At 44.6% G+C, this 122,689-nt stretch overlaps 3 protein-coding genes, 1 long non-coding RNA gene and 2 pseudogenes across 4 annotated transcripts; 1 reads left to right on the forward strand and 5 right to left on the reverse strand.

Moving 5' to 3' along the window:
- Positions 1 to 13,008: 13,008 nt before the first annotated feature.
- On the reverse strand, positions 13,009 to 14,258 carry LOC123485760 (E3 ubiquitin/ISG15 ligase TRIM25-like; the record flags this gene model as incomplete). The annotated part of the gene is made up of 2 exons (XM_045216887.1): positions 13,608 to 14,258; positions 13,009 to 13,182 (listed from the first exon to the last, which is right to left on the reverse strand). Coding segments are annotated over exons 1-2 (771 nt in total), but the record flags the coding sequence as incomplete, so codon positions are not given.
- Positions 14,259 to 53,944: 39,686 nt separating this feature from the next.
- LOC123485758 (tripartite motif-containing protein 16-like) lies at positions 53,945 to 64,425 on the reverse strand. The gene is made up of 6 exons (XM_045216885.1): positions 63,829 to 64,425; positions 63,308 to 63,403; positions 55,163 to 55,396; positions 54,872 to 55,031; positions 54,687 to 54,746; positions 53,945 to 54,450 (listed from the first exon to the last, which is right to left on the reverse strand). Exons 1-6 carry the CDS (start codon positions 64,423 to 64,425, stop codon positions 53,945 to 53,947), a joined length of 1,653 nt encoding a protein of 550 aa, XP_045072820.1.
- A 14,997-nt stretch (positions 64,426 to 79,422) lies between these two features.
- LOC123485759 (tripartite motif-containing protein 16-like) lies at positions 79,423 to 90,680 on the reverse strand. The gene is made up of 6 exons (XM_045216886.1): positions 90,079 to 90,680; positions 89,560 to 89,655; positions 80,611 to 80,844; positions 80,353 to 80,512; positions 80,168 to 80,227; positions 79,423 to 79,931 (listed from the first exon to the last, which is right to left on the reverse strand). The coding sequence occupies exons 1-6, from the start codon at positions 90,673 to 90,675 to the stop codon at positions 79,423 to 79,425; spliced, it is 1,656 nt and encodes a 551-aa protein (XP_045072821.1). The 5' UTR covers positions 90,676 to 90,680.
- A 4,984-nt stretch (positions 90,681 to 95,664) lies between these two features.
- Positions 95,665 to 96,743, reverse strand: LOC123485762 (annotated as a pseudogene).
- Positions 96,744 to 109,356: 12,613 nt separating this feature from the next.
- Positions 109,357 to 111,801, reverse strand: LOC121563756 (annotated as a pseudogene).
- A 2,929-nt stretch (positions 111,802 to 114,730) lies between these two features.
- LOC123485757 lies at positions 114,731 to 118,145 on the forward strand. Its single transcript, XR_006659140.1, has 3 exons — positions 114,731 to 114,808; positions 114,921 to 115,078; positions 118,105 to 118,145. It is a non-coding gene; the product is annotated as an uncharacterized LOC123485757 (long non-coding RNA).
- The last annotated feature ends 4,544 nt before the right edge of the window (positions 118,146 to 122,689 follow it).

The following is a 122,689-nucleotide window of genomic DNA, read 5'->3' on the forward strand; positions in this document are numbered from 1 at the left end:
CATTACCCTGTCCTTTATTGACTTCTTCTCTGTCCGTCTCTGTAGTGGCCTGTTGTTGTTATTGTTGTATTGACCATGTTGTCTTCTGTTCTTATTTCCCCAGTGTCCTGGCTGTGAGGTGGTGCTGGTCTCTGGGTGCTGGTCTAGGTGGAGAGGCAGAGGCAGGAGGAAGCTGCAGTGGAGGAGTGGGCTGTGGGTGTTGAGGTGTACTGTACTACAACAAGCAGGCTTAACATCCCCTCCCCTAAAAACACATACACACTTTACTTATTTACGCAAGGCTCCATAGGAAATGAAATGTGGAGGCCTATTTGATCCGAGCCCCTGTTGAGAACGTTAGAAGTTGACTATCAGTCTGCAACTACCAGAAGACGGTCATATCTTCTTCCTTCCCATCCTGACTGGGATTTACATTTCCATTGTAGTCCTTTAGCAGACGCTCTTATCCAGAGTGACTTACAGGAGCAGAGTTTTCACCTTGTCGGCTGATTTAGAGTAGAGTTTATGTTAGTCAGATACAGTGCCTTGACAAGTATTCATCCCCCTTTGGCGTTTTTCCATTTTGTTGCATTGCAACCTGTAATCTAAATTGATTTTTATTTGGACATAATGGACATCCACAAAATAGTCCAAATTGGTGAAATGAAAAGAATTACTTATTTCAAAAAATTCTAAAAAATAAAAATGTAAAAGTGATGTGTGCATATGTATTCACCCCCTTTGCTATGAAGCCCCTAAATAATATCTGGTGCAACCAATTACCTTCAGAAGTCACATAATTAGTTAAATAAATTTCACTTGTGTGCAATCTAAGTGTCACATGTTCTGTCACATGATCTCAGTATATATACACCATCACCACAGCAGCTAGATAACTGTGGTCTACATCCTGGGTATCCTGCCTATGCAAAGTACTCTGGTCAGATGAGACTAAAATTGAGCTTTTTGGCCATGAAGGAAAACGCAATGTCTGGCGCAAACCCAACACCTCTCATCACCCCGAGAACACCATCCGTTTTTCATCGGCAGGGACTGGGAAACTGGTCAGAATTGAAGTAATGATGGATGGCGCTAAATACAGGGAAATTCTTGAGGGAAACCTGTTTCAGTCTTTTCCAGCAGGAAAATGACCCTAAGCATACTGCTAAAGCAACACTTGAGTGGTTTAAGGGGAAACATTTAAATGTCTTGGAATAGCCTAGTCAAAGCCCAGACCTCAATCCAATTGAGAATCTTTGGTATGACTTAAAGATTGCTGTACACCAGCGGAACCCATCCAACTTGAAGGAGATGGAGAAGTTTTGCCTTGAAGAATGGGCAAAAATCCCAGTAGCTAGATGTGCCAAGCTTATAGAGACATACCCAAAGAGACTTGCAGCTGTAATTTCTGCAAAAGGTGGCTCTACAAAGTATTGACTTTGGGGGGGGTGAATAGTTATGCACGCTCAAGTTCTGTTTTTTTTTGGTCTTATTTCTTGTTTGTTTCAACAACAACAAAAATATTTTGAATCTTCAAAGTGGTAGGCATGTTGTGTAAATCAAATGATACAAACCCCCAAAAAAATCCATTTTAATTCCAGGTTGTAAGGCAAGAAAATAGGAAAAATGCCAAAGGGGGGTGAATACTTTCACAAGACACTGTAGTGCACTACTTTATTTTCTAATATTCTAATGAGGCAACCACTAACATTACAGTATGATATTCTAATATTCTAATGGGGCAACCACTAACATTACAGTATGATATTCTAATGAGGCAACCACTAACATTACAGTATGATATTCGAATGAGGTACCACTAACATTACAGTATGATATTCTAATGAGGCAACCACTAACATTACAGTATGATATTCTAATATTCTAATGAGGCAACCACTAACATTACAGTATGATATTCTAATGAGGCAACCACTAACATTACAGTATGATATTCGAATGAGGCAACCACTAACATTCCAGTATGATATTCGAATGAGGTAACCACTAACATTACAGTATGATATTCTAATGAGGCAACCACTAACATTACAGTATGATATTCTAATATTCTAATGGGGCAACCACTAACATTACAGTATGATATTCTAATATTCTAATGAGGCAACCACTAACATTACAGTATGATATTCTAATATTCTAATGAGGCAACCACTAACATTACAGTATGATATTCTAATATTCTAATGGGGCAACCACTAACATTCCAGTATGATATTCTAATATTCGAATGACAGTGAGCAAATCTCCAATCTCCACCCTATTCCCTATGTAGTGCACTACTTTATATCTGGTCAGAAGTAGCCTAGTGCACTACGTAGGGAACAGGGTGTCATTTGGGCCAGATTCAGTAACTCCCCTGGGTATGAATTGTCTCTCTATCTTATCTGTCTTCTATATGATGTTCTCCTCTCCTCCTCTCTTCTCTCCTCTATTCACTCTATTCTATCATCCACACCACATGCCAGCTTCAACACAATCCATTTACAAGTTAAAGACACACCTTGGAATAAATAGCAAAGGAAAACTACTACTAGATGGATTTTTTATTTCCCATCACCATGAATCATATTTAATAACTGAACAGTAGCAGACCTAACTTCATCTGTTCCTGACTCTGGGTAGTGGATTAAAAAGACCATCAATCTCCAATGATATTAAAGTACACTTCTGAACATTACTGATATACTGAGTGGCAAGTCAAGATATCTGCTGTTTTTATTGTTTGGTTAATAGCACCACCTGCTGGATAGATTTAATGTTGCTTGACTGAGCAGTATGGGAGAATAAATTATATCAAATTTAGGGGTCGGATTGCCGGACATCTCCATTGAACATGCTTTTTAGTCTAGGACAAGGCTTCATCTGTGTCCGGGAAACCGCCCATATAGTTCAATTAGCAAGTAAGTAACACTACCTGTTCCATGATACTGAGGAAAATGACATTGAGACAGAGAACCAATTGAGAAAACATTTCAATGGTTCTGAATGACAACCAACATACATTAACAGCATACATCATGACTAGTATCTATGTGGACCCTACTACAGTTTAACCAGCTCAGCTATAGACTACACCAGCATGACTAGTATCTATGTGGACCCTACTACAGTTTAACCAGCTCAGCTATAGACTACACCAGCATGACTAGTATCTATGTGGACCCTACTACAGTTTAACCAGCTCAGCTATAGACTACACCAGCATGACTAGTATCTATGTGGACCCTACTACAGTTTAACCAGCTCAGCTATAGACTACACCAGCATGACTAGTATCTATGTGGACCCTACTACAGTTTAACCAGCTCAGCTATAGACTACACCAGCATGACTAGTATCTATGTGGACCCTACTACAGTTTAACCAGCTCAGCTATAGACTACACCAGCATGACTAGTATCTATGTGGACCCTACTACAGTTTAACCAGCTCAGCTATAGACTACACCAGCATGACTAGTATCTATGTGGACCCTACTACAGTTTAACCAGCTCAGCTATAGACTACACCAGCATGACTAGTATCTATGTGGACCCTACTACAGTTTAACCAGCTCAGCTATAGACTACACCAGCATGACTAGTATCTATGTGGACCCTACTACAGTTTAACCAGCTCAGCTATAGACTACACCAGCATGACTAGTATCTATGTGGACCCTACTACAGTTTAACCAGCTCAGCTATAGACTACACCAGCATGACTAGTATCTATGTGGACCCTACTACAGTTTAACCAGCTCAGCTATAGACTACACCAGCATGACTAGTATCTATGTGGACCCTACTACAGTTTAACCAGCTCAGCTATAGACTACACCAGCCTGACTAGTATCTATGTGGACCCTACTACAGTTTAACCAGCTCAGCAGTACCATTATAGAGCCTAAACCCAGGATAGAGGGGCTGAGTGAATGTGGTCTGGACTCTGTGGAGGAGGGTCATTGTATCAGAGACACTGTAGAAGGACAGAGTACCTGCCTTGTGATCCAGGTCCACTCCTACTCTGGAGGACTGAGGGCCTGATACTTTAGTGACAACATTATTGTGTCTGAACCAATAACCACCACTATAACACTGTAAACTACAGGACTTGTTATTGTATCCAAATGCACCATCTGTCCCTGTTCTGCTGATGTCTTTATATGAGACTGCTGTAACAACACACCACCCACTACACTCAACCTCCCAGTAACAGCGTCCAGACAGACCCTCTCTACACAGAACCTGGTAGTGGTTTGTGAATCTGTCTGGATGATCAGGATATGGTTGTTCTTGGCCTGTACGTGTCACCTTTCTGTTCCCTTTAGACAGAGAGAGGAGTGTGTGTGCTGTGTTTGGGTCCAGTGTGAGCTGACAGGAATCTGGGAGAACAGCAGAGCAGAGACCAATGAGGGGAGTTAGAACAATAAGTTAAGTCAGATACTGTATCTACCCTGTCTTTGATTAGAGCACAGCAGAGATCAAATCAGAGAAATATGAGGAGTCACATAGATACCCAGTCTTTGATTAGATCTACTATTGCTATATATTTATAGAGGGATTGTTAGGAGTGTCAGTAAAAAGAGACTGTTAGTTACTTCAGAATAAAGAGACTCACATTGTAAGAACTGTTCTCTGGTCTTGGGCTCTGGAGGCAGTACAACATCCACTATATTCACTACAGACACACAAACACATTCACAGAGAGAGGGAATGTTATCATCATACCATATTCCACATGTATATGACTACTAGGGAACTTTCAATGGTCTAAAGTTGATGTTCTTATTATTTTCAACACACCTGTAGAGGAGATCTTGGTCCATTCTCCTTTAAGGACGTCTTCTAGTTTCTCTCTCAGTTCAGACACAGTCTTACTCACATCTCCAAAGTACTGAAGAGGACGGACAACGATGCTGGGTAAGTCTGAAGATACACTGGTACTGGAGAGAGACTGATAACTCTGGAGAGAGAGAGAGAGAGGGTGAGAGAGAGAGAGAGAGAGAGAGAGAGTGAGAGAGAGTGAGAGAGAGTGAGAGGGAGCAGAACCAAATGATTGAGAGTTTTAATTTCATATCACATGTATCAAGGCAGTTGAGTTACCTGGAGGAAATGGATGTGATCCTCTGTGTGTGAGCTGCTCCAGCTCAGTGCTTCTCTTCCTCAGCTCAGCTATCTCCTGCTCCAGTTGCTCCAGGAGTCCTTCAGCTTGACTCACTTGAGCCTTCTCTTGGGCTCTGATCAGCTCCTTCACCTCAGAGCGCCTTCTCTCAATGGAGCGGATCAGCTCAGTAAAGATCTTATCACTGTCCTCCACTGCTGCCTGTGCAGAGCGCTGTTAAGAGAGAGAGAGAGAGAGACTTGTCTTACTTTAATGAGCCATCCTCATTACACTAACACCCCCACTCCTAAAAACACATTGCGTGCCACCACAACCTCCACACAATCACATTATCCAGTACCCAACACCACAGTACAATACACCAACCAGCACCACATTCCAACCGTCCATCCAACCCCTCCTCTCCAGCCGTACAGACAGCCCCCCTGAGCCCCCATACCTCCTGAAACATCTCCACACTGTTGATCATTTTGTACAACTCAAACTCAACCCTAAGGCGTCAACAGTAATGGCATTACCCTGGCAACACAGAAAAAACATGATGAACAGTCTGTCATTGCAGAAAACGGACACCCCTCCCCAACTCGCAGATCAACCCGAGCCAACCAGCTATTGGTGTCCAGGGCTCCATGTAATACCCTCCACTGGACGACCCCTGACCTTTCCAGCACTGGGAGCTTATAGAGCCCCTCCACCTATACCCTGCCATGCTCTCAGCCCCCACAACCCCCTGCCACTGATGCCCCTTCACTCCCACTAAGCTCAGAGTGTTAAAAGTCAGTAAGTCCTCCAGACTCTCCTGCCAGTACCCAGTCTCTGCTGCCACTTGCAGTGGTGGGAAACGGTGGTGGCCCCTCCTCAGGCTGCTCCAGCCCTCAGTACTGCAGCATAGAAATCAGAGACCCCTGCTGTATTGAGTCTCTCCTGCCGCATGATGAAGATCTGCTGATCCAGCCCCAAACCACCAGCCCTCCTCAACAGAGCACATGCTGGTTCCCTCCAGCCCACCTCCGTACGGTACAGAATCCTCTGCGCTGCTTTGAGTCAGAACGCTGCCACCCTGCTCTCCAGGTGCACCAGGCCTTGTCCCCCCTCCTGGACAGGCAGGTACAGCACTGCCGCCCTCAGCCAGTGATGCCCAGACCGGAAAGAAATCACTGGCCAATTTATGCCATAGGGAGGATGCCGCCAAGATGTTGATGATCAGAACCCTCCCTCTGTATGACACTTGGGAGAGGAGCCACCAAACGTCCTGGTACACAGTACGTTTGGTCCTTCTGTACAATAGAGTCCAGGTGGGACTTCAGTCAGTTAGCGAGGACCTTGGCAAAGACCTTATATTCCACACAGAGCAATGCCACAGGCCTCCAGTTCTTTATGTTGCTCAAATCCCTATTTTGGGCAGGAGAGTCAAAGCCTCCCGTCTACAGCTTAGCAGCAGCTCCCCCCCACCCCGACGCACTCACACAACACACGTCCTGTAAAATAATTCCCCAGAAAGTTACTCACCAATCAGGCTCCCTCATCTCCCCACAACAGAAGTTACCCACCCATCAGGCTCCCTCATCTCCCCCACAATAGAAGTTACCCACCCATCAGGCTCCCTCATCTCCCCACAACAGAAGTTACCCACCCATCAGGCTCCCTCATCTCCCCCACAACAGAAGTTACCCACCCATCAGGCTCCCTCATCTCCCCAACAACAGAAGTTACCCACCCATCAGGCTCCCTCATCTCCCCCACAACAGAAGTTACCCACCCATCAGGCTCCCTCATCTCCCCCACAACAGAAGTTACCCACCCATCAGGCTCCCTCATCTCCCCACAACAGAAGTTACCCGCCCATCAGACAAACGTAAAACAAGGGATTTTCTTGGTTTCCCCACTCTGTTTTTCCAACCCCTCTGGTGAAACAGAGAACTGAGCCCTGTACTATAATATAATATAATATGCCATTTAGCAGACGCTTTTATCCAAAGCGACTTACAGTCATGCGTGCATACATATTTGTGTATGGGTGGTCCCGGGGATCGAACCCACTACCCTGGCGTTACAAGCGCCGTGCTCTACCAGCTGAGCTACAGAGGACCAGGTGCAGACACATTTATGAAAGCAAAGACAAGGTCATTATTTGGGCTCTAAACACTAACAACCTACCCTTACACACCTCTTTTGCTACCCCTGCACTAAGATTTCTGCCATGGCATTTAAATGTTTTTGGTTTACATATTCCCCCAGTCTTTGCCGCCGTTCATGTTAAGGAAGTCTAACCGTGAAATCTCCATAAGAGGTGGGAGGGAAATCACCACAATCAGAAACCAGTAGAGAAGCCCATAAAGCCGCCATGCCAGAAAAAACCATCAATTTAAGCAGATTCTGAAGACATGCCCTTAAGAACCCATTACCCATTTTCTCAGCCTATACCGCTTCCTGGGTGAGAGGACACTAAACCCCTCATTCTTCATCACGTGTTGTACTGACCTTGCAAACCTTCCAGGATCAATCAAATAAGACTCCAGCAGAACCTTCTTTTTCCCCTTTAGTCTCCATCAGGAACCTAGAAAGTTTCTCTCACCGTATATACTGGGCCCTCAGCCTGACTGGCTGTCAGCTCTGGATCCAATGAGCCGTCTGAAGACGAGACGCCTTGTCCTCCGCTCCCGCAGACTCACCTCCCCCTCTTCCTCTTCCTCCTCCTCCATTGGCACGGTACCGTCCCTCCTCCTCCCCAGTCTCTGCCCCCTGCACTTCCCCCTGATCAGTGCCTCTTCCCCAATGACAGGCAATATTTCCTGGTATGAGCCCACCAAGCCTTTGCCCACCGGAGTCTCTGTTACTACAGAAACCTGCCTCAGCTCATGTAACCCAACTGCAACCCTCCCCACCACCGCTTTCTCCACGGCCTGCGCACCACCACTTGGCCATGCACTACTACCGTGTAGCTCAGTTGGTAGAGCATTTAGCTTGCAACGCCAGGGTTGTGGGTTCGTTTCCCATGGCGGGACAGTATGAAAATGTATGCACTCACTAACTGTAAGTCGCTCTGGATAAGAGCATCTGCTAAATGACTAAAATGTAAAAAATGTATTCTCCTCCCTCCTGGTACCCCTGCCATTTTTTTGCAATTCTGAGTAATCACTATTTTAGTACGGATTAGTAAGGAAAAACACTTTATTCAGTACTACTGCAGTTGCTTAATAATTCCAATAGATGGCAGCATAAGACCATGAATGACATTTCAGAAGATTAGTTTGTTCTCTCCCTGGATACACCACCACTCCACCACACAGGAAAACTCCTCCTGCCTGAGCTTTTTACTGTCCCTTTCCACACTGCTAACGCAAGAGGAAGGACTGAAAAAGCATTTAACACATTACTGTGAAGTAATATAATGATGATTCATGTTTATTATTACCTGTTTTTATGGTCATGTTTTATACTTCATTACTATAATGATTATCAATAAACCTGAACATTAATTCAGTCACCTCTGGTCGACAAAAACTTATTTTCCTAGTACATTAATTGTCAAATTCATCAACCAGCATCGAGCACTCTGCCTTCTCAGGCAAGCGAGGGGCATGTTGCATTATGTAATTTATTGGTGGGCTGGAAGATGCAGTGTTTTTTCTTTTCTATTCAGAGGCTATTTACTCCCAATATTAGATAATTTTTTATAGAAGGTTTTTATAATGCATGTTTACTAGGATTGAGGTTAGCGCATCTGAGTAGGGATTATTTGGCCGGGGTTCAATACCTGTCCTACCTATCAATCATATTGCTGCTTGTAGCCTATAACTGATGATCCCCACACTAGAAACACCGAAAACTATCTGTGCTAGCAAACCCTGTGTTCCACCCCTCCCCTGTGTAACCTTGAGGTTTGTTAAGAAACAAACACTTGTCTACGAAAAGAGACAACATGTTTAACGGATTCCGCTTGGCACCCAGCCGAGAACACCACGAAAACCACTTGCAAATTTACCAAAACTAACCAACTACTTGCGGTCTGTTCGTAAGCAATAAACGGAGGCAGATTAGCCACCACAACTCTTATCGAAAGAGGCGACATCTGCACCAACACACCCCTCACAAAAATCCCACTCACAACAAGACAAACCTTTTTCATTAACACAACCACCGCCTTGTTCATTCTGGATGCAGATGTTCCGCTCCAACCTGTTCGCGACCATGAGCAAAACTTCCTCCACACCTTTCTCCGAACGCACCCGAAACGACAGCGTTTCTTCTCCACTCGGTTGAGGCCATCGCGCCGCCCTAACAAACTACCCCTACTCCCCCTCAACTCTCAACGATAAACAGTGGAAACCAATAAACAAACCCTCCACCATGAGAAAATAAATTCAGAAAATACGCAAGAACCAAAAGAAAAAAGAATAGTAGCCCTCCTCACGAACCACAAATCTCTCACACAACCAACTTCTTCTTCTATGATATAATGGTGGTCCACAACCAACGTTAAAGGTGCATGCTGCCACCTACTGTGCTGGAGTGTGTGGTCAATCACAGTTTCCAACATTTCTAAATCCTCCTACCTAACTCAGTACTTCTGAGAAAATAAAGAAGAGCCCTACTAACTTCTAATAGACCCCCCCATCCCCAAAATCCCTTCCAAACCCCCCAACCCCGTCCAACCTCAATGACCCTACACTTCAATCTTTCCCTCTCTTCAACATACTTACAACAATATAACAACACATGCTCCACCGTTTCATCGACCGTACCCCCCAGACACAAACCATTCACATGCTTGCCAACCAGATGTAATGACGAGTTCAATGTACAATGTCCTAAGCGCAATCAAGTAAACACCACATCTTCCTTCCTAATCTGACTTTTGAATCTTGGTCCATCGACCTTTCTGTAAAACTGTCAACTATTCATATAAATGCCGGCCCTTGTGCTCAGAGTACCATCTCTTCTGCCACACATCTATCAAAATGTCTCTGATCTTACATTTGGCCTCACCTCTACCCAGTGGAACATTAATATCAATTATATCTTGATTCAAAGCTCTTTTAGCTAACTGGTCTACAATTTCATTCCCTTCCACACCCGAATGTGCTGGGACCCAGCAGAATCTCACTACTAAACCCATTCTCTCAATTCTCCATAATAACATTAATACCTCCAATAGCAGGTCACTCCTATTAGAATTACCAGATGATAAACTATTCAATACAGACAGAGAATCTGACCATACTATAATTCTAACAGGTTGTACGTCCTCCACCCACTGGAGGGCAACTATTATCACCAACAGTTCAACTGAGTATACTGACAGTTCATCTGTTAGTATTCTACATATCTGCACATCAAATTCAGGAACGTAAACGCCTGCTCCTGTGAGCCCACTATCTGGGTCCTTGGATCCATCTGTGAAAAGCGGTAAAAAAGTATAAAAACTTCTACCAATGTAATTGTCAACCAGTTTCTCAATATCACTGACTTCTGACCAATCTTTCCTTTTCTCTACCAAGGTTAGATCAACAACAGGGTCTGGGAGTAACCATGGAGGAACATCCCCTATCACCACAGAAGGGCCAACCTCCAACTCCCTCAAACCACTCTCATCAGCAAGCTTTCCAACTGTCCAACCAAAACCACTGCCTTGTCTACTAGTATATTCCCAACAGTCATCTAGAACAGTAGCAGTGTGATGCTCAACCTCACAGCCTTTCAACCCAATAAGATAATGACCATTTTTTACGCTGTATATCCAAAGGCATCTCTCCTGCCTCCACCAGTAAGGCACATACAGATGTTGATTTAAATGCACCAATACATATCCTTAAAGCTATATACTGGATTCTGTCCAGCTTCTGAAGCCAAGTTTTGCCTTGTTCGATAAACTATACACCCGTAATCAGTTGGCGTCCTGATCAGAGCTCTATAAATATCCATCAACAATTGTCTGTCAGCACCCTATTCATAACCAGAGACCCACACAACCAACTACGCGAAAGTTAATGAATGAGAGACAGAGACATCGTTACAACACTGTACATAGCCATAATATAACGGTTCTTCTTCTTTGGAGTTTAACGGCGGTTGGCATCCAATATGTTGTATTACCGCCCCCAACTGGACTATAATATAAATCCATTATACTTTGTGATACAAAATGGGAAAAGGGGAAATTATAATAATACAAAAAACACCCTTCCAACTAACACTACACTCATCAAATACCCACTACCCCATTCCACTACTTTGACCCTATCTGCTCCTGCACCATGCCAACGGCCTGGGAGGACGGGACACCACCACTCAACACACCCTGTAACTCTTCTGAAGTCTAATCTTGTATGCCCAAATACTTCTCTGCAGCTGCCACCACAACATCTATTTTCTGTGATTTACGTTCCATTTCTGCGGTACAGTTGATAACCATTGCTATGAATGCTAAGAAGCTAACTTTACTGAAGCATATATCACTCGTTGGCCTATCCCTCTGTGCTGGCACATATCTACTACTCACAGGGATCCTCTCAGGATCTCTCACCCTTGACCCATCCTCCTCTACTTCCTTCACTGCCTCAGCATACGACACCTTCTGCACTACTCTGACTCTAGCCACCTCATCCTGCCTCTCTTGCACCGGACACTTCAGATCCCCAGCAACATGGGCATCCCAACAGTTGACACACAACTTTATCGACCGAAACTACACAATCCTCTATCCCCTCCTGCACAATTCCCACATCTTGGAATCTCCCTCCCACAAACTGCTGCAACATGACCATAAATGTTGCACCTGAAACAGCACAGTGGATTCGCACAAACTTTATTCACCAGAACAATCCTTTATCCCATTCTCTTCCACACACATAAAACATCTTGGAATTTCTCTCCCACAAACTGCTGCGAAATGACCATAAACGTTGCACCTGAATTTATGGATTTGGCACAAAAGCTCGAATCAAGATAACTGATATATCATAACATGACTTTCTCTGTTAAAGACTCATAACTCAAAAGGACTGACTCCTCTGTTTCACCACGCTCACCACCAGGTCTGCGTTGCACCAAACGGCGGGAATCACAAACACCAGCAGTCTTCAACCTTAATTGCTCCACTTCTACACTTACCGCTACCCCAGAAATCACTCCTTTCAATGGTGCCCTGTTCCTAAGAGCAAAGCAAGAAACAGATCTTGACCCAAGTTGCGTGACACGGAGCGCCCACTCCCTCTGGTCAGAAGAAACACAAACAAATATCACAAGTCCACTACAGGTTACCTTCACTGATTCAACTGCACCCAACTCCTTTCCCACCCAACATGAAACCACAAATGAATCTGCCAAAAGGAATGGATCCACGTTCTCCTACAATGTAATTCCTACTGCACCAGATTCTTCTTTATCATGTCCATTGATGCCAGGCTCTGGTTCTGAGCTCTTCACCACACCTTCTACCTCACTTAACTCTCCCTCATTCATTTCCATTTCACCTCCAGAACTCGGTCAGGTGCACGGCTCACTCTGTTTGCACTTGAGTTATAACATTTGAAATGTCTCTATTACTTTGAAACTTTTGTGAGTGTAATGTTTACTGTTAATTTCTGATTTGTTTATTATTTATTTCACTTGCTTTGGTAATGTAACATATGTTTCCAATGCCAATAAATTCATTTAATTGAATCGGAGAGAGAGAGCTCCCTGTTAATGTATAGCAGACATGAGTCGCTCATGGTTACTCATGGTTATGTGAAGAGGTAGAGCCGCTTGCGACTTTAAATCAGTCAGAACAATAGGGAATGTCCTTTTTGGTCAAGATGATGGTTTCTCCCGCAGTAGACCCGGGTTCATAACCAGTCAGTTACATTAAGCAGTCTATTCTCTGACAGGGGTCCAGACAGCCTGTTCCCAACAGTGGGATTGGATAGGGGCCCCTCTCTCTCTCTGACTGGAGGAGAGAAGTGAAATGGTGTGTCTCCTCTGGTCAACAATACTCACCTTGAGAGACTCCACAGCCTGTTGGAGCTCCTTCAGCTCCTTCTCTCTCTCCTGGAATCTCTGCTGGACCTTCTGCTGACTCATCCCCAGCTGCCTCTGTGGAGAATCACTCTTCAATGAGCTATCAAGCTTTATTTGTCCACTAGATCAATAGTATAGTAATGTGACATAGGGCACATAGAGAGGAAGGTATATCATCTTGAGGAAGTCACTTTCCAATATTATATTTGTTTATCTTGCTATGTGAAAGATTATAGTTTTTATGGTAGGCGTACACGTATCAAAGGGTTAAGGCTGAACTTTGGACTTATAAAAGGGCATTCAGAATGATAATAGTGTTTGACTTTAGAAAATGGTGATACATTTGGATCAAACTCAATATACTCAAGGTTTGTGTTCATATTTGTTCTGATGAGGATCAATTTCATTTGATTTCTCTCATATTCAAACAGACTTAGTTCCTACTGTATCTTTAATTATTTGTTTATCAGACAGTCACCAACAAGTTGTTCTGGTCTTACCTGTTTCTCAGTCCTCTCTGCTGCAGCCTGCACTGTATCATGGCCTTTATGTTCATCCATTGTACACAGCATACAGATACACTGCTGATCGGTACGACAGTAAACCTCCAGCAGTTTGTCATGATGAGAGCAGATCTTCTCCTGTAGTTGTGCGGTGGCTTTGACCAGCTTGTGCTTCTTGAAAGCAGGAGATTGATAGTGAGGTTGGAGGTGAATCTCACAGTAAGAGGCCAGACACACCAGACAGGACATGAGGGCTTTCTGCTTTCTGGTCCCAGTGCAGAAATCACACGCCAAATCTCCAGGTCCAGCATAGCGCAGAGCAGGAGGGGGAGCAGCCTGGAGTCCTGTCTTCTTCAGTTTCTCCACCACTTCAGCCAACATGTTATTTTTCCTCAGATTAGGCCTTGGAGTGAAGGTCTGTCTGCACTGAGGACAGCTATAGACCCCTTTCAGAACATCCTGATCCCAGCAGTCCTCAATACAGCTTCTACAGTAACTGTGTCCACAGTGGATGGTGACCGGCTCCTTCAGTAGATCCAGACAGACAGAACAACAGAACTGGTCCTGGTCGAGCAGAACTCCTTGCTGAGCCATTTGGACAGTTGTTCACTCTCACACAGACAGACGACACAGAGAGTCAGATCAGTTTCGTTTTCTCCTAAAATAGTTTGTGTGAGGGGGAGAAACTTCCTGGTTCTGCCAGAGGGGTGGGGTTAAAAGGAGGGAGGGATATGTTAGAGGAATGGAGGAAGAGAGAGAGGAACTGCATGCAACAGGAAGAGGGAGACAAATAGTTTTGTTCCTAGGTTAGAGTCCTTAACATGGAACAAATGAAATAATGAATCTTAAAATGTGAGTTGTTAGAATATATAAAGGGTAACAGTTTCTATGAAGAACATATGTATAATTATTTTAATGACCTTTATAATGCCTTATAATACACTAATGTGTTCTACTTAAGCAATAAGGCCTGAGGAGGTGTGGTATATGGCCAATATACAATACCACAGCTAAGGGCTGTTCTTAGGCACAACGCAATGCGGATTGAGAATTATGTAACACTTTCAAAAATCGAATAAAATTTTAACACAAATATTTAGCAGATGTTATTGCGGGTGTAGCGAAATGCTTGTGTTCCTGGCTCCAACAGTGCAGTAATATCTAACAATACACAATGGACTCTTAACCAACTGTGCTATTTTGTTCGTTGTTTCGCATTGTTTGTAACTTATTTTGTACATAATGTTGCTTCTACCGTCTCTTATGACCGAAAAGAGCTTCTGGACATCAGAACAGCGATTACTCACCTTGAACTGGACGAATAATTTTTCTTTAATGAGTGGGATTTGTTCCAGACACCTGACAGGGCCCTCATCCCCGTTATTCGCAGTAGAAAGAAAAGGAGATATCGCGGAAGGAGTTTGGGGTGCTTGGTAAGGAGCCGAGCGACAAGTGGATAATCTGCCTTTGCCGCGATACTATTGGCCAATTTACAATCGCTTGATAATAAAGTGGACAAACTACAGGCACGAATATCCTACCAACGGGACATTATAAACTGTAATATCTTATGTTTCACCGAGTCGTGGCTGAACGAAGACATGGATAACATACAGCTGGCGGGTTATACACTGTATCGGCAGGATAGAACAGCAGCCTCTGGTAAAACAAGGGGTGGCTGTCTATGTATATTTGTAAACAACAGCTGGTGCACGAAATCTAAGGAAGTCTCGAGGTTTTGCTCGCCTGAGGTAGAGTATCTCATGATAAGCTGTAGACCACACTATCTACCAAGAGAGTTTTCATCTATATTCTTCGTAGCTGTCTATTTACCACCACAAACCGATGCTGGCACTAAGACAGCACTAAATTAACTGTGCGACTCCAACACCATCATTAACTTTGCCGATGACACAACAGTGGTAGGCCTGATCACCGACAACGACGAGACAGCCTATAGGGAGGAGGGTCAGAGACCTGCAGTGTGGTGCCAGGACAACATCCTCTCCCTCAACATGATCAAGACGAAGGAGATGATTGTGGACTACAGGAAAAGAAGAGGACCTAGCACACCCTCATTCTCATCAGCGGGGCTGTAGTGGAGCAGGTTGAGAGGTTCAAGTTCCTTGGTGTACACATCACCAACAAACTAACATGGTCCAAGCACACCAAGACAGTCGTGAAGAGGGCACGACAAAACCTATTCCCCCTAAGGAGACTGAAAAGATTTGGTATGGGTCCTCAAATCCTCAAAAGGTTCTACAGCTGCACCATCGAGAGCATCCTGACTGGTTGCATCACTGCCTGGTATGGCAACTGCTCGGCCTCCGACTTCAAGGCACTACAGAGGGTAGTGCATACGGCCCATTACATCACTGGGGCCAAGCTTTCTGCCATCCAGGACCTCTATACCAGGCGGTGTCAGAGGAAGGCTCTAAAAATTGTCATAGACTCCAGCTACTGTAGTCATAGACTGTTCTCTCTGCTACCACATGGCAAGTGGTACCGAAGCACCAAGTCTAGGTCCAAGAGGCTTCTAAACAGCTTCTATCCCCAAGCCATTAGACTCCTGAACATCTAATCCAGACTCCTGAACATCTAATCCAGCACGCAGACTATTTGCATTGCCCCCCCACCCCACCTCTTTTACGCTGCTGCTACTCGCTGTTTATTATCTATGCATAGTCACTTTAATAACTCTACCTATATGTACATATTACCTCAATTACCTTGACTAACCGGTGCCCCTGCACATTGGCTCGGTACCGGTACCCCCTGTATATAGCCTCGCTATTGTTATTTTTACTGCTGCTCTTTAATTATTTGTTCCTTTTATTTCGTATTATTTTATATGTGATTTTTGGGGTATTCTTTCTTAATACTGCATTGTTGGTTAAGGGCTTGTAAGTAAGCATTTCACTGTAAGGTCTACACCTGATGTATTCGGCTCATGTGACAAATATGCTTTGATTTTATCTAAAAAGAAAAGGGAGTGGAATTAAGAAATATTCAAATATTACGACGACCAATGTTGGAGTCCGAGCATAAATATATATATACACTACCGTTCAAAAGTTTGGGGTCACTTAGAAATGTCCTTGTTTTTGAAAAGAAAAGCACATTTTTTGTCCATTAAAATAACATCAAATTGATCAAAAATACACTGTAGACATTGTTAATGTTGTAAATGGCTTTTGTAGCTAGAAACGGCTGATTTTTAATGGAATATCTACATAGGCGTACAGATGCACATTATCAGCAACCATCAGTCCTGTGTTCCAATGGCACGTTGTGTTTGCTAATCCAAGTTTATCATTTAAAAAGGCTAATTGATCATTAGAAAACCCTTTTGCAATTATGTTAGCACAGCTGAAAACTGTTGTGCTGATTAAAGTAGCAATAAAGCTGGCCTTCTTGAGACTAGTTAAGTATCTGGAGCATCAGCAATTGTGGGTTCGATTACAGGATCAAAATGGCCAGAAACAAAAAACTTTCTTCTGAAACTTGTCAGTCTATTCTCGTTCTGAGAAATGAAGGCTATTCCATGTGAGAAATTGCCAAGAAACTGAAGATTTACATTTACATTTTAGTAGACGCTCTTATCCAGAGCGACTTACAGTTAGTGAGTGCATACATTTTATTTTTAAATTTTTAATTTTTATGCTGGCCTCCCGTGGGAATCGAACCCACAACCCTGGCGTTGCAAACGGCATGCTCTATCAACTAAGCTACATCCCTGCCTGCCATTCCCTCCCCTACCCTGGACGAATTGTGCGCCGCCCCATGGGTCTCCCGGTCGCGGCCGGCTACGACAGAGCCTGGATTCGAACCAGGATCTCTAGTGGCACAGCTAGCACTGCGATGCAGTGCCTTAGACCACTGCACCACTCGGGAGATCAAAAACACACTATAGACATTGTTAATGTTGTAAATGGCTTTTGTAGCTGGAAACGGCTGATTTTTTATGGAATATCTACATAGGCAGATGCACATTATCAGCAACCATCAGTCCTGTGTTCCAATGGCACGTTGTGTTTGCTAATCCAAGTTTGGGATTCAAGATCTCATACAATGCTGTGTACTACTCCCTTCACAGAACTGCGCAAACTGCGCTAACCAGAAAAGAAAGAGGAGTGGGAGGCCCCGGTGCACAACTGAGCAAGAGGACAAATACATTAGTGTCTAGTTTGAGAAACAGACGCCTCACAGGTCCTCAACTGGCAGCTTCATTAAATAGTACCCGCAAAAATCCAGTCTCAACGTCAACAGTGAAGAGGCGATTCTGGGATGCTGACCTAGGCAGTTGCAAAGAAAAAGTCCAGTGTCTGTGTTCTTTTGCCCATCTTAATCTTTTATTTTTATTGGCCAGTCTGAGATATGGCTTTTTCTTTGCAGCTCTGTCTAGGTCAGCATCCCGGAGTCGCCGTTTCACTGTTGACGTTGAGACTGGTGTTTTGCGGGTACTATTTAATGAAGCTGCCAGTTGAGGACCTGTGAGGCGTCTGTTTCTCAAACTAGACACTCTAATGTATTTGTCCTCTTGCTCAGTTGTGCACCAGGGCACTGTATCTGAAGAATAGTATATGTACAGTAATAGTTAAATAGGATGGGCCTTGACCAGAATAGAGTTTACAGTAAACATTAAAGTGACCAGTGATTCCATGTCTATGTACATCGGGCAGCAGACTCTAAGGTGCAGGGTAGAGTAACCGGATGGTAGCCATCTAGTGACAGTGTTTTTCAGTCTCTCGGTCCCAGCTTTGATGCACCTGTACTGACCTTGCCTTCTGGATGGTAGCGGGGTTAACAGGCCGTGGCTTGGGTGGCTGAGGGCAGGCAGTGTGCCCCCCGGTGATGTGTTTAGCAGACCTCACCACCATCTGGAGAGCCCTGTGGTTGCGGACGGTGCAGTTGCCGTACCAGGCGGTGATACAGTCCGACAGGATGCTCTCAATGGTGCATCTGTAAAAGTTTGTGAGGGTCTTATGGGCCAAGCCAAATGTATTCAGCCTCCTGAGATTCAAGAGGTGCTGTTGCACTTTCTTCACCACACTGTCTGTGTGGGTGGACCATTTCAGATTGTCAGTGATGTGTACGCCGAGGAACTTTAAGCTTTTCACCTTCTCCACTGTGGCCCTGTCGATGTGGATGGGGGGCGTGCTACCTCTGCTGTCTCCTGAAGTCCTTGATCAGATCCTTCGTCTTGTTGACGTTGAGGGAGAGGTTATTTTCATGGCACCACTCCGCCAGGGCCCTCAACTCCTCCTGTAGGCTGTCTCGTCATTGTTAGTAATCAGGGCTACCACTATTGTGTTGTCTGCAAACTTGATGATTGAGTTGGAGACGTGCGTGGCCCTGCAGTCAGTGTGAACAGGGGAGTACAGGAGGGGGCAGAGTACGTACCCTTGTGGAGCCCCTGTATTGAGGATCAGCGTAGAGGAGGTTGTTGTATCTTCTTGTCTAAGAAATACTAAATAAAACAACAGTTCTTTATAACATAAGTCCTTCTTTATTCAAGTTAACCGGAGCCGTACAAGTATCGTGCATTGAGATGAGATCTCCCACTCCCCTGCGCGGGCTGAGCGTCCTCTAAGTGATCACGTGGCCTCCGATACAATATGCCTCATCCCCCTTATCAAGATATGCCTTTTTCCCTTATAAGATAAAACAATAACAATTCTCTATAAAACCTGGTTACACTTCTTTGCATAGTGAACACTGCACTCCAATAACACATTTATACTTCCTCAATCGGCCTCTGAGGAGCTTGTCCTTCTCTACCTGACCGTCTCATTTCAACAGGTGGGTCTGACACAGGAGTGTCTGGGCTTGACGTTGTCTGACCTGTAATGTCGCTGTCTTGCATGTCTGTTTGCTCACACTCAGATACATGTAACAAGTGTCTCCTGTTTCTCCTGTATGTAACTCCCTCAGGTGTCATTAGATCACGTGACCTGGTTGCCACTGTTTTCACCACACGGGCCTCAGCGCTCCATGTTTTCCCATCATGCATTTTCACCCTATCATTTGGAATGAGTGCAATGAGCACCTTGGACCCTTTGTCATAGTACCTTTTCTGTTCAGTCTTTTCTCTCCGTTGGTTAAGAATCACCTTGTCATGCTTCTCTGTTTCTAGGAGTACTGGCAACCTAGTTTTGAGTTTCCTGTTGAACAACAGCCCTGCAGGAGACATAATTTTTTTTGGTGGAATAGCCCTGTAGTTTAACAAAGCTAGATTCGGATCTGTCTGAGTTGAGAGCTTTCTCAAGCAGTAGTTTCACTGTTTTGGCACCGTTCTCGACTAACCCATTAGACTATGGGTACAGTGGGCTGGATGTGACATGCTTGAACCCGTAAAGTTTAGCAAAATCACTGAAAGCTGAACAGCTGAACCGTTGTCCGTATGGACTACCTCTGCGACCCCATGACGAGCAAAGAATGACAATGTGAGTTATCAACTGACTAGCAGTAGTGTCCTTCAGCAAAGCTCTCTGGGTAATGAGAGTAATAGTCCATCATTATACAACGGGTGGGTCTAATCCTGAATGCTGATTGGTTAAAACCGCATTCCAGCCAGTGTCTATTCCTACTTTGCCCCATGGTCTCAATACCTTTTTTTTCCTCAACCCACATTGGCTCTTTGCTCTGTTTTGACCTGTATTTCTGGCATGTTTCACACGCTGTAAGTGTCTGCTCTATATCAGCATTCATCTTGGGCCAGAATAACACTGCTTTTTGCACGTCGTTTTGACTTTTCCATCCCTAGATGGTCCTTGTGTATTTTGATCAGAATGTTTTTCTGTAACACACTTGGTATCACAATTCTTGAACCCTTAAACAGAATTCCATCAAGTCCAGATAGCTCATCCCTGTATTGACCATAAGGGTATGGTATAGCTTGTACACACTACCTGCATGTTATGGCTTGAATCACCTTTTGCAAACACTCATCTTCTGCAGTAGCACGTGAAATAACTGTCCACATTTCATCTGAGACTGGGCAACTCTCTCTGATAAGGTTTACATGTATGGTCTCGTCCTGCTCATATATATCTGGTTTGGTTCTGAGCTGTCAAAAGCTCTGGACAATGTGTCTGCCACTAACAATTCTTTCCCTGGCCTGTACTCGAGTTGCAAGTCATATTTCTGAAGTTTTAGAAACAGTCCCTGTTCTCTTGGTGGTGTGTGTGTTAGACCCTTCCTTGCAATAGTAACTTAAGGTTGATGATCTGTTTCAGCCCACACTGTTTTACCACAGATAAACACACTGCATTTCTCACATGCACATGACAGTGCCAATGCCTCTTTCTCAATCTGAGCATAGTTACACTCAGACGTTGTCAGAGCCCTGGAGGCATATGCAACTGGGCGCCATCTAGTGCCATACTGCTGTAACAACACTGCACCTTAACCTGCTTTAGAGGCATCTGCTGAGATTGAGGTTTTGAGCTTTTATCATAGAACCTCAGTAGTGGAGCATGCATGATGTAGTGGACATTCTAATCAATAATGAGGAGAGACAGGGTCAATCACCAATCAGGATATTACTTTATTCAAAACTTATCAATAAGGTAATAAGTGAGGCTGGTCGACCCAACAGTCTTGACACAAAGAATACTAAAGATCTTTTATAGCAAAGATACACCCTCTTAGTCTACATGACAAATAACAGATGTATGGAATGAGTCAAAAGGTGAGACTTGATATATGAGAAAGGAGTATCCCCAAGCCAGAAAGCATTTGCTATGAAGACTGTTCTTACTGTATGGAAATCAGAGTTTAGCCTCCAAAACAAGCTTCCTCTCATCATTATCCATAGCCCAAGCCATCTCTCCCTGGTACCTCATTACACCAACTCATTCTATGGAATGCGTTCTGTAGGTTTTATCACCAAAGGCTTTATTCATCTACTGTCAGTGTTAACAGACACATGAGAGTTCTAAGAACCCTTTTCTACTGCAGAAAACAACCATTTGATGCAATAACAGTATTAGAACATCATCTAGTCATTGTTGTCCTCACAATGATCAATGCCTTGAGCTCCTCAAAACTCTTTCTGGTGATTACTGTTCCAACACCACTCTGTAGTTTTTCACAGTAGACTTCTCATCTGACTAGTGTGAGTTGCCAGATTAGGTACACATTAGCCCACATAGTTAACCAGCCCTTAGAACCTTTGTATGTCCTCTTGATCGGTAGGCAGTGGCATGTTCTTGATGGCTGTCACTTTGCTCTGGTCCATCTGAACACCTTCACATGTTAGTTTTTCACCCAAGAAGGTTATTTCTGTCTTTCTGAATTCCCATTTGTCTGTATTTAGCTTTAGCCCATTATTTACATTTAAGTCATTTAGCAGACGCCCTTATCCAGAGCGACTTACAGACACCATGCTCTACTACCTAAGCTACATCCCTGCCGGCCATTCCCTCCCCTACCCTGGACGACGCTGGGCCAATTGTACGCCGCCCCATGGGTCTCCCGGTCACGGCCGGCTACGACAGAGCCTGGATTCGAACCAGGATCTCTAGTGGCACAGCTAGCACAATGCAGTGCCTTAGACCACTGCGCCACTCTGACTAGATCAAGTGCTGCTTTCAACCTGGTGTTGTGCTCTTCAAGTGTCTGAGCCCATATTAGCACATCATCAATGGACACTGTGGTGCCTGACACACTCTCAGATATCTGTTGAACTGTCCTGTGAAAGACTTCTGGTGCTGAAGTGAGACCAAACGGGAGCCTTTTAAATGACTAGCTACCAAAAGGAGGATTGAAAGTACAAAGCCTTGTACTCTCCTTGTCTAGACTGATCTGCCAAAACACTGATGAGGCGTCTAGCTTTGAGAAGTATTTAGCCCCTGCTATGTCCCTGAATATCTCCCCTCTGGTAGGCAGCTGAAAGTGTTCCCTTTTTTACATGCTTGTTTAGCTCTTTTGGATCCATACACAGTCTGAGCGAGCCGTCTTCCTTCTCAACTATTACTAGTGAGTGGACCCATTCAGTAGGCTCTTCTACTTTGTCTAGGATATCTAAGGACTCTAGCCTCAGCAGCTCTGCTTTTAGCTAGTCTCTTGGTGATAATGGTACCTTTCTAGGTGCATGGATCACTGGTCTATTTGGCTGATCTAACTCCATTTTGTACTGCACCTTGAGTTTTCCTATTCCCTGAAAAACATCAGCATATGCATCCTCAACATTAGTCATTTCACCATATGAACCCATTTCACTAGACCCAGTAAGTTACATGACTTTAACCCAATGATGGGTGTTGTTTCTCCCTTTACTATGACAAACGGAACCTTGTGAGATTCATCATCTACCTCCAGCACCAACCTAAATGTCCCTGAAGACCACTGGTTTTACCTGTAACCGTAACAATTCAGTCTCTGGAATGATGTTGACCTGTGCTCCAGTGTCAAGTTTGAACACAATATCAGTTCCATTAGTCTTGTAGGTAGCAGTCCTCGTCTGGTCCTGCAAGTGCGACTGTTCCCACAAAGAGGTCACCAAAAGACCCATCACTGTACTCCTTGTCACCACTGTTGTCCTGGTCCTCGTTGACACAGTGTACTGTATTTTGTTGTCTCCGCTGCCTGCATTTGAGTGAGAAGGGGTTCTTCATGCCACAGTTGTAACACTCTTTTCTATATGCTGGGCACTGGCAAGGTCTGTGCTCTCCTCCACAGCTGCTGCAGGAGCGCTGGTTCCCTGAAGTGTGATGCTGTCCTTTGGAAGTTAGCCGTAGCTCTTCCTTTGCTAAAATACTCCACTTTGCATACTGTTTCACTAAGACCACCACTGTCCATTGACCGTATGCTACTCTGAGTCACCCCTCTAGCTTGTCTCTCACCCCCATGACAATTCGCTCTCGTATCAGCGAGTCTGCAATTTGACCGAAATTACACAACTGACATTTCAGTTTGATGTCCATACTAAATTCCTAAAGTCTCTGTTTCATTCTGACATATACTGTTGAAAACATACCTCATTTCTTCTGGGAGTACAAAAAGACAGAAATTTGGCTAACACCAGTTCATAATCTGCTTGCTTTTCATCCATTAGCTGAAAGCTGTTGTAGACATCAATGGTGTCCTAGACTGTGAGAAACAGTGCGACCTTCTGTGCGTCGTCTTTTCCAGCCGCTCCTATCGCCGTCAGATAGAGGGTGAAACTCTGCTTGAACCGCTTCCATTGCTCTTCAACGTTGCCGTTCAGTTTCTGTTCTGTTGGAGGCTTTAGCTGCTCCATGTCGTTAGCCAGCTAGCACTGCAAAACGACTAGCTACATGCACTGCACGCTCCGTTAGCTCCGGCGTGGTTATTTTTTACCTCAGTCTCATTAGCCCAGTGGCTAGTTAGCTAACGTTAGTCAAGTTTGCTAGTTGATATATGTGTATGCGCCGTTCAGCATTTTCGACCAAAACTCGATGATGGATGAATCAAAGGCGAGTTATTTCACTCCTGGTACCATGTTGTATCTTCTTGTCTAAGAAACACTAAAGAAAAGAACTGTTCTTTAAAACATAAATCCTTCTTTATTGAAGTTAACGGCGCCATACAAATATCGTGCATTGAGATGAGATCTCCTGCTCTCCCACTCCTCTGCGCGGGCTGCTCCTCCCCTAAGTGGTGACGTGGCCTCCGATACAAAATGCCACAGAGGTGTTGTTGCCGACCTTCACCACCTTGGGGCCCGTCAGGAAGACCAGGACTATGAAGGTAAATTAATGTCATAAGTGTACGAGCAGGTAAAGTATGATTTGAAATGTAAAATATGAGTTGTGCCTGTATAATCAGGCAATTTTGTAGTTCAATTATAGCCTTGGTTTCTCAAATTACTGCCTCTCCTGGTTCACCAACTACTTCTCAGATAGAGTTCAATGTGTCAAATCGGAGGGCCTGTTGTCTGGACCTCTGGCAGTCTCTGTGGGGGTGCCACAGGGTTCAATTCTCGGGCCGACTCTATTCTCTGTGTATATCAATGATGTCGCTCTTGCTGCTGGTGACGCTCCGATCCACCTCTACGCAGACGACACCATTTTGTATACATCTGGCCCTTCATTGGACACTGTGTTAACAAACCTCCAAACGACCTTCAATGCCATACAACCCTCCTTCCGTAGCCTCCAACTGCTCCGGATGACTGTGTGATCACGCTCTCCGTAGCCGATGTGAGTAAGACTTTTAAGCAGGTCAACATTCACAAGGCCGCAGGGCCAGACGGATTACCAGGACGAGTACTCCGAGCATGTGCTGACCAACTGGCAAATGTCTTCACTGACATTTTCAACATGTCCCTGACTGAGTCTATAATACCAATATGTTTCAAGCAGACCACTATAGTCCCTGTGCCCAAGAACACTAAGATGACCTGCCTAAATGACTACCGACCCGTAGCACTCACGTCTGTAGCCATGAAGTGCTTTGAAAGGCTGGTCATGACTCACATCAACACCATTATCCCAGAAAGCCTAGACCCACTCCAATTTGCATACCGCCCCAACAGATCCACAGATGATTCAATCTCTATTGAACTCCACACTGGCCATTCCCAACTGGACAAGAGGAACACCTACGTGAGAATGCTATTCATTGACTACAGCTCAGTGTTCAACACCATAGTGCCTTCAAAGCTTATCACTAAGCTAAGGTTCCTGGGACTAAACACCTCCCTCTGCAACTGGATCCTGGACTTCCTGACGGGCCGCCCCCAGCTGGTAAGGGTAGGTAACAACACGTCTGCCATGCTGATCCTCAACATGGGTGCCCCTCAGGGGTGCGTGCTCAGTCCCCTCCTGTACTCCCTGTTCACCCATGACTGCATGGTCAGGCACGACTCCAACACCATCATTAAGTTTGCAGACGACACAACAGTGGTAGGCCTGATCACCGACAACGATGAGACAGCCTATAGGGAGGAGGTCAGAGACCTGGTCGTGTGGTGCCAGGATAACAACCTCTCCCTCAACATGATCAAGACAAAGGAGATGATTGTGGACTACAGGAAAAAAAAAGAGGACTGAGCACGCTCCCATTCTCATCGACAGGGCTGTAGTGGAACAGGTTGAGAGCTTCAAGTTCCTTGGTGTCCACATCACCAACGAACTATCATGGTCCAAACACACAAAGACAGTCGTGAAGAGGGCACGACAAAACCTATTCCCCGTCAGGAGACTGAAAATATTTGGCATGGGTCCTCAGATCCTCAAAATGTTCTACAGCTGCACCATCGAGAGCATCCTGACTGGTTGCATCACCGCCTGGTATGGCAACTACTCGGCCTCCGACCGCAAGGCACTACAGAGGGTAGTGTGTACGGCCCAGTACGTCACTGGGACCAAGCTTCCTTCCATCGAGGACTTCTATACCAGGGAGAGTCTGAGGAAGGCCCTAGAAATTGTCAAAGACTCAAGCCACCCTAGTCATAGACTGTTCTCTCTGCTATCGCACGGCAAGCGGTACCGGAGCGCCAAGTCTAGGTCCAAAAGGCTTCTCAACAGCTTCTACCCCCAAGCCATAAGACTCCTGAACAGCTAATCATGGCTACTCGGACTATTTGCACTGCCCCCCAACCCCACCCCATCCCCCTCTTTTACGCTGCTGCTACTCTGTTTACTATTTATGCATAGTCACTTTAACTCTACCCACATGTACATATGACCTCAATTACCTCGACTAGCCGGTGCCCCCGCACATTGACTCTGTACCGGTACCACCTTGTATATAGCCTCCTTACTGTTATTTTATTTTACTGCTGCTCTTTAGCTATTTGCTTTTATATTTTACTAATTACCACTTTTTTATTTTACATTTTTCTTTAAAAAACTGCATTGTTGGTTAAGGGCTTGTAAGTAAGCATTTCACTGTAATGTCTACACCTGTTGTATTCGGCGCATGTGGCAAATACAATTTGATTTGATTTGATTTAAACACTAGTAAAACTAAATGCATGCTCTTCAATCGAACGCTGCTTGCAACCGCCCGCCCGACTAGAATCATTACTCTCGGCGGGTCTGACTTAGAATATGTGGACAACTACAAATACCTAGGTGTCTGGTTAGACCGTAAACTCTCCTTCCTGACTCACATTAAGCATCTCCAATCCAAAGTTAAATCTAGAATCGGCTTCCTATTTCGCAAAAAAGCCTCCTTCACTCATGCTGCCAAACATGCCCTCGTAAAACGGACTATCCTACCGATCCTTGACTTCGGCGATGTCATTTACAAAATAGCCTCCAACCATCTACTCAGCAAATTGGATGTAGTCTATCACAGTGCCATCCGTTTTGTCTCCAAAGCCCCATATACTACCCACCATTGTGACCTGTACGCTCTCGTTGGCTGGCCCTCACTACATATTCGTCGCCAAAAACACTGGCTCCAGGTCATCTATAAATCACTGCTAGGCAAATCCCCGCCTTATCTTAGCTCATTGGTCACCATAGCAACACCCACCCGTAGTATGCGCTCCAGCAGGTATATCTCACTGGTCATCCCCAAAGCCAACACCTCCTTTGGCCGCCATTCCTTCCAGTTCTCTGCTGCCAATGACTGGAACGAACTGCAAAAATCTCTGAAGCTGGAGACTCTTATCTCCCTCACTAACTTTAAGCATCAGTTGTCAGAGCAGCTTACCGATCACTGCACCTGTACACAGCCCATCTGAAATTAGCCCACCCAACTACCTCATCCCCATATTGTTATTTATTTTGCTCATTTGCACCCCAGTATCTCTATTTGCACATCATTTTTTGCACATCTATCTCTCCAGTGTTAATACTAAATTGTAATTATTTTGCACTATGGCCTATTTATTGCCTTAACTCCATAACTTACTACATTTGCCCACACTGTTTATAGATTTTCTATTGTGTTTTTGACTGTAGTTTTGTTTATCCCATTTGGGCGGCAGGTAGCTTATTGGTTAAGAGCGTTGTGCCAGTAACCGAAAGGTCTCTGGTTCTAATCCCCGAGCCGACTAGGTGAAAAATCTGTCGATGTGCCCTTGAGCAAAGCACTTAACCCTAATTGCTCCTGTAAGTCGCTCTGGATAAGAGCGTCTGCTAAATGACCTATTTTTTTTTTTATGTAACTTTGTGTTGTTGTTATTTTTATCGCACTGCTTTGCTTTATCTTGGCCAGGTCGCAGATGTTGCATTCATTCTCAAAATAAGTTACATTTTTGCAATAAAAAATAATTGTGCCAAAAGTTTGAGGTATAATGTGGTCCCAGTTTCAGGGACATCACCAGATAGGAAATCCAATATGGCTGCCAACGCAATGCCATATATGGACATGTGTGTGTTACATCTGAACTCAGTAGCTCTACTCTCATTGGTCCTAAGGATTTGTTTAAATATTTTTGCATTTAGCTTGCGACACAGCCCTCAAGACATCATGGATGAGATCAATGGATCATCAGAAATGGGTATAGATAGATAGCTGAACAGATATCTACTTAGTCAGTTTGCAACAAATAATATATTTTATAAATAAAATAAAAAAGCAATTCTGAATGCGATGCTCACGAGTTCTGTTCACAAAACGATCAGCTAGCTAGCTTGGTTAGTGTCGTATATGATGAATGGTGGTCATTATTGCTGTCAACAAAAGGAGTCTGCTCATACTGAACGTTGATCATAAGGTTTATTCAAACCACAAGATTACAGCATATGTACAGACCCGCGGTGTCCGGAGAACGGCTCCCCGATTGCTATGGCCGTTCTAACTCTCCGCCGTTCTTCCCCCCTTTATATAGCCTTCCAAGAGTTGAATGGCTCCCTCTACTGTTCAATCCCCGTATCTTACAACCCACTTCCTGTCTGTCATATGTGGCGTCACGCTAAAACCTTCCTTCTTGATACCAAAAATCAACCTTCTTTCAGTTCCATTTAAACAACATTTAACACCATCATATTGTCAATACACTACATTAGCTAACGTTAGCTAGCTACGTTTAGCTAGCTACAGATAGCTCGATAGACGGGTAATGGACCATATTTAAGGTGTTAAACAGGGGAAATACGCATTTGACATTGCACAAGTTCAGATAGTATTCTACCTCCTGTTTCACTGGGTTTTCTTCTGTGTTGTGCCTTCTAAACATTACCCTGTCCTTTATTGACTTCTTCTCTGTCCGTCTCTGTAGTGGCCTGTTGTTGTTATTGTTGTATTGACCATGTTGTCTTCTGTTCTTATTTCCCCAGTGTCCTGGCTGTGAGGTGGTGCTGGTCTCTGGGTGCTGGTCTAGGTGGAGAGGCAGAGGCAGGAGGAATCTGCAGCGGAGGAGTGGCTGTGGGTGTTGAGGTGTACTGTACTACAACAAGCAGGTTTAACATCCCCTCCCCTAAAAACACATACACACTTTACTTATTTAGGCAAGGCTCCATAGGAAATGAAATGTGGAGGCCTATTTGATCCGAGCCCCTGTTGAGAACGTTAGAAGTTGACTATCAGTCTGCAACTACCAGAAGACGGTCATATCTTCTTCCTTCCCATCCTGACTGGGATTTACATTTACATTTTAGTCATTTAGCAGACGCTCTTATCCAGAGTGACTTACAGGAGCAGAGTTTTCACCTTGTCGGCTGATTTAGAGTAGAGGTTAGGTTAGTCAGATACAGTGCCTTGGCAAGTATTCATCCCCTTTGGCGTTTTTCCATTTTGTTGCATTGCAACCTGTAATCTAAATTGATTTTTATTTGGACATAATGGACATCCACAAAATAGTCCAAATTGGTGAAATGAAAAGAATTACTTATTTCAAAAAATTCTAAAAATAAAAACGGAAAAGTGATGCGTGCATATGTATTCACCCCCTTTGCTATGAAGCCCCTAAATAACATCTGGTGCAACCAATTACCTTCAGAAGTCACATAATTTGTTAAATAAAGTTCACTTGTGTGCAATCTAAGTGTCACATGTTCTGTCACATGATCTCAGTATATATACACCTGTTCTGAAAGGCCCCAGGGTCTGCAACACCACTACGCAAGCGGCACCATGAAGACCAAGCTTGCCACACAGGTCAGGGACAAAGTTGTGGAGAAGTACAGATCAGGGTTGGGTTATAAAAAAAATATCCGAAAATGTGTACATCCCACGGAGCACCATTAAATCCATTATTAAAACATGGAAAGAATATGGCTCCACAACAAACCTGCCAAGAGAGGGCCGCCCACCAAAACTCACGGACCAGGCAAGGAGGGCATTAATCAGAGAGGCAACAAAGAGACCAAAGATAACCCTGAAGGAGCTGCAAAGCTCCATAGCGTAGATTGGAGTATCTGTCAATAGGACCACTTTAGGCCGTACATTCCACAGAGCTGGGCTTTATGGAAGGGGGCCAGAAAAAAGCCATTGCTTAAAGAAAAAAATAAGCAAACACGTTTGGTGTTCGCCAAAAGGCATGTGGGAGACTCCCCAAACATATGGAAGAGGGTACTCTGGTCAGATGAGACTAAAATTGAGCTATTTGGCCATCAAGGAGAACGCTATGTCTGGCGCAAACCCAACACCTCTCATCATCCCGAGAACACAGTGAAGCATGGTGGTGGCAGCATAATGCTGTGGGGATGTTTTTCATCGGCAGGGACTGGGAAACTGGTCAGAATTGAAGGAATGATGGATGGCGCTATATACAGGGAAATTCTTGAGGGAAACCCGTTTCAATCTTCCAGAAATTTGAGACTAGGATGGAGGTTCACCTTCCAGCAGGACAATGACCTTAAGCATACTGCTAAAGCAACACTTAAGTGGTTTAAGGGGAAACATTTAAATGTCTTGGAATAGCCTAGTCAAAGCCCAGACCTCAATCCAATTGAGAATCTGTGGTATGACTTAAAGATTGCTGTACACCAGCGGAACCCATCCAACTTGAAGGAGATGGAGAAGTTTTGCCTTGAAGAATGGGCAAAAATCCCAGTAGCTAGATGTGCCAAGCTTATAGAAACATACCCCAAGAGACTTGCAGCTGTAATTTCCGCAAAAGGTGGCTCTACAAAGTATTGACTTTGGGGGGTCTTATTTCTTGTTTGTTTCAACAACAAAAAAATATTTGGCATCTTCAAAGTGGTAGGCATGTTGTGTAAATCAAATGATACAAACCCCCCAAAACATCCATTTTAATTCCAGGTTGTAAGGCAAGAAAATAGGAAAAATGCCAAGGAGGTGAATACTTTCACAAGACACTGTAGTGCACTACTTTATTTTCTAATATTCTAATGAGTCAACCATTAACATTACAGTATGATATTCTAATGTTCTAATGAGGCAACCACTAACATTACAGTATGATATTCTAATATTCTAATGGGGCAACCACTAACATTACAGTATGATATTCTAATGAGGCAACCACTAACATTACAGTATGATATTCTAATGAGGCAACCACTAACATTGCAGTATGATATTCTAATATTATAATGAGGCAACCACTAACTTTACAGTATGATATTCTAATGAGGCAACCACTAACATTACAGTATAATATTCTAATGAGGCAACCACTAACATTACAGTATGATATTCTAATATTCTAACGAGGCAACATTAACATTACAGTATGATATTCGAATGAGGCAACCACTAACATTGCAGTATGATATTCTAATGAGGCAACCACTAACATTACAGTATGATATTCTAATGAGGCAACCACTAACATTACAGTATGATATTCTAATGAGGCAACCACTAACATTACAGTATGATATTCTAATATTCTAATGCCAGTGAGCAAATCTCCAATCTCCACCCTATTCCCTATGTAGTGCACTACTTTAGATCTGGTCAGAAGTAGCCTAGTGCACTACGTAGGGAACAGGGTGTCATTTGGGCCAGAGTCAGTAACTCCCCTGGGTATGAATTGTCTCTCTATCTTATCTGTCTTCTATATGATGTTCTCCTCTCCTCCTCTCTTCTCTCCTCTATTCACTCTATTCTATCATCCACACCACATGCCAGCTTCAACACAATCCATTTACAAGTTAAAGACACACCTTGGAATAAATAGCAAAGGAAAACTACTACTAGATGGATTTTTATTTCCCATCACCATTAATCATATTTAATAACTGAACAGTAGCAGACCTAACTTCATCTGTTCCTGACTCTGGGTAGTGGATTAAAAAAGACCATCAATCTCCAATGATATTAAAGTACAATTCTGAACATTACTGATGTACTGAGTGGCAAGTCAAGAAATGTGATGTTTTTATTGTTTGGTTAATATCACCACCTACTGGACAGGTTTAATGTTGCTTGACTGAGCAGTATGGGAGAATAAAAGATGCCAAACTTAGGGCCGGTTTCCCGGACATCTCCATTGAACATGCTTTTTAGTCTAGGACTAGGCTTCATCTGTGTCCGGGAAACCGGCCCATATAGTTCAATTAGCAAGTAAGTAACACTACCTGTTCCATGATACTGAGGAAAATGACATTGAGACAGAGAACCAATTGAGAAAACATGTCAATGGTTCTGAATGACAACCAACATACATTAACAGCATACATCATGATTAATGTAAATGTATAAGATTAAAACGTTGCACTTACAAATAATATGAATGCATTGAATTGTAATTCATAACATCTTCTGAAGATCAAATCAATCAAATCATTGTACATAAAAACAGAGCAGAATGAATCATCACATCTGGGGACCATCAACACCAGCATGACTAGTATCTATTTGGACCCTACTACTAGTTTAACCAGCTCAGCTATAGACTACACCAGCATGACTAGTATCTATGTGGACCCTACTACAGTTTAACCAGCTCAGCTATAGACTACACCAGCATGACTAGTATCTATGTGGACCCTACTACAGTTTAACCAGCTCAGCTATAGACTACACCAGCATGACTAGTATCTATGTGGACCCTACTACAGTTTAACCAGCTCAGCTATAGACTACACCAGCATGACTAGTATCTATGTGGACCCTACTACAGTTTAACCAGCTCAGCTATAGACTACACCAGCATGACTAGTATCTATGTGGACCCTACTACAGTTTAACCAGCTCAGCTATAGACTACACCAGCATGACTAGTATCTATGTGGACCCTACTACAGTTTAACCAGCTCAGCTATAGACTACACCAGCATGACTAGTATCTGTGGACCCTACTACAGTTTAACCAGCTCAGCTATAGACTACACCAGCATGACTAGTATCTATGTGGACCCTACTACAGTTTAACCAGCTCAGCTATAGACTACACCAGCATGACTAGTATCTATGTGGACCCTACTACAGTTTAACCAGCTCAGCTATAGACTACACCAGCATGACTAGTATCTATGTGGACCCCTACTACAGTTTAACCAGCTCAGCTATAGACTACACCAGCATGACTAGTATCTATGTGGACCCTACTACAGTTTAACCAGCTCAGCTATAGACTACACCAGCATGACTAGGTATCTATGTGGACCCTACTACAGTTTAACCAGCTCAGCTATAGACTACACCAGCATGACTAGTATCTATGTGGACCCTACTACAGTTTAACCAGCTCAGCTATAGACTACACCAGCATGACTAGTATCTATGTGGACCCTACTACAGTTTAACCAGCTCAGCTATAGACTACACCAGCATGACTAGTATCTATGTGGACCCTACTACAGTTTAACCAGCTCAGCTATAGACTACACCAGCATGACTAGTATCTATGTGGACCCTACTACAGTTTAACCAGCTCAGCTATAGACTACACCAGCATGACTAGTATCTATGTGGACCCTACTACAGTTTAACCAGCTCAGCAGTACCATTGAGCCAAAACCCAGGATAGAGGGGGCTGAGTGAATGTGGTCTGGACTCTGTGGAGGAGGGTCACTGTGTCAGAGACACTGTAGAAGGACAGAGTACCTGCCTTGTGATCCAGGTACACTCCTACTCTGGAGGACAGAGGGCCTGATAATTTTGTCTTAACACTATTGTGTCTGAACCAATAACAATAACCACCACTATAACACTCTAAACTCCAGGACTTGTTATTGTGTCCAAATCCACTACCTCTCCCTGTTCTGCTGATGTCTTTATATGAGACTGCTGTAATAACATCCTCCCCACTCCACTCCACCTCCCAGTAACAGCGTCCAGACAGACCCTCTCTACACAGAACCTGACAGTAGTTGGTGAATCTGTCTGGATGAACAGGATATGGTTGGACTTGGCCTGTATAGGTCACCTTTCTGTTCCCTTTAGACAGAGAGAGGTGTGTGTCTGCTGTGTTTGGGTCCAGTGTGAGCTGACAGGAATCTGGGAGAAGAGCAGAGCAGAGACCAATGAGGGGAGTTAGAACAATATGTTAAGTCAGATACTGTATCTACCCTGTCTTTGATTAGGAGCACAGCAGAGATCAAATCGGAGAAATATGAGGAGTCAGATAGATACCCAGTCTTTGATTAGATCTACTATTGCTATATATTTCTAGAGGGATTGTTAGGAGTGTCAGTAAAAAGAGACTGTTAGTTACTTCCAGAATAAAGAGACTCACATTGTAAGAACTGTTCTCTGGTCTTGGGCTCTGGAGAAAGTACAACATCCACTATATTCACTACAGAACACACAAACACATTCACAGAGAGAGGGAATAATTACATCATACCATATTCCACATGTATATGACTAGTAGGGAACTTTCAATGGTCTAAAGTTGATGTTCTTATTATTTTCAACACACCTGTAGTGGAGATCTTGGTCCATTCTCCTTTAAGGACGTCTTCTAGTTTCTCTCTCAGTTCAGACACAGTCTTACTCACATCTCCAAAGTACTGAAGAGGAAGGGACAACGATGCTGGGTAAGTCTGAAGATACACTGGTACTGGAGAGAGACTGATAACTCTGTAGAGAGAGAGAGAGGGAGGAGAGGGAGAGAGAGAGAGAGAGAGAGAGAGTGAGAGGGAGCAGAACCAAATGATTGAGAGTTTTAATTTCATATCACATGTATCAAGGCAGGTTGGAGTTACCTGGAGGAAATGGATGTGATCCTCTGTGTGTGAGAGCTGCTCCAGCTCAGTGCTTCTCTTCCTCAGCTCAGCTATCTCCTGCTCCAGTTGCTCCAGGAGTCCTTCAGCTTGACTCACTTGAGCCTTCTCTTGGGCTCTGATCAGCTCTTTCACCTCAGAGCGCCTTCTCTCAATGGAGCGGATCAGCTCGGTAAAGATCTTATCACTGTCCTCCACTGCTGCCTGTGCAGAGCTCTGTTAAGAGAGAGAGAGACTGACTTGTCTAACTTTAATGAGCCATCCTCATTACACTAACACCCCCTCCTAAAAACACATTGCGTGCCACCACAACCTCCACACAATCACATTATCCAGTACCCAACACCACAGTACAATACACCATCCAGCACCACATTCCAACCGTCTCCATCCAACCCCTCCTCTCCAGCCGTACAGACAGCCCCCTGAGCCCCCATACCTCCCGAAACATCTCCACACTGTTGATCATTTTGTACAACTCAATCCCTCAACCCTAAAGGGCGTCAACAGTAATGGCATTACCCTGGCAACACAGAAAAAACATGATAATAATAATATGCCATTTAGCAGACGCTTTATCCAAAGTGACTTACAGTCAAGCGTGCATACATTTTTGTGTTGAGTGGTCCCGGGATCGAAACCCACTACCTTGGCGTTACAAGCGCCCGTGCTCTACCAGCTGAGCTACAGAGGACCACAGTCTGATGAACAGTCTGTCATTGCAGAAAACGGACACCCCTCCCCAACTCCCAGGTCAACCCGAGCCAACCAGCTGTTGGTGTCCAGGGCTCCATGTAATACCCTCCACTGGACGACCCCTGACCTTTCCAGCACTGGGAGCTTATAGAGCACCCTCCACCTATACCTTGCCATGCTCTCAGCCCCAGCAACCCCCTGCCACTGATGCCCCTTCACTCCCACTAAGCTCAGAGTGTTAAAAGTCAGTAAATCCTCCGGACTCTCCTGCCAGTCCCCAGTCTCTGCTGTCACTTGCAGTGGTGGAAACGGTGGTGGCCCCTCCACAGGCAGCTTCAGCCCTCAGTACTGCAGCATAGAAATCAGAGACCCTGCTCTATTGAGTCTCTCCTGCCGCATGATGAAGAGCTGCTGATCCAGCCCCAAACCACCAGCCCTCCTCAACAGAGCTGGTTCCCTCCAGCCCACCTCCGTACGGTACAGTAGCCTCTGTGCTGCTGAGTCAGAAACGCTGCCACCCTGACCAGAAAATGTTTACTAACTTGCGCTGCAGGTCCACAAGCAGACCACCGGGGCGTTGAGAATGGCCAATTTAAGCCATAGAGAGGATGCCACCAAGTTGTTGATGATCAGCACCAGTCCCTCTGTATGACACTTGGGGAGATGAGCCACCTCCACTTCGTCAGCCTCGACACCACCGCTTTGTGACACTCCTTCCCAGTTCTTCCTAACCCACCCCTCTGAGCCCAGATACACCCCAAGCATCTTGAGCCACTCACAGCCCCACTGCAACCCCCTGGAAGCTGCGGAGGTGCCCTGTCCCTCCATGCCCCACATAACAGAGCCTCACTCTTGCCCCATTTTCCCCTAAGCAGAAGACGCCCCCGTACCCTCAAACTATTCTCCAGGGCCTGTAGGTTCTGCTCATCCCTAACCAACACAGACGTCATCAGCGTATGCTGACACTGCTATGCCTGTCCCCAACCCTATGCCTGGCTCCCACACTCCCTGTAGCCTCCTGCGTAGCATGCCCAGAAAAGGGCTCAATAACAAGAGTGTATAGCTGCCCTGACAGAGGGCATCCCTGGTGAATGCCCCTCCCTACCCAGACTGGCCTACTGAGCCCTCCCCACACCTTGACCATACATGAAGCCCCAGCGTACAGCATTTGAACACAGGCCACAAAATTCTCCCCACAACCAAAACAACACATTGAAACAGATATTCATGGTCCACCCTATCAAAGGCTTTCTCCTGATTATGAACAGATTGTCTGTGTTTGAACGTCCTGGTACACAGTACGTTTGGTCCTTGTGTACAATAGAGTCCAGGTGGGACTTCAGTCTGTTAACGAGGACCTTGGTAAAGACCTTATAGTCCAAACAGAGCAATGCCACAGGCCTCCAGTTCTTTAAGTCGCTCAAATCTACTTGTTTGGGCAGGAGAGTCAAAGCCTCCCGTCTACAGCTTAGCGACAGATCCCCCACCCCGACGCACTCACACAACACACGTCCTGTAAAATAATTCCCCAGAACTTTTTATAAAAATCCACAGGTAGACCGTCTGAGAGCCAGCAGCTGAGAGTTTGGAAAGGCCAGGGAAATGTCTATTTGATTTATCTGTGACAGAGAGAGTTTGGAAAGGTTCTAGAGCAGAACCTGAGAACACCCAGGATAATAATAATAATAATAATATGCCATTTAGCAGACGCTTTTATCCAAAGCGACTTACAGTCATGTGCATACATTTTTACATATGGGTGGTCCCGGGATCAACCCACTACCCTGGCATTACAAGCGCCATGCTCTACCAATTGAGCTACAGAGGACCACAGAGTTCTGCCCTCTATAAATCAGAGGTACAACTCCACAGCCTCATCTCCTCACAACAGAAGTTACCCACCCATCAGGCTCCTCATCTCCCCCACAACAGAAGTTACCCACCCATCAGGCTCCCTCATCTCTCCTCACAACGAAGTTACCCACCCATCAGGCTCCTCATCTCCCCACAACAGAAGTTACCCCACCCATCAGGCTCCCTCATCTCCCCGAACAGAAGTTACCCACCCATCAGGCTCCCTCATCTCCCCCACAGCAGAAGTTACCCACCCATCAGGCTCCCTCATCTCCCCACAACAGAAGTTACCCACCCATCAGGCTCCTCATCTCCCCCACAACAGAAGTTACCCCCACCCATCAGGCTCCCCTCATCTCCCCCACAACAGAAGTTACCCACCCATCAGGCTCCTCATCTCCCCACAACAGAAGTTACCCACCCATCAGGGCTCCCTCATCTCCCACAACAGAAGTTACCCACCCATCAGGCTCCCTCATCTCCCACACAGAAGTTACCCACCCATCAGGCTCCCTCATCTCCCCACACAACAGAAGTTACCCACCCATCAGGCTCCCTCATCTCCCCCACAACAGAAGTTACCCACCCATCAGGCTCCCTCATCTCCCCACAACAGAAGTTACACGCCCATCAGACTCCCCTCATCTCCCCCCACAACAGAAGTTACCACCCATCAGGCTCCCTCATCTCCCCCACAACAGAAGTTACCCACCCATCAGACCAACGTAAACAATGGATTTTCTTGGTTTCCCACCTGTTTCTCAACCCAAAGAGCTGGGAGCATCCATCTCCCTCAACATGGAAAAACTAGCTCTTACAAGTGATCCTTTTGCTTTCTCTGAAATGAAAGCCACTAGGTCCCTGCGTAGTTCAGATAGATTATCTTGTAGCCCCACCCTACCTTGGCCCACCAGCTCAGACTCCACCTCACTAATGAACCCCTCAAGCTCCCCCAGTACTCTCCTGGCCTCTGAAGAGGAAAAATATGTATACTGCTGACAGAAAACCTGAATCTGTGGCCCCCACATCCCACCACTGACTGAGAGACTCAAACTCCCCCTTCTGCTGTCCCCACCCTCTCCCAAAAGCCTTGGAAGTTTGAGCAAAAAGTGACATCTTGGAAGAGCTTTACATGGAATTTCCAATAGGACACCTGCCTGGGCCCTGGTGAAACAGAGAACTGAGCCCTGTACTAGGTGCAGGCACATTTATGAAAGCAAAGACAAGGTCATTGATTTTGGCTCTAACCACTAACAACCTACCCCTTACACACCTCTTTTGCTACCCCTGCACTAAGATTTGTGCCATGGCTCAGCACCTGCGCCCCCTTCCACCAGACCCCCCAACTACACTTCATTAATCACATCACTGCTGTGTCTCTTGCTAAAATAATCACTTTTAAATGTTTTGGTTTGACATATTCCCCCAGTCTCTGCCGTTCATGTTAAGGAAGTCTAACCGTGAAATCTCCATAAGAGATGGGAGGGAAATCACCACAATCAGAAACCAGTAGAGAAGCCCATAAGCTGCCATGCCAGAAAAAAAACATCAATTTAAGCAGATTCTGAAGACATGCCCTTAAGAACCCATGACCCATTTTCTCAGCCTATACCGCTTCCTGGGTGAGAGGACACTAAACCCTCATTCTTCATCAGGTGTTGTACTGACCTTACAAACCTTCCAGGATCAATCAAATAAGACTCCAGCAGAACCTTATTTTTCCCCTTTAGTCTCCATCAGGAACCTAGAAAGTTCTCTCACCGTATATACTGGGCCCTCAGCCTGACTGGCTGTCAGCTCTGGATCCAATGAGCCGTCTGAAAACGAGACGCCTTGTCCTCCGCTCCCGCACTCACCTCCCCCTCTTCCTTCCTCCTCCTCCATTGTACGGTACCGTCTCCTCCTCCCCAGTCTCTGCCCCCCTGCACTTCCCCCTGATCAGTGCCTCTTCCCCAATGACAGCCAATATTTCCTGGATGAGCCCACCAAACCTTTGTCGACGGAGTCTTCAGCAACCTGCCTCTGCTCACGAAGCCAGCAAATGAATTCGAAGCGAACCATCACTGAGCCTCTTCTGACTGGAATGATCCTTAGAATTCAATTTTCCTAAATGGCACCAAAAAAATGTCTACTTTTATTTCACCACTACAATCTGTTCTTAGGGACGAAACAGAAAAAAAAATAAGTAATAAATAACAACTGGTGTAGAAAGTAAACATCCACACCTCGATGGTGCCAAGTGTGCTTATGTCTGCATTACCAGGAAGTAGGGAAAAAAATTAAACTTCTGACTATTTCTGGTCTAGCGATCGATGACAGCAGAGTACACTGCCCAACCTGATGTCATTAGAAAGAGGAGATTATCCTGATTAAAATGGAGTCTGACTTGAAATATACCATTGTGAGATATTTTGTGAAATAAAGAGACATACCTATATATATATTTGATTCAAATGGTGTAGAACTTAACACCATTAAAATAAATACATATATTTGACATAATTGGTGAAATAAACAGACATGTCCCTATTTCCCCAAAACAATGGCAGTCTGAAAGTTCTAAGATCAGTCTTTTATTTAACCAGCTTACCATTTATCTACGACCATTTGCCTTTTTGTGTTTAACATTTTGTGATTTGTAATCTAGCGGTTAAGAGCGTTGGGCAGTAACCGAAAGGTGGCTGGTTCGAATCCCCGAGCCGACTAGGTGAAAAATCTATGGATGTACCATCGTACATCGACATATTTAGGGACTTAACCCTAGTCTCTCTGGATACGAGCATCAGCTAAATGACTCACATGTAAATGTAAACTAGGCCTCTGTGAAAGCGTGGCAATAACTTATTAACTTTTCATTATTCCCAGACAGACTCCTCTGAAGGCAGGCAGGCAGCACACTCCTGAAAACTAACTGCTCAGCAAAGCAAAGGCTCTTTTTGAGAGCTACCAGTTTTATATAGAAAGCTCATTTTCAGTGTCTGTATCCAGTGTCTGTGTTTATGTTAAGGGGGTGATAATGACAACCATCTATATATATATATATATATATATATATATATATATATATTTTTTTTTTGAATATATAATTAACTAAACGTATGGTGTTTTTGGTTAATGTCAGTTTCATTCTTTGTTATGCTATAAATTGTTATTTTATGGTTGTAAGTGATAAAATGAACTAGAACATCTTATATTTCGCAATTCCAGAGTAATTACTACTTTAGTAAGTATATACACTTTTATTCAGTACTACTGCAATTGGGCTTAATAATTCCAATAGATGGCAGCATAAGACCACGAATGACATTTTCAGAAGCTTAGTTTAGTTCTCTCCCTGGATAGACAACCACTCCCCTCACAGGAAAACTCCTACGCAAGTGAGTTGCATGATGAGGTTAATTTTCTAACCGCGAGGGTTGCATGATGTAATTTATTGGCGGGCTGGAAGATGCAACTACGTCAGCTTTCTATTCCGAGGCTGTTTACTCCAAATATGAAATATTAAGAAGGTTTTTATCATGCATGTTTACTAGGGTTGAGGTTAGCGCATCTGACTAGTGGTTATTTGGCCGGTGTTCAATACCTGCTATAGTTTAATATTTTGTTGCTCTCCCAAAAGCAACACAGGCCCTAATACGAGATATATAGCTAACTGTAAGTAATGAGTGACAATTTTAGGAAAATCATGGGACATAGTGTTTGGTTGCCTGCTATTTTATGGTCAATCATATTTGCTGCTTGTAGCCTATAGAACTGATGCTTCATGGTCTTATGCTGCAATCTATTGGAAATATTTAGCAATTAAAAGTTAGTCATTCACGTAAAGACATTGGTGAGGTAGCTGAGAAATATTTCTTATTAATTCTGGAGATCAGTCTCAAACCTGCCCCACCTATGACATGCCAATTGCTGGACTTTCACATAGAGGTTACTAGGTCACACCCAGTTCAAAACATTTAAAAATGAAACAAATGTGTTGTTTATCAAGTGTTCTGCCTTGCAATAATACCTGTAATAAAATGACTAATATAAAGCAAAAGTTTATATATTTATATATATTTAAAAAATAGCAGATAAATGCTATTTAGTACTATAATGGTATTTACTAACGTAAAAGCGGCGGGAATCACAAACACCAGCAGTCTTCAACCTTAATTGCTCCACTTCACACTTAACGCTACCCCAGAAATCACTCCTTTCAATGGTGTCCTGTTCCAAAGAGCAAAGCAAGAAACAGATCTTGACCCAAGTTGCGTGACACGGAGCACCCACTCCCTCTGGTCAGAAGAAACACCAACAAATATCACAAGTCCACTACAGGTTACCTTCACTGATTCAACTGCACCCAACTCTTTTTCCCACCCACCCTGAAACCACAAATGAATCTGCCAAAGGAATGGATCCACTTTCTCCTACAATGTAACTCCTACTGCACCAGATTCTTCTTTATCATGTCCATTGATGCCAGGCTCTGGTTCTGAGCTCATCACTAACACCTTCTACCTCACTTAACTCTCCCTCATTCATTTCCATTTCACCTCCTGAACTCGGTCTGACTCACTCTGTTTGCACTTGGAATTATAACATTTGGAGTGTCTCTATTACTTTGAAACGTTTTGAGTGTAATGTTTTACTGTTAATTTCTGATCATTGATATTATTTGTTTAACCTGCTTTGGTAATGTAACATGTTTCTCTGATGTCAATAAAGCCGATTTAATTGAATTGAGAGAGAGTGAGAGAGAGAGAGCTCTGTTAATGGGGAGATAGCGGACATGAGTCACTCATGGTTACTCATGGTTATGTGATGAGTGGTAGCCCCATTGACTTTAAGCAGCCTGTTCCCAACAGTGGGGCCAATGGGATTGATAGGGCATCTCTCTCTCTCTGACTGCAAGAGAGAAGTGAAATGGTGTGTCTCTTCTGGTCAACAATACTCACCTTTGAGAGACTCCCCACAGCCTGTTGGAGCTCCTTCAGGTCCCTTCTCTCTCTCCTGGAATCTCTCCTGGACCTTCTGCTGACTCATCCCCAGCTGCCTCTAGAGAGAATCACTCTTCAATGAGCTATCAAGCTTTATTTGTCCAGTAGATCAATAGTATAGTAATGGGACATAGGGCCCATAGAAGATAGGGATTAATATGTTGAGGAAGTGTCAGTGTGAAATTATATTATTATATTGTTATGTGAATTATTATAGTGTTTATGATAGGCGTGCATGTATCAAGGGGTTGAGACTGAACTTTGGACTCATAAAAGGTCATTCAGAATGATAATGTTGTTTGACTTTAGAAAATGGTGATACATTTGGAGCAAACCCAATATACTCAAGGTTTGTGTTCATATTTGTTCTGCTGAGGATTGATTTCATTTGAATGATCTCATATTCAAACAGCCTTAGCTCCTACTGTATCTTTAATTCTTTGTTTATCAGACAGTCACCAACAAGTAGTTCTGGTCTTACCTGTTTCTAAGTCCTCTCTGCTGCAGCTGACACTGTATCATGGCCTTTATGTTCATCCATTGTACACAGATAACAGATACACTGCTGATCGAGTACGACAGAAAACCTCCAGCAGTTTGTCATGATGAGAGCAGATCTTCTCCTGTAGTTGTGCGGTGGCTTTGACCAGCTTGTGCTTCTTGAAAGCAGGAGATTCATAGTGAGGTTGGAGGTGAGTCTCACAGTAAGAGGCCAGACACACCAGACAGGACATGAGGGCTTTCTGCTTTCTGGTCCCAGTGCAGACATCACACGCCACATCTCCAGGTCCAGCATAGCACAGAGCAGGAGGGGGAGCAGCCTGGAGTCCTGTCTTCTTCAGTTTCTCCACCACTTAGGCGAGCACGGCACTCCTGTTCAGAATAGGTCTTGGGGTGAAGGTATGTCTGCACTACACTCAATCTGGTTTTATTTAGTACCCCAGCGCCAGGTTAAGTAGTGGAAAGAACATGTTGGGTTATTTTGACCCAGACAGTTTGGTTGCGTGAATAACCCAATATGTTGGGTTGTTAGTATTAACAGAACACGGGTTAATTTAACCATCAGTTGGGTATTTTTACTCTCATGCTTGGTTGACCTAGCAACTGGGTCTGTTTTAATGTCATGCTCGGTTGACCTAGCAACTGGGTCTGTTTTAATGTCATGCTTGGTTGACCTAGCAACTGGGTCTGGTTTAATGTCATGCTTGGTTGACCTAGCAACTGGGTCTGTTTTAATGTCATGCTTGGTTGCCCTAGCAACTGGGTCTGTTTTAATGTCATCCTTACTGTAGGTTATTTTAGACGTACATACTGTAAACTCAATGTTTCCTTATTAAATTCTTCTATAATATGTAGAGTATTTATTCCATATTATAATAAGGTATACCACTGTATCATAGCCCAACAATGAGACATACGTGGACTTTTAGGAAACTCTATAAGCATCATTGAAGCTACAAAAATGTCAATGTTCAACTTTAACATGTGCTAACTACGCAACAGACCAGATGAACAGGAATTATATTTACTCTCATGGGTGGTTAAAAATAACTATCTGAAAGCCACACCCCTACTAAACTATGCCTACAGTCTTCTGATCTGACCTGCTGGGTCATATCTCAATAACCAAGCAACAATAACCCAACACCCAGCATCCATAACCCAGCAGTTTTTAAAGAAAACAACCCAACTAAGTGACCCAACGCCTGCAACCCAACATTTGGGTCAACCAAACAACCCAGTATTGTTTAGAGAGTGGGGACAGGTGTAGACCCCTTTCAGATCATCCTGATCCCAGCTTTCTTTAATACAGCCCATACAGTAGCTGTGTCCACAGGCAGTAGTCACCGGATCCTTCAGTGGATCCAGACAGACGGAGCAACAGAACAGTTCTAGATTGTCAGCCATTTTAGTGCTTTCACCTGAAGGTTGAGCAACAGGGTGTCAAAGATGACTTTCTGTTTCATGGAACTCTACACCAGAGGACAGGGAGGGGCTTCCTCTTGACTGTGTACTCTGGATCTACAGGTTTTTGGGGGATGGAAGTCAAGCTAAGAAGATGACGTTGCATACAGCTGTGTCCACAGGGAATAGTAACTGGATCCTTTGGTAGATCCAGACAGCAGAGTGGATATATTAAAAGGGCCTCTGCAATGTCCATACAACAAACTGCACAGCAGAGTATCAGAGATAACTTTAATTTCTTTGAAAGTCTGAGTGGTGGGGGAGGCCTTTTAGATCTGTTTGGAGACGTTAGTCCTGGATGGATGCACTGAGGTATATAGGGATGGAAGCCATAGTGACGTGTAACCAAATATAAGGTTGTGGTAAAACATTACAACGTTTTAAAGGTTCCATAAATGTACAGTGACCTATTCAGAAGCCACAGTGGTGAATGATGAATATGTCAAATCAAAAGTTTTCTTTCATTTTCAGTCATGTAAAATGATCATAAATTGTAAAGAAACATGTGGATGCAGTGGGTGCAAATACTCTCTGTAGAATTAATTAAGCGAGAAATGGCGGTGGGAAACGGCTTTATGCACAAATATTGATATAATAACCATCATATTGAAGTAAACTTGGAGTCACACGATGATATGTGGTGTGGTCCTCCCTCTACAACTCAGGAAACCATGCAGTTTATTAAGCTACAGATGAAATAAGTTATGCTGAACTTCACAGGGTGGTGAAAGTGCACGGTGATGAGCTTGATGCTCCCTTTCCAATAAATATCGAGGATCTTTTAGTCCATAATAATGTCATCATGTAGGTAGCCTGTCCAGAGTGGCACGTTAGGCTATATAATGCACAACCAAATCTGACAAAACCATCAGTAGAGTTGAAAATGTGATGGAAACCCATTTAACAGAACGTTTTTAACCGGTACATGGGAATTTAACTGCAAAAATATATTAGTATTTTCTAAAATATATATTTGTATGTGCTTTACGTCATCACGCACAGCCATTTATCTTCAACACGTCAATTTGATGGAAACATCTCTGCTGGTAAAATGACCATGTTTTTATGATTTTACAATATTCAAATCTGACGCCAGTCAAATGGAAACAGATTTTCATGCGAATATTCAAAAATCTGCATAAAAACAATATCCTCATCTATAAACAATATCCCAATAGAATTGAATGGTAAATTACGTATTGAATCATTTTGGAGTCACTTGTATTGTAAATAAGAACATAATATGTTTAAGTGGCTCCAAAATGACACAATACATTATTTACCATTCAATTCTATTTGGCACAACATCATCTGAAACACAACCCGAAAACACACTGCAAATGCATCCAACAAGAGTCCCAAGCTTGATGTAGTCAGCCTGCTAGGAATATGGGACCAAATACTAAACTTTTGACAAAGTGTAATACACTATAAGTGAATTTGTCCAAATACTTATGACACCTACAAATGGAGGGCCTAGATAAATACAGTATATTTATTTCTAAACAGTAAAACAGACATGAATGAAAATAGCCTCAAATAAAAGGTGACATTCTGTACTGTCGCCTCATATAAAACATTTAATATCAAATCTAAAATGCTGGAGTATAGAGCCAAATTCATAGTTGAATAAATTAAAAAACCAAGGGTGGGTCAAAATTATTCAATAAAACAACTTGGCCATGAAAAAGTTTCAGTAGATTAGGAACTGCTTCCTATAAAAGCTATGTGGTGTGTAATGTAGCTGGACATTGTAAAGTCTGCTTCCTATAAAGCTATGTGGAGTATAATGTAGCTGGACATTGTAAAGTCTGCTTCCTATAAAGCTATGTGGAGTATAATGTAGCTGGACATTGTAAAGTCTGCTTCCTATAAAGCTATGTGGAGTATAATGTAGCTGGACATTGTAAAGTCTGCTTCCTATAAAGCTATGTGGAGTATAATGTAGCTGGAACAGCGCCGGAGAAGATGGCTGCCGAACAGCCCTCTAACCAACCCTCTAACCAATTGTACTATTATGTGTGTTTTTCCGCGTTATTTGTAATTTATTTTGTACATAATGTTTCTGCCATCGTCTCTTATAACCAAAAAGAGCTTCTGGATATCAGGACAGCGATTACTCACCTCGTATTGACGACGATTTTTTCTTCAACGAGGCGGCGCGAAGGATATCATACAGACACCCGACAAGGCCCAAATCCCCGTCATTCGCGTGAGGAAGAGACGGAGATATCGCGGACGCAGATCCGGGTGCCTTGTAAGGATCCGACGGCGGCGAGTAAACTGCCTCTTCCATCAATCCTATTAGCCAACGTTCAATCTTTTTGAAAATAAAATGGACGATTTAAGATTACGGTTATCCTACCAACGGGACATTAAAAACTGTAATATCTTATGTTTCACAGAGTCGTGGCTGAACGACAACAATGACAACATTCAGCTAGCAGGCTATACGCTACATCGGCAGGACATAACGGTTGACTCTGGTAAGACAAGGGGTGGCGGTCTGTGTATATTTGTAAACAACAGCTGGTGCACAAAATCAAATACTAAGGAAGTCTCGAGGTTTTGCTCGCCTGAGGTAGAGTATCTTATGATAAGCTGTAGACCACACTATTTACCAAGAGAGTTTTCATCTATATTTTCATAGCTGTCTATTTACCACCACAAACCAATGCTGGCATTAAGATTGCACTGAACCGAGTTGTACAAGGCCATTAATCAACAGGAAAACGCTCATCCAGATGCAGCGCTCCTAGTGGCCGGGGACTTTAATGCAGGAAACTTAAATCCGTTCTACCTAATTTCTACCAGCATGTTAAATGTGCAACCAGAGGGAAAAAAACTCTAGACCACCTTTACTCCACACACAGAGACGCATACAAGCTCTCCCTCGCCCTCCATTTGGCAAATCTGACCATAACTCTATCCTCCTGATTCCTGCTTATAAGCAAAACTAAAGCAGGAAGCACCAGTGATTCGGTTAATAAAAAAGTGGTCAGATGACGCAGATGCTAAGCTACAGGACTTTTTTGCTAGCACAGACTGGAACATGTTCCGGGATTCTTCAGACAGCATTGAGGAGTACACCACATCAGTCACTGGCTTCATCAATAAGTGCATCGATGATGTCGTCCCCACAGTGACCGTACGTACATACCCCAACCAGAAGCCATGGATTACAGGAAACATCCGCACTGAGCTAAAGGGTAGAGCTGCCGCTTTCCAAGGAACGGGACTCTAACCCGGACGCTATAAGAAATCCCGCTATGACCTCCGACGAACCATCAAACAGGCAAAGAGTCAATACAGGTCTAAGATTGAATCATACTACACTGGCTCTGACGCTCGTCGGATGTGGCAGGGCTTGAAAACTATTACAGACTACAAAGGGAAGCACAGCCGCGAGCTGCCCAGTGACACAAGCCTACCAGACGAGCTAAACCACTTCTATGCTCGCCCGAGGCAAGCAACACTGAAGCATGCATGAGAGCACCAGCTGTTCCGGATGACTATGTGATCACGCTCTCCGTAGCCGATGTGAGTAAGACTTTTAAGCAGGTCAACATTCACAAGGCCGCAGGGCCAGACGGATTACCAGGACGTGTACTCCGAGCATGTGCTGACCAACTGGCAAGTGTCTTCACTGACATTTTCAACATGTCCCTGACTGAGTCTGTAATACCAACATGTTTCAAGCAGACCACCATAGTCCCCGTGCCCAAGGACTCTAAGATAACCTGCCTAAATGACTACCGACCCGTAGCACTGACGTCTGTAGCCATGAAGTGCTTTGAAAGACTGGTCATGGCTCACATCAACAGCATAATCCCAGAAACCCTAGACCCACTCCAATTTGCATACCGCCCCAACAGATCCACAGATGATGCATCTCTATCGCACTCCACACTGCCCTTTCCCACCTGGACAAGAGGAACACCTACCTGAGAATGCTATTCATTGACTACAGCTCAGCATTCAACACCATAGTGCCCTCTAAGCTCATCACTAAGCTACGGATCCTGGGACTAAACACCTCCCTCTGCAACTGGATCCTGGACTTCCTGGACGGGCCGCCCCCAGGTGGTAAGGGTAGGTAACAACACATCTGCCACACTGATCCTCAACACGGGGGCCCTCAGAGTGCGTGCTCAGTCCCCTCCTGTACTCTCTGTTCACCCATGACTGCATGGCCAGGTACGACTCAACACCATCATTAAGTTTGCCGACGACACAACAGTGGTAGGCCTGATCACCGGCAACGATGAGACAGCCTATAGGAGGAGGTCAGAGATCTGGCCGTGTGGTGCCAGGACAACAACCTCTCCCTCAACGTGACTAAGACAAAGGAGATGATTGTGGACTACAGGAAAAAAAAAGAGGACTGAGCACGCCCCATTCTCATCGACGGGGCTGTAGTGGAACAGGTTGAGAGCTTCAAGTTCCTTGGTGTCCACATCACCAACAAACTATCATGGTCCAAACACACCAAGACAGTCGTGAAGAGGCACAACAAAGCCTATTCCCCTCAGGAGACTAAAAAGATTTGGCATGGGTCCTCAGATCCTCAAAAAAATTCTACAGCTGCACCATCGGAGAGCATCCTGACTGGTTGCATCACCGCCTGGTATGGCAACTGCTTGGCCTCCGACCGCAAGGCACTACAGAGGGTAGTGCGTACGGCCCAGTACATCACTGGGGCAAAGCTTCCCCTGCCATCCAGGACCTCTATACCAGGCGGTGTCAGAGGAAGGCCTCAAAATTATCAAAGACTCCAGCCACCCTAGTCATAGACTGTTCTCTCTGCTACCGCACGGCAGCGGTACCAGAGTGCCAAGTCTAGGTCAAAGACTTCTCAACAGCTTCTACCCCCAAGCCATAAGACTCTGAACAGCTAATCATGGCTACCCGGACTATTTGCACTGCCCCCCACCCCATCCTTTTTACGCTGCTGCTACTCTGTTAAGTATTTATGCATAGTCACTTTTAACTCTACCCACATGTACATATTACCTCAACTACCTCAACTAGCCGGTGCCCCGCACATTGACTCTGCAACGGTACCCCCCTGTATATATAGCCTCCCTACTGTCACTTTATTTTACTTCTGCTCTTTTTTTCTCAACACTTTTTTGTTGTTGTTTTATTCTTACTTTTTTTGTTTAAAATAAATGCACTGTTGGTTAAGGGCTGTAAGTAAGCATTTCACTGTAATGTCTGCACCTGTTGTATTCGGCGCATGTGACCAATAACATTTGATTTGATTTGATTTGATTTGGACATTGTAAAGTCTGCTTCCTATAAAGCTATGTGGAGTATAATGTAGCTGGACATTGTAATGTCTGCTTCCTATAAAGCTATGTGTAGTATAATGTAGCTGGACATTGTCAAGTATGCTTCCTATAAAGCTATGTGTAGTATAATGTAGCTGGACATTGTAAAGTCTGCTTCCTATAAAGCTATGTGTAGTATAATGTAGCTGGACATTGGAAAGTCTGCTTCCTATAAAAGCTATGTGGAGTATAATGTAGCTGGACATTGTAAAGTCTGCTTCCTATAAAGCTATGTGGTGAATAATGTAGCTGGACATTGTAAAGTCTGCTTCCTATAAAGCTATGTGGAGTATAATGTAGCTGGACATTGTAAAGACTGCTTCCTATAAAGCTATGTGGAGTATAATGTAGCTGGACATTGTAAAGTCTGCTTCCTATAAAGCTATGTGGTGTATAATGTAGCTGGACATTGTAAAGTCTGCTTCCTATAAAAGCTATGTGGAGTATAATGTAGCTGGACATTGTAAAGTCTGCTTCCTATAAAGCTATGTGGAGTATAATGTAGCTGGACATTGTAAAGTCTGCTTCCTATAAAGCTATGTGGTGTATAATGTAGCTGGACATTGTAAAGTCTGCTTCCTATAAAGCTATGTGAGTATAATGTAGCTGGACATTGTAAAGTCTGCTTCCTATAAAGCTATGTGGTGTATAATGTAGCTGGACATTGTAAAGTCTGCTTCCTATAAAGCTATGTGGAGTATAATGTAGCTGGACATTGGAAAGTCTGCTTCCTATAAAGCTATGTGGAGTATAATGTAGCTGGACATTGTAAAGTCATACACACAATTATATTAATTCTTATTGACATTCAACCTGGGAATGGAAATGTAAGAAATTAATGTACAAACATGTATAAAACAAATCCTGCAACAAAGGACCAGGTGTGAATGTTCTAGGGGGTCTAAGTCTACCCTAACCAGTTTGAATACACTGTTTGATTTCACCCCCAGACCCCAAAACACACCCCATTCAAAACAGTTTTAACAGCCCCCACCCGATGCAACTCAATATTAAGAAGGCATATAGTCAGTGTACAGCCCAATGCACTACCCCAGGATCACAACAAGCCCCTCACACATTGGACACACACACACAATGTGAATGGAAATATATTATTATATTTTTATATATTACAATTACAAGAAAGGGTGTTGGTTATTTTAGTTTTCCAAGTAACATTTCTTGGACATGTCCTTACTTTAAAAGAAGCATGTTTGGTCTTGTTTGAATCAGCCTAATTCTCTGGTTATAAATAAAATAACCATGATTGGCAGAATGTTTAATTCACATCTCTGGCTATTAATAGATTGTGGAACTATGAAAAATAGGAATAATGTTCCCAACACACCCACCTCACAGTTCCTACACAGACTCGGAGGCACCATGCAGGTCTGACACCAGAGGAGGCTGGTGGGAGGAGCTATAGGAGGACGGGCTCATTGTAATGGCTGGAATGGAATCAATGGAACGTATCAAACACAAACATTTGAAACCACATGTTTGACTGAGTTCCATTTATTCCATTCCAGACATCACAATGAGCCTGTCCTGCTATAGCTCCTCCCACCAGACTCCACTGCCTGACAACCATTCTATTGTCTTGAGGACTTTACAACCATTTGGTCTGATCAAAGACCAGGACACCCTTTCAAATAGATACATCCTCTCAGCCTTGATGACTAAACTAATCAAAGACTAACACACACACACACACACACACCACAGTAATCTGATCATGGTGACTCCACAGTAATAACATTTATAACTCATAAGTCACCAGGTGTGATTTACCTTTTGACAGATGAAACCCTACATCAACTACTAATGACTTATGGGAGGAAGTGAGCATTTCACATATTAAGATATAATACAAGGATACTTCCTTTGTGTGTTGTACTTAGTCAATTGAAAATGTGCTTAAAGTTTTGAAAAAACAGCCTTTTTGATTATCTGTTTTGAGTTTTGTATTAAGAGTTGTGAAATTCTACCACATACTTGTGAAAATAGTACAAAAGTGATTATAAAATCTATAATACATGGATACTTCCTTAAATGTACTTATTTTGTGTTATGCAGTTATGTTATTGAAACAGAATAATTGTTATGAGAGAATACATAAGTCAAGTCCAACCATTACCTCTCTCCTCTTTCACATCTCTCTATCATCACTCCATGGGTGTGTCCCAATAATCTCTCCTTCCTCCTGAAGTGTATCATTCCTTCACTACTCCTCTCAAATGTAAAAGCATTGGATTGGTGTTGGCATGGGGTAGAGGGGAGTTTACATATACCAGTCATTTCCTTTTAAATCCATGAAGGGAAGTTGACAAGTTCAAACTTAGAAAGGAGATATTAGTTCCACACCTCATGTGTCCTGATAACTACAGGAATGGAACCATATTGAGGTTGGCTGCTTTCTATACGGTTTGATATGAGTGAGTGAGTGAGTGAGTGAGTGAGTAGAGTGAGTCCGAGACAGAGTCCAAGACAGAGTCCGAGACAGAGAGAGAGGACATCAGGTAAAGTTCTGGAGATGAGGGAATATGTGTGCAGAAAGAAACCCTCCAGTATGGTTAACCCCAGTTAGGCCCAGTATGGACTATCAATACAAGTGACCATTTAGAATGTGACCCAGTTCAATGGGTCTTAACAGAACTGGGGGATGTCAGCCATGAAGTTGTCTAAACACAACTGGAATATAATTTGTTTGTGATTCATTGTTAATGGATTTTCCATTAGGAACACAGGGGGAAAACCTAACACAACAACACACATAACACACAACCAATAAAAACAAAGGGGAGGAAACCACTAAAGTCATTACCATATTGTCATTTTCTAACGACAGGGAGAAAACATGTAAAATCTAGAAGACTACTTTAGATCTGGTCAGAAGAAGCCTAGTGCACTACGTAGGGAACAGGGAGAGATTTGGAACAGAGACAGTAACTCCTGTATGGAAATCTTCATTCTAATGACAGTGAGCAAATCTCCAATCTCCACCCTATTCCCTATGTAGTGCACTACTTTAGATCTGGTCAGAAGTAGCCTAGTGCACTACGTAGGGAACAGGGTGTCATTTGGGCCAGAGTCAGTAACTCCCCTGGGTATGAATTGTCTCTCTATCTTATCTGTCTTCTATATGATGTTCTCCTCTCCTCCTCTCTTCTCTCCTCTATTCACTCTATTCTATCATCCACACCACATGCCAGCTTCAACACAATCCATTTACAAGTTAAAGACACACCTTGGAATAAATAGCAAAGGAAAACTACTACTAGATGGATTTTTTATTTCCCATCACCATCAATCATATTTAATAACTGAACAGTAGCAGACCAAACTTCATCTGTTCCTGACTCTAGATAGTGGATTAAAAAGACCATCAATCTCCAATGATATTAAAGTACAATTCTGAACATTACTGATATACTGAGTGGCAAGTCAAGATATCTGCTGGGTTTTAATTGTTTGGTTAGTAGCACCACCTTCTGGACAGGTTCAATGTTGCTTGACTGAGCAGTACGGGAGAATAAAAGATGCCAAACTTAGGGCCGGTTTCCCGGACATCTCCATTGAACATGCTTTTTAGTCTAGGACTAGGCTTCATCTGTGTCCGGGAAACCGGCCCATATAGTTCAATTAGCAAGTAAGTAACACTACCTGTTCCATGATACTGAGGAAAATGACATTGAGACAGAGAACCAATTGAGAAAACATTTCAATGGTTCTGAATGAAAACCAACATACATTAACAGCAAACATCATGATTAATGTAAATGTAGCCAATTAAAACATTGCATTTGATAAAAATACGTTATTACGTTTTAATTACACTCTGAAGATTAAATCAGTCAGACAAAAATAATTGTACAGAAAAATTCAGCATATTTATCTGCGGACCATCAACACCAGCATAACTAGTATCTATGTGGACCCTACTACAGTTTAACCAGCTCAGCTATAGACTACACCAACATGACTAGTATCTATGTGGACCCTACTACAGTTTAACCAGCTCAGCTATAGACTACACCAGCATGACTAGTATCTATGTGGACCCTACTACAGTTTAACCAGCTCAGCTATAGACTACACCAGCATGACTAGTATCTATGTGGACCCTACTACAGTTTAACCAGCTCAGCTATAGACTACACCAGCATGACTAGTATCTATGTGGACCCTACTACAGTTTAACCAGCTCAGCTATAGACTACACCAGCATGACTAGTATCTATGTGGACCCTACTACAGTTTAACCAGCTCAGCTATAGACTACACCAGCATGACTAGTATCTATGTGGACCCTACTACAGTTTAACCAGCTCAGCTATAGACTACACCAGCATGACTAGTATCTATGTGGACCCTACTACAGTTTAACCAGCTCAGCTATAGACTACACCAGCATGACTAGTATCTATGTGGACCCTACTACAGTTTAACCAGCTCAGCTATAGACTACACCAGCATGACTAGTATCTATGTGGACCCTTCTACAGTTTAACCAGCTCAGCAGTACCAGAGAGATTAAACCCAGGATAGAGGGGCTGAGTGAATGTGGTCTGGACTCTGTGGAGGAGGGTCATTGTGTCAGAGACACTGTAGAAGGACAGAGTACCTGCCTTGTGATCCAGGTCCACTCCTACTCTGGAGGACTGAGGGCCTGATACTTTAGTCTCAACATTATTGTGTCTGAACCAACAACCATCACTATAACACTCTAAACTCCAGGACTTGTCATTGAGTCCAAATCCACCATCTGTCTCTGTTCTGCTGATGTCTTTATATGAGACTGCTGTAACACACACCCCACTCCACTTCACCTCCCAGTAACAGCGTCCAGACAGACCCTCTCTACACAGAACCTGGTAGTTGGTGAATCTGTCTGGATGAACAGGATATGGTTGGACTCTGCCTGTATAGGTCACCTTTCTGTTCCCTTTAGACAGAGAGAGGAGTGTGTCTGCTGTGTTTGGGTCCAGTGTGAGCTGACAGGAATCTGGGAGAAGAGCAGAGCAGAGACCAATGAGGGGAGTTAGAACAATAAGTGAAGTCAGATACTGTATCTACCCTGTCTTTGATTAGAGCACAGCAGAGATCAAATCAGAGAAATATGAGGAGTCAGATAGATACCCAGTCTTTGATTAGATCTACTATTGCTATATATTTCTAGAGGGATTGTTAGGAGTGTCAGTAAAAAGAGACTGTTAGTTACTTCAGAATAAAGAGACTCACATTGTAACAACTGTTCTCTGGTCTTGGGCTCTGGAGGCAGTACAACATCCACTATATTCACTACAGACACACAAACACATTCACAGAGAGAGGGAATGTTATCATCATACCATATTCCACATGTATATGACTAGTAGGGAACTTTCAATGGTCTAAAGTTGATGTTCTTATTATTTTCAACCCACCTGTAGTGGAGATCTTGGTCCATTCTCCTTTAAGGACGTCTTCTAGTTTCTCTCTCAGTTCAGACACAGTCTTACTCACATCTCCAAAGTACTGAAGAGGACGGACAACGATGCTGGGTAAGTCTGAAGATACACTGGTACCGGAGAGAGACTGATAACTCTGGAGAGAGAGAGAGAGAGAGAGAGACTGATAACTCTGGGGGAGAGAGAGGGAGAGAACAGAACCAAATGATTGAGAGTTTCACATTGAGTTTTAATTTCATATCACATGTATCAAGGCAGTTGAGTTACCTGGAGGAAATGGATGTGATCCTCTGTGTGTGAGAGCTGCTCCAGCTCAGTGCTTCTCTTCCTCAGCTCAGCTATCTCCTGCTCCAGTTGCTCCAGGAGTCCTTCAGCTTGACTCACTTGAGCCTTCTCTTGGGCTCTGATCAGCTCCTTCACCTCAGAACGCCTTCTCTCAATGGAGCGGATCAGCTCAGTAAAGATCTTATCACTGTCCTCCACTGCTGCCTGTGCAGAGCGCTGTTAAGAGAGAGAGAGAGAGAAGACTTGTCTTACTTTAATGAGCCATCCTCATTACACTAACACCCCCACTCCTAAAAGCACATTGCATGCCACCACAACCTCCACACAATCACATTATCCAGTACCCAACACCACAGTACAATACACCATCCAGCACCACATTCCAACCGTCCATCCAACCCCTCCTCTCCAGCCGTACAGACAGCCCCCTGAGCCCCCATACCTCCTGAAACATCTCCACACTGTTGATCATTTTGTACAACTCAAACTCAACCCTAAGGCGTCAACAGTAATGGCATTACCCTGGCAACACAGAAAAAACATGATGAACAGTCTGTCATTGCAGAAAACGGACACCCCTCCCCAACTCCCAGGTCAACCCGAGCCAACCAGCTATTGGTGTCCAGGGCTCCATGTAATACCCTCCACTGGACGACCCCTGACCTTTCCAGCACTGGGAGCTTATAGAGCACCCTCCACCTATACCCTGCCATGCTCTCAGCCCCCACAACCCCCTGCCACTGATGTCCCTTCACTCCGCTAAGCTCCTGATGTGTCTAACCTTGATTTCTCTGTGACAGAGAGAGTTTGGAAAGGTCTGTGAGCAGAACCTGAGAAACCCAGGAGCACAGAGTTCTGCCCTCTATAAATCAGAGTACAACTCCACAGCCCGCTGCATCATCTCCCCACAACAGAAGTTACCCACCCATCAGGCTCCCTCATCTCCCCCACAACAGAAGTTACCCACCCATCAGGCTCCCTCATCTCCCCCACAACAGAAGTTACCCACCCATCAGGCTCCCCTCATCTCCCCCACAACAGAAGTTACCCACCCATCAGGCTCCTCATCTCCCCCACAACAGAAGTTACCCACCCATCAGGCTCCCTCATCTCCCCCACAACAGAAGTTACCCACCCATCAGGCTCCCTCATCTCCCCCACAACAGAAGTTACCCACCCATCAGGCTCCCCTCATCTCCCCCACAACAGAAGTTACCCACCCATCAGGCTCCCTCATCTCCCCCCACAACAGAAGTTACCCACCCATCAGCCTCCCTCATCTCCCCCACAACAGAAGTTACCCACCCATCAGGCTCCCTCATCTCCCCCACAACAGAAGTTACCCACCCATCAGGCTCCCTCATCTCCCCACAACAGAAGTTACCCACCCATCAGGCTCCCTCATCTCCCCACAACAGAAGTTACCCACCCATCAGGCTCCCTCATCTCCTCACAACAGAAGTTACCCACCCATCAGGCTCCCTCATCTCCCCACAACAGAAGTTACCCACCCATCAGCCTCCCTCATCTCCCCCACAACAGAAGTTACCCACCCATCAGGCTCCCTCATCTCCCCACAACAGAAGTTACCCACCCATCAGGCTCCCTCATCTCCCCCACAACAGAAGTTACCCACCCATCAGGCTCCCTCATCTCCCCACAACAGAAGTTACCCACCCATCAGCCTCCCTCATCTCCCCACAACAGAAGTTACCCACCCATCAGGCTCCCTCATCTCCCCACAACAGAAGTTACCCACCCATCAGGCTCCCCTCATCCCCCCACAACAGAAGTTACCCACCCATCAGGCTCCCTCATCTCCCCACAACAGAAGTTACCCACCCATCAGGCTCCCTCATCTCCCCACAACAGAAGTTACCCACCCATCAGGCTCCCTCATCTCCCACACAACAGAAGTTACCCACCCATCAGGCTCCCTCATCTCCCCCACAACAGAAGTTACCCACCCATCAGGCTCCCTCATCTCCCCACAACAGAAGTTACCCACCCATCAGGCTCCCTCATCTCCCCACAACAGAAGTTACCCACCCATCAGGCTCCCTCATCTCCCCACAACAGAAGTTACCCACCCATCAGGCTCCCTCATCTCCCCACAACAGAAGTTACCCACCCATCAGGCTCCCTCATCTCCCCACAACAGAAGTTACCCACCCATCAGGCTCCCTCATCTCCCCACACAACAGAAGTTACCCACCCATCAGGCTCCCTCATCTCCCCACAACAGAAGTTACCCGCCCATCAGACAAACGTAAAACAAGGGATTTTCTTGGTTTCCCCACTCTGTTTTTCCAACCCCTCTGGTGAAACAGAGAACTGAGCCCTGTACTATAATATAATATAATGTGCCATTTTGCAGAATGTTTTATCCAAAGCGACTTACAGTCATGCGTGCATATATATATATATATTTTTTTTGTGTATGGGTGGTCCCGGGGATCGAACCCACTACCCTGGCGTTACAAGCGCCGTGCTCTACCAGCTGAGCTACAGAGGACCAGGTGCAGACACATTTATGAAAGCAAAGACAAGGTCATTATTTGGGCTCTAAACACTAACAACCTACCCTTACACACTTCTTTTGCTACCCCTGCACTAAGATTTCTGCCATGGCATTTAAATGTTTTTGTTTGACATATTCCCCCAGTCTTTGCCGGCGTTCATGTTAAGGAAGTCTAACCGTGAAATCTCCATAAGAGGTGGGAGGGAAATCACCACAATCAGAAACCAGTAGAGAAGCCCATAAAGCCAACATGCCAGAAAAAACCATCAATTTAAGCAGATTCTGAAGACATGCCCTTAAGAACCCATGACCCATTTTCTCAGCCTATACCGCTTCCTGGGTGAGAGGACACTAAACCCCTCATTCTTCATCACGTGTTGTACTGACCTTACAAACCTTCCAGGATCAATCAAATAAGACTCCAGCAGAACCTTCTTTTTCCCCTTTAGTCTCCATCAGGAACCTAGAAAGTTCTCTCACCGTATATACTGGGCCCTCAGCCTGACTGGCTGTCAGCTCTGGATCCAATGAGCCGTCTGAAAACGAGACCGCCTTGTCCTCCGCTCCCGCAGACTCACCTCCCCCCTCTTCCTCTTCCTCCTCCTCCATTGGCACGGTACCGTCCTCCTCCTCCCCAGTCTCTGCCCCCCTGCACTTCCCCCTGATCAGGGCCTCTTCCCCCAATGACAGGCAATATTTCCTGGGATGAGCCCACCAAGCCTTCGCCCACCGGAGTCTCTGTTACTACAGAAACCTGCCTCAGCTCATGTAGCCCAGCTGCAACCCTCCCCACCACCGCTTTCTCCACGGCCTGCGCACCACCACTTGGCCATTCACTACTCTCCTCCTTCCTGGTACCACCACCACTTGACCCTGCTCTACTCTCCTCCCTCCTGGTACCACCACCACTTGACCCTGCTCTACTCTCCTCCCTCCTGGTACCACCACCACTTGACCCTGCTCTACTCTCCTCCCTCCTGGTACCACCACCACTTGACCCTGCTCTACTCTCCTCCTTCCTGGTACCACCACCACTTGACCCTGCTCTACTCTCCTCCTTCCTGGTACCACCACCACTTGACCCTGCTCTACTCTCCTCCTTCCTGGTACCACCACCACCACTTGACCCTGCTCTACTCTCCTCCTTCCTGGTACCACCACCACTTGACCCTGCTCTACTCTCCTCCTTCCTGGTACCACCACCACTTGACCCTGCTCTACTCTCCTCCTTCCTGGTACCACCACCACTTGACCCTGCTCTACTCTCCTCCTTCCTGGTACCACCACCACTTGACCCTGCTCTACTCTCCTCCTTCCTGGTACCACCACCACTTGACCCTGCTCTACTCTCCTCCCTCCTGGTACCACCACCACTTGACAACTTTCATGTTTTTAAATTATACTTCATTACTATAATGATTATCAATAAGCCTAAACATTAATTCAGTCACCTCTGGTCGACAAAAACGTATTTTCCTAGTACATTAATTGTCAAATTCATCAACCAGCATCGAGCACTCTGCCTTCTCACGCAAGCGAGGGGCATGTTGAGGTAAATATGCTAACCGCCAAGGTTGCATTATGTCATTTATTGGTGGGCTGGAAGATGCAGTGTTTTTTCTTTTCTATTCAGAGGCTATTTACTCCCAATATGAGATAATTTTCTATAGAAGGTTTTTATAATGCATGTTTACTAGGGTTGAGGTTAGCGCATCTGAGTAGGGATTATTTGGGTTCAATACCTGTCCTACCTATCAATCATATTGCTGCTTGTAGCCTATAACTGATGATCCCCACACTAGAAACACCCAAAACTATCTGTGCTAGCAAACCCTGTGTTCCACCCCTCCCCTGTGTAACCTTGAGGTTTGTTAAGAAACAAACACTTGTCTACGAAAAGAGACAACATGTTTAACGGATTCCGCTTGGCACCCAGCCGAGAGCACACGGAAACCACTTGCAAATTTACCAAAACTAACCAACTACTTGGGGTCTGTTCGTAAGTAATAAACGGAGGCAGATTAGCCACCACAACTCTTATCGAAAGAGGCGACATCTGCACCAACACACCCCTCACAAAAATCCCACTCACAACAAGACAAACCTTTTTCATTACCACAACCACCGCCTTGTTCATTCTGGATGCAGAGTGCAGATGTTCCGCTCCAACCTGTTCGCCGACCATGAGCAAAACTTCCTCCACACCTTTCTCCGGAACGCACCCGAAGCGACAGCGTTTCTTCTCCACTCGGTTGAGGCCATCACGCCGCCCTAACAAACTACCCCTACTCCCCCCTCAACTCTAAACGATAAACAGTGGAAACCAATAAACAAACCCTCCACCATGAGAAAATACATTCATTAAATACGCAAGAACCAAAAGAAAAAAGAATAGTAGCCCTCCTCACGAACCACAAAGTCTCTCACACAACCAACTTCTTCTTCTATGATATAATGGCGGTCCACAAACCAACGTTAAAGGTGCATGCCGCCACCTACTGTGCTGGAGTGTGTGGTCAATCACGGTTTCCAACATTTCTAAATCCTCCTACCTAACTCAGTACTTCTGAGAAAATAAAGAAGAGCCCTACTAACTTCTAATAGACCCTCCCCCATCCCCCAAATCCCTTCCAAACCCCCCCCAACCCCGTCCAACCTCAATGACCCTACACTTCAATCTTTCCCTCTCTTCAACATACTTACAACAATATAACAACACATGCTCCACCGTTTCATCGACCATACCCCCTGGGTCCTTGGATCCGTCTGTGAAAAGCGGTAAAAAAGCATAAAAACTTCTACCAATGTAATTGTCAACCAGTTTCTCTATATCACTGACTTCTGACCAATCTTTCCTTTTCTCTACCAAGTTTAGATCAACAACAGGGTCTGGGAGTAACCATGGAGGCACATCCCCTATCACCACAGAAGGGCCAACCTCCAACTCCCTCAAACCACTCTCATCAGCAAGCTTTCCAACTGTCCAACCAAAACCACTGCCTTGTCTACTAGTATATTCCCAACAGTCATCTAGAACAGTAGCAGTGGGATGCTCAACCTCACAGCCTTTCAACCCAATAAGATAATGACCATTTTCTACTCTGTATATCCAAAGGCATCTCTCCTGCCTCCACCAGTAAGGCACATACAGATGTTGATTTAAATGCACCAATACATATCCTTAAAGCTATATACTGGATTCTGTCCAGCATCTGAAGCCAAGTCTTTACCTCTGTTCCATAAACTATACAGCAGTAATCAATTGGCGTCCTGATCAGAGCTCTATAAATATCCATCAACAATTGTCTGTCAGCACCCTATTCATAACCAGAGACCCACACAACCAACTACCATGAAAGTTAATGAATGAGAGAGACATTAACATCGTTACAATACTGTACATAGACATAATGTAACGGTTCTTCTTCTTTGGTGTTTAACGGCGGTTGGCATCCAATATGTTGCATTACCGCCCCCAACTGGACTATAATATAAATCCATTATACTTTGTGACACCAAATGGGAAAAGGGGAAATTATAATAATAATTTAAAAAAAACACCCTTCCAACTAACCCTACACTCATTAAATACCCACTACCCAATTCCACTACTTTGACCCTATCTGCTCCTGCACCATGCCAACGGCCTGGGAGGACGGAACACCACCACTCAACACACCCTGTAACTCTTCTGAAGTCTAATCTTGTATGCCCAAATAGTTCTCTGCAGCTGCCACCACAACATCTATTTTCTGTGATTTACATTCAATTTCATTCAATTTCTGCTGTACAGTTGATAACCATTGCTATGAATGGCAAGAAGCTAACTTTACTGAAGCATATATCACTCGTTGGCCTATCCCTCTGTGCTGGCACAGATCTACTACTCACAGGGATCCTCTCAGGATCTCTCACCCTTGACCCATCCTCCTCTACTTCCCTTCACTGCCTCAGCATACGACACCTTCTGCACTACTCTGACTCCAGCCACCTCAACCTGCCTCTCTCACACCGGACACTTCCAATCCCCAGCAACATGGGCATCCCAACAGTTGACACACACAACTTTATCCACCGAAACTACACAATCCTCTATCCCATGCCCTCCTGCACAATTCCCACATCTTGGAATCTCCCTCCTACAAACTGCTGCAACATGACCATAAACGTTGCACCTGAAACAGTGCAGTGGATAAATTCATAAAAAATCCTACAATGTGATTTTCTGGATTTTTTTCTCTCATTTTATCTGTCATAGTTGACGTGTACCTATGATGAAAATTACAGGCCTCTCTCATCTTTTTAAGTGGGAGAACTTGCACAATTGGTGGCTGACTAAATACTTTTTTCCCCCACTGTACACCTGTTCTGAAAGGCCCAAGAGTCTGCAACACCACTAAGCAAGGGGCACCATCAAGCAAGCGGCACCATGAAGACCAAGGAGCTCTCCAAACAGGTCAGGGACAATGTTGTGGAGAAGTACAGATCAGGGTTGGGTTATAAAAAAATATCAGAAACTTTCAACATCCCACGGAGCACCATTAAATTCATTATTAAAAAATTGAAAGAATATGGCACCACAACAAACCTGCCAAGAGAAGACGCCCACCAAAACTCATGGACCAGGCAAGGAGGGCATTAATCAGAGAGGCAACAAAGAGACCAAAGATAACCCTGAAGGAGCTGCAAAGCTCCACAGCGGAGATTGGAGTATCTGTCCATAGGACCACTTTAAGCCATACACTCCACAGAGCTGGGCTTCATGGAAGAGTGGCCAGAAAAAAAGCCTTTGCTTAAAGAAATATAAGCAAACACGTTTGGTGTTTGCCAAAAGGCATGTTGGAGACTCCCCAAACATTTGGAAGAAGGTACTCTGGTCAGATGAGACTAAAATTGAGCTTTTTGGCCATCAAGGAAAACGCTCTGTCTGGCGCAAACCAAACACCTCTCATCACCCCGAGAACACCATCCCCACAGTGAAGCATGGTGGTGGCAGCATCATTCTGTGGGGATGTTTTTCATCGGCAGGGACTGGGAAACTGGTCAGAATTGAAGGAATGATGGATGGCGCTAAATACAGGGACATTCTGGAGGGAAACCTGTAAGTATTGACTTTGGGGGGGTGAATAGTTATGCACGCTCAAGTTTTGTGTTATTTTGTCTTATTTCTTGTTTGTTTCACAATAAAAAATATTTTGCATCTACAAAGTGGTAGGCATGTTGTGTAAATCAAATGATACAAACCCACCAAAAAATCCATTTTAATTCCAGGTTGTAAGGCAAGAAAATAGGAAAAATGCCTTGGGGGAGAATACTTTCGCAAGCCGCTGTATGTATAGGGGACATGAGTCAGTCATGGTTACTTAAAGTTATGTGATGAGGTAGCCCTGCCTGCAACTTCAAAATCAGTGTCGGCCCACGGCCCAATGGGGAATGTCCTCTTGGTGTAATGATCAAGACCCAGGTTCATATCCCATCAGCTACATTAAGCAGTCTATTCTCTGAAAGGGGTCCTGACATAGTGGGGTCAGTGGGATTGGAGAGGGGTCCTATCTCTCTCTCTGACTGGAGGAGACAGGTAAAATCCTCTGGTCAACAATACTCACCTTGAGAGACTTCACAGCTTTTTGGAGCTTCTTCAGCTCCTTCTCTCTCTCCTGGAATCTCTGCTGGACTTTCTGCTGACTCATCCCCAGCTGCATCTGTGGAGAATCACTCTTCAATGAGCTATCAAGCTTTATTTGTCCAGTAGATCAATAGTATAGTAATGGGACATAGGGCCCATAGAGAGGAAGGTCTAAAATCTTGAGGTAGTCCCTTTACCATATGACATTTTCTATGTTGCTATGTTAATGATTATAGTTTTTATGGTAGGTGTACATGTATCAAGGGGTTGAAACTCAACTTTGGACTCATAACAGGGCATTCGGAATGATAATAGTGTTTGACTTTAGAAAATGGTGATACATTTGGAGCAAACTCAATATACACCAAAGTTTGTGTTCATATTTCTTCTGCTGTGGATATATTTCATTTGAATTATCTCATATTCAAACAGCCTCAGATCCTACTGTATCTTTAATTCTTTGTTTATCAGACAGTCACCAACAAGTAGTTCTGGTCTTACCTGTTTCTCAGTCCTCTCTGCTGCAGCTGACACTGTATTATGGCCTTTATGTTCATCCATTGTACACAGATAACAGATACACTGCTGATCGGTAAGACAGTAAACCTCCAGCAGTTTGTCATGATGAGAGCAGATCTTCTCCTGTAGTTGTGCGGTGGCTTTGACCAGCTTGTGCTTCTTCAAAGCAGGAGATTCATAGTGAGATTGGAGGTGAGTCTCACAGTATGAGGCCAGACACACCAGACAGGACATGAGGGCTTTCTGCTTTCTGGTCCCAGTGCAGAAATCACACGCCACATCTCCAGGTCCAGCATAGCACAGAGCAGGAGGGGGAGCAGCCTGGAGTCCTGTCTCCTTCAGTTTCTCCACCATCTCAGCCAAAATGGTATTTTTCCTCAGATTAGGCCTTGGAGTGAAGGTCTCTCTGCACTGAGGACAGCTATAGACCCCTTTCAGAACATCCTGATCCCAGCAGTCCTCAATACAGCGCCTACAGTAACTGTGTCCACAGGCAGTAGTGACCGGCTCCTTCAGTAGATGCAGACAGACAGAACAACAGAACTGTTCCTGGTCCAGCAGAACTCCCTGCTGAGCCATTTGGATGGTTGTTCACTCTCACACAGACAGACGACACAGAGACTCAGATCAGTTTCGTTTCCTCAGAAGTGAGTTTTTGGGAGGGCGAGGACTTTCTGGATCTGCCAGATAGGTGAGGTTAGAGGGAGGGAGGGAGGGAGGGAGGGAGGGAGGGAGGGAGGGAGGGAGGGAGGGAGGGAGGGAGGGAGGGAGGGAGGGAGGGAGGGAGGGAGGGAGGGATTGAGAGAGAACTGCGTTCAACGTGGAGAGGGAGACAAATATTTTAGTTTCTAGGTTAGGGCCCTTCATTTGGAATAAATCTAACAAATATGAGTTGTTAGAATATATAAAGGGTAACAGTTCCTATGAAGTACATATTATAATTATTATAATAAGCTTCATAATGCCTTATAATACACTTATGTGTTATAACACTGATTATAAGTGTCTATAATAATTCATAAGTGGTTGTAATGAAAGGGGGTTTGATATTGATACAATATACTGTAGTTTAAATGAATACTGTATGTATTGACTGATCATTGAGAATGAGGTAATACTTTACATTACAGTGTGGGTATTACTGTTAGGCCTAGGGTCAGGGTTAGAGTTACTACATTCAGCAGTAACCCTAACCCTAGCCATATCTAGGACTAAAAAGAGAAGACGTTTTATAATCAGAGTTCTTTGTATCTGTTCTTAGTCAGACAGAAACCCCCCACATCTTATAGGTGGACAGGGTTATGAACATATCCAATGAATTGTTTTCTGCAACCAGATGAAATGAAACTGCCTTTCAGCAGGAAAAGCTTCTCTAATAATCCTAACCATTGCTGGGTGTATTCAGAGACTGAGGTATAGAGACACACAGTCAAGTCAAATCATCTGGCTGTGCTTTCATGTCAAAACATTTATTATTTTCTATTCATAAAATTATATTCTATTATATTCTTTGATAACATATTCTATCCATAAGCTCCACTCTGTATAGTGTTAATGATGACTGTTTGTTCTGTACATTGATTGAATGGTTAGGACTATCTCACTGTATTCACTGTTTAAATCCCAAGAGACCAGGAGACCTAAAGGAAGCCTTCAACACTGTATCCCTTCATCCAGTCATAGTAAACAACCTCTGTCTGTCTGTCTGTACGTCTGTCTGTCTGTAAACACAGCCAACTTTTCTGCGGTGGTTGTTGTTGCTATCAGTGCTGCACAGCTATTTTCAGGTCTCTCCAGAGATGGTCGATCGGGTTCAACTCCAGGATCTGGCTGGACCACTCAAGGACATTCAGAGACTTGTCCCGAAGCCACTCCTGCGTCTCGGCTGTGTGCTTAGGGTTGTTGTCTTGTTGGAAGTTGAACCTTCGCCCCAGTCTGAGATCCTGAGCGCTCTGAAGCAGGTTTTCATCAAGGATCTCTCTGTACTTTGCTCTGTTAATTTTTCCCTCGATCCTGGCTATTCTCCCAGTCCGTGCCTCTGAAAAACATCCCCACATCCTGATGCTGCCACCACCATGCTTCACCATAGGTATGGTGCCATGTTTTCTACAGACGTGACGCTTGGCATTCAGGCCAAAGAGTTCAATCTTGGTTTCATCAGACCAGAGAATCTTCTTTCTCATGGTCTGAGAGTACTTCATGATCCTTTTGGCAAACTCCAAGCGGGCTGTCAGGTGTCTTTTACTGAGGAGTGGCTTCCGTCTGGCCACTCTACCATAAAGGCCTAATTGGTGGAGTGCTGCAGAGGTGGTTGTCCTTCTGGAAGTTTCTCCCATCTCCACAGAGGAACTCTGGAGCTCTGTCAGAGTTACCATCGGGTTCTTGGTCACTTCCCTGACCAAGGCCCTTCTCCCCCGATGCTCAGTTTGGCCAGGCGGCCAGCTCTAGGAAGAGTCTTGGTGGTTCCAAACTTCTTCCATTTAAGAATGATGGAGGCCATTGTGATCTTGGGGACCTTCAATGTTGCAGAAATGTTTTGGGACCCTTCCCCAGATCTGTGCCTCAACACAATCCTGTCTCAGAGCTCTACGGACAATTCCTTCGACCTCATGGCTTGGTTTTTGCTCTGACATGCACTGTCAACTGTGGGACCTTATATAGACAGCTGTGTGCCTTTACAAATCATGTCCAATCAATTGAATTACCACAGGTGGACTCCAATCAAGTTGTAGAAACATCTCAAGGATGATCAATGGAAACAGGATGCACCTGAGCTCAATTTTGAGTATCATAGCAAAGGGTCTGAATACTTATGTAAATAAGATATTTTTGTCTTGTATTTTCAATAAGTGTGTAAAAATAAAAACCTGTTTTCGCTTTGTCATTATGTGGTATTGTGGGTAGAGTGATGAGGAAAATGTTTTATTTAATCAATTTTAGAATAAGGCTGTAACGTAATAAAATGTTGAAAAAGTCAAAGGGTCTGAATACTTTCCGAATGCACTGTATGGCAGCTAGAAATCAAAACTGGATGGTCTTCAGAGATAGATGGGAGGGGCTTCGGGTAGCTGAAGGCGGGGACTAAAAACAAACAAAAGATAACTAATGTAAAATGTAGTGTCTGGGAAATGTATGTAGTATGTACATTTATAAGCTGGAAGTGGAAGCCTAAGTACTGTTTGTCCATTAGTTTAGGAGGGGTGGTAGGGTTAGGGGAAAATAATAAAGAAGGAAAATATATTTAAAATAATATTTACAAAACATATATATGGGGGATTGGAAATGATGCAGACAATTCCACAGATAGAAGCCCCAATATATCTGCAATGTTAAAGCTGGTCCTATAGCTGTACGGTGGCTTTGACCAGCTTGTGCTTCTTCAAAGCAGGAGATTCATAGTGAGGTTGGAGGTGAGTCTCACAGTAAGAGGCCAGACACACCAGACAGGACATGAGGGCTTTCTGCTTTCTGGTCCCAGTGCAGACATCACACGCCACATCTCCAGGTCCAGCATAGCACAGAGCAGGAGGGGGAGCAGCCTGGAGTCCTGTCTTCTTCAGTTTCTCCACCAACTCAGCCAACATGTTATTTATCCTCAGAGTAGGCCTTGGGGTGAAGGTATGTATGCACTGCACTCAATCTGGTTTATTTAGTACCCCAACGCAGGTTAAGTAGTGGAAAGAACATGTTGGGTTATTTTGACCCAGACAGTTTGGTTGTGTGAATAACCCAATATGTTGGGTTGTTAGTATTAACAGAACACGGGTTAATTTAACCATCAGTTGGGTATTTTTTACTCTCATGCTTGGTTGACCTAGCAACTGGGTCTGTTTTAATGTCATGCTTGGTTGACCTAGCAACTGGGTCTGTTTTAATGTCATGCTTGGTTGACCTAGCAACTGGGTCTGTTTTAATGTCATGCTTGGTTGACCTAGCAACTGGGTCTGTTTTAATGTCATGCTTGGTTGACCTAGCAACTGGGTCTGTTTTAATGTCATGCTTGGTTGACCTAGCAACTGGGTCTGTTTTAATGTCATGCTTGGTTGACCTAGCAACTGGGTCTGTTCTAATGTCATGCTTGGTTGACCTAGCAACTGGGTCTGTTTTAATGTCATGCTTGGTTGACCTAGCAACTGGGTCTGTTTTAATGTCGTGCTTGGTTGACCTAGCAACTGGGTCTGTTCTAATGTCATGCTTGGTTGACCTAGCAACTGGGTCTGTTTTAATGTCATGCTCGGTTGACCTAGCAACTGGGTCTGTTTTAATGTCATGCTTGGTTGACCTAGCAACTGGGTCTGTTTTAATGTCATGCTTGGTTGACCTAGCAACTGGGTCTGTTTTAATGTCATGCTCGGTTGACCTAGCAACTGGGTCTGTTTTAATGTCATGCTTGGTTGACCTAGCAACTGGGTCTGTTTTAATGTCATGCTTGGTTGCCTTAGCAACTGGGTCTGTTTTAATGTCATCCTTACTGTAGGTTATTTTAAGGCGTTTACATACTGTAAACTCAATTTTTCCTTATTAAATTATTCTATAATATGTAGAGTATTTATTACATATTATAATAAGGTATACCACTGTATCATAGCCCAACAATGAGACATACGTGGACTTTTAGGAAACTCTATAAGCATCATTGAAGCTACAAAATGTCAATGTTCATCCTTAACATGTGCTAACTACGCAACAGACCAGATGAACAGGAATTATATTTACTCTCATGGGTGGCTAAAAATAACTATCTGAAAGCCACACCCCTACTAAACTATGCCTACAGTCTTCTGATCTGACCTGATGGGTCATATCTCAATAACCAAGCAACAATAACCTAACACCCAGCATCCATAACCCAGCAGTTTTTAAAGAAAACAACCCAACTAAGTGACCCAACGCCTGCAACCCAACATTTGGGTCAACCAAACAACCCAGTATTGTTTAGAGTGTGGGGACAGGTGTAGAAACCTTTCAGATCATCCTGATCCCAGCTTTCTTTAATACAGCCCATACAGTAGCTGTGTCCACAGGCAGTAGTCACCGGATCCTTCAGATGATCCAGACAGACGGAGCAACAGAACAGTTCTAGATTGTCAGCCATTTTAGTGCTTTCACCTGAAGGTTGAGCAACAGGGTGTCAAAAATGACTTTCTGTTTCATGGAACTCTACACCAGAGGACAGGGAGGGGCTTCCTCTTGACTGTGTACTCTGTATCTACAGGTTTTTGGGGGAGGGAAGTCAAGCTAAGAAGATGACGTTGCATACAGCTGTGTCCACAGGGAATAGTAACTGGATCCTTTTGGTAGATCCAGACAGCAGAGTGGATATTTTAAAAGGGCCTCTGCAATGTCCATACAACAAACTGCACAGCAGAGTATCAGAGATCACTTTAATTTCTTTGAAAGTCTGAGTGGTGGGGGGAGGCCTTTTAGATCTGTTTGGAGACGTTAGTCCTGGATGGATGCACTGAGGTATATAGGGATGGAAGCCATAGTGACGTGTAACCAAATATAAGGTTGTGGTAAAACATTATAACGTTTTAAAGGTTCCATAAATGTACAGTGACCTATTCAGAAGCCACAGTGGTGAATGATGAATATGTCAAATCAAAAGTTCTCTTTCATTTTCAGTCATGTAAAATGATCATTAATTGTAAAGAAACATGTGGATGCAGTGGGGTGCAAATACCTCTGTAGAATTAATTAAGGAGAAATGGCAGTGGAAACGGCTTTATGCACAAATATTGATATAATAACCATCATATTGAAGTAAACTTGGAGTCACACGATGATATGTGGTGTGGTCCTCCCACTACGACTCAGGAAACCATGCAGTTTATTAAGCTACAGATGAAATAAGTTATGATGAACTTCACAGGGTGGTGAAAGTTCACAGTGAAGAGCTTGATGCTCCTTTCCAATAAATATGGAGGGTCTTTTTGTCCATAATAATGTCATCATGTAGGCAGCCTGTCCAGAGTGGGCGTGTTCACTATATAATGCACAACCAAATCTGACAAAACCATCGGTAGAGTTGAAAATGTGATGGAAACCCATTTAACAGAAAGTTTTTAACCGGTTTTTGTATTTTCCCAAAAATATATTTGTATGTGCATTACATCATCATGCACAGCCATTTATCCTCAACAAGTCAATTTGATGGAAACATCTCTGCTGGTAAAATTCACGTTTTTATGAAGATTTTACAATATTCACATGAAAATCTGTCGCCAGTCGAATGGAAACAGATTTTCATGCGAATTTTACAGATTAAATATGGCTCCCAATAAGAGATAACGAGCCGACAGCTGACACTCGTTACCTCCGATTGGGAGTCATTGACCAAACCTAGAAATAAACCCAACAGAAATGCAAACATAGAAATACACCCAAATAATGAACAACCCTGGCTCAATATACAGAGTCCCTGAGCCAGAACGTCACAGTCTGGCCACTCTACCATAAAGGCCTAATTGGTGGAGTGCTGCAGAGGTGGTTGTCCTTCTGGAAGGTTCTCCCATCTCCACAGAGGAACTCTGGAGCTCTGTCAGAGTTACCATCGGGTTCTTGGTCACTTCCCTGACCAAGGCCCTTCTCCCCGATGCTCAGTTTGGCCAGGCGGCCAGCTCTAGGAAGAGTCTTGGTGGTTACAAACTTCTTCCATTTAAGAATGATGGAGGCCATTGTGATCTTGGGGACCTTCAATGTTGCAGAAATGTTTTGGTACCCTTCCCCAGATCTGTGCCTCAACACAATCCTGTCTCAGGGCTCTACGGACAATTCCTTCACCCTCATGGCTTGGTTTTTGCTCTGACATGCACTGTCAACTGTGGGACCTTATATAGACAGCTGCGTGCCTTTACAAATCATGTCCAATCAATTGAATTTACCACAGGTGGACTCCAATCAAGTTGTAGAAACATCTCAAGGATGATCAATGGAAACAGGATGCACCTGAGGTCAATTTTGAGTCTCATAGCAAAGGGTCTGAATACTTATGTAAATAAGGTATTTCTGTCTTGTATTTTCAATAAGTGTGTAAAAATAAAAACCTGTTTTCGCTTTGTCATTATGTGGTATTGTGGGTAGAGTGATGAGGAAAATGTTTTATTTAATCAATTTTAGAATAAGGCTGTAACGTAATAAAATGTTGAAAAAGTCAAAGGGTCTGAATACTTTCCGAATGCACTGTATGGCAGCTAGAAATCAAAACTGGATGGTCTTCAGAGATAGATGGGAGGGGCTTCGGGTAGCTGAAGGCGGGGACTAAAAACAAACAAAAGATAACTAATGTAAAATGTAGTGTCTGTGAAATGTATGTAGTATGTACATTTATAAGCTGGAAGTGGAAGCCTAAGTATTGTTTGTCCATTAGTTTAGGAGGGGTGGTAGGGTTAGGGGAAAATAATAAAGAAGGAAAATATATTTAAAATAATATTTACAAAACATATATATGGGGGATTGGAAATGATGCAGACAATTACACAGATAGAAGCCCCAATATACAGTGGGGAGAAGAAGTATTTGATACACTGCCGATTTTGCAGGTTTTCCTACTTACAAAGCATGTAGAGGTCTGTAATTTTTATCATAGGTACACTTCAACTGTGAGAGACGGAACCTAAAACAAAAATCCAGAAAATCACATTGTATGATTTTTAAGTAATTCATTTGCATTTTATTGCATGATATACGTATTTGATACATCAAAAGCAGAACTTAATATTTGGTACAGAAACCTTTGTTTGCAATTACAGAGATCATACATTTCCTGTAGGTCTTGACCAGGTTTGCACACACTGCAGCAGGGATTTTGGCCCACTCCTCCATACAGACCTTCTCCAGATCCTTCAGCTTTTGGGGCTGTCGCTGGGCAATATGGACTTTCAGCTCCCTCCAAAGATTTTCTATTGGGTTCAGATCTGGAGACTGGCTAGGCCACTCCAGGACCTTGAGATGCTTCTTATGGAGCCACTCCTTAGTTGCCCTGGCTGTGTGTTTCGGGTCGTTGTCATGCTGGAAGACCCAGCCACGACCCATCTTCAATGCTCTTACTGAGGGAAGGAGGTTGTTGGCCAAGATCTTGCAATATATGGCCCCATCCATCCTCCCCTCAATACGGTGCAGTCGTCCTGTCCCCTTTGCAGAAAAGCATCCCCAAAGAAAATGTTTCCACCTCCATGCTTCACGGTTGGGACGGTGTTCTTGGGGTTGTACTCATCCTTCTTCTTCCTCCAAACACGGCGAGTGGAGTTTGACCAAAAAGCTATTTTTTTGTCTCATCATGCCACATGACCTTCTCCCATTCCTCCTCTGGATCATCCAGATCGTCATTGGCAAACTTCAGACGGGCCTGGACATGCGCTGGCTTGAGCAGGGGGACCTTCCGTGCGCTGCAGGATTTTAATCCATGACGGCGTAGTGTGTTACTAATGGTTTTCTTTGAGACTGTGGTCCCAGCTCTCTTCAGGTCATTGACCAGGTCCTGCCGTGTAGTTCTGGGCTGATCCCTCACCTTCCTCATGATCATTGATGCCCCACGAGGTGAGATCTTGCATGGAGCCCCAGACCGAGGGTGATTGACCGTCATCTTGAACTTCTTCCATTTTCTAATAATTGCGCCAACAGTTGTTGCCTTCTCACCAAGCTGCTTGCCTATTGTCCTGTAGCCCATCCCAGCCTTGTGCAGGTCTACAATTTTATCCCTGATGTCCTTACACAGCTCTCTGGTCTTGGCCATTGTGGAGAGGTTGGAGTCTGTTTGATTGAGTGTGTGGACAGGTGTCTATTATACAGGTAACGAGTTCAAACAGGTGTAGTTAATATATGTAATGAGTGGAGAACAGGAGGGCTTCTTAAAGAAAAACTAACAGGTCTGTGAGAGCCCGAATTCTTATTGGTTGGTAGGTGATCAAATACTTATGTCATGCAATAAAATGCAAATTATTTACTTAAAAATCATACAATGTGATTTTCTAGATTTGTGTTTTACATTCCGTCTCTCACAGTTGAAGTGTACCTATGATAAAAATTACAGACCTCTACATGCTTTGTAAGTAGGAAAACCTGGAAAATCGGCAGTGTATCAAATACTTGTTCTCCCCACTGTATCTGCAATATTAAAGCTGATCCTATAGCTGTACGGTGGCTTTGACCATCTGGTGCTTCTTCAAAGCAGGAGATTCATAGTGAGGTTGGAGGTGAGTCTCACAGTAAGAGGCCAGACACACCAGACAGGACATGAGGGCTTTCTGCTTTCTGGTCCCAGTGCAGAAATCACACGCCACATCTCCAGGTCCAGCATAGCACAGAGCAGGAGGGGGAGCAGCCTGGAGTCCTGTCTTCTTCAGTTTCTCCACCAACTCAGCCAACATGTTATTTTTCCTCAGATTAGGCCTTGGATTGAAGGTCTGTCTGCACTGAGGATGTCACACCCCACATCTAAAGGTCCAGCATGACAGTGAGCAGGAGAAGCAGCCTGGAGTCCAGCCTTCTTCAGTTTCTCCACCACTTAGGCGAGCACAGCACTCCTGTTCAGAATAGGTCTTGGGGTGAAGGTATGTCTGCACTGCACTCAATCTGGTTTATTTAGTACCCCAGCGCAGGTTAAGTAGTGGAAAGAACATGTTGTGTTATTTTGACCCAGACAGTTTGGTTGCGTGAATAACCCAATATGTTGGGTTGTTAGTATTAACAGAACACGGGTTAATTTAACCATCAGTTGGGTATTTTTACTCTCATGCTTGGTTGACCTAGCAACTGGGTCTGTTTTTAATGTCATGCTTGGTTGACCTAGCAACTGGGTCTGTTTTAATGTCATGCTTGGTTGACCTAGCAACTGGGTCTGTTTTAATGTCATGCTTGGTTGACCTAGCAACTGGGTCTGTTTTAATGTCATGCTTGGTTGACCTAGCAACTGGGTCTGTTTTAATGTCATGCTTGGTTGACCTAGCAACTGGGTCTGTTTTAATGTCATGCTTGGTTGACCTAGCAACTGGGTCTGTTTTAATGTCATGCTTGGTTGACCTAGCAACTGGGTCTGTTTTAATGTCATGCTTGGTTGACCTAGCAACTGGGTCTGTTTTAATGTCATGCTTGGTTGACCTAGCAACTGGGTCTGTTTTAATGTCATGCTTGGTTGACCTAGCAACTGGGTCTGTTTTAATGTCATGCTTGGTTGACCTAGCAACTGGGTCTGTTTTAATGTCATGCTTGGTTGACCTAGCAACTGGGTCTGTTCTAATGTCATGCTTGGTTGACCTAGCAACTGGGTCTGTTTTAATGTCATGCTTGGATGACCTAGCAACTGGGTTTGTTTTAATGTCATGCTTGGTTGACCTAGCAACTGGGTCTGTTTTAATGTCATGCTTGGTTGACCTAGCAACTGGGTCTGTTCTAATGTCATGCTTGGTTGACATAGCAACTGGGTCTGTTTTAATGTCATGCTTGGTTGACCTAGCAACTGGGTCTGTTTTAATGTCATGCTCGGTTGACCTAGCAACTGGGTCTGTTTTAATGTCATGCTTGGTTGCCCTAGCAACTGGGTCTGTTTTAATGTCATCCTTACTGTAGGTTATTTTAAGGCGTACATACTGTAAACTCAATTTTTCCTTATTAAATTATTCTATAATATGTAGAGTATTTATTACATATTATAATAAGGTATACCACTGTATTATAGCCCAACAATGAGACATACGTGGACTTTTAGGAAACTCTATAAGCATAATTGAAGCTACAAAAATGTCAATGTTCAACCTTAACATGTGCTAACTACGCAACAGACCAGATGAACAGGAATTATATTTACTCTCATGGGTGGCTAAAAATAACTATCTGAAAGCCACACCCCTACTAAACTATGCCTACAGTCTTCTGATCTGACTTGCTGGGTCATATCTCAATAACCAAACAACAATAACCCAACACCCAGCATCCATAACCCAGCAGTTTTTAAAGAAAACAACCCAACTAAGTGACCCAACGCCAGCAACCCAACATTTGGGTCAACCAAACAACCCAGTATTGTTTAGAGTGTGGGGACAGGTGTAGACACCTTTCAGATCATCCTGATCCCAGCTTTCTTTAATACAGCCCATACAGTAGCTGTGTCCACAGGCAGTAGTCACCGGATCCTTCAGTGGATCCAGACAGACGGAGCAACAGAACAGTTCTAGATTGTCAGCCATTTTAGTGCTTTCACCTGAAGGTTGAGCAACAGGGTGTCAAAAATGACTTTCTGTTTCATGGAACTCTACACCAGAGGACAGGGAGGGGCTTCCTCTTGACTGTGTACTCTGTATCTACAGGTTTTTGGGGGATGGAAGTCAAGCTAAGAAGATGACGTTGCATACAGCTGTGTCCACAGGGGAATAGTAACTGGATCCTTTGGTAGATCCAGACAGCAGAGTGGATATTTTAAAAGGGCCTCTGCAATGTCCATACAACAAACTGCACAGCAGAGTATCAGAGATAACTTTAATTTCTTTGAATGTCTGAGTGGTGGGGGGAGGCCTTTTAGATCTGTTTGGAGACGTTAGTCCTGGATGGATGCACTGAGGTATATAGGGATGGAAGCCATAGTGACGTGTAACCAAATATAAGGTTGTGGTAAAACATTACAACGTTTTAAAGGTTCCATAAATGTACAGTGACCTATTCAGAAGCCACAGTGGTGAATGATAAATATGTCAAATCAAAAGTTCTCTTTCATTTTCAGTCATGTAAAATGATCATAAATTGTAAAGAAACATGTGGATGCAGTGGGGTGCAAATACCTCTGTAGAATTAATTAAGCGAGAAATGGCAGTGGAAACGGCTTTATGCACAAATATTGATATAATAACCATCATATTGAAGTAAACTTGGAGTCACACGATGATATGCGGTGTGGTCCTCCCACTACGACTCGGGAAACCATGCAGTTTATTAAGCTACAGATGAAATAAGTTATGCTGAACTTCACAGGGTGGTGAAAGTGCACGGTGATGAGCTTGATACTCCTTTCCAATAAATATGGAGGGTCTTTTTGTCCATAATAATGTCATCATGTAGGTAGCCTGTCCAGAGTGGGTACGTTCACTATATAATGCACAACCAAATCTGACAAAACCATCGGCCTCTCCCTCTCTCTGTCAGCTCTCTCTGTCAGCTGGGTAAACACCTCCCGAGTATCATTTCTTACTCGGCAGGATCCGTCCACGTTTCGGAGGGCTCCTGGCAAGCGGGGAGTCGCCGACCCGCGTTCAATGTGCCGGTCCGCTTAGCGAAAGGCGTCCCGCACGCCCCATGTCTTCTTTTTTTTCATTTTCATATTTTTGAAAAAATAATTTTTCATATTTTTTTCTGCTTCAAAGTAGATTAAGTGAAGCTTCACCTCCATTCAGGCAGTTATCACACCCCCACCCGGATTCGACCCCACTGGTCATTTAAAGACGTGTTTGGCTACGGGCACGTGGTGTTATGCGTTCACCTGGTAGTCGTCTTTTTTTCATTTTCATATTTATGAAAAAAATATATATATATTTTTTTGTAGTCATTTAGCAGACACTCTTATCCAGAGCGACTTACAGTTAGTGATGCATATTTTCTTCATATTTTTTATATTTTTTTATATATATTTTTCTAGCTTTATAAAAAAACAAACGGATAAAAACCTGGTTTTCTAATATGTACGGGTTCATGAGGGTTGCCTAATCACACATGTGACATTTTGGAAGGATGTGACCTTTTTAACCCTTCGAAACAGCACCTATGACCACAATGTAAGGCACTTCCGGTTGTCACAGGAAGCTTTAATTAAACACATATCCTCATTGGGACAAGCTCTTACAGAATCCTGAGTTTCAGGTCAATCCGTGAAAAACTAAACTTTTTACAGAGGGTTGAATGTAGCGTTTTCACTATCTGCTGGTGGATACATCTAAACCATGTTTAGGGTCAATCTTCCCACTTCCGGTTGCTCCAGGAAGCTTAAACTCAACACAGGTAATCCTTATAGTGGCCTGATGGGTTGACAAAGAAGACAGTTTGATATGGCAATATAAACCCACATAGGCATCAAGTTGAAGTTAGGGCAGCAGGCAATGTATTTCTATATCCCCTGTGGAGGCTGGCCACTCTCTCCCCCCTTTCTCCTAGCCTGCTGCACCTCATATGACATTTTGGAAGGATTTAACCTATTTGAAAAAAGTTGAAAGGCAACGTGGATCTACTGTGGTGTAGTTCTTCCCAGCATTGCAACCAAATCAGATTTGTATTACATATTGCCTGGAGTGATTTAAAAAAGGAAAGAAAGCTCTAATCTTTACCCAAATGGTCTCAAATTATAGGCCTGATCACCCTGGACCAATGCCTGTTGGTAATTTCAGTAGAACCAAGCAACTCAAGTAGCTATTCAACCTCAAAACTACCTGGTTTTGCTATACATTCAAAACAGCAGTATAATGTGAATTTTTTTTTATGGGCATTTAAAAATGACAGAAAATCTTTTCCAAAATGGTCTCAAATGAGCTGTACTCTCAGGCCCATGGGAGAAAGGGGTTTTACTAGGCAGGGAGTGTAGAACAAGATGCATGGAGCTCCAGAGGTCACAAGGTCAATGTGGGCCTGCATGGATGTCAGCAGGGCATGAGGGAGAAGGCCCAAGTGAATAGGTGTGTCTGTGTGAGTGTGTGTGTGAGTGATGTATGTTGTTAAGCTATGGAATTAATTGTACAGCATTGGATTGGTGTTGGCATGGGGTAGAGGGAGTTTACATATACCAGTCATTTCCTTTTAAATCCATGAAGGGAAGTGGACAAGTTCACACTTAGAAAGGAGATAATAGTTCCACACCTCATGTGTCCTGATAACTACAGGAATGGAACCATATTGAGGTTGGCTGCTTTCTATACGGTTTGATGGGAGAGAGAGAGACAGAGACAGAGAGAGAGAGAGAGAGAGAGAGAGAGAGAGAGAGAGAGAGAGGACATCAGGTAAAGTTCTGGAGATGAGGGAATATGTGTGCAGAAAAAAAAACCCTCCAGTATGGTTAACCCCAGTTAGGCCCAGTATGGACTATCAATACAAGTGACCATTTAGAATGTGACCCAGTTCAATGGGTCTTAACAGAACTGGGGGATGTCAGCCATGAAGTTGTCTAAACACAACTGGAATATAATTTGTTTGTGATTCATTGTTAATGGATTTTCCATTAGGAACACAGGGGGAAAACCTAACACAACAACACACATAACACACAACCAATAAAAACACAAAGGGGGAGGAAACCACTAAAGTCATTACCATATTGTCATTTTCTAACGACAGGGAGAAAACATGTAAAATCTAGAAGACTACTTTAGATCTGGTCAGAAGAAGCCTAGTGCACTACGTAGGGAACAGGGAGAGATTTGGGACAGAGTCAGTAACTCCTGTATGGAAATCTTCATTCTAATGACAGTGAGCAAATCTCCACCCTATTCCCTATGTAGTGCACTACTTTAGATCTGATCAGAAGTAGCCTAGTGCACTACGTAGGGAACAGGGTGTCATTTGGGCCAGAGTCAGTAACTCCCCTGGGTATGAATTGTCTCTCTATCTTATCTGTCTTCTATATGATGTTCTCCTCTCCTCCTCTCTTCTCTCCTCTATTCACTCTATTCTATCATCCACACCACATGCCAGCTTCAACACAATCAATTTACAAGTTAAAGACACACCTTGGAATAAATAGCAAAGGAAAACTACTACTAGATGGATTTTTTATTTCCCATCACCATGAATCATATTTAATAACTGAACAGTAGCAGACCTAACTTCATCTGTTCCTGACTCTGGGTAGTGGATTAAAAAGACCATCAATCTCCAATGATATTAAAGTACAATTCTGAACATTACTGATATACTGAGTGGCAAGTCAAGATATCTGCTGGGTTTTTATTGTTGGGTTAATAGCACCACCTGCTGGACAGGTTTAATGTTGCTTGACTGAGCAGTATGGGAGAATAAATTATACCAAACTTAGGGCCGGTTTCCCGGACATCTCCATTGAACATGATTTTTAGTCTAGGACGAGGCTTCATCTGTGTCCGGGAAACCGGCCCATATAGTTCAATTAGCAAGTAAGTAACACTACCTGTTCCATGATACTGAGTTAAATGACATTGAGACAGAGAACCAATTGAGAAAACATTTCAATGGTTCTGAATGACAACCAACATACATTAACAGCATACATCATGATTAATGTAAATGTAGCCAATTAAAACATTGCATTTGATAAAAATACGTTATTACGTTTTAATTACACTCTGCAGATTAAATCAGTCAGACAAAAATAATTGTACAGAAAAATTCAGCATTTTTATCTGCGGACCATCACCACCAGCATGACTAGTATCTATGTGGACCCTACTACAGTTTAACCAGCTCAGCTATAGACTACACCAGCATGACTAGTATCTATGTGGACCCTACTACAGTTTAACCAGCTCAGCTATAGACTACACCAGCATGACTAGTAGCTATGTGGACCCTACTACAGTTTAACCAGCTCAGCTATAGACTACACCAGCATGACTAGTATCTATGTGGACCCTTCTACAGTTTAACCAGCTCAGCAGTACCAGAGAGCCTAATTCCAGGATAGAGGGGCTGAGTGAATGTGGTCTGGACTCTGTGGAGGAGGGTCATTGTGTCAGAGACACTGTAGAAGGACAGAGTACCTGCCTTGTGATCCAGGTACACTCCTACTCTGGAGGACTGAGGGCCTGATACTTTAGTCTTAACATTATTGTGTCTGAACCAATAACTACCACTATAGTACTGTAAACTCCAGGACTTGTTATTGTATCCAAATGCACTATCTGTCCCTGTTCTGCTGATGTCTTTATATGAGACTGCTGTATCACACACCCCACTCCACTCCACCTCCCAGTAACAGCGTCCAGACAGACCCTCTCTACACAGAACCTGACAGTAGTATGTGAATCTGTCTGGATGAACAGGATATGGTTGGACTTGGCCTGTACGTGTCACCTTTCTGTTCCCTTCAGACAGAGAGAGGCGTGTGTCTGCTGTGTTTGGGTCCAGTGTGAGCTGACAGGAATCTGGGAGAAGAGCAGAGCAGAGACCAATGAGGGGAGTTAGAACAATACGTTAAGTCAGATACTGTATCTACCCTGTCTTTGATTAGAGCACAGCAGAGATCAAATCAGAGAAATATGAGGAGTCAGATAGATACCCAGTCTTTGATTAGATCTACTATTGCTATATATTTCTAGAGGGATTGTTAGGAGTGTCAGTAAAAAGAGACTGTTAGTTACTTCAGAATAAAGAGACTCACATTGTAAGAACTGTTCTCTGGTCTTGGGCTCTGGAGGCAGTACAACATCCACTATATTCACTACAGACACACAAACACATTCACAGAGAGAGGGAATGTTATCATCACACCATATTCCACATGTATATGACTAGTAGGGAACTTTCAATGGTCTAAAGATGATGTTCTTATTATTTTCAACACACCTGTAGTGGAGATCTTGGTCCATTCTCCTTTAAGGACGTCTTCTAGTTTCTCTCTCAGTTCAAACACAGTCTTACTCACATCTCCAAAGTACTGAAGAGGACGGACAACGATGCTGGGTAAGTCTGAAGATACACTGGTACCGGAGAGAGACTGATAACTCTGGAGACAGAGAGAGAGAGAGAGAACAGAACCAAATGATTGAGAGTTTCACATTGAGTTTTAGTTTCATATCACATGTATCAAGGCAGTTGAGTTACCTGGAGGAAATGGATGTGATCCTCTGTGTGTGAGAGCTGCTCCAGCTCAGTGCTTCTCTTCCTCAGCTCAGCTATCTCCTGCTCCAGTTGCTCCAAGAGTCCTTCAGCTTGACTCACTTGAGCCTTCTCTTGGGCTCTGATCAGCTCCTTCACCTCAGAGCGCCTTCTCTCAATGGAGCGGATCAGCTCAGTAAAGATCTTATCACTGTCCTCCACTGCTGCCTGTGCAGAGCTCTGTTAAGAGAGAGAGAGAGACTGACTTGTCTTACTTTAATGAGCCATCCTCATTACACTAACACCCCCACCCCTAAAAGCACATTGCGTGCCACCACAACCTCCACACAATCACATTATCCAGTACCCAACACCACAGTACAATACACCAACCAGCACCACATTCCAACCGTCCATCCAACCCCTCCTCTCCGGCCGTACAGACAGCCCCCTGAGCCCCCATACCTCCTGAAACATCTCCACACTGTTGATCATTTTGTACAACTCAAACTCAACCCCTAAGGCGTCAACAGTAATGGCATTACCCTGGCAACACAGAAAAAACATGATGAAAAGTCTGTCATTGCAGAAAACGGACACCCCTCCCCACCGCTTGTGACACTCCTTCCCAGTCTACTTGTTTGGGCAGGAGAGTCAAAGCCTCCCGTCTACAGCTTAGCGACAGCTCCCCCACCCCGACGCACTCACGCAACACACGTCCTGTAAAATAATTCCCCAGAACTTTTTATAAAAATCCACAGGCAGACCGTCTGAGAGACGGCAGCTGAGAGTTTGTGAAAGGCCAGGGAAATGTCAATTTGATTTCTCTGTGACAGAGAGAGTTTGGAAAGGTCTGTGAGCAGAACCTGAGAACACCCAGGATAATAATAATAATATGCCATTTAGCAGACGCTTTTATCCAAAGCGACTTACAGTCATGTGCATACATTTTTACATATGGGTGGTCCCGGGGATCGAACCCACTACCCTGGCATTACAAGCGCCATGCTCTACCAATTGAGCTACAGAGGACCACAGAGTTCTGCCCTCTATAAATCAGAGTACAACTCCACAGCCTCATCTCCTCACAACAGAAGTTACCCACCCATCAGGCTCCCTCATCTCCCCACAACAGAAGTTACCCACCCATCAGGCTCCCTCATCTCCCCACAACAGAAGTTACCCACCCATCAGGCTCCTCATCTCCTCACAACAGAAGTTACCCACCCATCAGGCTCCCTCATCTCCCCACAACAGAAGTTACCCACCCATCAGGCTCCCTCATCTCCCCCACAACAGAAGTTACCCACCCATCAGGCTCCCTCATCTCCCCCACAACAGAAGTTACCCACCCATCAGGCTCCCTCATCTCCCCCACAACAGAAGTTACCCACCCATCAGGCTCCCTCATCTCCCCCACAACAGAAGTTACCCACCCATCAGGCTCCCTCATCTCCCCCACAACAGAAGTTACCCACCCATCAGGCTCCCTCATCTCCCCACAACAGAAGTTACCCACCCATCAGGCTCCCTCATCTCCCCACAACAGAAGTTACCCACCCATCAGGCTCCCTCATTTCCCCACAACAGAAGTTACCCACCCATCAGGCTCCCTCATCTTCCCACAACAGAAGTTACCCACCCATCAGGCTCCCTCATCTCCCCACAACAGAAGTTACCCACCCATCAAGCTCCCTCATCTCCCCCACAACAGAAGTTACCCACCCATCAGGCTCCCTCATCTCCCCCACAACAGAAGTTACCCACCCATCAGGCTCCCTCATCTCCCCCACAACAGAAGTTACCCACCCATCAGGCTCCCTCATCTCCCCACAACAGAAGTTACCCACCCATCAAGCTCCCTCATCTCCCCCACAACAGAAGTTACCCACCCATCAGGCTCCCTCATCTCCCCACAACAGAAGTTACCCACCCATCAGACAAACGTAAAACAAGGGATTTTCTTGGTTTCCCCACTCTGTTTTTCCAACCCCTCTGGTGAAACAGAGAACTGAGCCCTGTACTATAATATAATATAATGTGCCATTTTGCAGACGCTTTTATCCAAAGCCACTTACAGTCGATAATATATATATATTTTTGTTGTGTATGGGTGGTCCCGGGGATCGAACCCACTACCCTGGCGTTACAAGCGCCGTGCTCTACCAGCTGAGCTACAGAGGACCAGGTGCAGACACATTTATGAAAGCAAAGACAAGGTCATTATTTGGGCTCTAAACACTAACAACCTACCCTTACACACCTATTTTGCTACCCCTGCACTAAGATTTCTGCCATGGCATTTAAATGTTTTTGGTTTACATATTCCCCCAGTCTTTGCCGGCAATCATGTTAAGGAAGTCTAACCGTGAAATCTCCATAAGAGGTGGGAGTGAAATCACCACAATCAGAAACCAGTAGAGAAGCCCATAAAGCTGCCATGCCAGAAAAAAACATCAATTTAAGCAGATTCTGAAGACATGCCCTTAAGAACCCATGACCCATTTTCTCAGCCTATACCGCTTCCTGGGTGAGAGGACACTAAACCCCTCATTCTTCATCACGTGTTGTACTGACCTTACATGCCTTCCAGGATCAATCAAATAAGACTCCAGCAGAACCTTCTTTTTCCCCTTTAGTCTCCATCAGGAACCTAGAAAGTTCTCTCACCGTATATACTGGGCCCTCAGCCTGACTGGCTGTCAGCTCTGGATCCAATGAGCCGTCTGAAAACGAGACGCCTTGTCCTCCGCTCCCGCAGACTCACCTCCCCCTCTTCCTCCTCCTCCATTGGCACGGTACCGTCCTCCTCCTCCCCAGTCTCTGCCCCCCTGCACTTCCCCCTGATCAGAGCCTCTTCCCCAATGACAGGCAATATTTCCTGGGATGAGCCCACCAAGCCTTCGCCCACCGGAGTCTCTGTTACTACAGAAACCTGCCTCAGCTCATGTAGCCCAGCTGCAACCCTCCCCACCACCGCTTTCTCCACGGCCTGCGCACCACCACTTGGCCATGCACTACTACCGTGTAGCTCAGTTGGTAGAGCATGGCACTTGCAACGCCAGGGTTGTGGGTTCGTTTCCCATGGGGGGACAGTATGAAAATGTATGCACTCACTAACTGTAAGTCGCTCTGGATAAGAGCATCTGCTAAATGACTAAAATGTAAAAAATGTATTCTCCTCCCTCCTGGTAGCCCTGCCATTTATTTTGCAATTCTGAGTAATCACTACTTTAGTAAGGATTAGTAAGGGAAAACACTTTATTCAGTACTACTGCAGTTGCTTAATAAATCCAATAGATGGCAGCATAAGACCATGAATGACATTTCAGAAGATTAGTTTAGTTCTCTCCCTGGATACACCACCACTCCACCACACAGGAAAACTCCTCCTGCCTGAGCTTTTTACTGTCCCTTTCCACACTGCTAACGCAAGAGGAAGGACTGAAAAAGCATTTAACACATTACTGTGAAGTAATATAATGATGATTCATGTTTATTATTACCTGTTTTTATGGTCATGTTTTGAAATTATACTTCATTACTATGATTATCAATACGCCAAACATTAATTCAGTCACCTCTGGTCGACAAAAACGTATTTTCCTAGTACATTAATTGTCAAATTCATCAACCAGCATCGAGCACTCTGCCTTCTCACGCAAGCGAGGGTCAAAGACTCCAGCCACCCTAGTCATAGACTGTTCTCTCTGCTACCGCACGGCAAGCGGTACCGGAGTGCCAAGTCTAGGTCCAAAAGACTTCTCAACAGCTTCTACCCCCAAGCCATAAGACTCCTGAACAGCTAATCATGGCTACCCGGACTATTTGCACTGCCCCCCACCCCATCCTTTTTACGCTGCTGCTACTCTGTTAAGTATTTATGCATAGTCACTTTAACTCTACCCACATGTACATATTACCTCAACTACCTCAACTAGCCGGTGCCCCTGCACATTGACTCTGCAACGGTACCCCCTGTATATATAGCCTCCCTACTGTCACTTTATTTTACTGTATATATAGCCTCCCCTACTGTCACTTTATTTTACTTCTGCTCTTTTTTTCTCAACACTTTTTTTGTTGTTGTTTTATTCTTACTTTTTTTGTTTAAAATAAATGCACTGTTGGTTAAGGGCTGTAAGTAAGCATTTCACTGTAATGTCTGCACCTGTTGTATTCGGCGCATGTGACCAATAAAATTTGATTTGATTTGATTTGATTTGTTGAGGTAAATATGCTAACCGCGACGGTTGCATTATGTAATTTATTGGTGGGCTGGAAGATGCAGTGTTTTTTCTTTTCTATTCAGAGGCTATTTACTCCCAATATGAGATAATTTTATATAGAAGGTTTTTATAATGCATGTTTACTAGGGTTGAGGTTAGCGCATCTGAGTAGGGATTATTTGGGTTCAATACCTGTCCTACCTATCAATCATATTGCTGCTTGTAGCCTATAACTGATGATCCCCACACTAGAAACACCGAAAACTATCTGTGCTAGCAAACCCTGTGTTCCACCCTCCCCTGTGTAACCTTGAAGTTTGTTAAGAAACAAACACTTGTCTATGAAAACAGACATGTTAAACGGATTCCGCTTGGCACCCAGCCGAGAGCACACGAAAACCACTTGCAAATTTACCAAAACTAACCAACTACTTGCGGTCTGTTCGTAAGTAATAAACGGAGGCAGATTAGCCACCACAACTCTTATCGAAAGAGGCGACATCTGCACCAACACACCCCTCACAAAAATCCCACTCACAACAAGACAAACCTTTTTCATTAACACAACCACCGCCTTGTTCATTCTGGATGCAGAGTGCAGATGTTCCGCTCCAACCTGTTCGCCGACCATGAGCAAAACTTCCTCCACACCTTTCTCCGGAACGCACCCGAAAGCGACAGCGTTTCTTCTCCACTCGGTTGAGGCCATCACGCCGCCCTAACAAACTACCCCTACTCCCCCCTCAACTCTAAACGATAAACAGTGGAAACCAATAAACAAACCCTCCACCATCAGAAAATAAATTCAGAAAATACACAAGAACCAAAAGAAAAAAGAATAGTAGCCCACCTCACGAACCACAAATCTCTCACACCAACAACTTCTTCTTCTATGATATAATGGCGGTCCACAAACCAACGTTAAAGGTGCATGCCGCCACCTACTGTGCTGGAGTGTGTGGTCAATCACGGTTTCCAACATTTCTAAATCCTCCTACCTAACTCAGTACTTCTGAGAAAATAAAGAAGAGCCCTACTAACTTCTAATAGACCCCCCATCCCCCAAATCCCTTCCAAACCCCCCAACCCCATCCAACCTCAATGACCCTACACATCTTTCCCTCTCTTCAACATACTTACAACAATATAACAACACATGCTCCACCGTTTCATCGACGTACCCTCCAGACACAAATCATTCCCATGCTTGCCAACCAGATGTAATGACGAGATCAATGTACAATGTCCTAAGCACAATCGAGTAAACACCACCTCTTCCTTCCTAATCTGACTTTTGAATCTTGGTCCATCAACCTTTCTGTAAAACTGTAAACTATTCATATAAATGCCGGCCCTTGTGCTCAGAGTACCATCTCTTCTGCCACACATCTATCAAAATGGCTCTGATCTTACATTTGGCCTCACCTCTACCCAGTGGAACATTAATATCAATTATATCTAGTTTCAAAGCTCTTTTAGCTAACTGGTCTACAATTTCATTCCCTTCCACACCCGATTGTGCTGGGACCCAGCAGAATCTCACTACTACACCCATTCTCTCAATTCTCCATCATAACATCAATACCTCCAATAGCAGGTCACTCCTATTCGATTTACCAGATGATAAACTATTCAATACAGACAGAGAATCTGAGCATACTATAATTCTAACAGGTTGTACGTCCTCCACCCACTGGAGGGCAACTATTATCACCAACAGTTCAACTGAGTATACTGACAGTTCATCTGTTAGTCTTTTACATATCTGCACATCAAATTCAGGAACGTAAACGCCTGCTCCTGTGAGCCCACTATCTGGGTCCTTGGATCAGTCTGTGAAAAGCATTAAAAAAGCATAAAAACTTTTACCAATGTAATTGTCAACCAGTTTCACTATATCACTGACTTCAAACCAATCTTTCCTTTTCTCTACCAAGGTTAGATCAACAACAGGGTCTGGGAGTAACCATGGAGGAACATCCCTTATCACCACAGAAGGGCCAACCTCCAACTCCCTCAAACCACTCTCATCAGCAAGCTTTCCAACTGTCCAACCAAAACCACTGCCTTGTCTACTAGTATATTCCCAACAGTCATCTAGAACAGTAGCAGTGGGATGCTCAACCTCACAGCCTTTCAACCCAATAAGATAATGACCATTTTTTACGCTGTATATCCAAAGGCATCTCTCCTGCCTCCACCAGTAAGGCACATACAGATATTGATTTAAATGCACCAGTACATATCCTTAAAGCTATATACTGGATTCTGTCCAGCTTCTGAAGCCGAGCATCCTGACTGGTTGCATCACCGCCTGGTATGGCAACTGCTTGGCCTCTGACCGCAAGGCACTACAGAGGGTAGTGCGTACGGCCCAGTACATCACTGGGGCAAAGCTCCCTGCCATCCAAGACCTCTATACCAGGCGGTGTCAGAGGAAGGCCCTCAAAATTGTCAAAGACTCCAGCCACCCTAGTCATAGACTGTTCTCTCTGCTACCGACGGCAAGCGGTACCGGAGTGCCAAGTCTAGGTCCAAAAGACTTCTCAACAGCTTCTACCCACAAGCCATAAGACTCCTGAACAGCTAATCATGGCTACCCGGACTATTTGCACTGCCCCCCCACCCCATCCTTTTTACGCTGCTGCTACTCTGTTAAGTATTTATGCATAGTCACTTTAACTCTACCCACATGTACATATTACCTCAACTACCTCAACTAGCCGGTGCCCCCGCACATACTGACTCTGCACCGGTACCCCCCTGTACATATAGCCTCCCTACTGTCACTTTATTTTACTTCTGCTCTTTGTTTTTCTCAACACTTTTTTTGTTGTTGTTTTATTCTTACTTTTTTGTTTAAAATAAACGCACTGTTGGTTAAGGGCTGTAAGTAAGCATTTCACTGTAATGTCTGCACTTGTTGTATTCGGCGCATGTGACCAATAAAATTTGATTTGATTTGATTTGATTTGAAGTCTTTACCTCTGTTCCATAAACTGTACACCAGTAATCAATTGGCGTCCTGATCAGGAGCTCTATAAATATCCATCAACAATTGTCTGTCAGCACCCCATTCATAACCAGAGACCCACACAACCAACTACCGTAAAAGTGATGGAATGAGAGAGCCAGAGACATCGTTACAACACTGTACATAGCCATAATTTAGCATTTCTTCTTCTTCTTTGGAGTTTAACGGCGGTTGGCATGGAAAAATAAAGAAATAAAAACAACAAAACAACAAATCTTCTGAAGTCTAATCTTGTATGCCCAAATACTTCTCTGCAGGTGCCACCACAACATGTATTTTCTGTGATTTACGTTCCATTTGTACTGTACAATTGATAACCATTGCTATGAACGCTAAGAAGCTATCTTTACTAAAGCATATATCACTCGTTGGCCTATCCCTCTGTGCTGGCACAGATCTACTACTCACAGGGATCCTCTCAGGATCTCTCACCCTTGACCCATCCTCCTCTACTTCCTTCACTGTCTCAGCATACGACAACTTCTGCACTACTCTGACTCTAGCCACCTCAACCTGCCTCTCTCGCACCGGACACTTCCAATCCCAAGCAACATGGGCATCCCAACAGTTGACCCACACAACTTTATCCACCGAAACTACACAATCCTCTATCCCATGCCCTCCTGCACACTTCCCACATCTTGGAATCTCCCTCCTACAAACTGCTGCAACATGACCATAAACGTTGCACCTGAAACATAGCAGTGGATTCGGCACAAAGCTCTAACAGGATAACTGATATATCCTACCATGACTTTGTTGGGTAAAGACTCAAAACTCAAAAGGACTGACAGTGACTCCTCTGTTTCACCACGCTCACCACCGGGTCTGTGTTGCACCAAACGGCGGGAATCACAAACACCAGGAATCTTCATCTTCAAATGCTCCACCTCCACACTTAACGTTACCCCAGAAATCACTCCTTTCAATGGTGCCCTGTTCCTAAGAGCAAAGCAAGAAACAGATCTTGACCCAAGTTGCGTGACACGGAGCACCCACTCCCTCTGGTCAGAAGAAACACAAACAAATATCCCAAGTCCACTACAGGTTACCTTCACTGATTCAACTGCACCCAACTCCTTTCCCACCCACCCCTGAAACTACAAATGGATCTACCAAAAGGTATGGATCCACTTTCTCCAAAAATGTAACTCCTACTGCACCAGATTCTTCTTTATCATGTCCATTGATGCCAGGCTCTGGTTCTGAGCTCTTCACCACACCTTCTACCTCACTAACTCTCCCTCATTCATTTCCATTTCACCTCCAGAACTCAGTCTGGCGAATGGCTCACTCGGTTTTCACTTGAATTATAACATTTGAAAGTCTCTATTCCTTTGACACTTTTGTGAGTGTAATGTTTACTGTTAATTTCTCGTGGTTTATTTCACTTTTGTTTAGTATCTATTTCACTTGCTGTGGCAATGTAAACATATGTTTCCCATGCCAATAAAGCCCTTTGAATTCAATTGAATTGAGAGAGAGAGAGAGAGAGAGCTCCATGTTAATGTATAGGGGATATGAGTCAGTCATGGTTACTCATGGTTATGTGATGAAGTAGCCCCGCCTTCGACAGCCTGTTCCCAACAGTGGGGTCAGTGGGATTGGATAGGGGCCTCTCTCCCTCTCTCTCTCTCTCTGACTGGAGGAGAGATGTGAAATGGTGTGTCTCCTCTGGTCAACAATACTCACCTTTAGAGACTCCACAGCCTGTTGGAGCTCCTTCAGGTCCTTCTCTCTCTCCTGGAATCTCTGCTGGACCTTCTGCTGACTCATCCCCAGCTGCCTCTGTGGAGAATCACTCTTCAATGAGCTATCAAGCTTTATTTGTCCAGTAGATCAATAGTATAGTATTGGGACATAGGGCCCATAGAAGATAGGGATTAAAATGTTGAGGAACTGTCTGTGTGAAATTATATTATTATGTTGCTATGTGAATGATTCTAGTTTTTATGGTAGGCGTACATGTATCAAGGGGTTGAGGCTGAACTTTGGTCTCATAAAAGGGCATTCGGAATGATAATGTTGTATGACTTTAGAAAATTGTGAAACATTTGGAGCACACCCAATATACTCAAGGTTTGTGTTCATATTTGTTCTGCCGTGGATTGATTTCATTTGTATGATCTCATATTCAAACAGCCTTAGTTCCTACTGTATCTTTAATTCTTTGTTTATCAGACAGTCACCAACAAGTAGTTCTGGTCTTACCTGTTTCTCAGTCCTCTCTGCTGCAGCTGACACTGTATCATGGCCTTTATGTTCATCCATCACACACTGATAACAGATACACTGTTGATCGGTACGACAGAAAACCTCCAGCAGTTTGTTATGATGAGAGCAGATCTTCTCCTGTAGTTGTGCGGTGGCTTTGACCAGCTTGTGCTTCTTGAAACCAGGAAATTCATAGTGAGATTGGAGGTGAGTCTCACAGTAAGAGGCCAGACACGCCAGACAGGACATGAGGGCTTTCTGCTTTCTGGTCCCAGTGCAGACATCACACTCCACATCTCCAGGTCCAGCATAGCACAGAGCAGGAGGGGGAGCAGCCTGGAGTCCTGTCTTCTTCAGTTTCTCCACCACTTCAGCCAACATGTTATTTTTCCTCAGATTAGGTCTTGGAGTGAAGGTCTGTCTGCACTGAGGACAGCTATAGACCCCTTTCAGAACATCCTGATCCCAGCAGCCCTCAATACAGCTTCTACAGTAATTGTGTCCACAGTGGATGGTGACTGGTTCCTTCAGTAGATCCAGACAGACAGAACAACAGAACTGGTCCTGGTCCAGCAAAACTCCCTGCTGAGCCATTTGGACGGTTGTTCACTCTCACACAGACAGACGACACAGAGAATCAGATAAGTTTAGTCTCCACAGAAGAGAGTTTGTGGAGGGGGAGGGACTTCCTGGTTCTGCCAGAGGGGGTGGGGTTAGAAGGGGAGAGAGAGAGAGAGAGAGAGAGAGAGAGAGAGAGAGAGAGAGAGAGAGAGAGAGAGAGAGAGAGAACTGTCCACAATGTTAATAGAGACAAAGATTTGTGTTCCTAGGTTAGGGCCCTTAATATGGAATAAATTAAATAGAGTGGTTAGAATATATAAAGGGTAACAGTTTCTATGAAGTACATATGTATAATGCTTTTTAATGAATTGTGTAATGCCTTAAACTTACGTGCTATGACACTAACTATAACCGGGTCCATAATAACTAATACGTGGTTGTAAAACTGTACAATGTGTTATAGATAATTAGCTACAATGGGGGAGGGGGACTTGAAATGGATACAATGTACTGTAGCTGGAAATGAATACCGTATGTATTGACTGATCATTGAGAATGATGTAACACTTTACATTACAGTGTGGTTATTGGTGTGTAATTATTCCTGTTAGTCCAGTGGTGTAAAAGTACTGTGATGCCTCATTCTTACACTGTACTAGCAGCAGTAACCCTAACCCTAACTCTAACCCTAACTAACTCTAACCCTGGGATCGAAATGCTACTTTGACACTGACAACCTGAGAATCAGAGATCAATAAAAACGACCTTGTCTTGAATCCATCAATAGCCGAGGCCTAGGTGTGTGGAGACACATATTGTAGGCTACAATATGAGGAGGAAATTATAGTCCTAAAAATGCTTTCCAGTTTCACTGACTCACCCAACGATGCACAGCTCCCTCACTGGTGATGGCCGATGCACTCGTGCCAAAAGCCTATCGCTCTCTCTCCTTTGTAAAACAATATTTGGAAGTTGATCAAATATTTTGGTGGCCTCCAGCATAGAGTCTAAATAAATGATGAAGTGCAACGCTTGAGAGATGAGAGTTCAGGCTCCTGTCTATCAGAGCAGAGAGGGAGAGAGATCATAGAAAGTGAATCTCATTCTAGTTATGTGAGAGATACAGGTGTGCTTCTCACACAGCCACCGTCACCAACATATACTATACCCACATACTCAAGTGTAGCTGTGGGGCTTACTAGTCTGAATTTCTTACAGCCTAATTTTCAAGACATCAATGTACAGCAACATTTTTAGGTGTCAATGCAGAACACCCTCCATATGCATATGAACACATACTCAGAGGTGGGGCTTACAAGACTCACATTTCATATACTCAGAGGTGGGGCTTACAAGACTCACATTTCATATACTCAGAGGTGGGGGCTTACAAGACTCACATTTCATATACTCAGAGGGTGGGGCTTACAAGACTCACATTTCATATACTCAGAGGTGGGGCTTACAAGACTCACATTTCATATACTCAGAGGTGGGGGCTTACAATACTCACATTTCATATACTCAGAGGTGGGGCTTACAATACTCACATTTCATATACTCAGAGGTGGGGCTTACAAGACTCACATTTCATATACTCAGAGGTGGGGCTTACAAGACTCACATTTCATATACTCAGAGGTGGGGCTTACAAGACTCACATTTCATATACTTTTAAGACATCACTGTAGGACAAACATATCACAATCATTTGATTTGATATCAGAATATACTTCAAATAAAATAAATCAATGTATGCTGCAGCAGAACACATATTATAGTATATAGGCCTCCTGCCTATCTGATAATATGAAGCGCATATTCAGATTAACTTCACAGTACAGAACAAGTTTGTAAAGTTTTCCAGAACCTCCCACAACACTGCCATTTCCTGGTGCATCTTCTCCTCCCTATCTCTTGTTTTGCTCCTGGTGTCTGTGACACATCTGAGTCCTTTAGCAGTCCATGACCTCACATAGAAGACTGGGTTGAATTTGGTCAGGGGTGGGCCAACAAGGTTCAGAAAGAGTAGCCCTGATATGGTGGAGGTATGCAGAGAGGCGCGGGTTGAGGTGCAAATCAGATTCATTTGAGAAAATCCCTGCTGGCCTTCTGCACTGGAGATGAGGATGGTGCTGACCACCATCAACATCTCTTTAAGTCCATCTTTAAGTCCATCAACATCTCTTTAAGTCCATCTGGAGATGGGGATGGTGCTGACCTCCATCAACATCTCTTTAAGTCCATCTGGAGATGGGGATGGTGCTGACCACCATCAACATCTCTTTAAGTCCATCTGGAGATGGGGATGGTGCTGACCTCCATCAACATCTCTTTAAGTCCATCTGGAGATGGGGATGGTGCTGACCTCCATCAACATCTCTTTAAGTCCATCTGGAGATGGGGATGGTGCTGACCTCCATCAACATCTCTTTAAGTCCATCTGGAGATGGGGATGGTGCTGACCTCCATCAACATCTCTTTAAGTCCATCTGGAGATGGGGATGGTGCTGACCTCCATCAACATCTCTTTAAGTCCATCTGGAGATGGGGATGGTGCTGACCACCATCAACATCTCTTTAAGTCCATCTGGAGATGGGGATGGTGCTGACTACCATCAACATCTCTTTAAGTCCATCTGGAGATGGGGATGGTGCTGACCTCCATCAACATCTCTTTAAGTCCATCTTTAAGTCCATCAACATCTCTTTAAGTCCATCTGGAGATGGGGATGGTGCTGACCTCCATCAACATCTCTTTAAGTCCATCTGGAAAGTCTCCTTTATCATTACCATCAGTGTCCCTGTACTGCCTGTAGGCCCGTATGACCGTACGTGGACTGCCAATGCCAAACCTCTGGCAGAGAGATTCTATCACTGTTTCTCCATACAGTGCTCCTGCATCCTCTGGCCAGTATCGAGCATAAAGCACCTTCAGCTCCTCTATGAACTGGCTGTATCCTGTATTGTCCACTGGTGACTGCCCTGTGTGCAGTAATAACACCCTCACTTCCCTGGTGACTGCCCTGTGTGCAGTAATAACACCCTCACTTCCCTGGTGACTGCCCTGTGTGCAGTATAACACCCTCACTTCCCTGGTGACTGCCCTGTGTGCAGTAATAACACCCTCACTTCCCTGGTGACTGCCCTGTGTGCAGTAATAACACCCTCACTTCCCCTGGTGACTGCCCTGTGTGCAGTAATAACACCCTCACTTCCCTGGTGACTGCCCTGTGTGCAGTAATAACACCATCACTTCCCTGGTGACTGCCCTGTGTGCAGTAATAACACCCTCACTTCCCTGGTGACTGCCCTGTGTGCAGTAATAACACCCTCACTTCCCTGGTGACTGCCCTGTGTGCAGTAATAACACCCTCACTTCCCTGGTGACTGCCCTGTGTGCAGTAATAACACCCTCACTTCCCTGGTGACTGCCCTGTGTGCAGTAATAACATCATCACTTCCCTGGTGACTGCCCTGTGTGCAGTAATAATTGTGCAGTCTCCCTTTTGGAGCTCGAGTGACAATTCAGATAGTTGTTGAAGTGCATGACACATAAGACCTAGATTGTTAACAAACGCATGCGAGGATATCCCCATGGCAAGGCCACTATAGCTGTGATGGTCACGCCGTCGCGGGAGGCATCCTCAGCTGCTGTGGTGAAGTTGTAGTGTCAAGTCAATGTTGCTAATTATTGCTCTGAAACAAAGGAGTCCGCTTACACTGAGCTTTGATCATAAGTTGTATTTATATCACAAGATTTCAGCATAAGTTTACAGATGTATATAGCATCCGGAGAACAGAGTCCCAAAAGAATAAGTCTGTTCTGATCTTCTTTGTTCAAACCCAGTACTTATAATCTTTCCCAAAATATGGGGGGTTCCCCATACTGACCAATCCCCTGTCTACAACACACAGACTCCCTCTGTTCTATGGGGTGTCCCTCTAAAACGGCTCCCTCTGAAACTGAATAAACATCCTCTCAGTGTCAGGGGTGCTGAAGGTGGGTGTGGTGCATGAATCAAGCGCAGGACGCAGAAGCTCAGTCCAAAAGACTTTAGTGCAATAATCACGTAGAAAATAAGCACAATAAGCCCGAAGGCGAAATCACGGCGCACACAGGCGTCAAACAAACGGCGCACTAACGTGCGAAAACCCTCTCCAACACACTGGAGGGAAGTACGTAGCTCCAACACGAACAACAGAAGAGCAATCACACACAAACACAGACACACACAACGAGAACTAAATAGGACACTAACGAGGACTAACCTGACACAGGTGTACAACATCAAGACAAAACCAAACGAACATGAAACATAGATCGGTGGCAGCTAGTACTCCGGGGACGACGACCGCCGAAGCCTGCCCGAACCAGGAGGAGCAGCAGCCTCGGCCGAAACCGTGACAATCAGAGAGAGGGAGGCAGACGGCAGGGAACTGTTGTGTCTAATGAAGTCCTGGCCATCGTTGTTGACCATGTGGTAAACAGAGGACTTACCATGGCAGAGGCTGCCAGATTAGTTCACACCAATCTGAAAAGATCAACTGTCAATTCAATCATAAGAACATTTTCTCCAAGAAAACTGGTAAGTCTGCTGGATATGCACTATGCTTTACCATTACATTTATATTACATTTTAGTCATTTAGCAGACGCTCTTATCCAGAGCGACTTACAGGAGCAATTAGGGTTAAGTGCCTTAAGGGCACATCGACAGATTTTTCACCTAGTCGGCTCGGGGATTAGAACCAGCGACCTTTCGGTTACTGGCACAACGCTCTTACCCACTAAGCTACCTGCCGCCCCAGACCAAAGCAATTGGAACTTAAACTGTTACAGTGAAAGCATGGAAGGATGTGGGTTTGCGAGTGAAAAGAAACACAGATTTGTTAAAAACAAATTATGAAAATAAAGAGTAAAGCGGAGTGGTTTGTAATATGGCAGATCATATGAAGAGGGTGGACTTGAAGGGAAAGGTTGAGAGAAGGGGGAAGTCCTAGAGCTGTCTGTGTAGGCTAGATCACCGGTCCATCATGCTGAGGATCATCTCAGGGGTGAGATCTCCGTTGGACGCAACCTCTGCTACAGGCAGCGCCACCCCTGCCTCTGCCTCCTCTGACTGCTCAACCACCATCTCTATGGCAGCCTGCTCAGCCTCTGGCTCATTCTTCACTATGATGTTCTCTATGGCACCTGTATTCTCATCCTCCACCTGGATGATGGCTGCTGCTTTGGCAGGTGAGGCGGGTTTGGGCGCATTCTTGGGGGTCTACCGCGTTTCCTCTTCACGGGAGGCTCCACAGGGGCAGGGATAGGCTTGGTGGGTGGAGCCTGCTCCAACTCCATCTCCTCCTCCTCCTCTTCTTCGTCCTCCAGCAGTGCCGCTCAGCCTCCTCATCCTCTTCATCAATGTCATCCAGCTCAGGATCAGCATTGTCCTCACTGTCGTCGTCATCATCGTCCTTCCTTGAGCGCATCTTCCTCTTCCTCCCACCTCGTCCTCTCTTGGGTGGGGTTCCATTCTCTCCTTCACCAGGATCCCCGTTACAGTTCTCTGCATGTCCCTGGCCATGGTGTTCCTTTGTGCACACAAAGGCAGTCGGCACAAAGTTGGGGTCATGGTAGCGCCGGAAGTGCATGTCCAGGAGCTGCTTCTGACGGAAGGTCTTCTCGCACTGGCTACAGGAGTAAGGCTTCCCTCCTGTGTGCGTGCGCCTGTGCTTCTCTCTGTGCATCAGCATGTGGCGCTCTTGTCTGCAGCAGTAGTCACACTGGTCACACTTGAAGCGTTTCTCATTCTTGTGGGACTTCTGGTGCTGGATGAGAGCGTAGAACACAGCATCACAGTAACGGCATTTCCTGCCCTGCTCAATGAACGGTAGTGCTGCTTACGCAGATGGACACCCAGGTCACTCTTGCGGGCGATAGCTGTGTCACAGTGGGGGCAGTGGTGTGTGCTTCTGCAGGATGTGCATCTTCATGGTTCCACTGAAACGGGCGTGGCAGATGTAGCATTCATATGGCTTCACTCCCGAGTCCTCATGTGCTCTCTTCAGCTTGTAGGTGTCTCTGCTGGCGTAGCTGCACAGACTGCACATGTTGTAATGCATGTAAATTCACATAACTTGTTCCAGTATTCTTCCAGATGATCTACTGACAGTATACTCTTGTTCTACCCTCAGAATTGACAGAAGACCCCGTGGTGGTGGCCGTGTGCTGAACGACCAGCAGGAGTGGGCAGTGGTGGAAATGGTGAGGGCCAGGAATGACATTACGGCTGTCTGAAATAAAGCAGGCCATTGAGGAGAAATGATGACACCTTTGCCAATGTGGCATCCATCAGCCTACCACCAATCACCAGCTTGAAGAGGCACCAGGTATCTATGGAACACATTTACCTGGAGCCTTCTGGAGAGAAACAACTGTAAAGGGGAGTATGTTCAGGTACAGCACTATATAAATACACTGTATTACTGTTGCCTATTAATGCACATTGCTACTTCACAATATCATAATGGAACTATACTGTAAAAGAACTAACAAAATATATTATTTTTAGAGGGTGATGGTGCTTGATGCTGCTGTGAACCATCACTGGTATATCTTTTTGTTGATGAGGTGCGGGCTTCAACTAGCGAATAAAACTTTGGCGCCGTGAGGGAACCCTCATTTGCCTGAAGCGTCCGGCAAGTGCCTGGACAACGCTGGGGGAAACATTTCCAAGTGCAGCAGCTATCTCTGAAGATGGTGTGGGTAGGACGTGAGACCATTACTTGGATCCTACCACGCTGCACACACTCATTCGGTTTCTCAATGAAATGGAGCAGGCCTGTCAAGGTGAAGGGGTCACCTATGTCATTGTGTGGGGAAAATGTCAGGTTCCACCATTCAGAGGTTTCAGGTCGCTCCTGATTCGCGGACCCCTATACCAGCCCTCGGTACTCTCCTTCTCAACCTTATTAAATTATTGTTTTCATCATGGAGGTGGAAGGTGTCACGATCGCCATCCCGCATGGCGTGCCCAACCCTCCTTCTGGCCAGTGGAAGAGGCATGTGATGACATCAATGCAGACCAATGTCAAGCTTTGATTCAACATGCCGAAAGGTTTTCTCCAGCGGTGCATGAACAATGAGAGGACATTTACTGACTGTGGATGAGAATTTATGGCCAAATGCTCTAGACAGGCTTGATGCTAATTAATGCGTGCTAAACATTATTTTATTTTCATTCATGTAATGTTTCATTTAAATGTCTTACATCTAATTACAGACAGTAGCTGTATGTTGCAATTACATCAGAAAAATAAAATAAAATCCCCTTGAATGATTGTAGAGGATGTCATCATTGATCACCTTTGATTACACATTGGATAGATATCATGGAAATGATAGATTGTCAATGTTGTTGGGTAATGTAAGTGTATTGCCTAATGTAAACTGTCATCTACAGTACTGTTAGCTATTAGCTTCCAGCACTTCTAAGGGTTATTAGAAACAATTATCTGCAGTGATTGCTACTGGATTAACTGGTAGTTAATGATATATTTTTCAATTGAAGTAGTTTTAAGTTGTTTTGGTGATTAAACCAATGCTCTCATTACATTTATATTTTGAATCAATGGTTGTGTGGTGAGAGACGTTTCAATCCAAATGAATGCACAATTGGACAGGTTTTGAATGAAAGACTGGCTGCTTTACAAGCGTGACCAGCTTTGGGGTTTTATACTAAGAGTTGTGAAAATGGACCACCTGCTTGCGAAAATAGTACCAAAGTGATTAAAACAAAACCGTAATAGGATTTTTTTTTTTGGGGGTGAATTGTTAATTGATTTTCAATAAGGAACACTGGAGGGAAAACACAACAGAAGAAAAGGGGGACCCAACCACTACAGGGAGGGAAAAGGTATTTGACCCCCTCTCAAATCAGAAGGATTTCTGGCTCCCAGGTGTCTTTTATACAGGTAACTTGAGCTGAGATTAGGAGCTACACTCTTAAAGGAGTGCTCCTAATCTCAGCTTGTTACCTGTGTAAAAGACACCTGTCCTAAAACAAACAATCAATCAGATTCCAAACTCTCCCACACCATGGCCCAAGACCAAAGAGCGCTCTCCAAAGGATGTCCCAGGGACAAATTGTGCCCAGAGCTACACAAGGCACGGAATGGGCTATAAACCATACCATACTGCAGCTTGGTGAAAGGTGACAACAGTTGGTGCGAATATTCGCAAATGGAAGAAAACACAAAAACAACTGTCAATCTCCCTCCAGGCCTAGGAGCTCCATGCAAGATCTCACCTCGTGGAGTTGCAATAATCCTTGAGAACGGTGAGAATCAGCCCAGAGTTTACGGGAGGATCTTGTCAATGATCTCCAAGGCAGCTGGGACCATAGTCACCAAGAAAGCTATTGGTAAACACTACGTCGTAAGTATTGAAATCCTACAGCGCATCTGCAAGGTCCCCTGCTCAAGAATCCACATATACAGTGGGAAAAAAAAAAGTATTTAGTCAGCCACCAATTATGCAAGTTCTCCCACTTAAAAAGATGAGAGGCCTGTAATTTTCATCATAGGTTTACCACGTCAACTATGACAGACAAATTGAGAATAAAAAAATCCAGAAAATCACATTGTAGGATTTTTTTGTAAGATTTATTAGCAAATTATGGTGGAAAATAGGAAGTATTTTGGTCACCTACAAACAAGCAAGAGTTTCTGGCTCTCACGGACCTGTAACTTCTGCTTTGAGCTCTCTGTCCTCCACTGGTCACCTGTATTATGGCACCTGTTTGAACTTGTTCTCAGTATAAAAGACACCTGTCCACAGCCTCAAACAGTCACACTCCAAACTCCACTATGGCCAAGACCAAAGAGCTGTCAAAAGGGACACCAGAAACAAAATTGTAGACCTGCACCAGGCTGGGAAGACCCAGATCTGCAATGAGTGTAAGCAGCTTGGTTTGAAGAAATCAACTGTGGGAACAATTATTAGAAATGGAAGACATACAAGACCACTGATAATCTCCCTCGATCTGGGGCTCCACGTAAGATCTCACCCCGTGGGAGTCAAAATGATCCACCAAAGCTGGTGAGCAAAAATCCCCAGAACCATGCAGGGGGGACCTAGTGAATGACCTGCAGAGGGCTGGGACCAAAGTAACAAAGCCTACCATCAGTTACACACTCACGCCGCAGGGGGTACAAATCCTGCAGTGCCAGGCGTGTCCCTCTGCTTAAGCCAGTGCCTTGTGGGCCCCGTCTGAAGTTTGCTGAAAGTGCATTTGGATAGTCCAAAGAGGATTGGGAAGATATGTGTATGGTCAGATGAAGCAAAATAGAACTTTTTGTTAAAAATCAACTCGTTCGTGCTCGGAGGACAAAGAATGCTGGGTTGCATCCAAAGAACACCATACCTACTGGCAGGCATGGGAGAAACATGTGCTTTGGGGACGTTTCTCTGAACCAGGGCGGCTGATCCGTGTAAAGGGAAAGAATGGAGATGGGGCCATGTCATCGTGAGATTTTGAGTGAAAACCTCCTTCCATCAGCAAGGGCATTAGCAGAAGGTGAAGCGTGGCTGGGTCTTTCCCAGCATGACAATGATCCCAAAACACACACCGCCCGGAAACAGTTCGGAAGGAACCACATTAAGGTCCTGGGTGGCTACCCAGTCTCCAGACCTTAATCCCATGAGAAAATCTGTGGAGAGGCTAGAAGGTTCGAGTTGCCAAGCGTCAGCTCGAAAACCTTACCAACAGAAGATCTGCAAAGAGTGGGACAAAATCCACTCCTGAGATGTGTACAAACCTGGTGGCCAACTACAAAAACGTCTGACCTCTGCCCGATTTACCAACAGGAGGTTTTGCCACCAAATTGCTAGAATCATGTTTTGCAGAGGGTCAAATACTTATTTCCCTCATTAAAATGCAAAATCAGTTTATAATATTTTTTGAAATGCGTTTTTCTGGATTTTTTTATTGTTATTATGTCTCTCACTGTTCAAGTAAACCTACCATTAAAATTATAGACTGATCATTTCTTTGTCCAGTTTGCATAGCGTACAAAATCAACAGGGGATCAAATACTTTTTTCCCTCACTCTGTGCTTTAATTACATGATATTCTAGTGAGACGACCAATATTACTACAGATACTGATATTCTATAACATCCCAATAGGCAACCACACTAACATTACAATGATATTCCTAGCGAGACAACCACTAACATTACAGTGTGAATTTTCTAATATTCCTAGCGAGGCAACCACTAACATAAACAATATTCAGATGAGGCAACCACTAACATTACAGTACCTTGATATTATAATGCAGAACAGCCACTAACATTCCAGTATGATATTCTAATATTCTAATGGAAGGCAACCCACTAACATTACAGTATGATATTCTAGTAATGAGGCAGCCACTAACATTACATATGATGTTCTAATGAGACACAACCATAACATTCTCAGTATAATATTCTAATGGGGGCCAGCCACTAACATTTACAGTATGATATTCTAATATTCTAATGCCAGTGGGCAATAGATCTCCAATCTCCACCCTATTTTCCCTATGAATACTTTCTGAATGCACTGTATATCTGCAAGAAAATGATAAATATGTGAATGTTTGAAAGGGGGGTCATATAAACATTGCCTTATTTATATTTTTACAGACAATATTAAGTGAATTCTGTCTGAAATAGTCATGCTATAATGGGCATAGTTTCTCAGACCAAATTTCCATTCTGGCTGAAACAAAGCAATCTGATCATGCTCCAGTCAAATACAGCTATAGGGAATGCCTATACATTGTCCAATCTCCTTCCACACATTGATTTCATTCTTCGCATCTTTATTCAGAAACAAACAAACTTGCTGTTTCAGTGTCTTGTTGCAGGTTGTGCAATGTTCAAAAGTGTGTGTGATATTGGCATTAACTTGTGTGTGTGGTGTCAAGTGTGGATGGTCCTATGTATGCAAATAGCCGAGATTGGATATTTCAGCACCATGGACAGCAGCGACATTGGGATAGCGAGATCTGTAATTCAGCAACACATGACACTGGATAGCGGCTGTCTCAGGTGAACTTGGCATTGGGAAAATCCCATCTAATAGGAAACGAGGCATAGGAGGCAAAAAGACTGAAGGAGAAGACTTCCACAGGAACTCTATGCTTAACTGTTCTGCCACATTCATTTCAAATGTTACATTTTTTCGATTTGTAAATAAAAGGGAACACATCTGCAAATAATGTAAATTGACTTTTCTAACTACACTGTACAGCTTTAGTGTGTCTGTGTCTCATAGGTACAACTGCAAGCAATTCGCTTCTCAAATCCTTCTCAAATGTCTGTTTAATGTGAGAAACTAAATTAAAAACAATCGTTAGACTAATACAATGCGTACTGTCACAAATTATTACTATTCCCAACAAGAAAGACGAAGTGATGGTCTTTACCACCATGGAGACTTATAAAGGCTACTTCCCCCCACCAAAAGTTCCCACGCAGAGCGATGTTGTTTACTACATCTATGCATATGTAGCGTGGTTCGTTCTGCGTTGTGTACTTTTAATTAGGACACTGCCACAACTGGAATTCTAATGGTTGGATAATTTTTTTTCGACCTGCACCCAAGAGACAAAAAATGATGTTAGCCCTTGGTGCAGCCACAGCTCTCGGGCACCTTGCTAGTTGAAGGTCAGGCAAAAGAGAACAGGTGCTGCATGCACACATTCAGTGCCTAACAACACACTATACAATACAAGTAAAATGATATACAACATAATTCTGACAAAATAAAAGACATACCTGTACACGAAGAGACAACACACAATAGGTTAGCCCTTGGTGCAGCCACAGCTCTCGGGCACCTGCGTGAGCACATAGAAACTCACTCAAACACTGACCCAAATACTCCCGAGTTACAATAGGTACCCAAATTAGCGAGCTTGGTGAAAGTTGTTAACATAAATCTTTATATTGTCCACATTGTAACAAAACCTATAGGTTGCGTAGCAGCACTTTGTGTAACTTTACCACAGTTTTATATTGACAAATTACGGCGCCAAGGACAACATACCATGCTAGTTGAAGGACAGGCAAAAGAGAACAATAAGAGGGTACATAAATACAGATAACCCGCGATGGACCAAACCAAAATATACAAAACTTTTACAATTAGGTGTATTTACAATATAGATATATACAAATGTTTGTACACCAAAAAATTACATTAGATATGCAGCTGTAATTAAATAAAAACCACATTGAATTATTATTATTATTACTATTATTATTATTATTATTATTAACTTATTAACATCCCCTCTTGACCTGGCCTAGTTGAACTGTCCTTGTGTGCAACTTGGTGCATAATCTAGGGGAACAACATCACACTACTACATTCACCCCTACTGTTTTACACTAGATTATAAACACAAAACAAAACACATTACCTCGAAGGTAACAAAGCAAAAAAAAAAAAAAACATTTCACACCCACAGGGCGACAGAGTAACCCAGTGTAGTCCCTTAATTCTAGACCCACAAATGGTCGATCAGCTGGAAAGCTATCCCGTGAAGGATTAGGAAAAATAAGAGGTAGCTAATCCCTTATTCAACCCTATACAAAAAATGCCAAATACATTTTATGCTGATGAACTACACACAAAGTTACATGAATTGTCAAAAATATTAGACAAACCCACAAATCACTTTAAGACCCACTTAGATTACCACATACACACAACAAAGAAAAGGTTGGGGGTTGTGGGTTTGATTCCCACGGGGGGCCAGTATAAAAAAAAAATATATATGTATTCACTAACTGTAAGTCGCTCTGGATAAGAGCGTCTGCTAAATGACTAAAATGTAAATGTAAATGTCACTGAGAAACCAAGAATTGTTTCATTTCCTGTGTAGACATAGTTTGGATTAGCCTATTCACTGGATTAATAAATCTACCTAGTCTAGTCCGAACACCCTCACCCAAAAACCTAGCAGGAATGTCACGGACAGCACCAACCGTGCTCAAAGGTCTAACCTCAGGTTGGGGAGTACTAAAGATCAGCATATCCGAGCCAGCACACTTTCAATTTCCGACTCAACACTAGTAGTGTCAGACGACTGATCAGAATCCTGGTAGATTGTCACAGACCAGACTGACAAAGCATCTTCAACCAAGTTAACAACATCAGGCACAGCACCATCCCAGCTGAGTGGAGTTTCACTATCAGAATTCTTGTAGGCTTTGGGGATCTCAGCCCCGAAACCTGAAGGATCTGGAGAAGGTCTGTATGGAGGAGCGGGCCAAAATCCCTGCTGCAGTGTGTGCAAACCTGGTCAAGACCTACAGGAAACGTATGATCTCTGTAATTGCAAACAAAGGTTTCTGTACCAAATAATAAGTTCTGCTTTTCTGATGTATCAAATACTTATGTCATGCAATAAAATGCAAATTAATTACTTAAAAATCATACAATGTGATTTTCTGGATTTTGGTTTACATTCCGTCTCTCACAGTTGAAGTGTACGTATGATAAAAATTACAGACCTCTACATGCTTTGTAAGTAGGAAAACCTGCAAAATCGGCAGTGTATCAAATACTTGTTCTCCCCACTGTATGTACTGGATATCATTTTTATTTTACATTTTTAGTCATTTAGCAGACGCTCTTATCCAGGAGCGACTTACAGTTAGTGAGTGCATACATCATTTTTTTTTTTCATACTGGCCCCCGTGGAATCGAACCCACAACCCTGGCGTTGCAAACGCCATGCTCTACCAACTGAGCAACATCCCTGCCGGCCATTCCCTCCCCTACCCTGGACAACGCTGGGCCAATTGTGCTACGACAGAGCCTGGATTCGAACCAGAATCTCTAGTGGCACAGCTAGCACTGCGATGCAGTGCCTTAGACCACTGCGCCACTCAAAGGGTGCCAGCTTTGCAACCCATCTCTGCTCGCATGCATCGTCTCGGCTTTGTAAGAATATATTTGAGTGGATTGTTGTCGGTCCACACAGTAAACTATGCCCTCGGCAGCCAATGGCTGAATTTATCATGAATGGCCCATTTCATGGCTAGAAATTCCAGCCCGGTGAGCAGGATACTTGGATTGTGCATGATTAAGAGATTTACTAGCAAAAGCTATCGGCCTGGCTATGTCCTTCCCATCTTGCACTTGTGATAGTACAGCTCCCAAACCACTAGTAGATGCATCCACGGAAAGTAGAAATGGCTGAGAAAAATCTGGATGAACCAGCAGTGCCTGGTCAACTAGTGCTGATTTCAAAGCTTCAAAAGCGAGTCGACATTCGGCAGTCCAGTCTGCAGCAGTGAGCCTGCGAGGGGACCAGGCCTCTTCCTACCCTTGCCTCTCCTAGGCTTCTTCTGACCTGTAGTTAGCTGAAACAATGGCCTAGCAACCATGGAACAATTCTCAATGTAGTGCTGATAGTATACTACCATACCAAGGAAAGAACCTATTTTGATAGGAGACGGTGTGACACCATCAGCTTCCATTATCTCACTCTCAGTCACATTCAAAATGGTTTGAACTTTAGCAGGGTCAGTGGCTACACCCTCCTGAGAAATGATGTGGCCCAAAAACTTTACAGACCTCCTCAGAAACTTGCACTTAGACGGAGACAGTTTAAGGTTGTGCTCCTGCAACCGCTGAAAAACCATCTCAAGTCTCTGCAGACTCTCTTCCTCCGTCTTAGCAAAAACCATCAGATCATCCAAGTAACAAAGGAGACTTAGAACGTTTTGGTCACCAAAGATGGTCAGCATCATTCTCATAAAAGTAGCCGGGCTGTTGCAGAGGCCCTGAGGTAACTGATTGTACTCGTGCAGACCTAAAGGGGAGGAAAGGCAGTGTATTTCTTGTCCTCTTCATGCAGTGGCACGTTGTAATACCCTGACGTCAAATCCATTGTGCTGAAGAAGGCATTACCTCCCAGCGCGGCCAGTACATCAGCCTGATGAGGCAGGGGATGAGCATCCTTTACTGTGCGGGCATTTAACCACCTGAAGTCAGTACATAGGCGCAAGTCCCCATTCTTTTTCCATACCAGCACCAATGGTGAGGCATACTCGCTGCTGGATTTTCTGACGATTTCCTTTTCCTCCATATCATCCAGTGTTTCCCTGAGTTTTTGGTAATGAGCTGGAGACAGCCTACGATAAGGTCATCGAAATGGGCGGTCATCAGTCAGCCGTGTGTGGAGGCAGAACTCCTTTGCCTCGCCACAATCTAGGCTATGTCTAGAGATCACTGTATCATACTTCCCAATTAAGTTGACAAGTTTATCTTTCCAGAACTGTGAAACTGGACACTCCTCAACAGACAGGCCTTGAAGTCCAAGATTCCTCAGTGTACTGTTGCCATTATCTACACTGCCACCAACTGAACTCTTAGCTGTCAGACTGCCATGTGATCTGTCACATTGAGCCTTTGCCACATTCTGATGAGCTGCTTGCTGCTTGACATCATTAAAATACTCCAATGCAATGCAAGGGTACACATCCGCCACTTTAGCATTTCGTCTCAGGGTAACTGGCGATGTTGTTGGATTCACAATCTTCACAGGGAGCCATCCATCCCCCCACAGAGGCGTAACTACTCTCCCCACTAGTATGTGTCGATTCACACAACGAGACGTGCTGGGCTCGACAACAACAGTACTGCCCACAGAGAGTTTTGTCTTTGGGGGTGGCCCACACCAGATGCTCACTCATGGGTTGGAGCGTTACTGCTCTCTTCAACTTAATAGTGCCCACTTTATCTGGGATGGAGTCTCCTCTCCATCTCTCCAGATTTGACATCACACTGGCTAGAGGAACCTGGTGTACCCGCCACCCGCCAGTAGCTGTCATTTGATTTGAACTGTCTAATCAGAGACTTCAACACATTAGTGCCCACAATGAGTTCATCAACCCTGCCCATCAACAATAAGCACTGAGACTACATAACAGAAGTTGAATTTTTAAGTCACACATGCCCACTGGGCTAGTTTGTTCCCACCACAACCCACCAGGATGATGTCTGAAGGAGCTAGAAAGTTCCCCTCTACCACTCCTGCCTCCCTCAACCGAGGTACAATATCTGCGCGCAGAGTAGTAGCCATGGACCCACTATCTAACATCCCCTTCAGCTCAACTTTATCCTGTACTAGCACAGTGGTGTAAAACAAACTGTCATTCTGATTGTGTTCTGAAAAATGACTGTGTTGTTCTTGGGTACTGACTCACAAAAGTAAGAATAAACAGATTGGATATCATCATCAGTGGAGGAAAAATAAGAATGCCCCACATTGCCCTCCTCAGAACGGAGGCTTTCTAGTTTTCCTGAGACCTGCCAGTCTGTCCACATCCAGGGTTCTGTCGCTGCCCAGCCTCACTACAGTCAAAGCTCATGTGGCCCGGAGAAAAGCACTTGACGCACAGCTGGTGCATCTGACAGTGAGCTTTGGTCCAGTGATTAGTGCTTCCACAGTCAGCGCACTCATGCTGACGTTTGTGGAACTGTTTACGGGGCCCTCTACATTTAACATGTTTAAGTCATTTAGCAGACGCTCTTATCCAGAGCGACTTACAGTTAGTGCATACGTTACTTTATTTTTTCCATACCCCCGTGGGAATCGAACCCACAACCCTGGCGTTGCAAACACCATGCCTCTACGAACTGAGCCGGCCATTCCCTCCACTACCCTAGGCGACGCTGGTCCAATTGTGCGCCGCCCCATGGGTCTCCGGTCGCGGCCGGCTACGACAGAGCCTGGATTCAAACCAGGATCTCCAGTCCCCCAGGACTGTGTTGTGTTACCTGCTTGACAATAGTATTGATGTCCCCCAGGAGAGCAGCAGCAGGTTGCACGTTGTTCCCCATCTCCTCAGCACACAGATCAACCTTGACATTGACCTTGACATAAATAACGTATGTGGAACGTTACTACAACATACCAGCAACGACACGACAGGAAGAGGCGCCGTGCGTGACACATGTAACAGCAGCTGGAGGAGTGGCCAAACCTCAAGCTAAACACAACAGAAATAACAAGGCACCACCACATAATGCTAAGGCTGACACACACACGTTCCCTTTTATAAACCGGGTGACTCGAGCCCTGAATGCTGATTGGCTGAAAGCTGTGGTATATTTGACCGATAACATGGGTCACGTTGAGGGGAGGAGGTCAGAGACCTGGCCGTGTGGTGCCAGGATAACAACCTCTCCCTCAACGTGACCAAGACAAAGGAGATGATTGTGGACTACAGGAAAAAAAAAGAGGACTGAGCACGCCCCCATTCTCATCGACGGGGCTGTAGTGGAACAGGTTGAGAGCTTCAAGTTCCTTGGTGTCCACATCACCAACGAACTATCATGGTCCAAACACACCAAGACAGTCGTGAAGAGGGCACGACAAAGCCTATTCCCCCTCAGGAGATTGAAAAGATTTGGTATGGGTCCTCAGATCCTCAAAAAAATTATACAGCTGCACCATCGAGAGCATCCTGACTGGTTGCATCACCGCCTGGTATGGCAACTGCTTGGCCTCCGACCGCAAGGCTCTACAGAGGGTAGTGCGTACGGCCCAGTACATCACTGGGGCCAAGTTTCCTGCCATCCAGGACCTCTATACCAGGCGGTGTCAGAGGAAGGCCCTCAAAATTGTCAAAGACTCCAGCCACCCTAGTCATAGACTGTTCTCTCTGCTACCGCACGGCAAGCGGTACCGGAGTGCCAAGTCTAGGTCCAAAAGACTTCTCAACAGCTTCTACACCCCAAGCCTTAAGACTCCTGAACAGCTAATCATGGCTACCGGACTATTTGCACTGCCCCCCACCCCATCCTTTTACGCTGCTGCTACTCTGTTAATTATTTATGCATAGTCACTTTAACTCTACCCACATGTACATATTACTTCAACTACCTCAACTAGCCGGTGCCCCGCACATTGACTCTGCACCGGTACCCCCTGTATATATAGCCTCCCTACTCTTATTTTATTTTACTTCTGCTCTTTTTTTCTCAACACTTTTTTTTTTGTTGTTTTATTTTTACTTTTTTGTTAAAAATAAATGCACTGTTGGTTAAGGGCTGTAAGTAAGCATTTCACTGTAATGTCTGCACCTGTTGTATTTCGGCGCATGCAATCAAATTTGATTTGATTTAATTTGAAATGTATTTTGACTGTTCGAATTACGTTGGTAACCAGTTTATAATAGCAATAAGGCACCTCTGGGGTTTGTGGTATAGGGCCAATATACCACGGCTAAGGGCTGTATTCGAGGCACTCAGCGTTGCATCGTGCTTAAGAACAGCCCCTAGGCGTGGTATATTGGCCATATACCCCACTCGGGCCTTATTGCTTAAATATAGATGTACTGTACAGCACTAAGACAGCCATGACATTATTTGGAGAGACCACAAAGACTTATAGAGAAGCTATATAATTGATAGACTAAATCCAATAGACTGAGTCAAATACCTTTATACCTGGTTACAATGAACTGTAGTTCACTATGAAATGACCTGTGACTAGGGTTGCAAAATTACAGTTACTTTCCCAAAATTCCCAGAAATCCCTGTTGGAAGATTCCAGAAATCAGAACGGAATAAGCAGAAAATCTGGAATCCGAAAAAAAAGGAAAAAAAAAGAAACCCTACTGGTGACCTTTGACCTAGCTGGATGACCTTTACTTGGGTGTCAAACCTGGGGGAAGGCCAAAGTGCAGGATCCAGTTGAGTCTGGCACCAAGTGGGACCACAACATCAGACTGGAGCAGAGCTCTGCAGTCCCCACCAAGACCATAGAACCAGTAGGATAGGAAGAGGAGGAGGAGGAGGAGGAAGAGAGGAGGAGGAGGATAGGAAGAGAGGAGGAGGAGGATAGGAAGAGAGGAGGAGGAGAGCAGGGACAAAACAAAATGTAATGAAAAGAGGCTAGTTATAGGAGTAGTGTAGTTGTTTGATTGACACCAGTTTACATTGACATGACCTGGCCAGGAGAGACTAGTTATAGATAGGGATTTCAGGAGTTTCCTGGTCCGTTCAAATGGTCAGGGAAATTCTTGGTCCTACTTATACAGTCAATGGTCTGTACATGAATATGATGCCAGCTGAGAGAAGGAGAGGCTGACCTGGAGCGGGCAGCAGCAACACAGTTGGGGTGATCGTCAGGCAGCACCCCTTTACCCATGGGGGTGGGCAGGAAGGGCAGGTCACACCCCTCCACCAGCTCCTTCAGAGCCCCCTCTGCTCTTCAATGGGCTGCACCTGCAGAGGGACACAGACAGAGGGCACTGCCACACGGATTTCAACAGACTGGCCTTCACAACTGGGATGCATTCAGCTGAGCAAAACGTTGTGCAACGTTCAGATAGAAATACAGCATGTAGAGCGAACGTGCCTCTCGGACAGGTAGAATGAGAAATCATGTCAACAACATTTGTCGACTGAACGTGGCCCAGTTTTCAACTGAACCGTGGTACAGTGCTATATGTGTTACAGTGCGTCTCAGCTGGCTATTGATCTCTCTTGGACAGACGTACGTAACATAACTGGAAGTAGCGTCTGTCAACAGACTGGGATGTGACAACTTTGTTCCGGTACGCTGATTTTTCACCACTAATCATTTGGACAAATCCCGATTTCGCAGGTGCTCGCATCTTTTCAATTTCAGAACGGGAGGGGACATTTGGCCCATAAACTTGCCTGAAACTTGCAGAGAGTTTCCGTTTAGGGGGTGGAGAGTTCGCGAAGTGGCGTTAGTATCTTTCTCTTAACATCTCCCCAGACCTTATCCAAGTATCTGACGCAATTATGCAAGATTTTAGTTCTGTTTCCCCCAGATTATCTGGCTATTAAAAAAGCAATGCCTACCTTTGCCAATGATGAGTAAAGGCCGTTTGGCTCCTTTCAGGACCGCCAGTGCTTCTGTGATCGCCATATGGTCAGCCATACTCACAGGAGGAGGTGGACTACAGGGCACCTCTCTGACAAAGGAAATAATAAATAATAGGTCAAATATTAAACATGTTACCTAGCAACTTTATTGCATATGTAAATAAACCATGAAGGTCTATCGAGACTTATTGCTATTCTCTGATGAGAATATTTTGATATAGTGCTATATTTTCTAAGTAATTTAATTTCTGGTTCACTTCAGACGTTAAAAGGTATAACAAGATAAAATAAAAATGACTACGGTGATGTGAATTCAGAGGTATACATATTCAACAGTAACACATTAGTATACATTTTAAATGGATGAAAGACAGTGATGGCCACTAACCTGGCTCTGCTCCTGTCCAATTTAGCATTGACCATGTCCCCAGATATGTCTACGTCACAGCACCTGGACGTCCATACATGCTAGTGCGTGCTGCCTTAGACAGACCAAACACCCTTCCATTCAGATCAATTAAGGCTGTGCTGTGCTCTTATGAAGCAGTTAAGGTACCTTGCTAAGCTGGAAAGTTAGAGGTCAGAAAACAGACAATTGCAGGTGATACCAAATGATATGAAGAGGACTACACAGAGGGAGTCAGAGTAGACTGTATACCTTCTCTACCACTGAGGAGATCATATCCAGACTGCTAGACCTAGCAGAGAACTTACTGTACAATCTGCATGCCTCCACCTGACAGAGAAAGAGGACCAAAAATAACAAATTATTTCCTCTTTCAGCAATTAAACTGCTAGGGCCAGTTTCCCAGACAGAGATTCTCTATTGAGTTTGCTTTTTAGGCCATGACTAGGCTTAATCTGTGTCCCGGGATACCATCCCCTAATGTTCAATAGTCAGAAATGTCATGGTTGAATCGGTACCTGTGGAAACTCTTGAAACGCCCCAGTGGTCTCTTGGTTTTGATCAGAGGAGCCTCCAATAACAATCACAGGCCTACAGAGAGAGAGGTATCACACAATGACATCAACTGACAAGCTGAGATAGTTTGGAGTCCTCAGATCATTTTTTGCAGTGTGCGGATAGCATCCCTTCTTTTGAAAGGCAACTGAACATGAGTAGTAGGGTCTTCTGTTTGTGGAGTTCTAGCATACCAGCAGTTCATGTTAGCGTTGGCCATTCCACCAAGTGAATGGATGAGTCCCGGTCCAGACACAACCAGACATGCACCTGGACTGGAGAGGAACAGACAGACAGAGGGAAAGACAGGAAGACAGGCAGACAGACACACAAAGGGTCAGACAGACAGCAGACATAATTAGCAATGCAAAAGCTATGAGGAAACTGACCCTCACACACTACACGCTCCTGTAGTCTATGTAAGGGTAGTTAATATCACATGATTTGGGGAGAGCTGGTTTAGTAATAAAAAGGTGGCTTAGGGCTTGTTCATTGCGCATTCCCACATACTTGATTCCTGAGGCTTGAGCTGCCATAGCTACTTTAATGACTGGAACACCAACTATTCCAAACATATATTCTACATTCTGTAGAGAGATACATGTAGATACAGTATATAAAAAACATTTTTAGTCATTTAGCAGACGCTCTTATCCAGAGCGACTTACAGTTAGTGAGTGCATACATTTTCATACTGAATTGTATATGAATTGTTACAATGTAGTTTAGATTTTCTTTGCATTGACACACACATTGGCATGCATCAACAAGGGTGTTAACACAGAGCTGCCAACTCTCACGCTTTCGCCGTGTGACACACGTTTTGCCTGTTTTCCACCGCACTCACGCCACACATCCAATTTCTCACGCAAAAAAAATCGGCCGAGACTCGTTCGTCCTTTTTCAAACTCCCCGACGGTAGATGGCGCTGATGAGCGCCACTGAACCATATGTGCTGCACCCCGAAGTTAGCGACAGAAGAACAGATACCATTGCCGCGAAAAAGTCAACATGAGATGAAACGGTCACTACCTCAAGAAGTCTGATAAGAAGCTGAGCTGAGACTAGGTATGTAACAATGAAATGTCGTCCAATTGAATACTCACTCTCTTAAACTTTAAATCTTGAAATAAATGATTTGTTTGTGCGTGTGAACATGATTTAGTGTGGTGAATGTAAACTCAGCTGAGTTCGAACAGGTAAGCTGTATTCCAAAGAATTTAACATAAATACAGGAAATGTGTGCAAAAGAAGTAGGTATGTTTTTGTAACTGAGAGTAGAGTTATTAAACCAACATGACCATTTTAATTGTTTAAGGTTTCAAAGATGTCCCGTAGAGACCTTTGCCAGGACAAAAGCGAAACCTTTTATTTTATTTAAAGAACCAGCCAAGTGAGAAAAAGGACAGACAAACACACTGACAGAACAGCCAGAACGATTGATAGAAACGACAGGACAACAGACAGAGGAGCAACACAAAGGACAGAGAGAGCAGGAGACAGGACAGACTGACAAACAAGCAGAGGAGCAACAGACAGGACAGATTGACGACATGCAGAGGAGCAACAGACAGGACAAATAGAACAACCAACAGGGCAGATGGAAGAAGACACAGAGGGACAGAAAGAAGAGACCCCCCCAATCCAACAGCAGGGCCAGAAGAGTCGTGCTCTGGCTGGAGCAGCAACATATAGATCCATTTTCAAAAATGAGTGGACCTCTTCATGGCCATGTATTACCAGAGGGAGCCTCAACACGCACTACTGGTGTGCAGTCTACCGTATTGAAAACTCATGTTGCCACCAGGGTGTGACAGATGTAGTGCGCCATATAAAAAGCAAAGGCCACCAAGATAAGCAACGAGCTCTCCAGTCCACAGCCACAATATCCCAATATGCAATGGCCGTTTCATCTGTAGGGGGTATGTCTGCACAAGAGGTTAAGGTATGATATCTGTAATGATTCTGTCAAGGTTCAGTCAAGAGTTTTGTGTTCTAGTTGATCACGGTAAAGTCATGGTTGATAGTTTTGACTAATTTGTGGTTTGTATTTCAGTGTAGTACAGTCCAGTTTTCTTAATTTGAGATCTTAGTTGCTGAATGTGTTTTTACCTGTGCCCTATTATCGCAGGCGTCTATTTTAAATAAACTATGGTCTTTTGGGAGGATTAATAATTTTTAATTTCTTACAGACAAGAAGGGCTGAGGTCAAAATGACAGCTGGGTTGGTAGTTCACAACGTCCCCCTAGCCTTTGCGGACCACCTGGGGCCTCTCCTAAAGAATGTTTCGGAGATTCGAAGACAGCGCAGGAGTACAGGTGTGCCAGGACTAAGTCATCCTGCATTACCAATGAAGCACTCGCACCATATTTCACACAGGAGCTTGTGAAGGAGATGAAAAAAGCCCCGTATACCCTTGTTACGGATGGGTCGAATGACACTGGTATTTCACAAACTATTTGAGATTTTTCTCCTCTGCAAAACATGTGCTTTGTGTATTTTTAAACATCTAATAACATGAACATCTGTATGATTCTAACTTGTCATTATAGGAGTGGAAAAGATGAACCCGCTTACTGTCCGGGTCTTCATGGGCAGCAAAGTTGTCCACCAGTTCTTAAATATGTGCACAACAAGTGGGACGAGCTGTGGGCCAGCAAGTGAGATCTTCACCAAAATTAACTCCACCATAGAGGAGCATGGCATCCCTTGGGAGAACTGCATTGGTCTCTCAGTTTACAATGCAGCTGTGAACATTGGACCACGTAATTCCATTGCCTCTAGGGTGCTCCAGAAGCATCCCAACACCTATATTCATGGTTGTCCTTGTCATGTGGCACATAACACCGCCAAAGCTGCAGGAGTGGGATTTTTAAAAGTGAGTTAAGGCCTGATTTATCTTTACATGTAACTTTTTATTTGTATCCTAATTACGTGCATTGACTGAATGTGTTATGATTGATTTATGCATTGCAGGTGTCCGGTTTTGATTTGGAGGATATGGTAGTGGACATCGGTTACTGGTTCAAGGGTAGCACAAATCGGAAAGGATACCTGTCAGGTATGCATGTTTGATACTATTAAGTGTAATACTGAAATGCTGAGCTGTAGAAAATATATGATATGGATTTAATGTCTAAAACAGAGTTTTGTGAGCTCCATGAAGCGGAGTACATGGAGGTCCTCCTGTGTATCTCGGTCCGTTGGCTAAGCCTTGAATGTTGTGTGACCAGGATCCTGAGGCTGTATGAACCTCTGGCCAGCTACTACAAATCTGCTAGTATGGTCATCAATTTTCAATTTCATTATGCAGCAACTACATGGATTGTTAGTCATTGTTACTTGTATTAATGACAACCTCTTGTTTTGTGTTATTTATTGATTGATTCAAGATGAAAATCAGGCCAGGTTCAAGAGACTTGTGCAGACATTCACTGACCCCATGACAGAAGTGTACCTGCTGTTCTTCCAAGCCACCGTACCAACTTTCACTTCTTTCAACTTGCTGCTTCAGAGAGAGCAGTCATCAATATTTTTGTTACATGATGAGGTGGGATTGGATTTTGCTGTTTTTTTCCATTCTGTGTTTCTTGCTGATATCTGCAGGGGTCCTCTAAAACAGGTTTCACCTACTATTTTTGTAAATGTCTGTCACGATCGTCTGAAGAAGCGGACCAATACGCAGCGCGTGGAGTGAACATGATGACTTTATTTATTAAAGCAACCACGAAAAACAACAAATGACGATAGTGAAGTCCTCTGTAACACTGACAGAAACATGGAACAAAAACCCACAATACCCACGAGAAAACACACAGTATAAATATGGCTCCCAATCAGAGATAACGAGGCGACAGCTGTCACTCGTTACCTCCGATTGGGAGTCACCTGAATAAACACGAACAATCACCACACATAGAAATGAAACAACCAGAATACCCAACATAGAAATACACCCAAACAAGGAAAATGAACAACCCTGGCTCAATAATAAAGTCCATGGAGCCAGAGTGTCACAGTACCCCCCCCTAAAGGTGCGAACTCCGGGCGCACCAGCATACAGTCTAGGGGAGGGTCTGGGTGGGCGTCTGTCTATGGTGGCGGCTCAGGCACTGGTCGTGGTCCCCACCCCACCATAGTCACTACCCGCTTGTGTAACCTCCTCCACATGACCACCCCCAACTAAACCCCACAGGATTAAGGGGCATCACCGGACTCAGGGGCAGCACCGGACTAAGGGGCAGCACCGGCCTAAGGGGCAGCACCGGACTAAGGGGCACACCGGGCTAGGGGCAGCACCGGGCTAAGGGGCAGCACCGGCCTAAGGGCAGCACCGGACTAAGGGGCAGCACCGGCCTAAGGGCAGCACCGGACTAAGGGGCAGCACCGGGCTAGGGGGCGGGCACCGGGCTAGGGAGCAGCACCGGGCTAAGGGGCAGTACCGGACTAAGGGGCAGCTCCGGACTGAATGGCGGATCCTGGCTGGCTGGCTCTGGCGGATCCTGGCTGGCTGGCGGATCCGGGCTGGACGGCTCTGGCGGATCCGGGCTGGACGGCTCTGGCGGATCCGGGCTGGACGGCTCTGGCGGATCCTGGCTGGGCGGCTCTGGCGGATCCTGGCTGAACGGCTCTGGCGGATCCTGGCTGGACGGCTCTGGCGGATCCTGGCTGGACGGCTCTGGCGGATCCTGGCCGGGGCGGCTCTGGCGGATCCTGGCTGGACCGGCTCTGGCGGATCCTGGCTGGACGGCTCATGGCTGGCTGACGGATCTGGCTGCTCATGGCTGGCTGACGGATCTGGCTGCTCATGGCTGGCTGACGGACCTGGCTGCTCATGGCTGGCTGACGGATCTGGCTGCTCATGGCTGGCTGACGGATCTGGCTGATCCTGTCTGGCGGAAGGCTCTGGCTGATCCTGTCTGGCGGAAGGCTCTGGCTGATCCTGTCTGGCGGAAGGCTCTAGCGGCTCCTGTCTGGCGGAAGGCTCTAGCGGCTCCGGTCTGGCGGACGGCTCTGAAGGCTCATGGCAGACGGGCGGCTTTGCAGGTTCAGTACAGACGGGCGGCTTTAGCGCCGTTGGGCAGACGGGCAGTTCAAGCGCCGTTGGGCAGACGGGCAGTTCAGGCGCCGTTGGGCAGACGGGCAGTCCAGGTGCCGTTGGGCAGACGGGCAGTTCAGGCGCCGTTGAGCAGACGGGCAGTTCAGGCGCCGTTGGGCAGACGGGCAGTTCAGGCGCCGTTGGGCAGACGGGCAGTTCAGGCGCCGTTGGGCAGACGGGCAGTTCAGGCGCCGTTGGGCAGACGGCAGACTCTGGCCGTCTGAGGCGCACCTTAGGCCTGGCGCGCAGTGCCGGAACTGGAGGTACCGGGCTGAGGACACGCATCTCAGGGCTAGTGCGGGGAGAAGGAACAGGCCGGACCGGGCGGGCGACGCGCACCGTAGACTTGGTGCGGGTGGCAGGAACAGGCCGGGTCGGGCTGGCGACGCACACCGTATCCTTGGTGCGTGGAGCAGGAACAGACCGGGCTGGGCTGGCGACGCACACCGCGGGCCTGGTGCGTGGAGCAGGAACAGGCCGGGCAGGGCTGTCGACGCACACCGTATCCTTGGTGCGTGGAGCAGGAACAGGCCGGGCTGGGCTGGCGACGCACACCGTAGGTTCTGTGCGTGGAGCAGGAACAGGCCGGGCTGGGCTGGCGACGCACACCGTGGGCTTGATGCGTGGAGTAGGAACAGGCCGGTCCGTACTGGGAACACACACCACTGGCTTTAACTGGGGATCAGAACGGGCCGGACCGGACTGGTAACACACATCAGTCTCTCACGCCGTGCCGCAACAACTTCCCCTTCCTCTACTCGCCAATGGCTCCCGTAATCCGATAGCCTTCTCTCCACGTCTCCCTGTAGCAGCCTCCTGCTGCCCAGCCGCCCTAAGCCATGTGCCCCCCAAAAAACTTTTTGGGGTTGCCTCCGTCCTTCCAACGATGATGGCCCTGCTGACGCCCGTTGCTCCTCTCTCGCCAGGGCCTTGATCTTCCCCCAAGGTCCCTTGCCCCCGAGCATGTCCTCCCAGGACCACGATTTGCCCACCTGGGCCATCGCCAGCCTCTCGAGCTCCTTACCAGGCGCTTCCTCCCATGTCCAGCTGTCTTGCTCCTGGACACGCTGCTTGGTCCTTCTATGGTGGGTTTTTCTGTCACGATCGTCTGAAGAAGCGGACCAATACGCAGCGCGTGGAGTGAACATGATGACTTTATTTATTAAAGCAACCACGAAAAACAACAAATGACGATAGTGAAGTCCTCTGTAACACTGACAGAAACATGGAACAAAAACCCACAATACCCACGAGAAAACACACAGTATAAATATGGCTCCCAATCAGAGATAACGAGCCGACAGCTGTCACTCGTTACCTCCGATTGGGAGTCACCTGAATAAACACGAACAATCACCACACATAGAAATGAAACAACCAGAATACCCAACATAGAAATACACCCAAACAAGGAAAATGAACAACCCTGGCTCAATAATAAAGTCCATGGAGCCAGAGTGTCACAATGTCTGTTATAGATGGTGAAATTCGTACGCAAGCTATGTTCCAAGTTTATGGTTCCAGCAGCTCTGCAGTGCCATGAGGAGCCTTGTGAAATTGCCTTTGAAGAAAAGGCAAACCATTTACCAGGTTAGTATTTGACTATTATTATGATCAAACACTGTGATATGTGATATTTAGCCTTGTACCTTATACCGATATGCTGTATTGGGTTCACAACCAGGGCTAAACTTAACAGATTACTCGACGAGGGTGAAATCACACCACAGCAGGTGGATTAATTCCATGAAGCTGTGTTGTGTTTCCTGACAAGTGCTGTGGACTATGCACTTAAGAAGCTACCACTGGAAGAGCCACTGATCAAGCACACACAATTTGTAGATGTACGGCAGAGGGCTGAAAGTGACATCGAAGATGTCCTGTACTTTGTTGAAAGGTTAGTTTTTTTTCTCTAATTATTGTCTATCATCTTAGCTAAAATACCCTGTGTTTTATGATGAGGTGTGTTCACTCCTAAACTGCACATTATATATTCTTATGTGGCTTCTCCTCAAAGATGTGTATGAACTGCTGCTGGTTGATGACTATATACCTAAAACGTAACAACTTGTAACTCTACTTTCATAAATAGGTTTCCCCATCTCCTCCCATACCATTGGCCAGAGGAGCATGACCTTCTGGGTGAGGAGTTTCTAAATTATCAGACCATGCCAATGATATCCCTGCAGGACTAAACTGAAATGGAAAGCTTCTGGGCTGAAATGGCAACCCGGAAGCATAAGGTAATTTTTTTTTCCTTTTTTGTCTTTCCTTTTGGCAGGTGTGGCTTGGCTACATCTGTTGCTTAAAATTGTTGCATGCATATATGTGTCATGCATGTTTCAAATTATGCATGTTTTTATCTGAACTTTGTTAATGGATCAACCTACAGTATACTCACAGTATTAATCAATCAAAAATCAAGGTATGTTTTTCCATTGTGTTTTGGTGCATTTTCCATAGGTGACAGGAGCCAAAGAATTCGAGAGGCTTGGTGCCGTCGCCAAGCTTGTCCTGGTGTTGCCCCATGCAAACGCAGATGCTGAGAGGGTGTTTTCAGTTGTGGGACTGAACAAAACCAAGAGAAGAAACAGCCTAGCATTGGATGGCACCCTGTCCTCAATAATGACCATAAAGATGGCCAATCTGGAGCCCTGTTTCAAATGGGAGCCCCCCTCCGATATCATCAAGGCCTCCAAGAAGGCCACAGGCCAGTATAACCATGCCGACAGATCATAGACAAGAGGCCCATTTGAGATGAGCCAGGTCTGCGCAGAATCGATCACCGGCGATCACCGCCCAATGCATGCTGGTTAGATTTGTGTCCGACTTGATCCCGACTTTCTCTGACGTCATGCACACGCGGGCAACGATAACCTCTTGAGATCAAGGCGGCCGCAGTTCTGAGATGCAGGCAGTGCAATTGCTTTTCACCGACTGCAGGACCCAGGCGGACCCAGAACAAAAACTCACTATGTTAACATATGCTATTCCCACATAAACATCTAAATGTTTTCTACAACAATATTAATAGTTAGCTATACCAGTGCAATGACCTTTGGCACACTTTCACAACTCGTAGTGCTACATTCTCACTGCCAAGGACATGATCAGCGACTGATATATTCTTAGCAACACGGTTACACAGTATAACACTGTTTTATATAAATTGCACACACTTCACCTGAGCTTTTAGTGCCTCTGCAATGAGCTGAGCCCCAGTCACATCTTCCATTATTATTGTCGAGAAATCTGTTCAAAGTGCAAACGCGGTTAGCAATGCTTTCTTGGACTTGTTGTTCAGTAGCTTATAAATCGTGTTTAGAACTCTTGCAAATCATTAGTTTTTGTCTGCTTTCCAGCATGCATTACATGAGTAGCTTTTTCTTCTTCAGTGGGGTTTATAGGCAGTTGGCATCCAACGTTATGGTGCATTACTGCCCCCTATTGTACAGAAGTGTGGACATGAGCGTGCAATAGCAGTCATGAATATTTAATAAACTAGTAGCATTTTTCTTTTTTTATTGCAAGAAATACATAATAAGCCCTCATTATGTGTTTATAACTGCACTTTACTTAACACTTAACTCAATTAAGTCATTATGAGTGTATGACAGTATGAAAAAAATCAAAAATGTATGCACTCACTAACTGTAAGTCGCTCTGGATAAGAGCTTCTACTAAATGACTAAAATGTAAAATGTAAATGACTTGAGTGTATGCATTATAGATATAGGCTTCATAGAAAGTGTTACAAATGTTCTCCTGTCATCTTATAGGAGATCCATTCATGGATTTAGTTATGGCTTGAGAATGTGACTGGTCTACGGAGTTCTCCTTTATGTCTGTCTTTATATGTGACAACAACTTTTCTGTATTATGTGTATTTCCACAATCAATAATCATAAACGGTGCTTCACTATGAATACTTTTGACTATGTGGTTTGAAGTACTTTACCGTTATCTTGCACATACATGAAGACTACTATAGACAGAAATCAATGCAGTAATGTTTTATTAAATAAAGGCTCTGATTAAAATATCATATTAATAAAATCAGGCATTTGGCTAATTCTTCTTCCCAGAAGCTCCTCTGAATGGTTTGGAGATGGCTCTGGAGAGCGTGTAACACCCTGACTATGAGTGGCGTTTACGGGACTGGGACTCCTGGGGAGCAGGGGCCGGTGTGGTTGTCAGGTCCTCCTTGGGAGGGGGAGTGGATGGAACCTCTGGAACCTCACACTCAGCATCTGTCATAAGAACATTTCATAATCAGAAAATGAATGTGTGTGTTTGTGTCTGTCCGTCTGCCTGTCCGTCTGCCTGTCCGTCTGCCTGTCTGCCTGTCTGTCCGTCTGCCTGCCTGTCTGTCTGCCTGTCCGTCTGCCTGTCCGTCTGTCTGTCTGTCTGTCTGTCTGTCCGTCTGTCCGCCTGTCCGTCTGTCCGCCTGTCTGTCTGTCTGTCTGTCTGCCTGCCTGTCTGCCTGTCCGTCTGCCTGTCCGTCTGTCTGTCTGTCTGCCTGTCTGCCTGTTTGCCTGTCTTTCTGTCTGTCTGTCTGTCTGTCTGTCTGTCTGTCTGTCTGCCTGTCCGTCTGTCTGTCCGTCTGCCTGTCTGTCCGTCTGCCTGCCTGTCTGTCTGCCTGTCCGTCTGCCTGTCCGTCTGTCTGCCTGTCTGTCTGTCTGTCCGTCTGTCCGCTCTGTCTGTCTGTCTGTCTGTCTGTCTGTCTGTCTGCCTGCCTGTCCGTCTGCCTGTCCGTCTGTCTGTCTGTCTGTCTGTCTGTCTGTCTGTCTGTCTGCCTGCCTGTCCGTCTGCCTGTCCGTCTGTCTGTCTGCCTGTTTGCCTGTCTTTCTGTCTGCCTGTCTGTCTGTCTGTCCGTCGGTCTGCCTGTATCTGTTGTCACTGTTTTAACAAGCTTGTCATAGGGGTGATACATCAATGTGACATTATCGATGCTTATCACTTACCCTGTGAAATATGAGTCTCTCTGAGACGTTTGGTAGGCAGTGCATCCTGTTCAGGGTGTCTCTTCGGTTCCCCCCTTTTTGTCTTGAACAGCTGTTGACAAAACACATCAGGACAACTGAGCCTGTGTAAAATACAGAGTGTGCATCCCAAAAGGCACCCTATTACGCTACGTAAGGCACTACTTTTGACAAGGGCCCATAGAGCGCTGGTAAAAGTAGTGCACTATATAGGAATAGGGTGCCATTTGGGACATAACCATTGACTCTCTCCCATGTGTATTAGGATTGCATTACAGCGTCCTCACTCAACCTCCTAAAGACAATGACAACAGTTTTGTTCTAATGCTGAGAGACAATAGGGGTGAGAGTGAATCTGTAGGGTAAATGTCAGCCCTGCCTTACAGAGGTAATCTCAAAACACAGAGCACCCTACCTTAATTATGATCTTTGGAAACTTATGCATTTTCGGTGGGAAAACGCCACTTCCTGTTCTTCTTAGTCCCCTTCCCCTCTGGCAGAGGGGCGGGCCATGCCGTCAGCCTTTACATCAGCCGGGCTAAGGCTCCTGGCAGGGAATTCCTCAGTAGCATTAAGGTCAGCTACAACACCATGAGTGATGTCACTTGTGGCATTGCTGGTGTCTGAGTGAGAAGAGCACGCTAGTGTGACCGACCTGTGTACAATAACTGGGAGAAGAGGACGCAGCCATTGAAGTCAGTCACTGCATCCCAAATGGCATTCTCTTCACTTTATAGTGCACTACTTTTGACCAGGACCCATGGGGTCTGGTCAAAAGTAGTGCACTAAATATGGAAGAAGGTGCCATTTTGGACACAACCAGTGAATTTTACATCATAAAACGCAATGTATTGAGCATCATGTTACAATTAAGTCCTATGCAGATGAAAATAGGTACTTTCACTTACCATCCTCCATTGTAGACTTGGACACATAAGTCAGGCTGTCCATCAGCACGTCTGTCATCAACTTGATGACCTGATCCAAAACCATTTCAGCCCGATGGTGGCATAGGCCTTCCCATACACTGCCCCAGGAGTCTCCTAACAGAAGTCTGGGCAAAGTTGTAAATGAGCTCTGA

The sequence above is a fragment of the Coregonus clupeaformis genome, unplaced genomic scaffold, assembly GCF_020615455.1.
Source record: "Coregonus clupeaformis isolate EN_2021a unplaced genomic scaffold, ASM2061545v1 scaf0841, whole genome shotgun sequence".
Lineage (NCBI taxonomy): Eukaryota > Metazoa > Chordata > Actinopteri > Salmoniformes > Salmonidae > Coregonus > Coregonus clupeaformis.

Excerpts from the sequence above, each read along its gene's own strand:
- LOC123485758 (XM_045216885.1), bottom strand. The coding sequence starts at position 64,425 with ATGGCTCAGCAGGGAGTTCTGCTGGACCAGGAACAGTTCTGTTGTTCT. Across the intron at positions 63,404-63,828 it reads CAGAGAGGACTGAGAAACAG|ATGCAGCTGGGGATGAGTCA; the intron begins GTAAGACCAGAA and ends GATTCTCCACAG. Across the intron at positions 55,032-55,162 it reads ATCACATCCATTTCCTCCAG|AGTTATCAGTCTCTCTCCGG; the intron begins GTAACTCAACTG and ends CTCTCTCTCCAG.
- LOC123485759 (XM_045216886.1), bottom strand. The coding sequence starts at position 90,675 with ATGGCTCAGCAGGGAGTTTTGCTGGACCAGGACCAGTTCTGTTGTTCT. Across the intron at positions 80,228-80,352 it reads GACCAAGATCTCCACTACAG|TGAATATAGTGGATGTTGTA; the intron begins GTGTGTTGAAAA and ends GTGTGTCTGTAG. Across the intron at positions 79,932-80,167 it reads CAGAGAACAGTTCTTACAAT|ATTCCTGTCAGCTCACACTG; the intron begins GTGAGTCTCTTT and ends CTCTTCTCCCAG.